Source organism: Myotis lucifugus, unplaced genomic scaffold (genome assembly GCF_000147115.1).
Source record: "Myotis lucifugus unplaced genomic scaffold, Myoluc2.0 scaffold_0, whole genome shotgun sequence".
In the NCBI taxonomy this organism is placed as follows: domain Eukaryota; kingdom Metazoa; phylum Chordata; class Mammalia; order Chiroptera; family Vespertilionidae; genus Myotis; species Myotis lucifugus.
The window spans coordinates 14,417,021-14,561,199 of NW_005871048.1; the positions used below are offsets into that span (position 1 = coordinate 14,417,021).

Genomic DNA, 144,179 nt, shown 5'->3' on the forward strand with positions numbered 1-144,179 from the left:
CACCAAAGGCACCTACTGTCTCACTGTGTTCAGGAAGCTATTTTCCCACTTGGGAAGCTGCAATGGTTACCTGTCCATGCCTCTACCGTGATCAGGAAAGCTACTGCAGGCAAACCAGAGACCTCCACACTACCTCTACCCCCCTCTTGCTTTCTGGATATTTCAAAAAAGTACAGTATCTAATTGGCAGAAACTAATTCATAACCAGAACTATAGCTGCATAAGCGGCTCAGACATGTAATGTTTATTTGGAGTGGTCTTTTGTCCAGATAAAAAATCAGGGATTCCATTGCCATAGATATTTTTTTTAAGGGGCAAGAACAGCTATTGGAAAACATCTAGCAGTCTGTCATAGACCATCCATTTCCATTCCTGAGATCTGTGATTTCCCAAACAGAGAACAATTCACACCCTACCTAAGAGGTATGATCTCAAAGTTCCATCCAGATATTAACCCAACTAAAAGACCAAAATATCTGAGTGACTACCTGTGTTCAGGTACTTCAGGAAGTGACAGGTAAGTTATTCCTCCCTGCCCAACACACACACACACACACACACACACACACACACACACACACACAATCATTGATGGAGTAGAAACAGGCTGTACTCTGTGCAGCCTCTTTTCAACCTAACAGTGGTGTTTATTAGTTGTATTATATCCCCTCATAAAAAATATGTTTGATTCTTAACCCCTGGTACCTCAGAATGTGATCTTTGCAGACGGGATCTTTACAGAGGTAATTAAGTTAAAATGAGGTCATCAGAGTGAACCCTAACCCAATGGGATTAGTATCCTTATGAGAACAAGAGATTAGAACATAGTTATGCACACAGGGAGATTGCCATGTGCAGATGAAGGCAGAGATCAAAGCGATGCATCCACAAGCCAAGTAATGTAAAGGTTGCCAATAAACCACCAGATTCTCCCTCTCAAAAGAAACCAAACCTGCCAACACCTTAATCTCAGACTTTTAGCCTCTACAACTGTAAGACAATAAAGTTCTGTTGTTTAAACCACCCAGTTTGTGGTACTTTGTTACAGCAGCTATACCGTGCCTTAAAATAAGGGTCTTGAATGGTAGGGCAACACCCTTAATCTGATCTATGCTGTTGGCTTGATTCGTGTTGTCTAGTCCAGAATGCGTTGGAGATAGGGCCACCAAGGTCCTTCAGAGCAAATTCTTAGTATTACTTCAGTGTGGAGGTACAGACCCATTGAATTTTTCAACACTGTAAGGCACAAAATTATTAGGCTCACAAATATTTTAGATTCTCTGCAACAGTTGAAATTCTCTGCTACCATTTTAGATTTTCTGTTCTTTCCTTGGCAGAGATAATATTCCTTTCATTTCTCTTTGTAGACAGACTAGATCTAGCTTTAGTTTATCTTTTTCTTGCAAAACTTTACTGAAAATTGCAGAAGCAGCCAACCTACACCATTATGAACTTTTTCAATGATATTACAGGCTTGATCAAAATGTAATCTCTCTTCTAAAGAAGAGAGATTTCTCAATCATGACGTTGCAGTGTGAAAGTCCGTAGATTAATCATTTATCAACTGATTTGCCACTGAATATAAGGGTTTCCAGTTTTCCACACTACTATACCTATCCTCATTATCTGCAGTTTGAACTGTTAAGTCAAGGAAACATACATGAATATCCTTTACACAGTGACCCACTTTTAAATGTTTTTATTGGTCAGAGTTCACTTGCAGAGAACAGAATCCATTTTAGCTAGTTTAATCAGAAAGGGATTTAGTACAGGTTTTGTTATGGTTTAGAGAACCATTTGGAGTACTGGGAAATAATCAAGGAATCCTTTGAGAATAGTTCAACAGAGTGGGGCCACCAATGCTGACGCTCCTATAGCTACTGGGAAACCACAAAGGCCATAGCGATCTTGAGCTAGGGTGGGGGACTGGGAAACAAACCTGTGGTAGAATTACAGAAGCAGCAAAAGCATGACTTCTACCTTGCAAATCTCTTACAAGTACATCTGATTAAGAGGATCCAAGTCAATTCAGAGCTCTAGCTATCAGTGTGTGGGAAATGTCTGTTTTTCTGAACCCTGACGTGCCCAGCTAAAAATTAGGGGTTCTATTTCTGTGAGAGAAAAAGGGGGAAGGAGATAAAGAACAACAAGTAGTTACATTGTGAAGGTAAATGTATTAGGATTATTTCTGACATAGAGCAGGCCCTTAAAAATTGACACATTTATAGAAACATAATACAAGTTCCCTCTTTAAGAGAGAAAATGTGAAATCAGAAATATAAGATCAGGTTCGTACAAGGCAAACTATACCACAATCACTTTGCGCTCTTGCTTATTCAAGTGCAATACACTGTTCTCTGAGCTGGAATAATGATAAGTGTAACCTTCTGGTTAACAAAGTTCATTCTCTGGAGGAGTAATTGAATGAAAGGTCCTGATCTAATTGAATTCTCTTGTATTTTATTCTTATTCAAGTGGTTTTACCTCCCCATGTCCTCTGATACCCATGCTCCAAGGAAGTAAGGGCTCTCAGATGTGCATCAAGTCTGATTTTATCTCGTTAAACATTTCAGTCTTAAATCTAGATTTGTAAAATATGCTTTAGAGGAGAGGTCAGCATTGTGGGTCACACAGTGTTTGTGCAGTTTCTCAATCACGACGTTGCAGTGTGACAGTCCATAGATTAATCAGTGCTCCTGTGTTGCAACAAAACTTTATTTACAGAAAAGGTTAGGGGCCTAATTTGGAGTGTGAGTTGTCATTTGCAGACGCTTGTTTTAAATAATTACATGAAATGAAAAATAAAACAAATCCTTCATCAGAGGCACCTTGCTGACCACTGAAGATGTGAACTCTAGTTGGCCCATTCTCTTCCCTTGCACATGTAGAGTCCTTTCTTTTACACATACACTCAACCTAACTTCCAGTGTTTGAGACACTTTACGGTCATATAATGTTGTTCTTCTGAACATTTATGAACCTAAACACATTACATTTCTTTAACTCCAATAACTGTCTTCATAAGGAGACAGCAAGTTGCTTCCAACTGTGCTCCGCCACACCTGAAACAACCTATATGTTCTTCTGGGGGCTGGATTCACCTACAAATTCCTGATATCTTTCACATACCATGGGTACCATGAGCTAGCATGACTTCCCACACAGGACAGAAAGTCTGTTGCCCCTGACAAGACATTAGCTTTATGAAAGGGAGAATGGCATAGTGACCAAGAGCACAGGGTTCATATCTGACCATTGCCATCCATTAGGCATGTGGCCTTAGGATAACTAACCTTTCTATACTTTAGTTTCCTAATATGCAGGATAGGGGATCATGGTAATACCTACTTAGAGCAGTGCCTGGACTATTCCATAGGTGCTATCTACAACAGAGCATTTGGTATCAGCTATTTATATAATTTATGATGATTATAATTTTGTTAGTTGGCCTCCATTTTCATCTGAATATTTTGATATATGAACAATTAAGTAAAAGTTGAGTTTTGTTTGCTTGTTTTAATTATGATCTCCTAATATGAATATTTTGTATACATTGGTACAACATGTTTTACTAAAACATGCCCTAAATCTTCTTAAAAGTATATATATATTTTTAAACTAATGAGCATAAACTTTAAACAGTAGGGCCGATAGCACAAAAGAGTACAACACAGGAAGTAAGTAACAGACACAAATACCACGGACAATTCAGTATTGTACCCACTGATTCTTAACAGTTGCCTGTTCCTCTGGCCCAGGGGTGGGCAAACTTTTTGACTCGAGGGCCACAATGGGTTCTTAAACTGGACTGGAGGGCCGGAACAAAAGCATGGATGGAGTGTTTGTGTGAACTAATATAAATTCAAAGTAAACATCATTACATAAAAGGGTACGGTCTTTTTTTTTTTTTTTAGTTTTATTCATTTCAAACTGGCTGGATCCGGCCCGCGGGCCGTAGTTTGCCCACGGCTGCTCTGGCCCCTTCTTTTCTAGGAATTCTTACACGGTAGTCACACTGGGCTTAGATGAGCAAAGTGGCACAATCCAGGGAGGCTTGTTAGCAGTCACATTCCTAGACCTGCATCCCCAAAGATTCTGATTTTACTAAATCAGTAGTTTAGAATAGGGTTTGAAATCTTTATTTTAAAAATGCCTCTCACTGGGAGATTTGCAGACCTTTGTGCTCCACACCCTCACTCCCGTTCTCACTCAAGTGTTCCTCCCTAACGCCCACTACCAATGCCTGTGTGCCCTGCAGTGCCAAAAGCTGTGCCAGCCTCTGCAGCACTGTCTCAAACAATTATAACAACCCTGCAAAGAAAATATTCTTAATCACATTTTACAGGTAACATTTTAGTAAGTTGTGCAAACTCTTCTGTCTCTTTCCTTGATAACAGCATGTAACTAATAGTTGATATTAGTTAGTTTGTTTAAGCATGTAAAAAAAATCTCCTTGAAGGGATGGGCCAAGTGTTGAACCTCTATGAGTCAGGGAAGGATTATAAGGAACAGAAACCCATTCAAGACATGAAGGTTTCCTGAAATGATATAGGAGAACTTTATGGAATCCAAATGTGGAAAATGCAGTTTGGCCTTAAGGAAACTCATTTAAACACAACCTTGGGTGTTTGTGGTATTTGTAACAACAAAAGAAAAACATACCTTTTATATATGTATTCTGACCTGTATAAATGGCCTCACCCAGAAAGTTGCTCAGGCTAGGTACAGAAGCTGCCCAGGAATGCAGGAATTCCCCTTGTCTCCACATAGTTAAAGCTGAACATTTTCAGGTCCTCCTTTCTTAGAACTGAGTAGGACATCCTGTCCCAACACCCACACCCTTTTCCCTGGCTCCATTGCTGGATAAAACAAAGGGAGAGAGTGTGGGAAGGGAAGAGGGGCCCTCTATTTCCCATAGGCTCTTTCATCCTAAATGAGAGAAAAATCAACTCAAATTGACTTGAAAAAAACCCAAAACATTTATTCGGTTATATAAATAAAAGGTTCAGAATTAAAATCAGCTTTGGAATTAGCTGGGGCCACTTTATAAACTGCCCCAGTTTCAACAGGTTTCCTACAGCTGGTATTTCATCCATATTTGCTGAATTAAATTAAAGCTATGAATTTTTCTGAGTCAAATGCTCTGTGTTAAATTTGTCATAGTCCCTGGTTTTGATTACAGGGATTTTATTTTAAATTTATTTTTATTAATGGTAATATTTATTGATATTTTAAATATTTTACTGATATTTTTCAGTATGCAATAATTGATTTTCTTTTTTATCAGAATTTGGGGGACAGGTTTTTTTTGTTTGTTTGTTTTGGTTTTTAAGTAGTTGGGGATATTTGTGCATGTGTGTTTTTGTTTCTAGATTTATTACCTCTTGGTCAGAAATTATGGATATATTATTCCTGTGTTTTGAATTTTTTCCTTGTTTTTCTTCTTGGAAACTCTTTAGATTTGTTCATATATTTAGTCTGATTAGAGTCAGAACTTGTCAGAGAAGCTAAATGAGTTTTGTCTCTTTAGGGTGATTTTTCCATACAGCTGGTCAAATACATTACAAATCTCTTTTGTAGTTAAACTGTGGATGAAAAGTTTATTTCTCCATATTAACATTATTTGGAGGGGGGACCTGTCTGTTGTCCTCTATGCTATCGTTACATTGTGAGTATAATAATAATAGTGCATCCTTATGGAGTTGTAATCAGGGTTAAATGAATCAATATGTGAAAAATGCTTAGCACTGTGCTTGGTCCATAGTAAGTCCTCATGAAAAGCTCTAGAGGACATGTATTTTTTCTGAACCTGCAGTTTTGCTTTTAGTAGCATTCCAGTTTGATGGACATAGGGTAGTTTTTAATTACCCTAACTTGTAACCACCAAAAACATGACAACCTATGAAGAACAAAAGGCAAAGAAACAGAAACCACCCTACTGGCCATAAGTGTGATGTAATGACCTTATGCAGCAACCCTTACACAGAAAGAAAAGCCATTAATTTTGTCTTAAACATGTTCTACTGGGTTCTGTGAGAGAATATGCAAAACTGCTGAGCAATGTACCCACATCTGAATGCTAATAACAAGAGATACTAATTTTCTACTTTTCTGAAAAGGGTATGAGAACCTGTTCCTCTCCTCCATTAAATGGTGTAAACCTCTGGGTAGGGATTAGGCCTTCTATTTCTGGTCCCCACTGCTGTGCACATATGCTTGACAGAGAGCTATGAAACCCATTGATTTTTGTGGGAGTTAAGAGTTCCAGCAGACTTGGACCAAATTCCAGTCCAGCTACTCAGAAACTAATCTGTCTTAAGGTAATTTGCTAATTATTTATTGGCCAATTTTTGTGGTCCTTGTTTGCATATAAATGGGTTAATACTTTGAGATAGTTGTGGGAAAGTGCTTTGTATAAAGTTTACACACTTTATATTTTATTGAATCCACTTAGCCCCAAGGTAGGTGTGTTTTATTTGTGAGATGATAATGGAAAAGTAATCACCATAAAAATTATCATTCCTTTTATAGATAAACATGGAGGTAAGATTTTTAAAAAAGCTAATAATAGCAATTGGTGTATGGTGATTCTCTCAGTGATGCTAATTTTAAAATTTATAAAGTATTATTTATTCTCATTGCAAGTCTATCAATAGTGACTAATGGAGTAGCAGTGCATTCCTTCCTATTCCTGGTTTTCATACTACATACACTAGTAAATATAATTTGCCAACACCTGATTTTTAGAATTCAGATTTGCCAAATATCCTATCGGATGGGTGACTTCACAGCCACTGGATAAAAAGTTACCTTCACTCCTGATTGGAGTGAGCCTTTCAGAACCAGAAAGACTACATCTCTGTCAGGTGACCCAGACAGAAGGACCCCCCTTGAAAAAAAGTTTCTCCATGTGTGTCTTGCTTCTTTCATCTGACCTGCTGCCCACCTCCAAAACTTTTAAGTGGAAAATAAGTCCCTACTTCATACCTCGTGGCACATCTTGCAGTTTTATTGGTCCTATCCATCCAGCGACCAGCTGCAGCACAGGGATCCTTATTTGGGAGTTTCTAACCAGAACTGCTTTAGTTCTGTAAGAAAAATCCAGAATTCTTGGGGTCATAACTCAGCTCTGCCATCAAATCTGTAACTCAGGGAATATGTCCTTTCTTGGGGCTTTACATTATCTGTCTGTAATTGATATATATATATATATATATATATATATATATATATATATATGACCATTTGGGCCACTATGATCATTTCAAATTTCTTTCTGGGTAAGATTCTACATATTAAATGTAAACTTGCTTAAAAAATAAATAAAATGACTTGAAATTTTTTTTAAAAAATGTTACCTTCAAAGAGATGAAAACCAGAACACTATGAGGCTGCTAAAGCCACCTGCCACACCTCTTCTCTAATTTCAAGGTTGTTTGTCCTCTAAATTCACTTATCTGAGAACACAGATTCGCCCTGTGGCAATGACTTTGTTTATATGCGTCCTCAACTCTAAGCCCGGAGAAGTGGGGGCAGAGGGGCGCGTCACCCTCAGCCCAGGCGCCTTCTGTACTTTGACTTCGGTCCTGGGGGGTAGTGCAGCTGCGTGGCACGACATCTGAATAGCCGAGGAGATCAAGCCAGCCTAACTCCTTACTGTCACCATGCTCTCCCTCTGTGTGTGTGTGTTTCTCCCAGCGGGAATCGGCCGTGGGACACCCAGCCCGAGACAACCCCAGAGGAAACTTCGTAACCAGGGAACCCTGGCCGGTTCCCGCCACCTCCCACCCACGCGGAATCATTCCATCTCCCGGGGACCAATCAGCACTCCGCACGCTGCCACGCCAGCCAATCCAAGCAAACACACGTTGCTCGGGCCAACTTCAGCGACTAGCCCTCGGGGCACCGGGTTCGAGCCGCGGGCGTGGCTAGACGTTCGGCCCGCCTTCCCCGTGCAGCTTGGTGCCTTCTCATTGGCTGAGACCTGCACTGGCTTGGCGCCCATTGGCTGCCGTCGCCCGCTGCCCCGATGGGCGGGGAAGCTTGGGGAGCTGAACGCGTCCGTGTTTCCGAGAGCGGTGAGTCGGTTCCTGGCCTGGCGCTGCCCAGCTGCGTTCCCCTCGCTCCTCGCTTCTGCTCAGGTAGCCTTGGGTGGGTGCGCGGGGGCGCGGGGGCCCCGAGGCGGCTCCGAAGGAGGCAGGGAGGGCGACCGGCGGGCGTCCTGGGCGCCCAGCCCGGTGCCTTTTCCCGGAGCTTTTGCGTGGAGTGGGGTGGGGGAGGCGGCCGTGGAGGGCGGAGATGGCGCACCCTGGCCTCCCGGAGGGTGTAGCTCTCACAGGTGAGAACACTGAGTCGCAGGGAGGCGCGAGGGCGATCCAGACGTAACCCGGGGCTTGCCCGCCGTCTCTCCACACTGCTCGCCGACTTCAGGGTTTGGGCACCGATGAGGCCTCCGTTTCTTCATTTGTTCAGTGGGGAAGGGGCGGTAGTAACCTCGCTTCTCGGGCCGCGGTGAAGAGTCCCGAGGTCTCGTTCTGTGCGGGGCACCGTGCTGCCTGGTTTTGGGTAGAAGCTCAGACAACCCAGGATCCATCCTCTCACAATAAGCATGGACTAAGACGATGAGGATAAAAGACCGCTTTTTCCAGTGCTTCCTGGAGGTGTCTTCCAAGTTCGGTGCGAAGTGGATAAGCTCATGGAGCTCCTCAATGAATTCGCCTTATTACTGTTATCCTTAATTCACCATTAGGAAGGATCACCTGAGCCCTAGCTGACTTGGCCCGCTGACTGAAGGGTCCCTGGTTCTACTCTGATCAAGGGCACATGCCCGGGTTGGTGGCTCCATCCCCAGTGGGGGGCGTGCAGGAGGCAGCCGATCCATGATTCTCTCTCATCATTGAGGTTTCTCTCTCTCTCTCTTCCTCTCTGAAATCAATAAAAAGATATTTAAAGAAAAAGCTATTTTGGCTTCAGAAACCAGAACAAAATATGACAAAATCAATATGATGTCATATATATACATACATATATATATATATATATATATATATATACTTAAAAATGATTCTTTATTGTTGAAAGTATGACATATGCCCTCCTTTTTCCCCCATTGACCCCCTCCAACCCGCCCCCACCCCAGGCCCTCACCACCCCAGTGTCTGTGGCTATGGGCCATGCATATATGAATACAGGGTTCTTGGTTGATTACTTCCCACCCACCCTCCCCCGCCTTCCCTCAGATTCTGCACTCTGTCCCATGCTTCCATGTCTCTGGATCCACTAAGTTCATCAGTTTGTTACTTAGGTTCCACATATGAGTGAGGTCATGTGATACTTGTCTCTCTCTGACTGACTTATTTCCCTTAGCATGGTACTCTCCAGGTCCCTCCATGCTGTCTCAACGGATAAGAGATTCTTTTTTACTACTGCATAGTCATATTTTTAATGTAAAGTCTCTCCTAGTCAGTGATCAGCTTTCAGCGTTTTACAGAATAGATCTTTAGCCTCTGAAGGCAGAAGCCCTGGATTGGAATTCTGGCTCCATCGCTTACTAGCTCTCTGGTCTTGGACAAGTGACCTGATTTCCCTATTGCTCCATTCCCTTTCTGTAAATTAGGAATAATTATAGGGTTGGCTCTTAAGGTTCTTTATGAAGAGTAAATGAAAAAATACAATTTAAAGTGGCCCAAAAGTTGATCACACAGTAAATGATTTTAAAATGTTAGCTTTATTATTTTAAATAAAGGATTAGAGCATTAGGAGCTTGAACATTATTAACTTGGACATAAACTTAAAGTTGTGATATTAGAATTATTGCCTTAAGTGTTGTAAAAAGTCTCAACATTGTTGTAAAGCTTGTGCTAAAATCAGTCAAAGTGAGCACTAAAACAGGAACATTAGTCACATTGCAGAATAGGCTTTCCTGTTGCAAATGCTACAGCCAACTCAAAAATGAGAAACTGAGTTAGAAAAGCTAAATTGCCAATTCAAGATTGATTGGAAATCATGCATGTTAGGTAAATACAATTTAATTTACAAGGTGTTGGTTTGCACCACATCTTAGGGGAAAATCTATGGTATGTTAAATTGAAGCTATTCACATAAATGAAACTCATATCTATTGGTTAATGGAAGGTCGATTTCTATATGAGCTTCTTTAAAAAATGAATTGTGACTTAATTTTATTATATAAATAGAAACAGATTTTTATGGCATTCACTTTTTATTAGGGTTTTATTAGGTTCTATAAAATACAACCTGTGGCCCTAGCTGGTTTGGCTCACTGGATAGGGCGTTGGCCTGGGGACTGGGGGGTCCTGGGTTCAATTCTGGTCAGGGGCGTGTGCCTTGGTTGCAGGCACATCCCCAGTGGGGAGTGTGCAGGAGGCGGCTGATCGATGCTTCTCTCTCATTGATGTTTCTAGCTCTCTGTCCCTCTCCCTTCCTCTCTGTAGAAAATCAGTGAAGTATGTTAAAAAAAAAAAACAAACAAAAAAAAAATACAACCTGTGGCCATTTCTCTGGACATACATTTGACAAAAATTGGGGTTGTATTTTATCAATGACTATGGTGCTTATAGAAAAATTTTAACTGGGGAAAGCTGCCCACTCTATGATGACACCCACTATCTACACCAGTGATCACTTCAAAAATATGGACATAGAAAACATAAACAAAAAGGTTAAAGTAAGTAAAACATGAAAATAGACATTACCCAGCACTGTATAATAAAACTGTCAAGAGCATATAATCCTATATATGGAGCTCAAAGTTAACTGCTACCTGTTCTCTCTGAAATGTAAGTGGTAGAGTTGGAGAGTTTCTTGATAAAAGGTCAAGAAAGGGAATAAAAGAATTAATAAGAAGGAGTTCAAAATGGTATTTAAAACATTTTCTGACATTCTCCACAGGTGGAGATTGCAGGAGGGCATATGGTATGCTTTCCATTAAATTAGCATGAATACCCTGTTATATTAGGACCGTGGTCGGCAAACTGCGGCTTGCGAGCCACATGCGGCTCTTTGGTACACCCAGGCCCCTTGAGTGTGGCTCTTCCTAAGCCTTAGGAGTACCCTAATTAAGTTAATAACAATGTACCTACCTATATAGTTTAAGTTTAAAAAATTTGGCTCTCAAAAGAAATTTCAGTCATTGTATTGTTGATATTTGGCTCTGTTGACTAATGAGTTTGCCGACCACTGTATTAGGAGAACGCCAAGACTTTGGTAACCCCAATACTGCCCCTTTTTGGTCTTGGAATATATTTCTAGAGATCCTCTGTCATGCCTGCCCACCCACGGATGGTTCCAGCGGTTCTCAACCTGTGGGTCGCGACCCCTTTGGCGGTTGAACGACCCTTTCACAGGGGTCGCCTAAGACCATCCTGCATATCAGATATTTACATTACGATTCATAACAGTAGCAAGATTACAGTTATGAAGTAGCAACGAAAATAATTTTATGGTTGGGTCACATGAGGAACTGTATTTAAAGGGCCAGAAGGTTGAGAACCACTGGTTTAGATAGTAACCATTATTCCCTTTTGGACTTAATCTTGATGAACAAAAATTCATGCAAGAATTAACTGCCTGGTTAAATAGTTCATTGGCTAAAAGAGAGCTTTCCAACTTTATGTAGTTTGTTCTCTTCCCTTCCTATCTCCTACTCCACTACCCTTAAAGTGACTCATTAATGATCTTTAATGTTTTAGTTTTTGTTATCATTGCAGTTAAAAAAAAAGTTTACTTGAAGGGTGGAATAAATCAATTTTGAAAGCAAAAACTAGATTATATCCATCTCTGTCATTCTAAGACCTGGTATACACTAGATGCCTGGTAAATAAAATAGTAGACCTCTTTGAGAAATTGTTGTTTCATTACATTAATGGACGTTTTATTCATTCAAAAGCTCAAGGATGATTAGTATAAATGGACCTGCCTTAGATATCTTGAGGATTTCCATAAGTCAGGCTAGTAGCTCACCTTTTTTTTTTTTTCTGTTTTATTCACTGTGTCCCTACAGCATGCTAGACTTCACATTTCTTGCCCCGAAAGATTTACAGTTAAATGGGAGAAGATGATAAGCAAATAATTACATTACAGAGTTGCTATGAGAAAACTTGGGAGGGGGAACTACCTTAATTTTCAGGAGAATCCAGGAAAGAAGAGTAGAAATTATGTAGTGAAGCTTGGCCAGTGCATCAAGGAACCCATAAGCCATATTAAGGAGTTTGGACTTCATACTGATCAGCAGTAGGAGTGAATGATTACTAAAGATTCTCATCTTTATAGGTAGTTTTTATTGCTTACATTTTGTGTGCTGGATTTGCACAGAGATAACGTTGTTTACAATAATAGCTTTTCATTTCATCTTTGATTTCTATCACATATTTTTTAAAAATTATCTGCCAACCACAGGAACCTGCCAGGTGACTTTGGGTTTAAATAACATTGTTTTAATTACAATGATCCTTGTAATAGATAAATGAAATTTCTTTTGCAAGTCTTCTCTAAGAACTTATGCTTGTTTATAACATAAACGATCTTGAATAAGATCATTGTAGTAGCTATCAAGTTGGCAGTCTCTTGAGTGGAAATGGGATATATTCCTGACTGGCAGACTTTTTGAATGAGCTCATTCACTTTTAGTCTGCGGGTAGGACCTGTACTTGTTATATATTTGGCACCACTTACATAGATCCTAAATTTTCTATTTTTGAATTTTCTCTATATACTTTCCCATGTTTCTGTGCTATGCCACCCCAAAATATACCAGTTGGGATAAGGATTATTTTGAGCTGAAGGCAATTAATCAGCAGCAAATGAAAAGAGAGCTCTTTTTCCTCCCACTATCTGCCTAAAAGTAGGACATACATTTCCCTTTGTGAGGGTTTTCTCTGTCCCCTCCTACATCAGGAGGAGGACAGTTCATCACTGGAGACAGAAAGTTGGCATCGAGATGGTCTGCACAAACTTTACTAAAATAACCCTATCTTCTATTGTTTTCTTCCATATAATTACTTCCCATAATTTATCACCCCTAGAAGCCCAATCCCTTTTCCTTATCTTGTCACTTCTCCAAAATTTAACACCCTTTATTAAAATGCTGTTTAAGTCCTGGTCTAACTACTACTTTGGGTCTCCACTTTTTTTTTTCTTGCTGTATTGATTAAACTTTGGGGTAAATAAAATATTTTAGTGATTGCCTCATGTGATTGGTTTTTCTAAAGTGTTAGGATACTTTTAAAAAAACTTATTAAATTTTTATTTTTAGTTAGAAATTATTTCAAACTTATAGAAAAGTTGCCGGAATAGTGCAAAGAAGTCTTGCTTATCTTTCTACCAGATTTACTGTTAACCTTTTGCGGTGTTGCTTTCTCTAATCTATAGTTTTCTATTTCAAATCTTGCTACTTGTCCCAATAATGTCCTTCATAACAATTTTCATTCTGGTCCAAGATTCCAAACAGGATCATGCATTGCATTGTTTCATGTCTCTCTCTTTTTTTTTTATTGTTCACAGTATTACAGATCTTCCTTCATTACCCCCCTCCACCTAGCCCTTGCCCCTCCCCAGTCTTCACTACACTTATTTTTTATGAAGGCCTCTGAGCCTAAAATTAAAATGTTAACATCAAATAAGATTTGTGTACCTTTTCTTCTGTTAACCTGTCTTTTTTTAAAAAAAACTTTTTTAAAAATATTTTTTATTGATTTTTTTACAGAGAGGAAGGGAGAGGGGCAGAGAGTCAGAAACATGGGATGAGAGAGAAACATCGATCAGCTGCCTCCTGCACGCCCCCCACTGGGGATGTGCCTGCAACTGAGGTACATGCCCTTGACTGGAATTGAACCCGGGACCCTTCAGTCCGCAGGCCGAGGCTCTATCCACTGAGCGACACCGGTCAAGGCCCCTTTTCTTTGTTTTGTTTTTTTTTTTTTTTTAAATATATTTTATTGATTTTTTACAGAGAGGAAGGGAGAGAGATAGAGAGCCAGAAACATCGATGAGAGAGAAACATCAATCAGCCACCTCCTGCGCATCCCCCACTGGGGATGCGCCCGCAACCCAGGTACATACCCTTGACCGGAATCGAACCCGGGACCCTTCAGTCCGCAGGCCGACGCTCCATCCACTGAGCCAAACCGGTTTCGGCTGTTTTGTTTTTATTGTTGTTTTTTCTCCTCCTCCTTTGTTTTCCCTCCTCCTCCTCCTCCTCCTCCTCCTTTTTCTTCTTCAAGGGCCCCTTCCTGGTCCTGCTTCCATGAATGAGCAGCTGTGAGGAGGTGGAAATGGGAGGGCAACCAGGCAGCGTGGGGAGGGGTTATCTTCACAACATTCCATTTATACACAGAAGGGACCAGACAAGCACAGAGTCCCTATTGTTAGAAGTTGGCAGCTTGAGAAAGGGGCGCTTGGGGGGCGGGGTGGGACGGGACAGGTTGCAAGTGGGCGTGTCAATAAAAACAATACAGCCCCTCTCCGAAACTGGGGTGCCTGGGGTGGGGGACTTGGTCTGTTTCCACCCAAGAGGAATCAGAAGATCAGAAGCGGTTTGGGGGTCCAGAACCGTCAGGCATGGAGTAACCTGTCTTTTGTCAGTTTAATTCGAACATTCCGAGACAGAACCTTAAGAGGGTAGAGAAAAAGTTTTTTTCCTCCCCTACTGCTCTATATCATTTTAGTGTTTATCGTTTTTAATGGCTTGTATGCTCTGTGTTGCACTCTTTAAATATTGACTGCAACATTGATTTAGTTCTCTCACCTTTAGTTTTTCCATCAATGGTTTTCAGTCCTGGCTGGATAACAGAATGATCAGTGAGGCTTTTTAAAGGACCTGGATTTCTGGAGCCTATCCCAGAACAGACCCACTGAATCACACTGCCTAGCAGTGGGCCCTGAAAGCTAACATTTAAAAACACTGTCAAAACTTGAGGGAGGCAGAAGTTAAAGTGGTAAAAGCAAATCTTTTTAAGAACTATTGCAATGGGAAAAAAGAAACCTCAGTAAAGAACTGCACTTCCTTCTGAATGCAACAAGGATAAGTGGGAGTTTATAGCCAAGGAATAGGGAAGATATCACCGGAGGGAAAATTACTAAGGGGAAACATTAGGGGTAAGAGAGATTCTGGCTAAATTAACTTGATAGGCTTCTTGCTGAAGGCAGGCCAGAGTGGTGGAATGAGGGTGGAATGAGGAATTTTTGAGGGTGGGGAATTTTCACTAAACTGATTTAACAGGATATTTGCTAAAACAATCAAGGGGGTTAAGGACAAGCTCAAGAGCTAGGCCTCGTCAAACATCGGGCTCAGGGACTAAGGAGGAGAGTCTTTGTCAATAGCAGCAACTACTACAAAATACAACAAAGGTGATTCTAATGCATGCATCTGTAGTTGAGAATTGAAGCCTTATTTCCATAGAGGCTTGATATTTCGTTTAAATCTTCTCTTGGCTTGATGGGTCTGTAAATGGGCAGCTTTTCCCCCAAAACCTTTTCTCCATTAGGCTTTTCCTGGAGAGTACCACAGAACCAAAAGGAGACAACACTAAGACCAAATAATTCTTGTTTTGAAACGAGCACACTTAGGTGCCTGATGTGTTCCAGGCAGTGTTCTCATTAGTGGGGATATGGTGGTGAATAAGGCAGACAAGGGCCCCTGCTCTTAGTTGGGGATGTCATGGTCAAAGAGTAGAAACAGTATACCAATAAGTGAACAATTTAATTTCAGATCATGATAAACACTATGAAGAAAATAAAAGAAGACTATAGTAGTGACTTAATAGAAGACTGTATTAAGGACAGAGGTTCACATTGAAAAATTGTCATTATAGGTTGTTATTGGTCATGCTCAAATTTGGGATCTAGCAATCCAGGCAGAGAAATAGCAAGTCCAAAGCCCAAAGTCCATGACAAGCTTGGCCTATTTGAGAAACAGAAAGACAGCTGGTAGGACAAGAACATTGTAGGTAAATGGGATGAAGGGTGTGGATAGGAATCTCATATGGTTTCAAGGTTTTGGACTTTGCACAGCTGGCTCAGTTATCCTTTTATAGCAAATTCTTAAGATGGGAAGGCTAAGGCAGTTTGAGGGAAGCAAGAGATGCCCATTAGGCATTAAGCTTCTGGATCTGGGAATGGTTGGTGTCTCTCTCCCTCTTCCTCTGGCTTTCCACATGTCGGCTGCAGGATAGCCAGATTTTTTTCATGCTTGCTTGTTGCTCAAAGGCTCCCAAAGCTATCATCCTAAAAGAAACCTGCAGAACCGGCATGGACTTTCCTAAGAGAGTCTGGGAGTCCTAGACTCCATCTTTTCATGGGAGGTGTGTCAAAGAATTTGCAGCAGTGTTTTAAAACCATCACATTATGGAATCCCTTATATTAAGTTTGTTATCTTTCAATAATAGTCATAATTTCCTTTTAAAAATAATGGTGAATAGTACCTTGTCTTTGGGATTATTAATGATATAGTACTTTTTCTATTTTATATAGTTAAAATTGTTTCCTTAAAATTATGAACCATTTGTTGACACTGTACTTACTAGTGCTTCTAAAAGTCTTCATAGGACCTTCTTCCTTACACCGTCAACTAATTGAATCCTGTAATACTTCATCAAATGCAGTACAATATTAAAAACAGTGGAGCATTTAAAAAATGTGAAATTGTTTGGAGTTCTGTAGCCCTGTCTTTAGAAGAGGTTTTCAGTTCTGGTTCTCATTTGTTTGCTAGAGTGAGTCCTAAATCTGTTGGATAGTAAAATTAAAAAATGTTCAGTGGCTAAAATCTAAGAAAGTTTTTAAAGAGCTATGACTTGTGTATTATTTTTGTATTTTGGAAATAGCAATTTTTTTTCTTTAAGTGATCTGGAATTTTAGAATTTTATTCCTTTTCATTGGATTCTATTAGGAAGGAAAAATAGGATTGTATTTTAATTTTATATGAGTTTTTAATAACTTAAAATTATTCTTGTCCCTAACTATGTGTTACTCACTTTAGAAATATTTAGGAAAAAATCCTATATGCCCAGGTCCTACTCTCAGAGATTCTGACTAGTTGATTTGGGGTAGGGTCCAGGTATAGGTCTTTTTTATAGCTCCCAGGAGATATTCTATTATGAAGCCACACTTGAAACCCCCTGCCCTACTGCATCAAATTGTGGTGTTTGCTGATGCTTATTTTGGTTTTTGTAACAGGGAAAAAATAAAAAATGGAAGGCCTGCCCGATGCTGCTGCTTTTGCAACTAAACTTAAAAACACTCTCATCCAGTACCATAGCATTGAAGAAGATAAGTGGCGTGTTGCAAAGAAAACGGTAAATTTGTTTAATTGGGGTGTATCTTCTGTCTAACGAATTAATATCTTTCAGAATAGTATGGGAAAATGTGGACCATACTGCAAATGGGTGTGCAAGATAGATAATTTTCCAAATAAGGAAAAGTGGGTGGTTTAGCAGGTCATAAAGGAACAAACATAGTAATCCTGTACCGCTTTCAGTAATTCTTTAGATATTGGACATGAGAAAAGACTTGGGCAACAAGAGCCTAAAGAATGGCCTCTTAAGTCAACAAAAAATGTATCATTGTCAATTTAAGGAAGTATAGTAATTGGTAGTTTGGAATAGTTTCAGATATTTCAATAAGCCTGTGAGAGTGGCCAGTTAGTGTTTTAGCAACATGACTTGCCCAAATTATCATATGGCTGAGTGTTGACAGAGCCAATCCTAGAATCCAGGACTCTTCCAGTTAAGTGCTTTAGCTATGCTGATATTCAGAATTTCTTGGGTAATTACCAGTAAAAAATTGTAGGGATTAATTCAAGGTAGCACTGTCAGAACAGATGTGAATTGTTTAATATTTTAAAAGATATGAGTGAGTTCAGAATGAAATATTTAGCATTCTTAATGTCTTAGTCTAAATGTGTCAGTAGACAAGATTGGAATAAGGAAAATAATAAATGGCCAGTGAGATAGTGCTATCACTGAATCTTTACAGTATTTGGGTCACATTAAACTACTGAAAAATCTTTCTTGGAGGTCTATAATTTAAATAAAATGTGAAGGATTTTAGGATAGAGAAAAAATTCAAATGTGGATCATTTGATGATATAAATAACTTTTATGCATCTCTGAATATTTACTTAAGTTTTAATGCAAAGACTAATGCTTTAGACATATGAAATTGTCAGTTTTATATCCAAGGTTCCACTTATATAGTTATCACCATTTACTATTTTTATTTTTCTAGAGAGATGTCACGATTTGGAGAAAACCTTCAGAAGAATTTAATGGATATCTGTACGTAAATTCTAGTAGTTTTATGTAGCTCTTAAGACATTGCTGAATGTTTTATACGTACACACACAGAAACATTAATGATCACTAAATGATCATTGTCAATAAAATTAGGCCTCTGCTTCTAAGATTTAAACTTTCTGAGAAGCAAGTTACCTTATGAAGTCAAAGCCTATTCCCATAACCCTTCTGTACTGAGTTGATGGTGATGGGATCATAAATAATGATGTGAAATGACTGATAAGATCTTAATTTCTTAGCATCCTATATAATAAAAGGCTAATACAAATTGAACGAACGGCGGAACAACTGGTCGCTATGACATGCCCTGACCACTGGGGGCAGATGCTCAATGCAAGAGATGTCCCCTGGTGGTCAGTACACTCCCACAGGGGGAGCGCTGCTCAGCCAGAAGCCCAGAAACCTCTTCCGCCTCCACAGGAGCACTGAGGGGAGCAGGCCTAAGCTATCAGTCGGACATCCCCTGAGGGCTCCTGGACTGCGAGAGGGCACAGGCTGGGCTTAGGGACTCCCAGAGTGCGCAAATTTTTGTGCACCGGGCCTCTAGTCAGTCTCTCTCTCTCTCTCTCTCTCTCTCTCTCTCTCTCTATATATATATATATATATACACACATATATATATATATATATAAAATATACATATATGTATATATATACACACACACTGAGTGGCCAGATTATTATGACCACCTGATGTTTGTAGGCAAATTAGCTATAATTTCGCACTGAAGTTGCTAGAGGGCCAGACCATTATAAATAGGGAAGCAGGTTTTCCATGACAGTAGAAGTGATTTTTTTCTGAAGATATGGGTAAACGATGTGATTTTACAGCCTTTGAACGTGGGATATATTTGAACATGAGTGGCCAGATTATTATGACCACCTTACGTTTGTAGGCAAGTTAGCCATACACTGCATCGTATGGGATATGGAAGCCAAAGGCCTGTTCGAACACCTTTGCTCTCTCCAGTTTCCAAGATAAAACGTCTCCAATTCGCACAGTAACACAAGGATTGGACAGTTGAGCATTGGAAAAAAGTCATGTGGTCCGATGAATCACGTTTCCAGTTGCATCATGCAGATGGCAGAGTGAGAATTTGGCGGAAACAGCATGAAAGCATGCACCCCACATGCTTGAGTACAACCCTTCAAGCTGGTGGGGGCAGTGTTATGGTTTGGGGCATGTTTTCCTGGCATGATTTGGGCCCTTTAATTCGTGTGGAACAACATCTGAATAGCACAACATACCTAAGTATCGTTGCTGATCAGGTTCATCCTATCATGTTGATGGTATATCCCATTGGAGATGGCTTCTTCATACAAGACAATGTGCCATGCCATGGTGCTCGTATTGTGCAGGAGTGGTTTCAAGAACATGAGGGAGACTTTACCTTGCTTAGATGGCCCCCACAATCACCAGATCTCAATCCAATTGAGAGCATTTGTGGGACGAAGTTAAAAGAGCCATCGGGCAGCTGGTTCCACAACCATCAAATCTCACAGAACTGGACAGTTGCTATTCATCAGGCATGGTGTCAGATTCCTCGCATCACCTTTCACCATCTCCTGGAGTCAATGCCAAGAAGAATCACCACAATATTGAAGGCAAAAGGTGGCCCAACGAAGTACTGATGTGGTGGTCATAATAATCTGGCCACTCACATTCAAATATATCCCATGTTCAAAGTCTGTTAAATCGCTTTGTTTACCCATATCTTCAGAAGAAATCACTTCTACTGTCGTGGTAAACAACCTGCTTCCCTGTTTATAATGGTCTGGCCCTCTAGCAACTTCAGTGCGAAATTATAGCTAATTTGCCTACAAACATCAGGTGGTCATAATAATCTGGCCACTCAGTGTATATATACCACAATGTGTTTATCTATTTGCAGATTTCCTACTTATAACTTTACTAGAGGCCTGGTTCACGGATTCGTGCACTGATGGGGTCTCTCAGCCTGGCCTGCGCCCTCTCACAATCCAGGACCCCTCAGGGGATGTCGGACTGCTGGTTTCGGCCTGATCCCTGCAGGCCAGGCCGGGGATTGGGCTGAAACTGGCAGTCCAACAGCCCCTGAGGGATATAGCAGTGCATGAAGCAGCAGGCAGCCAGGGAGGAGCACTCCTGCTCATCCTGGTCCCGCTGCGCCTGCCGCCAATGGGGCAGGAGAGGCTCATGCTGCTGCAGCTGCGCTAGCAAGTCATGAGCCTGGCTTATGGCTGAATGGCGCTCCTGCTGTGGGAGCGCAGTGACCACCAAGGGGCAGTTCTTGCATTGAGCATCTGCCCCCTGGTGGTCAGTGTGCATCATAGAGACTGGTTGACCAGATATTCGGTCACTATAGGCTTTTATATATATAGACTAGAGGCCAGGTGCATGGATTCGTGCATCAATAGGGTCCCTCGGCCTAGCCTGAGGGGATCAGTGGACCTCCATGCTGTCGCAGCCCAGCCTTACCCGCCAGCTCATCGGGCTCCAGCCCGTCCTTTGTCATTGCTTACTGCCTCAACCACTGTCAATCTCGCACAGTATGAAGTAGTGTGCGAAGTGGCAGGCGGCTGGGGAGGAGCCTGCGCAGTTCCCGTTCATCCCAGCCCTGCTGCACCTGCCGCTGCCGCTGCGGCTAGGTAGGCTTGCTGCTGCTCTGCTGTGGTCTCCACATGCCTGCCCTAGGGCGATACCGGCGCACCCATGACCACGCAGCTGCCACTCATCATCACATCCTCACTCCTTGTGTGGCGCCAGAGAAGTGGCGCGGGCTCACGTCTGGTCAGTCTCAATCCCGGTCCCAGTCTGGATGGGGAAGGAGCATGCAGGGGGAGTATCTGCGGGAGAGACTCGCTCCTCCACAGCTGCACTTGCCAGCCATGAGCCTGTGTCTGGCGCCCGTTGTTGAACAGCTGAGCAGCGTTCCCACTGGGAGCGCACTGACCACCTGGGGGCAGCTCCTGCGTTGAGCATCTGCCCCTTGTGGTCAGTGTGTGTCATAGCTACCAGCTGGTCATCTGGTCGTCCATTCACTTAAGCTTTTATATATGGGTAGGTTGTTGTCAATTCTTCCCTGTAAAGTACAGTGCTACAGTGAACTTCTTAGTATGTCTCCTACACTTGTGTGATTTTCTTGGGGTATGTACCTGGGTCTTAGGGATGTGCTTCATTCAACTTCACTGACCATTGTCAAATTGCTCTCTAAAGAGGTGATAGCAGTTTGAGAGTTCTCATTCCCTTCCACTCAATTCTTAATACTTGTTATTAAGTTTATAATTTCTGCCAATCTGAGGCACATGAGATGGTATCTTACTAGTATTTAGTTGATTATGAGTGAAGTTGAACATCTTTTCTAAATTTATTGACATTTCAGGTCAATTTTATCATGTCCTTTGCCCATCTTTTCTTTGGACTGTCTGTCTTTTTTTTAATTGACTTATAGGAACTAATTATATATCCTGTATAATAATTACACCTCTGTTTATATGTGTTGCATATATATTCTTCCAGTCTATAAAAATATGTTTATACTAATAACATGTTGGAGTATAACTGAGAAAAGAGTAGTATGCAAAATAAATGGGAACATTACAGTGTTCTGCAGACTTTTTGGCAATGGCATAACATGACGGTACTTTACCAGTACTGTGTTTGTGATAACATATAATATAGCCTTCAGACTTCTTATTAGATTTGAGGACAAAGAGTACATTCTGATAAAATAATTGATAGAACTTAATTTATCAGAAAAGTTGTTGGGATTTACTCCCTTTAATAAATATTCATTGCCCTAGCTGGTTTGCTCAGTGGATAGAGCATTGGCCTGTGGACCAAAGGGTCTCGGGTTCAGTTCCAGTCAAGGGCACATATCTTGGTGGCAGGCTCTTCCCTGGCCCAGGCCCTGGTCAGGGCGCATCCAGGAGGCAACCAATCGATGTATTTCTATCACATCGATGTTTCTCTCTGTCTTTCCCTCTCTCTTCCTTTCTCTCCAAAAGATCAATGGAAAATTATCCTCGGGTGAGGATTAACAATAAAAAATCAATCAATCAATTAATCTTCATTGACGTTTGCTCTAGTTAGTTCCGAACTACATAGGAGGGCATGCTGAAATTTTCATTCCAGTAGTATTTGCCTTTTTTTTTTCTTTCCAGTTTCAAAGCCCAAGGTATTATAGATGGTGTTGTTAATGATATAATGGACCATATACGCCCAGGTCCCTGTCGCTTGGATTGGGACAGCTTAATGACTTCATTGGACATTTTGGAGAACTTTGAAGAGGTATTTGTTTAGAAACATTACTTCAGATTGTGTGTGGGTGTATGTGTGTGTGTGTGTGTGTGTGTGTGTGAGAGAGAGAGAGAGAGAGAGAGAGAGAGAGAGAGAGAGAGCGCGCGCGTGTGTGTGTGGGGGGGTGGGGAGTACCCATTGGGTGTGAGCATGTGTACACACTTGCATTCATTGCTTTGAGAATAAGTAGTCAGGGCAGAGGTCTCACAGGGGAATCCTTGCTGCCTTTTAAAAAGCTTGAATTTTCTCATATTACCTAATGAGTCTTATTTTCTGAAATCTTAGATTTCAGAAGTTTATTTATCTAAGATTTCAGAAGAACTGAGTTTATTTTCTGAAATCTCAGATTCTGAAAACACCACTATTATATTCAAGTTTCCAGGTAAATTGTATATAAGTTTTCTGTTGAAGCCAAAATCAAAGACCAAAGATGTCACTCTAAACAAAGTGGCTTCCTGTCTTTTTCTATTTTTACTAATTTAGTTCTTACCATGTTTGAATATATTTTTAAATATATTTTTATTGATTTCAGAAAGGAAGAGAGAGGGAGAAAGAAATAGAAACATCAATGATGAGAAAGAATCACTAATCAGTTACCTCCTGCATGCCCCATACTGGGGATCGAGCCCGCAACCAGGTCATGTGCCTTGACCAGGAATTGAACCATGACCTCCTGGTTCATAGCTTGATGCTCTACCACTGAGCCATGCCAGTTGGGCTGAACGTCTTTATTGAATCATGTGGTGTTTTAGTGAATGTATTTGTGTATTTTATCTTAAACACCTAAGGGTTACACCACCTACTTCCATGTTGAATATCATACAGGATACAAAGTAACTATTGAATTAGAGATTTGGATATGAGGAAATATCTATATTTTTATTATATATCTTCTTCATGTGTATATAGCAGCAGTGAGATTTAGAATAGAAATCTAAACCTGTCAGAATCACTAAGAATTATTACTACTAATTATAAGACATTTTAGATGAGTATTAGTTTTTTACTAAGATGAACTTATGATATATGATTCTATGTATGTGTCCTTAGAGTAGGAAGTAACACCTGTTACCTTTTGTCCTTCAGAATTGCTGTGTGATGCGTTACACTACTGCTGGTCAGCTTTGGAATATCATTTCCCCAAGAGAGTTTGTTGATTTCTCCTACACTGTGGACTATAATGGAGGGCTTTTATCTTGTGGTAATGATCTCAAAACCGTATACTGTCTTTCAGTTTGTTTTAAATATTTGAGTTTTCTGGGCTGGATTTTTTTTCTATGCAAGATATGTTTTCATAATTATTTTATAAACCTAAGCTTTGTAAATACTGAACCCTAGAGATTCAAATAACAATATCAAGAAGGGTTCTTAAATTCAAGTTTTTGTTTCCAGTTACATGCTATCCTCCAGATCAGTGGTCGCCGACCTGTGGTCCACAGACCACTGGTGGTCTGTGAGTTCCGAAAGGTTGGCGGCCGCTACTCCAGATCACAGCTAACAAACATGGATAACATGACTGCCTCTAAGAAAGAGATCCAGTAAATGAAAAATAGCTTCTTAGTCTCACACACACACACACATAGACTTGGTATGTGTTAGGGTGTTCTCCTTTTCTGAGTTGTGTACAATTTTACTTTTGAAATTAAAAATAGTGCTATTAGAAGATTCCTGCTTCCTAAGATATATCTATAGGTAAGTTAATATGTTTTCTGTATATACTTGAGTTGCAGGTTGTAAACATCTATTTATTTATTTTTGACCAGCTGCTACCAAAGTTGGATACGGAGTGCCTGTGGAGAGTGGTGGTACCATCGGTTTTTTTAAAAAAATATATTTTTATTGATTTTAGAGAGGAAGAGAGAGATAGAAACATCAATTATGAGGGAGGATCATTGATAGGCTGCTTCCTGCATACCCCCTACTGGAGATCAAGTCTGCAACCCTAGGCATGTGCCTTGACTGGGAATCAAACCGTGACCTTCTGGTTGATAGGTTGACGCTCTACCACTGAGCCATACTGGCTGGGTCCATAAGTTTGTTATTGGCACCTTGAGGCCTGGATGCTACATCCAAGATTCTTAGTTTCCAAGGAGTTCCCAAGATGACATGATACCATCCATTCTGAAGGGATTAGAGTTTTCTGCATTACCTGTCTTAGCTCCCTGTCAGAAATCTACTTGGTAATTATTCTTTTTCATTCTTCCATGGTCCCTCTTGGGGCTGAATTTTCATCTACAGGGATAACAAGACAAATACTGAAACAAGAAATCTAATATTTTAAATATCCAGAGTTTTGATGTCAGTCACTCCTATTAATAGTGTTATTTTAAAATTGCCTTATAGGGATCAGCCTTGACTGGAGTGAGAAGAGAGCAGAATTTGTTCGTGGATATAACCATCCCTGCGGTTGGTTTTGTGTTCCACTTAAAGACAATACAAACCAGAGTCTTTTGACAGGCTATATTCAGACGGATCTGCGTGGGATGATTCCTCAGTCTGCAGTAGATACAGCCATGGCAAGCACTTTAGTCAACTTCTATGGTGATTTACAAAAAGCCTTATGAAAGGCATAAGACGTTTAAACTTGTAGTACTATGACCCTCTGAATCAACTCCTCCTTTCAGCTCCATGGCCTGTAAAAATCATCACCCTTTTCTCTCATCTGTATAGCTTGTAGAAAAATTTGAGATATTTTTGTGTTATTTTATTCCTAAAGTAAATAGCTGTCTAAGAGAGGGCATTGTAGTTTTCTTAAATAGTTATTTGCACCTTGTTTGGTATGGCAGTCTGTGTGTCTACGAATGGAGAGCATGACAGAAATCCACCTTGAAGTAGATAACAATTCTTTGACTCAAACTCTTAAGAAAATGAATAGTGCCTCAGTATGAATTTTTTGGCTGCTTTGAATTTAGAGAGAGCACAAGCTTCATGCCGTTAGGTTAAAATAATCTATTTTAGAGCTTTATGAACATTTTGTAAAAGTTCTAATTTTTTTTAAAGTTAAATATTAGTGCTTTAGTTTTGGTATGCTCTATGAGTTTGCCAATATCTTGGACTAAAGAAAATGCTCTTTATATTTTATAAATATGAACTTCATTATCAACTGACTTGCACTGCTTTAAGTATTGAAAAGATCAGAAATAAATGGGTAGATATTATAGTAACTATAGAATCAAATCAAAAGCATTTCAATTTTGATATCTAGATAGCATTATTTTTTGAATATCTTTAAAAATATGATTGTTTTTTATGTGCATTTATTTTGGGAGTCTTAAAACATTTATGCATGAAAGAAACAGTACAAAAACTGCCATCTATGTGATGGGGATACACCATTGATTGAATAGTAGTCTGAGTTTTGTGAAGTGGCAGGTGGTATCTTGTATTTAGCAACAGGGAATCATCTCTCTAGAAGGTCAAATTCAATGAATGTTCTGTACATGTTCCAGTTTTAAAAGTATCACTCAACTCATAAAATATTACTACTTCATAAACATTCATAATTGTGATGAAACTTTTGTCTGGAACTATAACAAATGCATTCAGAGAGTCATTTTGTAACTAGAATGAATATAATAATTGGTCCCTTGATTCTATGGCTGCCTTAAAGGAACATTCTACATGATTTTAATATCCCAAATGACTCTGGCTTTTGAACTGTCCACCTAGTTTACTTCTAAAATAAGAACTTGAGGCATCTCAATGTGTCCAGGCAATTCTTTTTGTGCGTGTGGTTAATATAGGCAAATTTTTGCGTGTATCTGTTTGTGTACATGCTCACATCTTGAAATCCATTTCATTGTTCAGTGTGAGTTCTTTCTGCATTATTACCATTTTATTTCCTTTTTGTGTGTGTGCTTAATATGGGGTAAAGTGAACTCTGGAAATTCATGCCAGATAGACTACACAAAGCACAAGAGCATATGGTGGTTCAGGTGCATGAAGGTTTGATCTGTGTTTTACTTTACTGTGTTTACCTGAGTGTAAAAGCCTCAATCCTCAGACCCATTTTGATAAAGTGAAAAAAGTTGAGCTGGTTTTTGTCTTTATTTTTTTGCTATTAGCAATGATGTTAAAAAAATAAATAAATAAAAGGTTGTAGTACTACATTATCCATGGTGAATATCTCACAAGTTTTAGATTGAAAATAATTTGTTTCAAGAACTGACAGAAACGATGTGTAAATGATCCTATTTTCTTAACTTGAAATTTATTAATCAATATTTTTTTTCTAAATTGGAACTTTACGTTGCTGGATTTTTCTCCCACTTTTTTTCTTGTAATAGGGAAAAAAACATCAGTAGTTTAATTTTTAGTGTCCCACGGAAATTTATTAAATGTTAGTTTTGACTTTATGTATTTTTTTATTTGGTTTTATTAGCGTAGAGTAGGAAGTTTCTTATATTTAAGTATTCTGTCTAAGATGGAGAAATACCAAAAGATACTCAGTTATAAGGTGCCCAGACTGGGTAAAGGATTTGCAACAATATTGTATGTAGGGGCTGTGATTGCCTGATGTGGGAACCCCTAAACACAAATGAACTGTCCATTCTCTGTTACTCTAATGTTCCCTTTGTCCTATTCCACTTATACCTCTGGTGAGTGATTACATAATCCACTGCTTACTGTGGACCAACTGCAGGTAACAGGATACTCATAGAAAAATTCTCATTGCAATATTGAGTCATAGGGATTGAAAATTTATATTCGAATTACCTAAAATTTATATGCAGTTTCTAAATGGCACTGCAGATCTACTGGGCTCTAGCTGTATACTTAAAAACAAACAGCTTTATTGCATTTACATGCTATACAATTTGCCGGTTGTAGGCATACAGTCCAGTGATTGTTTAGTACATTTACAGTTGTGCAGCCATCATCACAATCATTTTAGAACATGTTCATCTCCCAAAAAGACCCCTTCGCCTGTTTGCAGACTCATAACTAACCAACGTTTAGCACAGTTGCCAGTATACAGAAGATGATGAAAAAGATTATAGAATAGGATTTTGTTTTGTTTTTAAGAGGAGTTGTATTTGAATCTAAGCTCAGGAACCTTGTGTTAATATATTGAAATACGTTATCTCAAGTACCATAATGATAAGAATTTAAGGATGTGGGTTGGGATTAAAGAGTCTGCTGTTTCTATAGCATTGCTGTAGAATAGAAAAATAATGTGAAGCCATATGTCATTTTAAATTTTCTAGCAGCAATATTAAAAAAATAAACAGCTGGGGTTAATTTTAATAATATAGTTCATTTAATTCAATAGATCCCAAATATTATCATTTCAACGTGCAATCAATATTAAAAATCATTAAGCTATTTTATATTCTTCTTTTAAATGAATGCCTTGAAATCTGGTGTGTATTTTACTAACGTGGACTTGCCACATTTAAGTGCTCATTATCCACATGAGGCCAGTGGCCTGTACTGAATAGCACAGTTCTATAGTGCATGTACTAATTTGTTATTCTATAATATGAAGTAGAGAATTTCATGGAATTACTCTTAAATACAAAATCTTTTTTTCTGATTACCAGAGCTTTCAGTGTTTACTAAATTGGTACTGCTAAATATTAGAAATAAATCACTTAGTAGTTGTCAATAAAATAAAAATGATAGCCCTCCCAAATTTCCTTTAAAGATAACTTTTCATAGGACAGTTAATGAAAGCATATAATCTGCCTTGTTATTATGTGGCTGATTATTTTCTCTTGCTTATAGCTAGTTTGTATTAGAAACGTGTATACAGGAATACTACTTGGCATAGCACTGTTTTTAGTACATGATACTTATTTTCTTTAAGGAAATTAATTTCGTACTAGAAAAGGTAATTTATCCTAAGTGATACTTTTGCATGAAATCTAGTTTTATTGACAACTTTTGATTGGTTAATTCTTGATGTTTGACATAATCAGCAAAAATAATTATGAGAATTTAGTGTTCTGCAGTTATGTATAATAGAAACATCTACAGTATTACAGGGGTTGTAAATGTTAAAAAATCTCTTCATTTCACTGTTCATTGAGATTGGGTATATTTGAAATTGTAGATTTCTATGTCTGAAATCGTCTCCCAGTAAAAAAAGCTTTTAGGTCTGAGTAATTCCCTTTGTTATAGATAAAAGTTTTACCTGTTTACTCAAGAACGCACTAGCATCCTTAAAATACGTTGTTAAAATCCACTGTCTTTTTTATTCAGTAGGTGCTGTAGCTATCCCAACCCAATGGGTAAATGAACAGCCCAGGGAAGGTTGGGGAATGGGCCAGACTTCCATTAGAACCTGTATTGTGTAATTAATTACCTATCTGATGTATCTCCCTTGCCTTTTATTTATTTTTTTTACTTTTATCCCTTGCCTTATTCAGCTTCTTGAGGTAGGGGATGGTGGGATCTGAGTATGAAAGAAACATTAAATTAATCCCAGAACACAGGAAATTGGACTTACGATGTCTTCATTATTTTGTTGTTTCCAAAGATTTTTACATGTATAATTAAATAAAAATTCATCTCTTGCAATTCAATAAAAGCTATACTATATATACATTTTATTTTTAAGATATTTTATAATTCTTTTATGAGCCAGTCTGTAAAACTAGAGCCTTTATAATACTAAAAGCATGTGTTAATATAAATAAAATGTGTATTTTAAAAATCAGAATAAAATTTCTAGACTCATGTAATTTATCATTGATATAATCTGTATAAGTTGCTTTAATCTTAAATATTAACAAATAGTTTCATATATCTTAACTTAAAGTGTGTAATTTAACTTTCTGAATTCTTCCAAAAGGATACATATAAACTGGAAAATAAAGATTAGTAACACTGATGGTAACTCCCACCAGTATCTCATGTAATATTAGATACAATACTTCTGAATCTTGATGTGCCGTTATATAGCCAGTATGCTGATGAATTATTGTACCTTTATTACAGTAACATACGGATACATGTACTGTAATATTTATTGTACATATGTTTAAATAATTGTGTTAATTTGATTAGGAATTATGGTGATAATTTTATTTGGAGTTTAAAAAAGCTGGAAGAGATTATAAAGACGTGCTTGATCTGTGCTATAAGAAAGCAGTTATGAATACCATGGATAGTGTGCATTAGAAAATATGACTATTAAATGGTTTAAACAAATAGAGAGTTGTTTTTCTCATAAAAAAGCTGGATATAGGTAATTGTTAGTATTTAATTATCAGCCAAGAATTCAGGGCTTCTGACTCAGTTCCTCCTCATTTTTAACTCACAGTGTTGAGGTGACTGACCAGCTGTGGATATTACATGTACACTCCAGTCAGGAAGTAGGGGAAGGCATGACACCAATCATCTGTGTCTTTTATCCAGAAAGCAAAAGCTTTCCCAGAAGCCTCCAGTAGTTTTTCTTTCCAGTAGTCTGGGTAGCATGACTACCACCTGTAACTGAGGCTGGAAAGGCAAGCATAAAGATTTCCAGCCTTTTGGAGAGATGGCATGACTCTGGATAGCCAGCCATAGCATCAGTGGATCAGCTCTGGGAAGTGTGTTTAAGTTTCCTTCAGATGTCAATAGGAGAGTGACAGACTCCCAAAATAGAAGTGACAGTAGCAAAGTAGTCATTCACTTCTTCATGAAACATGTACACCTTAATTGAGGTAGTGAGGTGATGGAGCATCCTCTGTAGGTTAATGGCTAGTGTCACATGACATCCAACATGAATGATCTATGTTTGTATTACATCATGTTCCTATTCCTCAGGAGCTAAGGGTCCACTATAGATGAAGGCTCCTATAGCCGGAGGTAACAGCAAGTGGATGGAAAATGTGAACTGCACGTGTATCCCAGGAGAGAGGGTACATCTACACTACTTGTGTTATCAACTGCACAGGTGGTTTAGTGGAATGTAGTATTCTTTTTTTTAAAAAAATTATAAGAGAACATTTTAGGACGTTGTGGAGGTAGTAGAAGTGAGCCAGTTGGGCTGCGTAGGCTCAGGAAACAAATTGCGGAGGCAGAAGGGCTCTTGGAGCTTAGAGAGAAAGAAAAGGCGATGCACCTCGTTGGGAAGGGGAAGGGAGAGGTGCTTCCCGAGGGACCACGGGTTTTGTATTCTCACAAAATACTGGAGCAAGTGTAGTATGCAAGCACCAAAATAGGCTTTTCACTCATTTGCATGGTATTCTTTTTCAGGAGCTTTACTTTCCTACTTAGGTTTTGCTTTAGTGACATCCCTGAAGTGACAGCTGATTTTCTTGTTAAAGGAAATAGTCCAGGGATTGTGCAAAACGAGGGTGAAATAATATGTTTCATATAGTCAAAATGGACTTGCGGATGGGAGAAGTTTTTGTTTTTCTCAAGCACTTGCCTCAATTAAAATGTCATTTATTAGGCTACATGTGTCTTTTCAACAAAGTGAGGATTTGGTATTCAATGGTAGTAGCAAGCTACGATTCTGAGGGTAAGTCTGCTGTCATATGTGGCTCTCAAATCTTTCTCACAAATGATTGCTAATTGAGTGGCTGGGCTTAAGAAGGACTTTCAGATCTTTTCAACTCATGTGGCTAACCACCAGCTTCGTAAGAGTGTGCGGTTTTGTCCCTCTCGCTCTCAGGTCCTGTAAATTCTAAAGTGTCATCATGAAGTGACCACTGAATAGCACTTGGTCTAAATAATACTAATTGCACATTAGGATTATGTCCTTAGAATAGGTTTCCCCAAACACAAAAGGGGATTTGTGTAGTGTTACTGAGAAAAAAAACCACAATTGAGACTGCATTATTATGCAGCTATCATAAATGGGGAGATTCCGCAAAAATGGTGCTTTAGTGCTAGGTTGATACCAAAACATCCTATATAATAAAAGCCTAGGTGGCATCGTGCGACGTCACAAGATGGCCACTGCGATGTCATCACAAGATGGCCGGCAGGGGAGGGCAGTTGGGGGCAACCAGGCCAGCAGGGGAGGGCAGTTGGGGACGATTGGACCGGCAGGGGAGCAGTTAGGCGTCGATCAGGTTGACAGAGGAGCAGTTAGGTGGCGATCAGCCTGGCAGGCAGAAGTGCTTAGTGGCAATCAGGTAGGCAGGCGAGAGCTTAGGAGCCAGCAGTCCCGGATTGTGAGAGGGAGGTCTGACTGCCGGTAGTCAGACATCCCCCAAGGCGTCCCAGATTGGAGAGGGTGCAGGCCGGGCTGAGGAATACCCCCCAACCCCCGTGCACAAATTTTGTGCACTGGGCCTCTACTTGCAGTATAATTACAAGTCTGGAAGAAAAAATAAACAGGAAAAGAATGCTTCCCTTTGGAAGACGTTATGATGTTAATTTTCTGTATTTTCAAATCTTTACAATGAAAAATCAGTTTTTATATGAATTGTTGCATTTACCTTGTGCCCTGTGAACTGACTTTCTAGTAGTGAGAGCACTAGGTTGGGCTAGGACAGTGGTCGGCAAACTGTGGCTCGGCAAACTGCCGCTCGTGAGCCACATGCGGATCTTTGGCCCCTTGAGTTTTTTTTCTTCCATAAAATACCAACTTCGGCGCAGGGGCCACTAAGTTTCAATCGCACTGTACGTGCGCGCCCGCATGTGGTATTTTGTGGAAGAGCCACACTCAAGGGGCCAAAGAGCCGCATGTGGCTTGCAGCCGCAGTTTGCTGACCACGGGGCTAGGAGATGGGCAGCCCAGGTCTCTTCTCAGCCCCTAACTGTGACCTCAGATAAGGCATGTCCTTTCTGGGTGTCATATCTCTTTAACAAAATGACCGTGTTGGATTAAATGATTACTGAGTTCCCTTTTAACATTAATGGTGTTATGATTTTAATGACATCACTGTATAGTGTTTAAAAATGCTATGAAATGTAATGTATAATTTCATCCAAGAGAATGGGAAAACACTCAAGGAATAATTTAACTACATATTTCAGATGTAAGGAAAACATCCATTGTGTTACTCTTGTGGTAACATTTCAAAGCACAGAATGCAGTTTTGGTGGGCTCCTAGACGATTATTATCATACTGTACATGCAGATTGCTTTACAGATTTCCCAGCAGCAAGATAATATGCTTCTTTTGGCATGTTTTTTGACACATCTAGGTGACTTACGCAAAGTAACACTGGCCCTGGATAAGGTTAGTTTCAACAGTTTGTCAATGTCCATTTTGCCTCATGTTGCATAGTATTCCTTTATGTTTCTGGGAAACACCCAAAAATGAGCCTATTTAGTCATTTAAGCAGGTTATTCAACTTAAGTCCAAGAAGAAGCTACAGTTGTGTGTGGCTCTCATGTTGCCTGCCCCAGCTTTGGGCAGCTGAGAGAGCCAATGAGTGTGCTGTGTCCTCTCTGAGAACCCAGGACCCCCTGCAAGTCCCCACCATTGAAGAATATGGTAGCTCTATCAAAGCTAATGGACATGATTTTGATGAGCTCTATACAAATGTTTTCTGTATTTACATTTATGGCCAGGTTAGACTTACATGTTTACCTAGAAAAAAAAAAAGAAAGAAATTCAATATATCTTTGTATTTAAGGAGTCGATAGCACCATTTTGACAAGCTTTAAAAATGAAATGTTCACAGCTCCTTTTTCAGTACTTTTCTATCAGAAGTTGGGAATATAGCATATAATCGTGATAGCATATATCTGATATAGATATAGATATTTGTTTACACAGCCAAGATTATACATATATTCCTCCAAATTCTACATGCACTTGTTTTTGGCTAATGACTTGCAATCTAAACTACTGGAAATGTAGGTTTCCTCTATATAATGGTAACCAGTCATCTAGGCCTTCATACTTATGTCCCTCTAGTTCAGTAAACTTTTGACAACCCAGGAATACAAATTTCTCTACGAAAAACTAGAAAGACATACCAGATAATGCCACATAAGCCTGAAGAACCCTTGTAGGTACTCCTTTCTTAATGCCTGCTAAGTTGTTTTTTGATCCCTCCCTATATCTGTCTTAGTTTCCCTTTCATCACTCATATGATAGTCAATCTTTGTTCTTTCTTTCATTTCATTTGCCCTGAAGAATAATGCAGCCGTTCACAATCGCAGACATGATCTGAAACAAGCTAAGTGGCAATACAACTAATGTATATATGCCGTAATCTGATCCTAATTGGTGAGTTTTAAAAATGTTTTGACGATGGGTGTCAAACACTGCCTGCAAAGAATGATATAACAAGGGATTTATAGAAAGGATTTATACAGGGGCAAAAGAGGGATGAAGAAGAAAGGACTTGACAGGACCAGCTTGATGTTTGAGGAAAGCAGTTGAGAACATTTTTAAATTTCATTGAGACTTAGCTTTTTTTGTACAGGTTATCTTTTGAAGTGTAAATGTGCAGATATAATTCTATCTCAACTGCAGGGATTGCGTTTTCAGAGTAGATCATTATTAAAGGGTTAAAATAACTGTAGCAGAAATAACATTGATGCAGGCCTCCAATGGCAAAGCTTTAGCAAGTCTAGGTGATTTCTAGAGTCACAGAGAGTTATTCAGATATTGGAGTTCTGCAAAACGTACTCAGATAACCACTATCATTATTTCCTCTGCTTTGTCAGTGGAGACCTAGCCAATGCAGCCTTTCCATCAACTGATGAAGTGCAAAAATGTCTTTGATGTCTTGAGTGATTTTTATTCTACTTAGGGATGCCCCTAATTAGTAAAGTACATAGGAGATCACAGAGAGCTATGTCCTCTGAGGAAATGCTGCACGTTTCTTCCAAGAATAAGAAAGGAGCAAGGAGGTCTCTAATTCAACTTTGCACAAGATCCGTGACTTTTGTGCAGTCTTAGCAACACTTCCCTTAGGTTTCAGCCTTTCAACCCCAAGTTGTTCCTTCACCTCCTTGCCTTGCATTTCTTCACTCTAAATTTTCCTGCCAGATGCATCCCCTTCCTCCCCGCTTCCTGCAAAGACTCTCCCATCCTTCAAATCCAGCCAGTGTTCCCAGGAAGCATTCCTTGATCATTCCAGGCAGAAAGGAGCTATTCTTTCCATCCCTGGGGGCTTACTGTGGGCGTAGATGTAGCATGGGCTACACAAGGAAACTTGTTTCTCCAACTACAAAGCTCACTCCTAGAGTAGCTGAATTCACCTCTGATCCCTTCATTGTGTATAATTGTTTCTCAGTGAAAGTTTACGGAGACAATGGGTTCCTGGAATGGGCTACTCAAAATATAGCAAATCATTTCCTTAAAGTGTGCTTGTGATGTAGGTCTAATGTCCCCTAAACTCCACTGTTTATAATGGTTCTAAGAGGAAAATTAGTTCTTGACTTTGGTCTATTCATTTCCAAGGGAAGCAGGCAACCCAGACGTTGAGGGAATGTAGAAATGCTTTTAAGTCCACTAACAACTGCCTTCAAACTGAACAATTAGGAAAAATAGGCAGGTAGGAATGTGGAATCCTAATGTAGAGTTTATCTTTTCCCTCTTCCATTCTAATGGTCTCCCTCCTACATATATCAACCACGAGGACCTGGCAGACAATTCATCTCCTTTTCCCTGAACTCTACATTGTGTCTCAGTGGTTACATCATATTATTAATTGCTGTAACAGTTTCAAGAAAACAATACATTATTTAACTACAGTCATAATTTTAGGTATTCCTAATAATAAGCTGATAATAGGTTTTCTACTTAATACCTCATTTGTAATCTTTGGCCACAGATGTTGAAAGTCAAACACAAAGGTCATGCATGCCTACATTTCTCAATTATCTGGATGTCCTGCTTCCCCTAAGGCAGCTACTATGGAATGAGTAATTTCTCTGTGACAGAAATAGTCTAAAAAAAGGGCCCTTCTTGGATTTCTAAATATATAAGAACAGTAAAGGCAAGCATTTACTCAAGGCCCCCTCTTTTCAAATTAATTATATAACTCAGAAAAACATGGAGATTGAAAAGAAGCTTTCTTGCATGAAAGAATTGGCCATCTGCCTGCTCCCTGAGCTATTGATGAGCAAGTCATTGTAATGGAATGTCATAATAAAGCACATTTCCTAAAAATGACTAAATGAAGATTCAATTGATATGAACTACTTGAGCATATTTGGAATTACTCAGAACCAAAGGACTCTCTTATTTCTTAGCTTACTATGTAATAGCTCTGAATTGACTGTGAAATAGCACTGTAAGATATCATTACATGATTTTTAATATAAGGGTCCAATTTCTAAAACCTGCTCAGAGTGGTAGAAAGCTTTTTAATTCCTCTCTCACCCAAGTCAGTTCATACTCTAAATTTCTTTTTTCAGGAATGTTGCAATTTTGAATTTTGAATTCTGTAGTGAAATTTTACTGTTAAGTTGTGCTTTCAGAACAGTTATTGTGGTAAGATCATTTGCAACAGAAATAAAGCTCTCCCAACTTCCTAAGAAGCAAATGAAAACAAGAACCTTAAGCTGAGAAGAAATCTAGAGTATAGGAATCTGTATTCTTTGATGTCACCAAAAGATATGGGGTGCCATGAAAAACCAGGGTTTGTGGTGTTCTTTGTTCATTAATTTTTATTTTCTGTAAAGGGCCAGATAAACATTTTAGGCTTTTCTGGGCCATATGGTCTCTGTTGAAACTACTCTGTACTGGTAGCATGAAAGCAACCACAGAAAATATATAAATAAATGAGAATGATCAATGTTCTAATAAAACTTTATTTTTATTAAAAAAGCAGGCCTCTGGTAGATTTGGTCTGTGAACCATAGTTTGCCTAACTCCTGAAAACTGTTCTTGGGAGATTTAAATTTATTTCCTTGGGGAATTATGTGAAAATTACTTTTTAAAAAATGCCCATGTTTTATATGTATATCACAAAGACCATAGATAAAAGAATGATTGGCATTCAAATAAGAAAGAGTATAAACATCAGCCCCTAACTCTTTTACTAATGATCACTTTTCACTGATACCCTTAGTTCAGTGGGCATAATGAATCTCACTTAAAACCTTGTCTGCTGTTCCTACTCAGTGAACTCATAGGAAATGTTAAAATTTCAAGAGAAACACAGCAACATCTGTCAGACATGGAATGCTATCATATTGTTTGGACCTAACTACTTAATAAAGTGGACATATTAGGTAATTCTTTTGGCTTTAGGGAAGCCATGAAAATACTGCTGAGACGGTATGTGAATAGAAATACCTTCAGAACTGGCATGAATAATAACCTTGACGATAACAGTATAAACAAAATTGTCACTCATGAATATGCTATCTGTATCCTGTGTTGCTGCATATTAGCTGCATGATGGCTATAAAACAGGTCAGGTTAGAGGAGGCAGTCATGAGATAAGTTTTCAATTTATAGTCATTCTTGTATCCTTTACAAACTAGATTAGCTACCATACATGTACCAAGGAAAAGACAAAGGACAAACCTAGTACATTTTTATCATCCACAACTGACTCAGAGTGAGAGTGCTTAGGGAAAACAACAATTTTCAAAAATTTAATGTGAATCCTATTGCATTGAGTAGCTTGAAATGATCTTTTAAATGGACAAGAAAGATTATTTAATCTGACTGAAATGAAGTATCTGTCATTTTGAATACAATGAATCACAGCAAAGATCTCATGGGTATAAATATCCAATATCCATGGATTTCCAGGTCAAGATGTCCACGTCAAAATTTCTTCAAAATGTGCTGAAAAGGACTCTTAAGAACTCAGTGTAATTTTGCAGTCTTAACACTGCCATTTAGTTTTAGAGTAAATTCTGGGCTACCAAAGGCCCCACATTTCTGCAGCCAGTGTGGGATCTCACACTCCTAAAAGGCAGCCTGATGGCCAGAGACATGGAACAAGTGGTAGCAAACCAAGACACTGGAAAGAGCAAGTGACTGTGGAATCCCATTTTCCATTACTGAGGAACAGTAGGCAATACACCAATACTCAAACTGCAGCACTTTCAATCAGAGCTTGGGAAGAGGTTTTCTTCCATTTGGCTCATGTGAGCTCAACCAGGTCAGATGCCTAGAGTCTTCTCTAGAGCAATGCCTGATTCCTGCGAAGGAGTCGATGGTCCCGTCATGGGAAGACTTGCATCCTTCCCTAGGTAGACCTCTGGGCCAGGCAACAGAGGAAAAGCTGTATTGAAAATCAAGCACATCCTCAAGTACATCACAAGCATTTATGAAAACCAGAATTTTAAACAAGGAAGCATACATTAGTCAAGTTTGTTATTGCTCTCCAAGATAAGTATATAAATGGTTGGACTTTATAAGCTGAGGTGATCTGATCTCAGGTGATATCTGAAAGGCGTAATAATGACAAACACTGGTACTTAATAAATCAAAATTTAGAAAGAGGAAATGCTGAACTTGGTTACTATGGGTGGATAGCTGATTTCTCGCCAGTGGTCTTTTATTTTCTCTATTTGCCAAGGGACCAGAAAATTCCCCTGAGTTGTGCCAGGGGAAGAAAAGGATGTTGAAAAAATTATAGAAAATGATTGGGTACATTTCTGCTTATCATATGGTTATGAATATCATAATACCAACATTGAGATTACATGTGCATAAATGTTTAAAAAACACTGAAGACACATACATACAGAGTCTAACCATTACTTAGTACTTAACCAGGAAGTGTGCAGATGTTAGCCATGACCTTGATCAGGAACACATCAGTGATGAGCATTAAAAAAGTTGGAATATGACCTAATACACAGCAATTACAAGGATATTACAAATGCTATTATGTAGGTAAACGTCTGGAAACTTTGCACCATCTAAAATAGTATACTGAATACTCTGCAATGACAAGTAAATTACATAATGGCATTGTAATTATGTCAATTATACTAGTATATGAAATTAACCCTCATCAAGAAAAACCTAGTGCTGATTCACTTTGTTGACTTTTTCTTTTTGCATTTGCTTTGCAAGAATAATCCTAAAACAGAATAAATGGTTTACTAATTTCACTTTTTGCCTTTTCTGGCATTTACTTTTTTTTACCCTAATTTGGAATGCAACCAGATGCTTCTGTAAAAAAATAACAACAACAACAACACACACACACACACAAAATTATGAAACAAAATGGCTCTCTTTAAATCTTCAGTTTGTGGGTAACCCAGGCAGTTACCTTGCATGTGAAACTGGAAATAGGGATTGCTAGACATTCTAAATTACAAAATATGTTTAAAATGCTATGTCATTGAGGTCACAGTATAAGGCAAACTGTTCTTTCTTTTTAAGTCTGCCACTAAAAATGGCTATAGAACATTGAGGATTATTCTAAAATAGCAGTATGTAAGAAGTATCTAAAAGTCTTTTGAATCCATGTGTAATGGCAGTGTTGATTAAACCCTTCTAAGAAAATGTAAACAAACAAAAAAAAAAAAAAAGCCAGCTGATGGTCCTATCCACACTTGGGGGCTTATTGTCCTCATCGTGTAATCTTCATCATTCAGACTTGGTATGTGTTAGTGGATTTCTAGAAATAACTCTTGCCTGCAACACATGGATGGTGCCAGCCTAGTCCAGGCCGGCAAAATCCTATTAAGATTCTCTGTGCAGTCCTTCCTGGGTGACACATGGTTCACCCACAGTAAGTATAGGTCCACAAGAATACTACTAGGTTCATGGCAGTACTCAGGAGAGACTAGCCTATAGTCAAGATTCCAGGGCCCAGAGCGATCAGAGGGACTGTGGCCCCCAGCAAAGTATTGTTCTCTACGAGTCATGCTGGGAAACACTCTGAAGCACGTGACTAAGCAGAAGTTTTTACTAATTTCAGGCTATGACATGTCTGAAATATTTTCCTTTTGGCTTCCTACCAGCTCATCAGTGTGGAAAATGGAAGCAGCTCAAATCTAATAATCTAGCATAGAAATTCAGTTGTCATTTTGTTTAGAAAATACTCTAGAACAGTGCTGTTCCAATACAGTAGCCATTAGTCACATGTGGCTATTGAGCGCTTGATTTACTAAAGGTGTAACATATACTCCTGATTTTGAATACAGTATAAAAACAAACATTTAAAATGTCAATTATTCATATTGATATGCTAGAATAATAGTTTGACTATGTTGGATTAAAATATACAGTTAATTTTGCCTAATACTTTGTTTTGTTTTTTAAGTGGCTAAGAGAAAATATTTATTACGTATGTGGCTTGCATCATATTTATATTAGACAGCACTTGTTCTAGATGATAACTTCTTTAACCATATTATTCTAACTTCTACCTTATTCATGTATTCATGGAATGAATGAGCTTTACAGTTTGAGAAAAATCACTGGAATTCCAATTCGGTTTTTTAAATAGTGGAGATCAAGATTGTCCGTTCTGGGAAAATAACGTAGGTTATGCTATGCATCTGAACTTATAACAAAAATCAATAATGTAATATAACTGTCAGCTCTAAAATGCAAAACATAATTTATTGTTCTTTGCTGAAATTCCCTTAATTCTTTGCTTTAAATATAATTTGACTAGGGGTAACATTATGAAGTAGTTTATCAAAATAAAGCTCTATCTGCCATTATTTAGCTAAGTAATCTTTGAGAGAGATGATCTATCGCATTTCATCAGGTAATATCAATGTTTGTAGCACTTTCAAAATGTTACCCAATAATTTGAACCTATGTTGTATTTCTTCTGACCTGACTAAATTAGCCACTATTTAGGCATTATTAAAACTTAATCTTTAATATACAAGTCAAGATTCAAAACTTCCAGTGATTTTTAAAGAGTGCAATTTATAGATTAAAAATAAATTACCCTTACACCCTCTAGAACTCATCAAAGAATAGGCATGTTACTCATTTAAATGGGCAAAACTCTCACATATACACTGGCCCTGGCATTCACAGTGCTGTTTCTAAAGTCCACGGGCCAACCACTGAAGTCAGCCCTGGGTGTTGGATGACAGAACTGCCCTGGGAACAAAATGGAGGTGGCTGGGAGGGACCATATGATCTGATCTTCCAACTAATTGCCATTCTATAATAATATCCCTTTTCCCTCTCTTCTTCCCATTTGAAATATATGGAACTGTTACTGTACATACCTGTTAGATCTCACTGGGAAAAGTACACTAGGCAATTTATCATTTTTAATGGAAATCTTAATGCTTAGTAAAAAAAGGCATTCTTAGAGGTTAAAAATAGTGAGCCCTTTATAATAGCTGTAATGGAAATTTTGAGAGAGAATGAAGATGGAAAGAAACAGAAGAAGAGGGTAAGTACTCTCTACTAGTTAATAAACATAAAATAAAACAAAACTCGTCTTTCTCTGAGCCCAGGTGATGTGCCTCACTTAAGGGCTATTTCCTCCAAGTCAGCGACCTGTCAGGCCCCTCAACTATGGAAGATGAGAAATCCTACCTTGTTTTCTTCTCAGGAGAATGGCAGTAAAGGAAGATTTGTGCTTGGAAAGCAGAATGTCTGCCAAGGTCCAATCACGCCAGAAACCAGAGATTTTATTTCATTGTCCAATATAATAGCTTTGAGAAAGTGCCCAAATAATTTTTTAAGATCTCCTTTTTGGAATAGCATTTTTATGTGATAGTCACTTTTTATAATAATTTTGTACATTGTAATTCTTTTTTGAAATTATGAAATGTACTAAAATGTGATACATAATTTCATAAAAATGTTCATCTCATTTCAAATGAAATAAATCTGAGGTACTTGTAATTTAAATGTGATTTGTATTAGGGAAAAGCATTTATATGAAAATCAAAGAAATATCTTTTGGAAAAAAATCATAGTAAAGTATAAAGTCTAATGTTACAGCTTCTCAAGTCTGACTTAAAAATCAGTGTTTTTTCATCCTTTCTTTTGTTTTTGTTGTTTAAGGTAAATAAAAAGTTGCACTGTCCTAAATTGACATGAACACTTTCAAAGCTGCATTGCAAAATGTGGGCACTTCATTCCAAGTGTGAGAAAAAGATATACTAGCTTTTCAAAAATATCTCTAGTTTATAAGCAGTATTTCTAAACAACCATCAATTGAAAGGGAAAAAAGACTTTACAAACAAAAATGTTTCCTTATGCTAGTAAATCAATAATGAATGATCTTTTAATGAAATACCATTCCCACTCTATTCAGACATTTTGGCATCAGCCTGTGGGATAGATTTTCCTAAATGTTTGAAACTTGGTAATTATAAAGTTTATCCATAACAATGCTCCTATCTTTAAAGTTGTACATGCTCATTAATAAATCCAATTTTACCTGGAAAATGATGAGTCAATATTTGTTATTCTAAGTACTAGTCTTATCCTGTCCTTATCTTTTTTTCTTAGCTAAAATTATTATTTTTTAAATAATTTTTATTGATTTCAGAGAGAAGGGAGAGAGAGATAGAAACATCAATGATGAGAGAGAATCATTGATTGGCTGCCTCCTGCACACCCCCTATCGGGGATCCAGCCTGCAACCCAGGCATGCGCCTTTGACCGGAATCAAACCTGGGACCAATTGAACCTGGGACCCTCCAGTCCGTAGGCTGATGCTCCATCCACTGAGCCAAACTGGCTAGGGCTTCCCTAAAATTTTTTACTCCTCCCTAAGTGTTGTCCATCAGAAGGACATCTCATTAGATAGCAATGAAGGATGAATTGGTAAAATACTTTCCCTAGGATTGTAAAATGGAACAACTGTAAGATAGAATATTTTTGGTTATTAGTAATATAGAATATACAGCTAAGGATAAAATAAAAAAGCATTCTCTACACAAGCTTTGGAGCATATGGTTTCATGGCCCTTAAAGTATGCTTCAGTTTCTTACCGTTGTGGATATTTTTGCACATGCCATACAACTATAAAGTATAACCATCTCCTTGTAAACACTTGAAACACACTGATGATAAGTAAAATGTGAATGTCATAGAAATACATCTTAGAGCACTACCTACTACTGGCTGAGGAACAGTCCAAAGAGATGATTGCCTTGTGAAGAAATCCAAAGGGTACTGATGGTTAGGTTTTCAAAGCAAAAACCATTGGTTAATATTTACTTCAAATGTGTGCTCCTGGTCCCTGAAAATGCATGTTTTTAAATGTGTTTACTTATAGTTTCAAATTTAACTCTCATCGGTATTAAGTATCCACTACATACCATAGAAGACACTATTTTTCATAAAGCAGTCACATGCATTGAAGTTAGGATTACCAACTGATATATATATATTTTTTTGCACCTCAAAAACAGAATCACTATAGCGCATGTCATGCTTCCACACCTTCCTTGCTGAAGAACGAAATGTATAAAGTACCAGGAGTTGGCTTCCAGATTGGAAGGAAGCCAGCTTAGTGCTCCGGCAGGACCACATCATTCTGCTCAGCTCCAAATCCCAGAGCAGGCTCTTTAGGCTCTTCTTGCTCTTTTTCAGGGTCTGCTGCTTCCTCCACAATGTTCAGCTGCTCCTCTGCTGGGCCCTCCTTTACTTCTGGGTCAGCCACCTCTGTCCCATCCTCTAGTGCCTTGGGCACCATCAAGTTGGCCTCAGCATCCTTTGTATCAGCATCTTGATTTTCTTCTTCAGCCCAACTCTTCCTCAGCTCAGCCTCTGCCATCTCAGCTGCCACTTGGGCTCCATCTTTTTTAACTTTCTCTTTTGGAACAGCTTCAACAACAGCTTCACTGCCATCGTGGATTGGAGATGGCTCTCGGCTGGCCTTCTGGTTCTCCTGGATGCTGCCATGGCTACTGCTGGCGCTGCCCAGCCGGGAGGAGGCCACCACGGCCTTCACTGCTGCCTGATTGGAAACAGAAGGGTCAGGTGTCACCTCCACTGAAAATCCCAAACTAGAGCCCAATCTCAACTTTGCATTTAGGAAGTTTGCTTTTTATGTGAGTGTTCAATCTTTCAAAATATTATTATACCAAGATTGTTATATGAAAACTCGTTTGGAGATATAACAGAAAAATCTCTTTAATCCTAAACCAGTCTGTATATTCAATTATCTGGACAATTGAAAGACCGAGTAAATGTGTCTATGGATTACCAGTTTTTAAAAATTTTAGAGTGTGTTTCCCAAAGTATTCGTTTCATGAAACGTTGGTTTCATAGATGTATTATAATAGAGGTTATAGGGATAAAAGAGTTCCATGGTCAGATTTATTTGAGAAATCCCGAGTTAAGTTAAGGTTATTTAATCCAGAGTATTTTAAATTAGTTTAACCATGAAACCCTTCAGTTTTATTTAGTATCAGTCTATAAGTGATGTCTGAGTAGAGCACCATTTTTTGCCCCCAGCTATTCTCTAAAATCCTTGTATATATACCTGGTCCTAAACACCAATATATAAGAGAAAAGCTATTTTCTCTACTCCACATATGTCTTATAAAAATAGATATATTTCTCTGGATAATTTTCTATGTCATTTGAATTTTTTAAATTTTTACCAAGTATGCTAATTATTTATCTATACTATAAAACATAGTTTTTAAAGATTGTTTCCCAATATTCACATATTCAGGAAGAAGACAACTTTCTGAATAAATATCAGTTTCCTAAACAATGCCATTTAAGCAGGTCAGCTTTAAGTAAATGAGAAGCAGTGATAATGTATTTGGTGAGTAAATCTCAATATACAAGACATTTCCCTTTGTTAACAATTAATTACTATCACGGATAATTTAAGACTGTAAGTGGTTTTATGCCAGCATGGTTGGGATCTCAAAGCAGGATTTTCCTGTTACCAGAGGAGATGAATAATAGTATTAGATGAAGAATGGTGGAATTGTCTTTGGTAGTTCGAGATAAGGGAGACATCTTTAAAACAAACAAGTCAAATGCCATCTTACCTTAAGCTTGCGTCGGGCATTGAATTCTTGGAGCTTCTTTTGAGCAGTATCCATGTGTACAAAATTGGCTGCTTTGCCTGTGACCCATGGGTGCTGGAGAGCTTGGAAGGTAGTCAGCCGTTTCTTAGGATCCAAAACAATTAATTTCCTGACCTGAAGTGACAAAGAGCCAAAGGAGATTTTTATGGTGACTTAGGCTTGCCCCTCAGCTTATGAACTTCTAGGTCTGATTCTGTTTCCCTAGCATTACCACTGAATATACTTAAAAAACATTTTTTTAAAGCTATCAGAGACCACCATGGGTAAGAATGGCTTCAGAGAGTGGTAGCTGAGGGAGTGAAAAGATAGTGGTGTATGCCACCTGAGAGCCCAAACTGTGAGAAGACTTTCCAACAGAGGTCAAAGAAACAGGTCCTGGCTGGCCTGTGGAGTGTAAGCTCTTTCAAGGAGAACCAGCATCTGAATAATACTAGGCTGCACTTCACATCACTTAGAATTCAGAACTTCAAACACGTCTCAGTGACGATGGAATCATTTGCTCATCATCATTCATTCTGTGGGGATTAAGTGACAAAAATGGGATAGTATCATAGCCTTTATGATTATGCCACAATGCATACATTTACGGTTCTCTCTAATCCTTTGGGGATACTTGAAGAAATAAACAGAGTGCAGGGGTAAAAGCCTATTTAGAATCAAAGTCAGGTGGTAGTGGCTTGGGGACATGATTTGTTTTAAGAACGAATCCAGCCATGACAGCCCATTCTGGGAGGTTTACCCCTACTTCTGAGAAAGAGCAGACAATAAATTGCCAGGAAGATCAACAACCCAAATAAGGCTAAGAAGGGAGGTATCTGGAATGAGTCAGAGACTATTTGAAGTCAGAAGGCATGTTCAAGCCCTACTTATGTCTCCAACTGTTGTGACCCTAGACAAAGACCTACTGTGAATTGAGTGCCGATGAACATTCTCCTAGGCCCTTTTGTTATATGATCTCATTTCCTTTGTAAATCCATTCATCCTATATAATAAAAAAAAAAGCTGGGCTCATGGCTGGCGAGACAGCAGCAGTAGTGGGAGCCTCTCCCGCCTCCACAGCAGCACTAAGGATGTCCGACTGATGGCTTAGGCCCGCTCTCCCATAGGAAGCAGGCCTAAGCCAACAGTCAGACATCCCCCGAGGCTCCCAGACTGCAAGAGGGCACAGGATGGGCTGAGGGACCCCCCCCCGGCCCCCAGTACACGAATTTTCATGCACTGGGCCTCTAGTGTGTGTGTGTGTGTGTATGAAAATCATAGCTATCATCTGTTGAATTCATATACACACACACACACACACACACACACACACACATATATATATATATAATTTTAAAAACACATATAATCCTTTGCATAACCTTATTAATTCATAAAGGAGGGATGGAAGGAAGCTCAGAAAGATTTAGTGACTTGTCTAAGGTCAACTTGTAATTGGTGGAAAATGTATTCAAACTCAGGTCTGTGCTACCTCAGAGTTCATCTTGTGGTCACTACACAGTAGTGCCTCCCAGGCAGTCAACTTCTCTGACCTTTGGTCTACTCGGGTGTAAAATGAGGAACTTTGAATGATTTAAGGTCTGAGATCTTTTCTAACTCTAATAATCTAAGAACTGAACACAGGCTAACAAAATCATGCAGCATGTCAAATGAGGTATAAATATCCACTTCACCTTTTGCTTTTCTGTAAAATATGCAAAGAAATGTGTATTTGGGGTAAAAACACTGAATCTGTAAAGGGCAAAGACATGAGACTGCTTAGGCTTAAAATCTGGGAGGAGGTGGAGGGAGGTACAGATGCTTAAGAAAACGAATGCACAGCAATAAATAAAAATCTGATAGTAGTCATAGCTATCACCTGTTGAACAGGTGAACTAATACTTTTTATGTAAATGATGCCTACTCTTTAACAATATCCTTGACAATTAGATATTTTCCAATCATCCTTTTCATCCTTTTCCTCTTCCTCATGATTACCATTCTCCTCCTCATGAAAATACAAAGAATTTATTGAAAGACAATAGGCACTGAACAAGCATTAATCTTTACATTTGAAGATATTGAAGCACTGAATTATTAAGAAACTTGCAGAAGGTCAGAGAGATCCAGGATCCAGGTTTCAAACCCAAACCTTACAAATATCCTACAGCCCCCTTACAACCTGACTCCCCCCTCATTGGCACTGCTGCCTCTGTTGAAGACAGAACAGATGTGGGTTCTGCTAGTAAGTACAGATTCAGGATTCCTGTAGTTCTGACGCTTTATAAATTTATTGATTAACAGAATTTAGTTAACAGAAGAAACATCACTACTAACTAATATTCTTATCCATTTAATTTTGGAAGGGATAAAAAAATATGAAAGGATGGCTAAATAAAGGAACTATTATTGAGTTGGGGGTGGTTACTTAGCATATATTATATCCTTTAAGTCTCCCAACAATTAGAGATAGGTACCAGTGTCATCCCAGATAAGAAAACTAAATCATAAACAGGTTATATAACAAGCCTGAGGCTATACCTTTAGGTTGTGAGGAAAGGGGCACTTGAATCTAGCTGTGTCCAATTTTTAAAAATCCATGGTCTCCGTCCTGATTCATTGTTTCATTCAGTAAACATTTATAGTCTGTATTACATGTCCATATGGCACTAAGATCTGGGCACATATGTTTGATCCTCTTCCAAAGTTTAAGGAAGGTTTTTGCACAAGTAAATATAAGTGGTGACTATCATGAAAGAGGAAGTCTAGGGGCAAAAGAATAATTTAGCAAAGGAAGGAGGAGGGACTGCCAAAGGGGGGCAATTAGCCTCCCCGAGGATGTCAAATGACAGCTAAGGCTTGAAGATAAGAGTTACCCCTGCAAGACGTGTGTGTGTGTGTGTGTGTGTGTGTGTGTGTGTGTGTGTGAGAGAGAGAGAGAGAGAGAGAGAGAGAGAGAGAGACAGAGAGATGGTGGGGAGGAAGAGGGGGGAAGAATGGAGGAAACAGGAAACAACATTACAAGGCAGAAGAGAGAACAATGACCTGAATCCAGAGCTGCAAGGACTGGAAGCCTGGTGCACTGGAGTGCAGAGACCAAAGGAAAGCTACAGGAATGAATGGCACGAGAGAGGGTGACAGGCTCCAGACCAGGCGATGTGAGTAGATCTTGTTATGGAGCTTGGATTTATCCTAAGACACTTGACATGATGTGATTTATTTACAAGACTATACCTGTGGATCCTGTGTAGCGAAGGTCATGAGAAGAGGCAGGAAGATCAGACAGGAGGTTGTGACAGTGGTCCAGTGGGAGAGATTGGAGCATGGGTTGGACAGTGGTGGTGGCAGTAAAGAGAAGTGGATGGATTCAAGAGATGTTTAGGACTGTGGGGCCTGACGTGAGGGCAAAGTTGGGATGACACATCCACACATCACACATACTCTGTCGCCGCTTAGGCACACTGGAAAAGTCACGGCCTATAGGGGATCTGCCTCATGAAAGAATGTGGATGGTTGCCCTAACCAGTTTGGCTCAGTGGATAGACCGTCAGCCTGCGAACTCAAGGGTCCCAGGTTCGATTCCGGTCAAGGGCATGTACCTTGGTTGCGGGCACATCCCCAGTGGGGAGTGTGCAGGGGGCAGCTGATCGATGTTTCTCTCTCATGGATGTTTCTAACTCTCTATCCCTCTCCCTTCCTCTCTGTAAAAAATCAATAAAATATATTTAAAAAAAAAAGAATGTGGATGGTAAAGAGAAAATGTTTGGAGGGGAAAAAAGCTTTGGATGAGGGGTCTGGAAACCTGATTCTTTAGTTCCTGACAATGACTTTTTGCTAGGAAGCTATATGACCTTAGACAGTCATTTCATTTCTCTGGGCTTTAGCACATTCATCTTAAAAATGAGGGAAGCACCTGGCCCGTGTGGCTCAGTGGTCGAGCGTCGATCTATGAACCAGGAGGGTTGGTTCAATTCCCATTCAGGACATATGCCCAAGTTGTGGGGCTTGATCCCCAGTGTGGGGCGTGCAGGAGGCAGCCAATCAATGATTCTCTCTCATCATTGATGTTTTTATCTCTCCCTCCCTCTTCCTTCCTCTCTGAAATCAATAAAAAAAAATATATACATTTTTTTAAATGAAGGGAAGTCATCTTAGATCCCTTGGAGATCTAATTTCTGTGATTTAAAAGTCAGCTTTTAGTAATTTCTGCATAATTTTTCTCTAGAGGATTGATGGTAAATGTTTAATTACATGCTAGTATCCTCTTTATTTTAGAACTGGTGGGCCATCTCCCCATTCATTTCCTGAATGCAAACAAACTCCAATATAAGCCTAAGTGACAAGCAAAGTAAATCAAGCCAACAACAACAAAAAGCAAACAAAATGCACTGTTAGTACAGTGTAACTTATTTACAATGCCAATGATGCATGGTGGGACTTGTGTTAGTATCAGGGTATTTTAATAAGTTTAAACATTTTAAGAAAAGAATATTGTTTTAGTTTAAATACAACCAAATCTAGGTAATAGCCAGCCATGTTAAAACAGAATTCTTCTGTGTAAATTATGTTTAGGTTCACCTAGCACATCTGTCTTCATAAGCAAGGCTCTACATTGACTAAGTGGGAAAAGATAATTAATACTGTAGTAATTTGTAATCTGTGATAACTCAGCTAATGATGAGTCAAACATATCTATTTTTCATTATGTATAAAGAAAATTTATTAGCTTGCATTGTTTTATTAAAAATATAATTATAAAGAAATAAGATATTAAGAGGGGCAAATTTTACAAATGACACTGCCCACTAGTAAGCTAAAAATGAATGTGAGGGATTTAATTTTGTTTTGTTTTGATCACACTTACCAAGTCCTTGGCATTTAGAGATACTTCATCCCACCAGGGGGAGATAAAGTAATATTCACAATTCAGAATTCTCCTGAACATGAACTGGTCACCTCTTTCATCATAGAATGGTTCAAATCCACAAAGTCTAGAAGGACAAAAGATAGAGAACAAAATGTCTTTCAAAACTTAAGTATCTTTCACCAATATTTTTGCAGAAATTTCAAGATTGTTCTTTCTCACAGCTTCCTGTTATGAATGCAAGTCTACTCAGCACAGGTATGAAATTGCCTTGTTACAATTTGCCTTTGAGTGTGTAAACACACAATCATGTTGTCAGGAAGTAGGAATAGATGCAAAACCAACTTAAGATTTCTAAGAACAGTTATACTAATATTAATAATTATGACACAAAACACCTATGACAATAGCTAACATTATTATAAGCACCATGCTCATGACTCTCCATGAATTTTTTCTCCAGGAATCAAGAAGATAGTGATTGATTAGAGTTCCAGTTTATTACAAGGTGGAAGAATTAGGATTTAGAGAATAAGGAGATTTAAAGGTGGGAAGAAAAGATTTTTCAGTCATTTTTATTCAGCCCTATCCACTGAATTCCTACATATAAATAAGCATTATATTTCCACTGCATTCCAGTTTGGATTGAGTGAACAAAGACAGGAGCTAAAACTACTGTTGGAGAATGGCCTTTTGAAACTTCATACAGTGAACAGATAGATGCAACCAACAGAGATGAGCAGCCTAGCGTCTCTTCCACCTTGTATGAGAGCCTCACTGTTGTACATTTTACAGACATTTCACTATGTTCCCTCTCATTTTCCACAGCAGGGTCAGGAAAAAAGAATGGAGGAAGTGGGAGGAAAGAAATGGAGAACCACCTGTGGCATCCCAAAGAGAGAGAGAGGAAAAGTGAGCTCCAGGTCCAGGACCACGAAGCCTCCACTGTTTCTAGATGGTGAAGGTTCTGAAATCACTAGGCACCAAAAGGAAACCATAAAAAAAAATCCCTGCCAGGGCATGTGCTGCATTTGACAGAGAATGGGGCAAGGAAGGGGGAAGAATGAATAAGTTAAAAAACATTTCCCCAAATTCTTCCTGGCCAGATTGGTGCAGAGCATGAAATGTTTTGCATCCCAACATAATGGGTTTCTAAGAAGAAACAATTCCCATATCCCTTTGCTCTGGGAACATCCCTTTGGGAGAGTCTTTGTTTTTTCAAACATTCAGGAGCAGCCAGGCAAAGGCAAGGCCAGAGGTGCTGTGGCCCAGGCCATGCACCCCCCTCTCCCACTGCAGTGCCCACACAGAGGATCCGACTCCAGCCTAAGGAGAGAAGGGAGCGCATGTCCACACCTTGACAAGGAGGCAGCCCAGCCTTACCTGGCCCTCCACAACCCTAGAAAAATAGCCTGTTGGTTAGTCATGGAGAAATTAGCCAACTTTCCAGGTTTAGTTTAGCTTGTGTTTCCTGGAAATCTAGAGAGAAAAATGACAGTTCAGAAGGTACAATACTCAAATGCCTTTCTTTCATTTCAATCATGTCAGCAAATTTGTGCATTGGTGACAGAGGTAAAAAGTTTATGTCATGTCAGCCTGAAGTGCCAAAAGTGAAAGAAATGTGACACACAGCAGAGTGCACACACATACACACACACACACACACGAGTCAAAAACCCTTCAAAAATGGGAAAATGAGACTGCTGACAAGGACCACTTAGGAGGGTGCTACGATCACACTGGCCTGATGTGTGAATGTATAGTACAATGGCTCCAAGCCATTGGGCAGAAGTGCCTTGTTGAAAGCTGAAGGAGAGTTTGAATCTCTGACGTTAATCTGATTCTGACTCTGACCTCAGCATTGCAGTAGTTGTTTTTGTCTGTGGGGACAAGAGTTTAGTTTTAAAGGTAGAGGGACCAGAATTCCTGTGAGAAACAACAACATGGCCTTCATTTCCAGCCTACTGTCATCATTGGAAATAGCAAGGTCATAACACAAAATGGCCTGGCAGAACTTTCAATGATAATAAAGGAGATGCATAGGTCCAAGGGCACAGTTCCCTGGAGAAAACGTTCCAGTGAACCTCCCCAGGTAGACTTCACCAATTATTAATGAGCTACAGATACGTGAAAAGTCCCCAGACCCCCTGGCAATGGGTAAGGAGACACCCGATGGGTGGTGTTGCTCTTATATCAGTCAGGGGTTCAGACGTACAGTCCTGGGTTCATCCTAGCTGATGCCTGTGTGGATGGCCAGAGCGTTTCATGCCTGGGGCACATAAAAAATAAAGGCCCCCCAGGCTGACAGGAGTTAGACCAAAATTAAGGGATATTTGTTGTAAGTAGCAATCTTACTTTCATTCTGGGGGTTTCTTCTGCTACTTTCAACCAACACCTATTAATTAATGATCTTAAGTAACTAGGGGAAAGGACAATTAAAATTATTTTCAAGGCTATAATAAGATGTGTCTCAAATGATCACAGATTCTTCTCTCCATTTCCCCTTGTCAGTGACCGTACCATGGAGTTATAGTCATTCCATATTTCATTTTTTCAGGGTGAGTGTAACTTAATTTCCTACTTCCATCTCTCTGAGTTCTTACATATCTTTAATGCTTTAACCCCTCCCATAACATTTCAACATGAAATTGTAACTGGGTGGGCATAGTTACATTTTAGGGGCAAATAGGAATCATTATTTGTATAGTTCAGTTTTTCTCTTAATGTCACTAAGTATGATATGTCACCTCCATAATTCAGGAGACAATATTCTTTCCCAGTATAAAAGTGATCTCAAATATAAGCTGAAGGAATTTAGAAATTCTATCATGTGGTCTTAGGAATTCATGTTAATGAATTAAGAACTTAGTGTGGCAAACAGAAATTACCTAACATTTTTTACTTTCATAAGAAAAAACATGGTCTCTACCTCTCCAAATCTTCTGAAGCTTCAGTACATTCAGGAAATATCTTTGGACATCACATAATCGCCTCTGGCTACTTATAGGTTGCTTGTTGACCCTTTAGTCTTGGCTACTGACCAATGTCTATGCTCAGAGTTTACTAACTTGGTTGGGGGTCTGACCCCAGTCACCCCATGCCTAGCCATATTACCTAAACACTGCAATTTCTAAGATCACTATCAAATTAAAAACAAAACAAAACAAAGCCCTCTTTCTTCCATGAACTGAATTGTGTCCCCTTTCCAATTCCTGTATTAAAGCCCTAACCAACGTGATGGGATTTGGAGATGAGGCTTTTGGTAGGAAATCAGGGTTAGAGGAGATCATGAGGGTGGGACCTCATGATGGAATAAGTACCATGTTAAGAAGAGGCACCAAAGAGCTAGCTTCCTTTCTCTGCTATGTGAGGACACAGTGAGAAGGTGTTTGTCTACACGTCAGGAAGAAAACTCTCATCAGAACTCGACCTACTGGCACCTTAACCTTGGACTTCCAGCCTCCAGAACTGTGAGAATAAATGTCTGTGTTTAAGCCACCCAGTCTGTGGTATTTTATTATGGCAGGCTGACCTGACAATATACTTTCTTCTACATTCTCTAAAATCCCTTTACAGAATTGAATATTATAGGTTCCAACAATTAACCTTGCAGTATCCTTTAAATGGCAACCAAATCTGCTTGTTTTGAATTAAATTCTGGAACTCGTTGATATCTTGCTTTTTTGCTGTTGTAGGCATATTCTTCACTCTTCTATCATACTTTCTTATTTCCCCTGTATTCATCTGCAATTCCATCATCTCTTTGGCAAGTTTCCCAAAACCCCTTGTTTATTGATAGAAAGAGCTCAAGAATGGAATTGGGGATACCAGAGAGTGAGAGATTTAGCCCATTTTTTTCCTACCTAATGTTTCTCAGAGTTTACGGTATTAAACTCAGGGCCTTGAGAACCTAACAGAGAAAGGAAATAAAACTGATAGCTAAAATGCATTTAAGACATTCTGATGGGAAATGTCCCAGTTTGGGGTTGCTTAAGAGATTAAATATCTGTTTGCCCTTTAAAAAGGACTAATACCATAATTATTTTGACAAGATGCAAATAGGTAAAATAACAGCATTTAAAATAAATGAACACGAGTTTCACATACATTATTATCACCAAATAATGAATTGTTCCCCAAATCTGCTTTGCATTGCATAGCAGAATGAGACACAGAAAGCCCTGGACAGGAGTACTGGCCCCAAGAAAATTACAAAATAAAAAGCAATGCTCAATTTCAGAAAATTATATCACTAAGTATGTTTAGTATGTTGTAGAAAATCACAAAAAGTCAAAAAGTAATCTTGCTTTTTATGAGGCCCCCAGTACCTAGCGAATATTACAGTAAAGGCAGACAGTTTGCATGAAGATTGCTTTTCTTCACTTACAGGATGTAGGTGATTATCCCCACAGACCACATGTCCACCTCAGGTCCGTAGGCACAGCCTCTAAGAATTTCAGGTGCTGCAGGAAGAGCAAAAATTGTGTTAAATTGGAGTTTAAATTCAACACTTACATTTTAATAACAAGCAATGGGGAAGAAATGAATTCATCAACATAACTTCAGAAGAGTTTTATAACCAATCTTCTTTCCCCAAACCAAAGTAGAAGGCTACAATTCTTACGTCTATATTCGTGGGAGAGATTATCGTCTCTCTGTGTTTGGAGTGCATAAAGAGAAAGCTGTTAGCTTTAATATTCCACATTATGCAGAGCTCTGTCTCTGCTACAAAAGATCCCTTACTTCAAAGGGAGCTTTGTACACAGAAAGGAAAGAAAAAAAAGTTTGGCATAGTAAGGGAACAGGCACAATTATGCTACCTTGAGAACTCGGTCTGTTTGGAGCACGGGTGTTCATGAGTGTTTGTGTTTGACAGAGGCCGGGTAAACAGTGGGAAGGACTGAAAAGTCCCTAGTGCCGAAAGGCTGGAAGAGGAGCTGGGAGGGCCCTGGCATACGCCCCCGGGTGGTGTTGAGAACTACAGAGAGCAGCTGTCCCCAGTGAGTTTGGGACTATGGACTGAGAAAGGAGGACTTCTCTGTGTAGAATGGGGCTGCTCCTGTTAGCCCTGCCCACACTGTGAAAGAGGAAGGCGTTCTCAACCACAAAACAGCCCTTAGTACAGAACTGTGAAGAGCTCTTTTATGTTTTTATTACCTTGGAGCCGTGAAAATGGAGAGTTAACTGAATCCAAGCCCAGTGGATTGCAGGTGGTGTTGGTTTGCCTTACTAACAAAGGAAGAAAAGATGCCAGAAGTCTACCATCTATGCAGAAATAAGGCTCAGAACTACAGCCCAGAGTGGGCTTTTTTTATTTTAAACGAAAGTGCTGTAGGTGTCAGTGGGGTCCCCAAAGAAGGAGCTGATTGATGAATGCTGAGGGCTCCTTGAGGGAGGCCATGGGGATGGGGGGCACCACATTCCTCCTTGTGGCTGGAGACAGGAGAGCAAGTGAACGGGACCCCCTGTCCCTGCAGGCTGGAAATGCCATACTGCCACCGTGAGCTGTCCGCATGGGACTCTGGATTTAACTTTCAGGAAGAAACACAGCGGCTATTCCACTGACATATTCCCATACTACCCCCCTGTCCCCATCCTTCCCCAATCAGGATCTTCTCGTTCCTGTAGAACTTGTGTTCCAGGCGACATAGAAGATGAAGAGCCCGTGCAGTGAAATGGTGTGCATTACAGCACTCGTAGCAGCAAGTCAGCAAGATGCACCCTTTAAGGAATCATATCTGGGGCCAAGTAGTTCTCATGCATAGGCAAATTATTCCTAGAAAACTTCCCTTTTAAGATTCAATTAACATAATTAAGGAAAATGCATGCTGCATGCCAACACCATTCACTCTGTCAGGTTAGCTTTCATTCCCCAGAGCAATCTGTACCCCACAGACGGTTCCTTTGGGCCCCAGCAGCCCCAACACTGAATTCCCACTCACAAATGCTTTGCTCATCAGAATGCATAGGAAACTCAAGTTAGGCTGCCACTCTCATGAGGGCTCCTACGTCTGTCTGTGCATCTGAGAGCTGTTCAGTCTGGGAACTGAAATGCATGCACAGGTCTTCACAGCCGTGAAGGGCTACCAAGCCCCACACTGCATTTAAACAGAAATACAGAAATAGGGTGGGCAGAGTCTTTTACAGTTTCTGGGTCTTGGATTCAACCTCTAAAATCTGAGTGAATTGGACTGGCTATTTCCAAGATTACTTTGAGTTTTAGCCTGCAAGCCACTGCAATGTTGGTAAAGGGAGAGTCACTGACAGTTCAAGCAAGACGAGAGGACAGTACTCTACCCACGGAACCTGCTACACTCCCTCCCACCTGCCAGAGCGCCTTCTGTGTGTGCTGCTCCATGGGCACTTCTCTTGTTGGCTCCAGTGAAATCAGCCCTCCCATCCTGTGCTGTTTAGAGGTCAGCACGCTGTCGCAAAGGTGAGATGCGTTTGCTGACCATTATTCACAGCTCCCAGGCCAATAGCCTCCAATAAAGTGAATACCATGGAACAAAATTCTCTTCAAGTCCACTTTATAGGGCATCTAGCATTCTTAACTGCCATGGCAACATCTTCCTTCATAGCACTGGGTACAACCTCACTTTCCAGAGGCAATTCATCTCCTTGTAAGGCATTATGTTGCAATGCACGTGAACTTGTGGTATGACAAGCTGAACTTTCCATCAGGAGGCTTATAGATAAAAGGAATATAGAATGTGTCTGTCCTCCATAATACATTTATCTTAAGATTTTTTAAAAAAGAAATTAATAATATTTATTAATCATAATATAAAATTTGGTAACACAAACTCTAAAACCTAGACACAGTTAGATACCATTCATACTATCCTTTAAATGTTTGCAATTACTAGTTAATGTGACCTTGACTTCAGAGCCGGCAGAACATACTCTTGTAATCAATCTATCCGAAGCCTTTCCAAGAGCCAAAAGCTTTTCTAGAATGAAGTTCAGGCGCTGGCACGCCAGGGCTTCAAGTCTCCCAGGGATCAAATGTCCTTGCAGGGAATTCTACTTACCTGTGATTTTCTTAGAGTGAGAGATAGCTGACTACCTCCAACTTAGTTCAAGAAAAGGCATCAGATAGCCCACCTTTAATACTATAAGCACATCTGGATGTCCTTCATATATTTTTTCAACTCATTGCCAAAACAAACAAACCAACAAAGTGGAGGAGGGAGGAAATTTCAGGTGTGATACAGTTTTTAGAATTAATTTACAATAATTTAGAGTCATCTTTTCTGAAATAGTCAGTAATCATTTATTGATTTTCCTGGCTATCTTTTAGGTTTCCTTTTAGTTTCCTTTTCTGCCTGACCCAAGTTCCCTGCCACTTCCTAAAATTACCTTATCAGTCATGCTATTAAACATACTCCAATCTCCAATGAAGAATAATCTTGGTAGATGGTTTTGAAATTGCCAAGATATCAGACATACCTTTTAAAGAAGCAATTTTAGCTGAATATAAAAATTATATTAAAAATTCCAACTCTAATTGTAATACTTATTCACCAGTATACCACTTAGACCTCACAGTGCTGATTTTTTTTATAAGACCATGGTACCATTAAAATATCTAGAGATCGAGGATCTATCTAGAGATAGGAGTGATTGTCAATTTATTAAGTAAACTCACTGTACCAAATTCTGGAAATGGTCTTAAATAAAAAGCATCAGGTATGGAGTATGACACCCAGGGACCATTCGTGCAAGGTTTTCCCTCTTTGGCCACAGTGGGTTCTTAAACTGGACCGGAGGGCCAGAACAAAAGCATGGATGGAGTGTTTGTGTGAACTAATATAAATTCAAAGTAAACATCATTACATAAAAGGGTATGGTCTTTTTTTTTTTTTTAGTTTTACTCATTTCAAACGGGCCGGATCCAGCCCGCGGGCCGTAGTTTGCCCACGGCTGCCCAGGGACCATTCGTGCAAGGTTTTCCCTCTTTTCCTAAAGCCCTAGACCTAGACTCTAGGGCCTAGAGAAAAATAAGGTTGATTTTGGTCCTTGATTGTACCTTCATTTTGCCAATGCCCTAGGGCAGTGGTCGGCAAACTGCGGCTCGCAAGCCACATGTGGCTCTTTGGCTCCTTGAGTGTGGCTCTTCCACAAAATACTGAATTCTGCGCATGGGCCACGAAGTATCAATTGCACTGTACGTGCGCGCCCGCACGTGGTATTTTGTGGAAGAGCCACACTCAAGGGGCCAAAGAGCCGCATGTGGCTCGCGAGCCGCAGTTTGCTGACCACGGCCCTAGGGGACCTTTATGATCCCTTCCTACCTAACAAACCAACAAACTGGAGGGAGAAATTCATCTCAGGTGTAATACACAGTGAAAATTACAGAGTGGCATTCTTTATCAGAGGACTTTTTCAAACTACTGTTAACTGTTTTGAGAAAGACAAATCCAAGGGAGACTAAGGTGAATGAAATTAACAGGTTCATTCATTCACTCATTAAAGAATTATGAGCGATTCGTTAAGCACCTGCTGTATGGCAGGCAGTGTGTTGGGTGGTGCTAGGGCAGTGGTCGGCAAACTCATTAGTCAACAGAGCCAAATATCAACAGTACAACGATTGAAATTTCTTTTGAGAGCCAAATTTTTTAAACTTAAACTATATAGGTAGGTACATTGTTCTTAACTTAATTAGGGTACTCCTAAGGCTTAGGAAGAGCCACACTCAAGGGGCCAAAGAGCCGCATGGGCTCGCGAGCCGCAGTTTGCCAACCACGGTGCTAGGGGAAGAGGAGTGAGGTGTTACGAGTTCAAGCCTGCCATCATGGAGCTTATAGTTTGGAGGGGGAAGGTGAGGTTGATCAAGAAAACCATGTGAAGAAACGCAAAGTGGTGATTGGAAGTGCTTGTAGGGAGAGTGTCTCTGATAGAGGGTTGACTTGGTCAGAATGAGAAAGCAGTTTAACCTGAGATGTAAAGGATCCAGAGCAGTTAACTAGGCAAAGTGGGAGAGGGCAGTGGTTGGGGAAAGAGAGAGAAGAGGGTGCGGGCGGAGAAAGCACATGTGAAGAGACCTTGTGGCAGAAAGGAGCAAGGGGCACCCAAGGAACTGGGGGAAGTCAGTGTGGCTGGAGCACTTAGCAGGCAGGTCAAAGCCAGGCTACAGATTCTAGTAGGTCAGGGATGCTGTTTTTGAATTCTCTCCTATGCTTTCATTTTAGTGATTCAAAACATACGTGTGTGTGTGTGTGTGTGTGTGTGTGTGTGTCTTTTTTTCATCTTAAAGCTTGAATCTATCTTTACTTCTATGCTACAGCATAGGAAATTTTCACTGTAGAGGCTTTCCTTAAATTCAGAGTTTCTTGGGGCCACAAAAATCTATGTTTTAGGCTCTAACTCATCCTTTCCATTTTCCTGGACTCTCTTGGTCTTTTAATACTATAAATATTAGTCAATCCATCTCTCACTTAATATTTTTTCATTTAAGTTGTTAAAAAGTCTTCTTTGCCACATGAACTGTGTGATATTTCTCTATATCTTTTTTTAAGATAATAGCACAGAGGCCACACCTCTTTTTAAAAATTTATCTTTATTGTTGAACGTATTACAGATGTCCCTCTTTTTCCCCTATTAACCCCCGCCCCAACTATTGTTGGATGAAGAAAGTTAGCCTGTTTCTTTTTCTTACCTTTCCATTTTTGTGGGATGAGGTGGGGTATAAAAAAATAAACCGAATTAATAAATAAACCCAACTCATCCTAATATGAACACTATTTAAGAATCTCTTTTGTATATGGAGATGCAAATATAAAGTCATGGACTTAGAATTCAAACTCTGACCAGTGTTTAGTATGGCAAGTATTGCTTTTTTTTTCCTAAAGGTGCTATAAATCTTACTGATAACTATCACTGATTCTTTTGAAACTTTTTATTTCATGCCTATCTTTTCTGCAGCAACATTCTAAAATGGAACATTCTGCAGGGTGTTCAGGGCCCAAATAACATATTTTAAGTTAATCTTCTACCCACTTGCCATCAATCACCTCTTCCTTCTGATCTCTTTCCCGCACATCATTCCACCCTCACGTATGATAACAGAGCTGAGCCTCACAGCCCTGTGCATTCGTGGGAACGGCTGGTTCTGTTCCTAAAGTAGTCACAGTTACAAAGAAGTAGGTGCAGAAAATGACATAGATGGAGAGACAGAAGTTAAGGAATACCAGGACCTTAAAAGATGGTCTCTAAACCAAAGAGAACAGGAGAAATGAGGATATGATGTTGGTGAGAACCTCTTTAGACTCCATTTTGATCAGCCATCTCAGGCCAAATTATATGTGGTTAACTTTGATTTAACTAGGTGGTTGCCATACTCCTCAAGTTGACTACACAGTTACACGCAGCTGTCGTGGTAATATTTAAAAACCATATATCTGCTGGGTAATACCAAAATTAGCGGGATTCTTCCTCTCTCCCCTTGTTGGTAGCCCTGAATCCTGAGAAATAAATCAATCAGCTTTTGTGACCATTTCCCAACCCAGGGAGGCAGCCTCTTCTACTGCTGACAGCTTTAGACGTTAAAAGAGTGTTTTATATATCGAGGCCCAAATCTGTGCCTTTCAGCATTCATTCACAATTCCTAATTCTGTCCTGTGGAGCTTCCTCTACTATTTGATATCTATGAATGATAAATGTGGTTCTTTCTCCTCTTTCTGGCCTCCTAATGGTATTGCCCAGGGATCAATCTGGGTCATTTCCTTTTCTGCCTGGAGAGTCTCATGACTTTAAATAGCACCTATAAGCTGACAATGCCACATCTGTATCAACCACTATGTCCTTGCTCCTGAACTTCAAACATATACACCCTTCTGCCCACATGTCATCTCTCCAGGATGTCTAACAGGCATCTCAAAATCAACAAGGCCTAACCTGTTGTTCCAAAAGTCTCCCTCAGGTAAGTAAATGTTAACTCTATCCTTCCAGTTGGAGCTCTCAGATCCCTTTCTCCTACCATTTCCCGCCTTGTCACTGCACTACAACCAACCAGCCTCCTTCCTGGACCTTAAAGACACCCAGGCGTGTTCCTGCCTCAGGACTGGTGTCTCTGTCCCCTCTACCTGGGATGTTATTCCCTAGACATCACATGGTTTGCTCTCTCCCTCACCTCATTCAAGTCTTTGCTCTTATGTTCCCTCTGAGTGAAGCCTTCCCTGATCACCCTGTTTAAATTGCAGCCCAGGCCCCTAGCACTTCCTATTCTCTTTCCTAATTCCATATCCTTCCATGGAAATTGTCATTTCTTTTCATCTAATGTACACACTCATTTTGTTTATTACTTGTCTTCTTCCACTAAAATGTACCATCCTTAAAGAGAAGAGTGTTTTGTTTTTTCACTTTTATACCTCTAGCACCTGTACACTGCCTGGTGTGTAATAGGAGTTCACTAAATATTTATTAAACAAAAAGGCGCAAACATCTACAAAATTGAAGTTCCACAGAATACACATTGTTTAGGTCAGTACCAGACCAATGCAGAGACCTCAAGAGATTCATTTCCTGTGGATGTAAAACTCCCAAGACAGCTTAAAATAAGCCCACATTCAACCTGCAGAGTCCTGTCCTCTGCAAGGTCAAGAACAAAGGAGCTATGGCCTTTCCTCGCCACTTTTCTTCACCTGGCACTTGTTCATTTGGATCAGGCATCGCAAGCATGCCCCTGGGACAGTCACATGATGCTTGGGGACACAGTCTATCTCAGGGACAAAGAAGGGCTGTGGTCAGGAACAGAAGCTGGATCTGGGCACCCTCTACCCACCTGCTTAACAATCTCTTTCTTCCTCTCACCTTCCCTGCTCCCTTCCTATTGTCGACAACCCCACGGGAACCCTCGTGTACACACACCATCTATCAAGCAGAATGTTACAGAAAGTGCAGTTGACATTTCACTGTGTATTTAATTCTTCTAGTTTTTGAAAAGTTCATAGTAAGAAGAAAGTCATCACTGGGGGTATTTAATTAATTCTCAGGTGAGATCATTTCTTACATGTTTCGATTACCTCTAAAGTACTCTTCTTATTTCACTTTAGCTATTTAGTCGTCTAGAAAAGAACAAAACCATGTCTTTTATGAAAATATTTTGAAAGCTTGTATTTTATGTTTACTTCTTTTCATTTATGTTTTTCTACATTTTTCTTATTAGTGTGTATTCTTGTGGCAGAAACCTCTCTGACTGTAGGTTGTTGAAAAATTGTTTTTAATTTTGGTATAGTGAACATAATAGCTTATTTCTAACGAGACCCTGGGAAATGCCAAGAGATAATAAATTCTTAGCAGCTATGGACCCTGGAAATAGAATTTGAATAAATAGACAAGTAGAAATATGAAATATAAAATACACAGTTTAATTAAACTTACAAATGAATTAGATAATTGGTATTAGGAATATTTTTATCTCACCCATCACCATATTAGTTTCTTTCCTACTCTACCAGCTTATAGAGTAGGCCCTGGAACAGCATGAGCATAAACTGCACAAGTCTACTTACACGCAGATCTTTTTCAATCAATACATACAGTGCTGTAAATGTATTTCCTTTTCCTTGTGGTTTTCTTAATAACATTTATTTTCTCTAGCTTACTTTACTGTAAGAATACAGTACATAATAAATACATAACATACTGGTATGTGCTAATCGACTGTTCATGCGATCGGTAAGGTCTCACATCAACAGTAGATTATTGATAGTTAAGTGTTGGGGGAGTCTAAAGACATACATGGATTTTTGACTGCAAGGGTTTGGCACCCCTAACCCTCGAGTTATTCAAGGGTCAACTATCCTTCTTTTCTGCGATTGCTATGGGTAGGTTTTAGCTAGTTAAGTCTTAAATAGCTAAAGCAGTTAAGACATTTTGGTAGTAATATTGCATAGTGACATTGTAGCACATTTATCAGGAGTCATGGACCAATGGATTTTTTTTGAAACCTATTTCTTTTCCCAAGAACAAGATGTCGAGATTTTATTTAATGTTGAACTCTTCATGGATTAATTCAGAGAACTAGTCATTGATTTCATTTAGCTGGGTCACAAATTTTAATTTTCTGGTCTGGAGTTTTGTTTCAACTGGGCATATTTCCCAGGAAATAATATTTGCTTAAATACACAGCATCTGTGATTTTGTTTTGAGATTTACTTATAAGAGAACCCTCTGGGGTAAAGGATTTCTGAATGGCTTTTCCTTTTTGTATTTCTTGACAAATGACAAATGGTATAACATAAACACCCACTTTCCAGTATACATAGAAATAATTGACCTAGGATGCAAGGAAACAAGCTCACATCTTTTCTCTCCATCAATTATATGGCCCTCAGACACTCTGAGTTAAATGTAAAGTCCCTTATAAAGTCATGTATCCAGGAGCACACTAGTCTTGTACTTGGGTCTCATTTTCAACTCATTCTATAAATGGACAGTTCCCTTTCCACCTAAGTATCTCAGAAGGACACACACCAAACTGATGTCAGTGCTTAAATGTGGTAAAGAGAGAAGGGGCTAGAACTGAGAGTGAACCTCACAGGGAACTTTAGCCTGGTCCATAAACGGTGTAATTGTTTGTAAGACAGATAAACAGGCATTATTATATTAAATTTTTTAAAATTCAGAACTCTGCATTTTTCCTCGGCTCCAGGCCATCTACTTCCTTTGCCCTGATGTTACTGTGACTTCTGTTTTCCCCTAACTCAGCTTTTCCAGTTTTTCTGTGTTACTATGCACAGGTGTATTTTTAAAATCCTGCCCCCTCAACTACTCCCACTTTGAAGTAATATTTTATAACATACTGAAGTAATATTTTCGTGAACTTCCTTAGGTCAAGAGAATATATATGTAACTATTTATACATAATTTAGACTGTGCTCTTGTAATTAAATATATGGAACTTATTTGTTTTTGACTTCCAAGCCTGCCTCAGCCTAGAAAAGTAATTCCATGCGTATGTTTAGTACATGAGTCCACAAAAGCATTTTAATTTTCATCTCAATTCTCTCTCTCCCCCCACCCCAGTTTTCTTGCTTCTTTCTCCTCCTTTTCTTATAATTTAGCAAATGACTGCTTCCTGGTGAGCTTCTACCTATATAGCAGAGTGGAAGCATTATCTCAATCACATTCAACCACTCAATTCCCTCTTTCTCAATTACACAGCCCTAGAGTGATCTGGATGTCTACAGAGGAAAAAATAGTAAATGGAAAATAGGCCTTCATCATAAGGTGGCATTACCTGTAAGACAGGCCTGTTTATGGCAAGGACAAGCATCTGATATAGTAGTTTTACAATCATTTTATATCTAAAAACTAAATGATTGGACTTAGGAGTAGGTCAGATACATTATCTGCTGAGAAGCTGTTTATGAAGTGACAATAAACTGTGTGTAGATTTCTGACATGAGAAGGCCAAGAAGGAGCATTTACAATAGCTTTCTCATTTGTCTTCTTCTGACCTCTTTTCTCCTAAAATTCATCTGTCATAATGTCATTGTCAGGATATTTATAAAATACTGATTTGACTTTAAAATATGATGGTTCTGATTAAGAACCTTTGATAAATTACTATTATCTACCAAAGCAAGTCTGAATTGTTTAGATTGATGTACAAATTCTTTGAAAATATGGTCCATCTGACCTTTCCAAGTCCATCTGTATCCTCTGTACCAAGGAGTCTATGTTCCAGTCATGCAAAGCGATGAAGTAACAAACAGTCCCTGAACTTGCCAGATGCTAGTGCTCCTCTGTGACTTTCCCTGCTGGCAAAGAATGCTTGGTGGCCACCTCTTCACTTGTTAAACTCCTACACATCCGTCAGTGTCCAGCTCAAATGTTCCTCTCTGTACTCTTGAGCCTTTGGCTCAGATAAATATAAAATGGATCATAATAGACTTTGAATTATTGTGTACAGGTCTTTCTTTTATAGCCCATGAAATCCTTGGAGGGCAAGACCATACTGTACTTCTCTTGTAATCTCAGTGCCTAAAATGGAGCCCATTAGACAGCTAATGTTCATTTTATCAATGAATGAATCATTCATTCACATAATGACCATTCTGGTATGCTGCAAAAAAGAACTGCTCTTATCACTATTAGTAAAGCCCTTGGAAGGTTGCTGTTCTGTCTTAGTCACAGAAGGGACTCTGAGAGATCATTAATGTAATTGCATACTGGTCTTCCCAAGCTTTAGGCTGTTGGCAGATGAATTTAGCCACCGAGGAAAAAAAAGGGTGAGTTTCTTGCTGGCATAGGTTAACAGCTATTGTTCTCTCTCTGGATTGTGCAGTGTGTGTGGGGTGCCTTCAGGCCATCCTGGGAGATTGTGCATGAGGATGTGAGGGCTGCTGCACTGTCCATCTCCAGAGACTGGGGAGCTCTGGCAGGGAAAGGCCACCTGCAGCCTTCTGTTAATGAGGCTAGGCCAGTGCCATCAATGAGAACTAGGGACTGCCCCATTCTCTCTGTTGTCCTATATACCATCTGAATTAATGACACACCCTTCCTCGCACACCCTCCCAAATAAAAGCAAATAAGGAAAGTGACAAAGAGCTCATGGCTTTAATTCCAAAAACAAACAAAGCTGTTTTCCTGTCTTCTTCACCAGTGATGGTCTTTCTGCTACTGAGTGGGTCCAGGAGTAGCTACTGCCCAAAAGGCAGATGCAGAGCCCCCAGTCCTCCCCACGTGGGCCCCCTCCATCCCTGCTGTTCTAACAGGGGTGCCCTAAAACTGACATTATAGAGCCCCTTATAAGGAAGAAGAGGTGGTCTGAGTATCATTGACATATGCCTTCCTTGTGGAGACTCGCATTAAATTGTAAGCATTTTAAATAGAGATATTAGGAGTTTAAAAAATCAGAACATTAAATAAAATATATTTCAAATAACAGTGAAACTATAAAATGTCAGTACTAAAGAGCGTACCGCAATACCCTGGGGTTCCACACACCGTCTTCATGAGCACTTGATGGTCCACAATTTTGGAGAGTCCAAAATCAGCTAATAACACAAGAAAAAAAAAAGCAAGTGTTTTTCTCAGCTTATATAAGATGACAGAATACCTTTGTTATTCAAAATAAAACATTTGTTTGTTTTTGTATTTGATGAGTGGATGTAGATGGAGACCAGTCACCAGAGAGAGAAAAATTAAAAAGAGTAGCAATAATATTTTAAAACTTGCTTGAAATTGGAGGAAAATATGATTCCTAAATACATTTTATACTTTTTTTTCTATAATTCCCAGCTTTCAGCATATAAGCTATTTCTTCTTGAAGTAATAGTTCCAAGAGACATATTTTGTTAAATATTAATTCTAAGATTTATGAAACTAACTCTGAAGGACCATATAGAATTACTGATATAATTCAGAGCTTTTATTCCACTGGAACGAATTAAAATAAAAAATGAGACTTTCATAAATATTGAAAAAATGAACAGAAATATCAAAAGGTTTATTCTACTTCAAAATAATGTCATTCCCTAGTGTATTTGACGGAGAAGAATTTACTCTCGGATGAGAAAGATGACTTTTTTTGCAAAAATCCTTTTTATTTATTCCACAGACTATTACCTAGATAAAACATTATCAAAGGCTGCTATCATTATGGTCTACTTGCTGGGCTACATCTGCCTCACTCAGGAAACACCAGGAACACTCTGAGGCCATTCTTCACGAGAGGCAGGTGCAGAATTGATGCCATTTTAGACTTCAGAGATAAACCCACTTTTCCACGGAGGTGCCAGATCCTTATCAGAGGAAGCAGCAGGAAGTCCTTCAGAAAGAAAGGCGCTCCTGCCTAAATTAGAATCTATCCATCCATTTAAAGACATTTCTTTAAGGATAAAATCTTTGAAAGTGATGTCAAAGGAAATGGGAGCCTGCCTGCCTTTCAGGAGTGATTATGAGAACACGCTGCTGCCCTGCAGGACATCAGCATCTTTTCTTTAGGGTCTTGCATTCATAAAGCACATCCTGTGGTCTGGGCGCTTCCATGATATGTATGACTTAATCTTCAAAGGTGTTAACACTTACAAATGCAGTGAACTCATCAGATTAGCATTATAAAGGATAGCACCAAGAGAGAAATGTCCTTCAGAGGATTTAATTTAAAAAATGTGAAACCCTACACAGGCAGGACAAAACAGATTCTGCTAGGGAGAATTCATCAAAAATAAATTCTACTTTTTTGCAAATGAAGATTTACTTTGGAAGGCACATGGAAAGTAATATTTAATATGTTTTTTTCTAAAATGCTGATTGAAAGATCTCTTTGGGTAGATCCCAAAGTTCATCTTTGTAGTTCCTCAAAAAGCTTACTGAAAAAACAAACAAGGTTTCCAGAGTCAGATTAGCTGTCAGTGTACACGTTAGCATTTTAAAGGTTTGGGGATAAGTCCTGAAGAAATAAAAATCTTGTTGAAGTTGGCATTTTCTAACTTATTCTAACTCAGGACCTCCACAAACCACTTCCCCTCCTCCAAAGGGACTGGTGGGCCTTGTACCTGGGCCAAGGAAACAGCATTCTGTGAGGTGCACTTTGGGAAGCAGAGCTCAGTTTATCTCTGTTCATATAAACAAGTGACTCAGAGCCTAAATTCACTGACAGGTACCAAACATTTGGTGTCAGAGTTCTTGATTATCTAAAATTAAGCTCCATCTAATTTGTGGAATGAAAGTTAATAACCAAGAAAGAAGTATTATGTTATCTGTGATTTTTTTTTCTATATAAACATATTTACAAAATTTCACCTCCTGAAGTTCCTGTTATTTCTAAGAGTTGTGATTCCTTTGTGTGCCCAGCATTGCAACACGAACTTTAGGCACTAATTCAGGTTAACATTCCAGGAGAGCGCACAGGCTCCCAACACTGTGCCTTATTCCTTTACAGACAACAAATCTCCGAGAAAATTGAGTGGAGGTGACATTGAATGGAGCCATATTTAAAAATTCCACAGAATACATTTCTTCTGTTCTGGGAAAGGGGTCAGAAGAGGTCGGGCTATGTCCTCACCAATTTTGAGTGGTGCATCTGGGGCTGGAGTTGCATAGAGGAGATTTTCTGGCTTGAGATCACGATGGACAATCCCATTTTCATGGAGGTACTAATAGGGAATATAATGAGGTAACATTCAGGTGATTATATTTATGGTTCCAACATTCTTATCTACTATTTTCAGAACTTTAGTAATCTTTACTAAATTATGTGATTCAACAACACACACATATAATTTCAAAATAAACACCATAAAGAAAAACTATACATCGTTCTAGAAGAGCTTATATATAGTTACCTAAAAGTGAAATGCAATTTAAATAATATAGAACCAAATAAATAAATACATACAGAAATAAATAAAATAGAACCAATTGCCAGGAATAAAATATTTACCCCTCAGAGAATATTAGTTGCAGTTCTCTTTATGCATATCAGCTCAAACTGGCTAATTATTATTATAATAAAGTCAAGGTGCTGTGTCTTGAAATTTGGTTTATTATCTAGAAAGCATAATTGTATGTGTCATCTTATAAATTCAGAACCAGGGCAAAGACTTCAAATTATCGTTTGAACAGACATTTGGATGTAAGTAATTATTATAGAGAACACATGCAATCCAGGACGCTGTGCAGGTCTCTCTCCTCACTGCCTCAGGTGTCCGCCCCCGCCCCACTCCCATCCCTACTACTGCTCTTGCCTTCAGCAGGCCACATGGCCAGCTCCTCTCCAGACCATGCTCCACACTGTCACAGGGTCATTTATATGTGTGAATGTGTGTGTATATAGATATAGATATAGATATAGATATAGATATAGATATAGATACCAGAGAGGAAGGGAGAGGGAGAGAAACATCAATAGTGAGAGAGAATCATTGGTCTGCTGCCTCCTGCATGTCCCCCACTGGGGATCGATGCCACAACCTGGGCATGTGCCCTTGGCCAGAATCGAACCCTGAACCCTTCAGTCCACAGGCTGATGCTCTATCCACTGAGCCAAACTGGTTAGGGCCCACAGGGTCATTTTTGTAAAGTGCAGATCTAGTCAGGTCACTCCCTGCTTTCGCTTGCTTTTGGTGTTGAGTGGCCGCAGCAATGCAGCCTTTGCTTTTGTATCTCCAGCAGGGGTCGAAAACTCTCCAGGGGCATGCAGGCATGTAAAAGAATGAAGGGAGTTGGAAGCATGTGAAATAAGAGGGAGACACTGGGAAGTCCTAGGGTCTGCAGCTGTCCCTGGAGGGAGTATGACCCTGAGGAGGCCAAGGTGACTCAGGGTCAGCAAGATGCTGTCAGGCGGGAATACAGGCCCCAGGTTGCTAGCTCTTCTGACTTTTCAAGGTAAGATGAAAATTCATTATTTTTAATGTAGAATATTCCAAATTTTAAATGTTGGCAATGAATTTTAAACCCTGTACAGGCCAGACAAAACGCTCTGCAGTCTTTGATTATTGCTTTGGAATTTAAAACAATCCTTGGCACTCAATAGAAAATTGTTAAGTACATGAATACAATATCTTTCCCAACTGCTTCTTAAATTAAATCCTTATTGAGGCGGTGCTGCTAGGCTTCTCTTTTACTGTAAACTTACCTTGAGTGTTTGTGTACTCCTTCCCTTCAGCTACTTGTGATAGCCCCCAAAAGTACATGTGTGTAAAACAAATGTGTAGTGGAATCTGATTGATTTTAATTTTTTATTATGTAAAATTTAACTATAAAATTATATATTACTTGGGTGATATGTTTTTTAAAATCTTTATTGTTAAGATTATTACAGATGTCTCCCCTCCGCCCCCCATTGCTCCCTCCACCGGAATCCCACCCCCCTCCATGCCTTCAGCACCCTACTGTCTGTGTCCATGGGTAATGCATGTATGTATGTAAGTTCTTTGCATATAATCTCTCTCCACCCCCTCACCACCTTCCCTCTGAGAATTGTCAATCTGTTCCAAGTTTCTATGCCGCTGGTCCTATATTACTCACCAGTTTATTTTGTTCATTAGATTGTTTATTTTGATTATTACAGTCAATTGTTGATAGATATGTATTTATTATTCATAAGACCCTTTAACATTTCATGTAATACTGGTTTGGTGGTGATGAATTCCTTTAGCTTTTTCTTGTCTGGGTGATATATATATTGAGTGGCCAGATTATTATGACCACCCCATCAGTACAATGAAGTGAATTAGTTATGCAAATAATAATAAAACCTTGAGAGTATTTGCTTAGGAAGTTTTCAATATTCAGTATTTTTGGAAGTGTCAATGAAGTACTAATGGGGTGGTCATAATAATCTGGCCAGTCATAATAATCTGGCCACTCAGTGTATATTTAAATACTTTTATTGACTTCAGAGAGGAAGGGAGAGGGAGAAAGAGAGAGAAACATCAATGATGAGAGAGAATCACCTGCACACCCCCTATTGGGGATCAAGCCCACAACCCTGGCATGTGCCCTTGACCGGAATCAAACCCGGGACCCTTCAGTCCGCAGGCCTACACTCTATCCACTGAGTCAAACCACTAGGGCTGGGTGATACATTTTTAAAAATAAATTTTATATAACTGGCAGGCCTTTCATGTTTGCTTATCCTGAACACCATCCATCTGCTACAAATGATGTGCTCTGAATATGAATAAATACATTTAGTTGGTAACTATGTCTGGTCTGAAATTAACTAAACAAACTATGTAATTACATTGCTAGCAGTTTACAAATGTTCTAGTTCAAACCTGTTCCTTAAGCTCCAGCACAATTTTTCCACCTGCCTCTGTCTCATTTCCAGCTGGCTGTTTCCCAGGTACCTTCGGCTCTACATGAACAAGATGGAACTCTTGACCTTCCCCAGCCCCATTCTTCCAGCTGCTCCCACCGCAGAATGTGGTCTCTCGGTCAACTCAAGTGTTCAAAGCCAGAGACGGATTCTCTTCCCCACCCAGCTGCCTCCATCCAATTCTCAACAGAGTGCTGTCGATTCTAATTCCAAAATGTCTCCTGAACCGCCCAGCTCTCTGTATGTCATTGACGTGATCTTGGCTGGACCATCACAGCAGTCCTTTAACTACTCCTTTGCTTTCCAGGGTGCCCTCTTCGATCAACTCTCCACTCAGCAGCACAGAGAGCTAGGCGTTACTCCTCCTTGGGAAACTATCCAGAGGTTTCCCAATACTTTATCCCGGCTTTCCAGGCCTTGGTCATCTGGCTCCTGCCTCCCTCTCCAGTCTCATATTCTGCCACTTCCCCCTCTATTGCTCTGTTCTGCCCATACTGACTTCCTTTCAGTTCCTCCAACGCCCTCATCTCCTTCCTACCTCAGCATCCTTGACCAGCTGCCCTCTTATCAGGATGCTTTTTTTACCCCTTTCACCTGGCCAGCCCTCCTCATCCTCTCGGACACACTATAATGTCAATTTCTCAAGGAGGCTGCTCCTGTCCTTCCAAACTAACATATGTATGTGCCCACTCTCCTGTGTTCTCATTGATTCCCTTTTTTTTTCCTTTCTTTCTTTTTTTTTTTTTATAGCATGTCTGATTCCTTGCAAGCTTTACGTTTAGGATGTCTCCTACACTAGACTGAAAACTCTGTGAAGACATGGAAATTTGCATCTGTTTTCTCAGGTTCTCAATGCCTGGCACTAAGTATGCACTCAATAAACACTTTTGAATGATTAATAAATACTTCAGTTTTCCTATTGAGAAATTGGAATTCCTATTGGTATAATCTGCATTTTATATCCATTTGCCATTATTAATTTGTAATAGAAGCTAACATTTTTGTGCTTCCTTTGCAACAGTAAGTTCCAAAGCAACATTTTGATATGTTTAGTTGTAACAAGGCTCAACATCTGTGAGCTTATGAAACATACTAGGCTTATTGTTTACTGATACTCAGTCTCCTCAAAGATGCTCACTGAGTATCAGTTAGATGAATTAGATTTACAGCATCATTTTGAGAAAAGCCAAAACCCAATAAGAACATTTTAACTGAAGATAAGGCAAAAAGATTTCATCTTTGAAATGACGTTTTGAATAATTACATAATCCGTGTTTGTTCTTCTATATTAGCATTAAGTTGATAGTTATGGCTGAACTAATTTCTTCACATCCTTTGAAGTTGATCTGAACATCATATGCCTCAGGGGAGTTTGGGTAATGACAGTTGAAAATTCATCTGTTAGTTTTCTCTCCCGTTTCCTTCATGATTGAAACATCCGTAAATTGCACTTGCCAGCGTAATAAAATGGAACCGGGAAGTGATTCGCCAATGATAATAACATGTTAGGGAGCAGTGGGCAAGCCGAAAGACCTCTGTTAGTAAAGGAAGGAGCCCTGCTGAACCCCAGTGGGAGCTTATAGGGGACCAGGCCTGCTGGGGTTACTGCAATACTGTGTCAAAGATTTGCATAAGCTGGGTTTTCGGTGTGACATAGAACTGTGTGGATAAACCAATGCTGTGCTGAATTTTTTGCTGGTGTGGCTGTGTCATGGGGAAAGTGAGCAGGATGCTAACAGAGAGAATAACTGTGAATGCCACTCGGTGGGGAAACCTGCGGTTTCACGTTGGCGAAGTTGGTGGGGGAGAGGTCCCGGAGATCAGAGACTTAGTTCTTGTTTCTGATTTTGCATCACTTGGTGTAAAAAGTTAGAATGGGAAAACATGGAGAGTTTCAACAGGTTGAAAATTCATTTTCCTGTCTATTTATATATGTACATGTTAGAAAACTATATAAAGTACATGTTTCCAAGAATGGTCTCTATAGTGCTGGTGGAAAATGTCATTTACCTGTACTATTTTCCTTAGATTAAACTCAAAACCTAAAACATTCACTCAACTAAGACTTCAGTGCAACACTTATTGCTTTCAATAGCAATGATTAAGTGAGTGGTTATCATTTTAAATTAGGCATTATGCAAAAAATTAATGGAGAAAAGCAATGTGCCTTGATTTAAACATGTACATCTCATGCTGGGAGAATACAAAAATATAAAGAAAACCTAAGAAATGTGCATGTAATCTACAAATGAATTAATATGTAAGATGTATTTGTATATAAGATCAGAGCAAGTGCATGTTGTGAGGCAACTGTCCAAGGGGCTGTTGAGAACGTTTAGAGAGGATAAGCACGTGATAAATTCATTCTCTTATACCCAATGCATGTGTCCAGATTTGAGAAAAGATGAGATTTTAGGACTGGAGACTATGAAAAGTTTCAACCAATTAAATGGAGGCAGTAACCAGGAGATAATGCATAGCTTGAAATAAGGTCCAAAAATAATCTGCAGTAACAGAGAAAGACGCAGAAAACACATTTTTATAATGAAACTAAAAAAGAAAGAAAGAAAAAAAGAAAATTAAAGTGAGATCCTGAGTCTGCATGCTGTGGTCAGGCAGTCTGTAGTCAACAGAGAGGCTGACCTCTCTGTTCTGCTGAAGAAGCTGATTGGGCAGGACACAGGATGAAGGTAGAAAGCACTTTATCCTCAGGCAAAGAGACGAGCTTCTTCATAATGAAGAAGCTGGAAGAAACATTATGAGAGATGACTGTGCTTCAGACCACTCCATGCTTTATTCATTAATAAGTTAAGAATGGATATTTGGGGTGGGTTAGAGAACGTTTTGGGATACAAGTGAAAATTATATCAAATATGAAAGAGTGAAAATCTGTACATTTTTCTTTAAAATTTTAAATCCACAAATGTGTAAATGGTTCTTAAGTATTAAAATAGAATGTAGGATTTAAAAAAATGACCCAAACATATCTTACCATTTGGTCTTTCAAAAATATGCAATCACTCAAAGCTCAAACTCTCTTTTAAGCAGATGAAGATAATACTGATTCTCTGAATTCAGGGATCTAGACATGTAATTAAACCCTCTCTATGGTCCTAACAAAAACTGTGTCATTGTGTAATGAAAGCTGCTACATAGCAATTTAGTTTAATTACAGCTATGCTGTGGTCGATGGGCTGTGTGTGGTTAATTGATAATGTCTCAGGAGTTAGTAAGGGGAAGTTGGAATCTCTTTAAAAATCTAACAGGACAAAGAACCAGTCATTAAAAAAAAAAAAAAGTAAACAGTGTTCTGACTATAGTTCTATTGGGATGGAAAAATTAAACTGCATGCATTAGCTCTTCTCTATTCAGAAAATTTAGAACCAATATACATCAATTTAAGTAAGAACTTCATAGTGGAACATTCCACTTTTGGGTTGTGTCTTCTTTGAAGACCTGCTTCTACCTTTGTCTTTACCCTTGAACTCTATATTTTTGACCTCACAAAACAGGCATAAAAAGGCAACTGCTTGTGAAGAAATACGATAATTGAACAGAAGTTGAATTTGGCTACAAAGAATTGAATAAATCTTCTGTCCAATGTCTTGCTATTGTATCACATCAGGCATGTTGAACTTTTAAAAAAACTGATATTATTTCTTTTTTATCTTTATTGTTGAGAGTATTATAGATGCTCCCCTCTTTCCCGCTCTTGTCCCCCACCACCCAGTTCCTGCTCCAACCCAGGCCTCTACCACCCTATTGTCTGTGTTCATGGGCAACGCATATAACACATCAGGCATGTTGGACTTGGGGTCCCACCATTATTCTGGTTACTAACGAAGTTACAGAGCTGCTTGCACCTGGAAGAGTCACATCCGTGGAGCTATCATTATTCCCACCTACTCTCGTTCTAAAAAGGGTGGAATATGCATTTGCATATATTCTTAATTTATTTGAGACAGATTTTTAAGTCTAGCATATAATGAGGCTCTCTTGCATTATGTCAAAATAAGTAGTTTTCAAGAACTGAAGCCAAGAGTAAAAAAAGCAGAGGGAAATATAAACAGGCACACCTACTGCAATACATCTGTGTCTTTAAAAAAATAGATCACTCTTTTCCCGCCATGTGACTTTAAAATGGATGTATCTCACTTGTCTTGTTTCAGTGTTAGCCCTCGAATTCCTGTGGTTGGTGCCTAGGTCTGCTCCCCTGTGTCTCTGGCTTTGGGCCCGGCGTAGTCCATAGCAGGGTATAGTAGAGGGAGGCAGACAGCCGTGGGATTAAGAGCATAAACTCTGCAGTCATTTTGTATTTTGCATTCTAATCCTGATTTTGCCCTGGACCAGCTGCATGACCTTGAAAAAGTTACCTCACCTTTCTGAGTCTCAGTTTCCTCATTTGTGAAATGAATATAAGGAGACCCATCGTCTGATAGGTGTGAAGAGTAAGTGAAATAATGTACATAAAGCTTTTAGCTAAAGCTTTGTCCACATTAAGTGCTTAACAACATACATGGTAGTGATGGCTGGCATTATTGTAATTACTGAGATAGTTATTATTAGGTCGTAGCCACATTCAGTCCAATTGTATATTCCTTTTAAGACTGTATCTTCTTTCAGTTTTATAGCAAAATAGAGCATAAGCATTTAGCTGCTTTGCTAAATGGCCCCTTATATGGATAAACAGAAGGGATGGCCATTGTGAATCAGTGTGGAACAAGGCTCTTCCTCGGTGATATGAACTTAGAATAAGATGGCATTTCTAGGATTCGGCAGGATCCAAAGCCAATAAAGCCTTCAGTGTGGCTAAGTTCTGTAACAGCAATTTCACAGGTAAAAGTCAAGAAGATAATTTAAAAGTTAGGTACTGTGGTTTTGGATCAGTTGCAACATTCAAGGGAACATTTCAAAGGATAAATCACACAGATGGCCAGACTCTACGGCACATTCCACACATTATTCATAAGTGTAAGTGATTCAAGGTTAAATTTTGAGAAGTAGAAACCATGATTGCAATGTAAAATATATGTGTGAGAAATTACATTTTTCAATGTGGATTTTCCCCTGTATCTATCATTATGTCAAGGTCTATGAAATTAGACATCTTTTCCCAAACACAGAGAAATATGCCCTGTATATTTACTTAGATATTTCAACCATATGTTCCTTGAAAAATGCTTTCCTGCAGAGCTGGGTTACCATTGCCATTTTTTAAAGTAATGTGATTTTTTAGTTATGTGATTTAACAATTTCTTGAATTATTAAATGTATTTGAAGTCCTATTGTCTTGCAGACACCATGAATATAAAGCCAGTTCCAAAATATTCCTAGGAAGGCAGGGTTGGGTAGGTAGGTAGGAAGAAATTAACCAAAGAACTTGTATGCATATATGCAAAACCGTGGACACAGACAATAGTGTGGTGAAGGCCTGGGGCTGGGAAGTGGGGAGAGGAGGAATGGGTGTGGGCTAGGAGGAGTCAATGGGGGGGGGGCGGCAGGGAGGGGACATGTTGCTGTTTGAAAGTATTATGTTGTAATACTTTCAACAATAAAGATTTAAAAAATAATGAAATGCTGGGATCCTAAACAAAATTTATAAATAATTGGATCAAGTCAATAAGTATATATTGCACCTGCTATGTGCTATAAATACAAAATGTATATGGAGTGTGTGTGTGGGGTGAGGGGTAGATGGCAGATGAGAATAATGACAGAAATAAATGAATAAATTATTCCTAGTCTAGAGATAATCTGCCTACTTCAGGAGACAGGCTTTTGTACAACTAACCATAACATACCAGTGGTAGAAATTCTGAACTTATATCTCTCAGGAATAGAAAAATATAAAAATGCAGTTAGCTTTAGAATTTATTACAAGTGAATGAAAAAGCAGGTAGAACCTTAGATTAAGGTTCAGAAGTTCTCTAAGAAATGGGACAGGGAGTCATCGAAACTAAAATAGACCAAAATTTTCATCTGCTTTGATTTAAAGAGAGAGTGAGGAAAATTATCAAAATCCTACAAGCCTGCTTAAATTAATGGATTTTGTACAAACTGACACAGAATCCCAAAGGCTAATAAGGAAGACTTTAAAGATGCCTGGCAATGTTGTCAAGTCTAGACTGGGAGTTTTAACAGCTTTGGTTCTGCTATTTGTACAATTCCTGAGACTGTGAAAATGCTATTTAATAAGGCAAAGGGCTTTGCAGATGTAGTTAGGGTTCCTAATCACTTTGGCCTTAAATTACAGAGATTACCCTGGTTATCCAGATGGGCTCAATGTAAATTTATAAACTTTTCAAAGCAGAAGAGGAAGGCAGAAGAGTCAGTGAAAGAGATTCAAAGCATGCAAAGGATTGGGTGAGCCATTGAAGGTTTGAAGGTGGAAGAGCCAAGTGTCAAGGCAACAGAAAGGGACTGGATTCCGCCAACAAAAGGCATGAGCTTGAAAGCAGATTCTTCCCAAAGCCTCCAGAGAAGAGCCACCCTGCTGACACCTAGATTTTGAAATTGCCAGACTCCAGTCGATTATGTCATGCCTCACTTCTCACTCTGACCTACAGAACTGGGAGGGGATAAATGGGTGAGGTTTAAGCTTGTGGTAATTTGTTATGCAACAATAAAAACTAAATACATAAATGGAAGGACTACCAAGGCATATCATTAAGGGAAAAAATGTCAGAGAGCAACATGAAAAAACAAATGTATATAAGTATATTGCATTCTTATATATATACTAGAGGCCTGGTGCATGAAAATTCATGCACTCTTCGGAGTCCCTCAGCCCAGCTTGCACATCTCTTGCAGTCTGGGAGTCCTCAGGGGCGGTCTGACTGATGGCTTAGGCCGGCTTCTAGAGTGGGCCTAAGCTGCAGTCTGGCCTCTCTCTGGGGGAGGCGACTGGGTGGGCCAATCAGGGGACAGTGCCAGCCGGCGAGCAGCTGGCCCTCCCATCACCCCTCTGCTGCAGTTGGTTGCCGCCATCCCCCGCATTGCCATCCCCTCCCTCTGCCCGCTGAGATGCTCCTTGGCTGGCCTGGTGCTGCCTGCTCACTGGCCCTGCCCCCCGCCGACCAGTCATTCTGCTGTTCGGTCAATTTGCATATTATGCTTTTATTATATAGGATATTTTTTGTGCCAAGAGGCCACAGCTGTCATTCCTGCTTTTTGATCATGGACTTGTGTGTGACCTTCATATCTAACATATGGCAAATAGGTTTGAAAACATTTAAAAATACTCTGGTTAATGCTGTAAATTAACAGAATTGATTTCCTAACGTGTAAAAAAGGAGGGAAAACAAGGGGGGGGGGCGTAAAACAACAGGAAAAAGGCATGAGCACACAAAATAACTGCTACACATTAAAAAAACAAGCAAACAAACTAAAACACTTGTGAGTGAATGAATCTCTGAAAGGTCTGAAAACAAATGACATTCAAGTTTATCCTGTGTCTAGGTGTTTGGGGTTGATTAGATTAAATACATTATGTTGGGAAACTAATGCATCAAACCCTTATTATAGAGAGCAGGTTGGTCTGCATGTAATAGGAAGAGCTCTAAGAATGACCCCTCTATGAAATTTGCCTTCATATTAAATGCCTTCCCCTTTGAGAGTGGATAGTATCTATGGAGACAATGAAGTAACATTCCAATGACTATATTAAATGACAAAAAGGAGATTATTCAGGTAGGCTTAATCCAGTAACATGTGCCCTTGAAAAGCAGAGAGTTTTCTTGGGCTGGCAGCAGAAAAAGAAGTCAGGAATTGGAAGCACTTTAGTGGACTTCGACATGGAGGAAGGCATGTGCCAAGGAATGCAGACAGCCTTCAGGAGCTGAGAGCAGCCCCTGCTGACAAGCAGTGAGGAAACAGGGGCCGTGGTCATGCAAACACATGGAAATGAATTTGTCCAACAACCTGAATGCGTAATGAATTGGATTCTCCAGAGCCCCCAATAGGAGTCCAGTGGAACACCTGGGTTTCCACCTTGTAAGACTCTAAGGGATTAGTGTCCTTATAAGAAGAAGAAGAAGAGATCAGAGGTGATGTCTCTCTTATGTGAGGACATAGCAAGAAGGCAGCAGTCTGTAAACCAGAAACAGAGCCCTCACCATACTGATCTGGGACTTTCAGCTTCTAGAACTGTGATGAAGAAATGTTTATTGTTTAAATCACCCAGTCTGTGGTATTCTGTTATAGTAGCCTGAAGAGGTTAAGATAGCCATGGATGCTATGTAGCTTCAAAGAACTGCCCTGCCCAAATGAAACTAGCATTTCCATTGTCTGCACATAAAACTCTTTGTCTTAGTCAAAGTGAGTACAGTAGACTTTTGTGAGCATTCTTTATTCAGGAGCTATACACTCGAGACTGAAAACAGTGACTAGAGCAAGCAAAATGAGTTAACCTTCTGTTTCTAAGAAGGGTGCAATGTATACAGGCTATGGCCCAGGCCCGTGGCTATTTATTAATTTGACATCTCCATTAAAATATATATTTTTTATTAGGCAGGCAAAATATTTTGTAAAATGTTTGCAGAATTTTTTTCCGAATTATCTAATAATAATAAAATCAAAATTCTATGTTTGAAGAGTGAAGTTAACAGAATATTATTAGAATACTGCCTGAAAGCTCTTTTTCTGACCCAGAAAAAAAAAATTCTACCTGACTACTGAGAAAATTGGTAATTTTTTTTCAACACTATTTTTGAGTTAGCCATTCCCAAAATAAAAATTCATTTTTTAATGGGTCAAAGACATCATAAGTACTAGGTTCATGTTGCTCCAAATAATAAAATATAGGATTTCATTCCCTCGATAGGAAATACGTCAGCTTTGGGGCAGACAACTATTACCAGAAAGCAAGGAAATACATTTCCTGGTCCTACCCCCATCCTCCAATAGATAATTAATGAAAGAACAACATGGAAGTAGTTAACTAGAGTCTAACCTTAGTCACTCCATCATCTTTGGAGAGAAGCACACATACAAAGTAAGGATCACTGTTCACCTTCTAACCATAATACTTTCATAATTTCCACACAATAGTTCTTTTTTATATAACTGATTTCAGAGAGAGGAAGGGAGAGGGAGACAGAGGCAGAAACATCAATGAGAGAGAATCATCAATCAGCTGCCTTCCACACACCCTTCACTGGGGATTGAGCCCACAACCTGAGCATATGCTCTGACCGGGTATCGGACTGTGATCTCCTGGTTCATGGGTTGATGCTCAACCACTGAGCCACACTGGCTGGGCCAATTGTTCTTTCTTAAAAGAGGATCATCGTCAAAGGAATCCTTCCAGCTGAGAGCCCTTCCCTTGTGCCAGATAGGTAGAGGCTGTCACACAAAAACCACATCAGTATAAAACTAGAGCCCATTGTGGGTGGTAAAATTCTTTGCTCAGCTTTTTCTGAATTTTAGCTTTTCAGAACATTATATATATATATATATATATATATATATATGCATTTCCTTTTCAGAAAGATAATTTAGATGTTAGTTTTCTAGCCTCTTTTTCTTGTTAAATCCTAGCTAGTAGGGCCTCTCCCCAGGCCCTACAGTGTGTGGTGTATGTAGTGAACACACTCATCCTGATCTGGTTGGTCTCTTAAGATGTTTGTCATTTTTGTTGTCGTCATTTTATTCACCATTAGTTCTCAGATAGAGAAGAGGGAAAGGAGAGCATAGAAAGAAAAATGTAGGAGAAAGAAGCAGGAAATGAAGAAAAAGAGGTAATTAGAGGAACTGTGAGACTGGCTGAAGGAGAAGGGACTAAAACTTCAGAGAGCAAGTGGGCAGAGAAGTGAGGAGAAGAGAATATCTTGTTAAGTGTTAATAAAGGTGAGAAAGTTGGATGAGAAGTTCTTATCAATTGTCTAAATCCTCTATCTGCATGTTCCCTGCTCTAGATTATTTTTCATAATCTCTACGTCTTTGCACATGTAGCATTCATAAAAACTGGCAGTGAAGTTCCAAGTGGGACCTATGGGCTTAATTAATTAGCGTTTTTCATTTCTAGAATCACAAACCATGTCTCTTCAGATGCTTATCATCTTTTGATTGGACATTTTCATATCCTCTTTTATTTTTTTCAAGTAAGATTATTTCTCTTTCACACTAGCCATGTTCAGGGGCTGGTGGACATCAGGGGCTGGTGTCGGCTCCACAGCTGTGGAAGCCAGGTCCCTCCAGCTCTCCGCTGGTCCCTAGGGTTGACCAGCATCCTCATGGCCCCACAATGGCTGCTTGAGCTCAGCTATCACCTCCGTGTTCCAAACAGAGCATAAAAGGCATCCCTGGAGGTCCCACAGGGCACTTCTACTTATGTTTTGTGATCCAGAACTTAGACACATGGCTGCATCTAGCTGCAAGGGAGGCTGGGTAATGGGGGCAGCTGGGAGAATAGGTGGGGTTGGTCTTTGGCCTGTCTGAAAAGGGAGACCTGGCTAGAGGTTGCCAGTTCACAGCCCAGCACATGCCTCTATCTCCTCCTTTACCCCTCCAACTGGGGCTCCCTGAATACAGGACCCTGTTACCCCATAGACTTCACCTTTAGAATAGTCCTCTCACTTTGAATGAGGTCTGGGTGTCTGCCCTACCTCCCCCTTGTAAGCTCCTATTCAGGGCAGGGGCTGCAGGGGGCCCTGTCTAGGGTGCTGGCCTCAGGGTGACCACCCGCTACTCAGATGGGTAGCAGTTCCCAAGGTCAGGGTCAACAGGGGAGCCCTTGGGTCAGTGTATGTGTCCTGGGAAGTGAATGGGGAATGATGGCTCCCAGGTCCCTTCCCTTTCTTCCTGGACCCTCTGTCCCAGTCTGGCCTTGGGGTCATCGCCAGGACACCGGGCAGCCTCTGCTCTCTGGCTGGGTCGCTGGACGCCTGCCCATTTTCTTTGTTAACACGTGTGCTCATCCTCATCTTCCAGGGTAACACCAGGGTGTTGCTCAAGTGGCTCTTCACGCTCCCCCAACACATGGCGGTGTCAGACGTATTAACTTCACGAGGCTGGTGGGTGTAAATGGTGCCCTAACGAGGTCAACCGTAAAGGACCCTGAGCACGTCTCCGTGTCTGCCAGTCCTGTGGGCTGCCCCACTGGCCTCGCTGCTTTGGGACTTCATGCGGCCATCAGGGTAAAGGTCCTGCAGCAAAAGTCGCTCCGGGTCTCCTCCTCTTCAGAATCACGTGAACCTCTCTCACTAGGCATGTAAGCCCTCAGGACAGTCCCTGCCTCTCTCTCAAGCCCCAGTTCTCGCCAGGTGTGCTTCACTATCGATATCTGTACCTTTGTACCTTTAGTCTATTATGTTTCCTAAAAATTTGTTGGAGAAAAGGAGTATTCCTGGGATTCCTTTTCTTTCATATTGGCTGCCTATCAAACAATTTTTATTTCAAAACCCAACTCAGATAACTTTCTTTGGCAAGGTTTTTCTGACATACTAAATATCCTTCACCCTCTCTAATGCCTTTGAATCTGCAAAATGTATTAATTGGTTCACATATGTGATCCCAAAGCCATGTGCTCATATATGTCTATCTGCCCTAAAATTTGGTGAACTACTTCATCTCTGTATCCAAGATTCTGGTGCATACCAGAGAATCAGTTAATGGTTGAACTGAGGGTTACAAAACCCTAAAGCAACAAAAGCCACTTAGAATGTAATGATTGACATATTTTTTGTATAGTAATTGGAAAATTCTTAGACATATGCTCAAGAATTTATTGTGATTTTGTGAATTTATTGTGGGAATCAAAAAAGAGAATGCAACTTAGACAGAATTTCACTTGATCGTAGTGATAGAATTTGATAAACTTTTGATATCATTACTCTTGCCAATAATGACGTACAGAAACACTTAATGAAACACTTAATGAGAAAGATACCCTTTCCTAAGAATTATTTTTAGACCTCCAGTTTTGTAAAATTAAGTTATAATTTTCAGCATGTTCCATATTTTTTTTTCTGATAAAATATCTGTTTGGACTGAGCCACTTGTCTACTTTATTCTGTTTTTATTCTGTTTGAATATCAAAATATTACAACATTAACAGAACTGTTTGTTATTTCTTCTCTGATAACTGTGATCTCTCAACTCTTAATGAGAATAAATAAGCACTTTTACTTCTTATTGGTTAAAGTATCCTTATAATGTTCCAATGCTTTGAGCTTTGCATTACTCTCCGCCTTCCAGAGATCCATGTTCAGATGTGAGTAACAAGAGACAGAATCCTCCCAGAAAGAAATGCAAATACCATAGTAACTGACAAAGTTAAAACAAAGAACAAAAACCCCACATTTTCTATTCTAGTCTCTTATTACTTAATTGAAGTCTCAGACTCCTTTTATTGACAATAAGTGGAGCCAAGCAGGAACAATATTCACAAAAACAAAGCACAAGTGTCAGAAGCAAGCTTATTGCTAATAACCTTCGACCTCATTGTGCCTTCAAATCACACTTAATCCTGACTTTCCAGTGTGTGGGTATGCATTTGCTAGTTGGTAAAATTCAGTGTTTAGAAATTTGTGGTATCAGAATATTTTTATCTATGAGTGTGACCTCCATGTTATGGCTTGATGGAAAGAAAATTACACAAATGCTCTGACCACAGAATCATTATAAGCATAAACTCAAAAGTTCATTCAAGAACAAGTTCGGTATCTTATTGCTTTAAGTAACAGGATTTACAATTTAAAGTGGCAGAAATATTAAGAAATTTATCATCTTCTGTGAGATATAAAGTAGGAGGAGAATTCCAATCTTGTCTATTTTTTCTCTGCCTTATTTAACACAGTTATGTTTCTCTTCATAATTAGAATACAACCGAAGCAGTTCCTGGCATCAAATGCAGATGCAACAATGCCCGTGAAAGAGGGAAATGGTCTTTCCTCCCCTGGGTCTCCTTTTATTAAGGGGGCAAACTTTTCCCACAACTCATAAGCAGACTGCCCATTAGAACTCATCTGTGAGGACCAGGTCATGTGCCCTTGCCCAACTGCAAGGAAGGTTGGGGAATCTTAATAAAGGTAGATTGGTTCTGCCAGCAAGAAATGAGAGGTCAAATGGAAGATGACTTAAATGTATCAAGTAATGTATCAAGTAATGTAAAGTTCAATAATGTATATTTGTGTGTGTGTATATATATATATATTATATTAAATCCATAAATGTTATCAAGCATAGTGCTCAGTACTAAATATAGATAGTAATTTATTTTAATGCTGCCATACTTGTTTTGATTTCATTGACCTCTAGAACCATTTCATGCACATTAGTAAAGATTGTGAACATGTTAGAAAACTCTATAAATAGAAACAGAAACTTTGAGATTTTTGTTTTCAAATAACTTCCTGTACCATTTATTAAACTACTGTCTCTAAACTTTAAACTCACCATTCTATAATGTACTTTGTGAAGCTGGCACTGGAATTACAAGCCACACTTCCTGTTGGCTCCCTGTTTGGCAATGCCATGAGAGGGGACCAGAATGAGAGCAGGAGGCTGGAAGACCATGGAGAGGCTTGCTCCGTCCTATTTGCTTCTTGAATCTGTCTTTCTGCTTGTTCTCCCTGTGCACTCTAGAAACCATTTTTCATGCTGCAGTAGCACATCATTCTGTAGCAGATGTTGATGCCAGTTTTTAGTTATTCCAATGCTCATAGAACCAATCCCAGTGTCCCTCCTCAGCGACATTCGCATTGGCTGGCTAGGACACCATTTTCAAAGGTTTGAGTGGCAGCTTCGTGGGCAATTCCTCTGAGCTCAGAATGAGATACTAGCACCAGACAAGCAGCGCGTCTATAGAGCACTTCCCTTAGTCTGACAGGTTTTAATCATCTCAGCTTCTTCCCTGTTTCCCCAGCCCTAGGGGAGGCTGCCTCCTGAAGCCCCACAATACCTTATTTCAGTGTCCCCCTTCGCCTTTCCAGGTCTTCAATACCTAGTCATCGATTCTTTATCAATTGATTCTCTAATAGGTTAAGTCTGTTCTTTTTTTTTGAGGGGGTGGTTACAGGTTTTTAAATTTTTCACCCAAAGCAGCCTGTACTATTTCATCCTTTTTCTGCATCCCCGTAATCTTGTTCATTTACCATTTTTCTTCATTGTTCAGATACCATATGGGTTTCCCTAACTTTAAAGGACTAGATGGTTTTGTTTGCAATTCTTCACCCACATCATTACAATTTTTAAAAACAATTCTAACCAAAAATATCTGTGCTGGCAGAGCAGACATATTTAATCATTTTCAACCATTTCCTTGTATTTTATTAAATTCAGGGTATACTCTCTGTGTACGAATTCCTCCAGGCTCTTAAGTCCTGGTTTTGAAGTTAAAACACACCCAAGACAAATATAGCTAGAAAAAGAGGGAAGGTGGCAGTAGGGGTGGGAAAAAGAGGGACAGTGATTTTTTTTGGAAATAGAGAAACAGTAGGCTATCAGTGGTGATAAGGAAAAGACTGGCTGTGTGGTAACAGTAAGAGATGTCAGAGGAGATGGAATATTCCCTGGTTATCTTTATAATAAGGGTGTGCATTGCGCTTTATGACCCATGAGGAGACAATGACCCTTCCAGAATGCCTGCATTGGCCTAGACACTTTAACTTGGGACCACCTGGAATTCATTTTAGGAAGACAGAACACTCCAGAAGGATTAAGGACCTTACCTCAAAGACTGAATGAATTAGTTAGGGGGAAATATCTTCCAAATTTACTTTAAAAAGTTTCAAAAATGCTATTTAAAGCTAAAAAGCCAAAGAAGCAAGAACACAGTCAATTAATACTGTGAAATATTTGGGGTAAGAATTGGGATGAAGTAGGAAGGAAGAAAAGGACTGCAAGACTTGTTACCTAAGGGATATAATTATGCCTGCAACATATTTCCCAGGGATATTTCAATCTTTAAGTTTTCAGCTTCTGTGCTTTCAAAAACCAGCCGTATAAGTGTGTGATCCAGAGGCAGTGTGAGACATATCACTGATTACTCTGAGCTCCCAACTGTCCTATTTTTTATAGCTATCTATAGCTATGTAGTTGACAATAAACTATTTTATAAATGTCAGCCACTTCTCACAAGTTTAAATTGCTTGCTTTCTACCTGTGAAACACTTAGAGAAATGACTTTAAGTTTTTCTCTAACTTAACCCTTAGTTGCAGCAATCAGAGAAAATTTGATTTTGTATAAGACTTCTTTCAATGAATGTTTTACTTGAATGTGGTAACTACTTCTTAAACTGGAGCTTAGTGCAGTTTTGTGAGTAGGTAAAATTACATTTTTGTTTTAAATTTAAAAATAACAGTCTATCTTTGCAGACCTGGAATAGATTTCTAGGAACTCTAGTCCCTCTGTTCTATGTAGGACACCCCTCTGGGGCATCCCAGTTGGGGGACCTTTTATTTATTAATTGGTAACTCCAATAGGTGGAAAATGTTGATGCTCAAAGCATCCATTTCTCATTCATTGAATGAGAAGAATGTTCTCCCAATCAGCTACTCAAGGTATAACTAAATTGAAACATGCCCATTCTGATAAGCCAGAAGAATCAAGAGCTGATCTGAATGGGTGGAGGAAGCCAGAAAGAACATATTGAAAAAGGTGAGTGTAGAATGGCAGGAAGATAATTAATTGATCATAAAGGAGCAGAAAATAATCTGATGAATGGAAGCAAATTATTTAGCTTTGTTTCATATGAGATGAGTAGAAAAATGAAAGTAAGGATGTTTCAGTAAATGTGGCATCCTTTAGAGCAGTGGTTCTCAACCTTCTGGCCCTTTAAATACAGTTCCTCATGTTGTGACCCAACCATAAAATTATTTTTGTTGATACTTCATAACTGAAATGTTGCTACTGTTATGAATCGTAATGTAAATATCTGATATACAGGATGGTCTTAGGCGACCCCTGTGAAAGGGTCGTTCGACCGCCAAAGGGGTCGCGACCCACAGGTTGAGAACCGCTGCTCTAGAGAGATAAAATATAGGATCATGCCTATTTCTATTTTGAACTGTTTTCATTTATTTGTTCAGTAAATATTTATTGAGCACTTATTTTGTGTGTGTGTGTGTATTTTTTTTTAGTACTTAGTTGGAGAGTAGGTATGTATATACAGAATAACAACATCTAATACATCTTTAGATGAATGTACTGATGAAGTGGCCTATTTTCTTTTCCCTCTCTTTTGAACATTGCTATGGCTTCCATATCTACCTCATTAGTCTATTCCACAACCCTGGTAGGTTGAATGCTATGCCTATTTTACATGAAGGAACTGAGCAAGCACAGAGGTGTTTAGTGAGGGGCCCAAGCTTGCATCTAGAAACAACCATCTCTGTTTGGCTCCCAAACTACTCTTAACTGCCACACCAGCTGCCGGCCAGAGCTTGTCAAAGTGATAGTGTACCGCTGCCAGCAAGTTTACTTGAACAGATAATCTATAGTATATAGTAATGAAAAATGAAGTTTTAAAATTAGTATTTAATAAAGGCGTAAGACTGCCATTATCGAATTCAGAAGTGACAAAGTAACAACAATGATTGCAAAAGAGGATTCTAGACTTCTTTAATTAAAGAACTGGAAGGAAGTAGAAGTGATTTTGTTTGTTTGTTTGTTTTTGAAAAGGCATGCCAGTAATAGTCATAGCATGATATGAGGCAGGATTAGGTTCATGGACAATTTGAAGGAAAATTCATCCGAAGCTGGGAAGGTGAAGGTGAGGAGCTAAGGTAATGGAAGAGTTAAAAAATCATTCCTTAGTTGGCAAGCTTAGGAAACCAGGGGTGGTAAGTATACTATGATTGATAAAAAAAAAATGGAATGAAGTGGTTCTTTTGGGTATGGTGAAAAATATTCAATATTCACATAATCAGGAGCTTTATTGTATATTTAGAGAGTACAATTCTATGGCATCCTCTCCAGCTTTTATCCACCCCCAATTCAAACTTTTTATCTCCCACCAGAGCAAAAGACCAAAACACTTTTATAGGAAGCGATAATTTGGAAAGACTGGGCTATAAAGCCGGTTGACCTTGGTGTTGATAACAATAATGGATTTGGTTAGACCAGAGATCCCCTCTTTCTAGCAGCCCTATGTAAAGACAGTGAAGGCTGTTTTTGCCTTTTGTCATTGGTATAGAAGTTACTTAGATTCCAGGGTCTTTCTGTCCTTCCTCTCTGCCTTTCCTGCCCCCTCCTTCCCATTTTGGTTGTAGGTGAAATTCACAAGGTGTGCTTGAGTCACTGTGGCTGATTTCTCAAGATAATGAATAATGATTTTAATTGGATAACTGACTGAAAAACAGAAAAGATCTTAATTTGGGGTATATTTTATATAGATCTGTCTCTAACTGATCCTGATCAATATCTCCCCTTGAGCCCCATCCTGTTTGTTCAGAGAAAAATTTGTTCTTGTTTTATATTCAATAAATGAGTCACCAAAGTGTCTTAATATGTATTAGACACCATTTAACATATTGGAAATTTTACTTACCAGTGGAGTTAGTTTTATCTCAAATATTTCCTTATTAATTCAATCCAAACAAGCTTTTCAAAAATCTATATTTTGTAAATGTGTGTGCATGTTTCCATCATTAACTTATAAAACTTTATTCAACTTTAAAATATTAACTTCTATTTCTCACTTCAACAAAATTGTCAGTATTTTTCCTTCTAATTCACTCATTCTTTGTCTTGAAAGAAAAATCAATAATCTCTATGCTCCAAGGTCTATATTTATCACATTCAACCTTCTTCTACTCTCCTAACAAACAACAAAAACAATAAAGGAACAAACTCAAGAAACAAAAATAAATTGAAAAGAGAGAGAAAGAAAATAACAACTAAAGGCACCAAAGTCTGACGTGATTTCATAATAAGAGAATAGAAAATATTTCAACAAACGTATGGCATTACATGATGGGCCGCATCTTTAAGAGTTTGAGTAATCAATAGAAAATATAAATTTATTGAACATATTTTCTCACAAATATTTCACATGGTTTTGCTGTAAATTTTATGGCTTGTCACAGATACATACCTCTTCAATAAGATTCTAGAAAAGGAAGGAAGATATTACCAGGAGTTGCACTACAGCTGTCACTTCATACTTACAGCAACGGCCTCCAGGATTTGTTTAACAGCATCTGCAGCATCTCGTTCACTGTAATATCCCTTTTCCACAATCCTAAAAAATACACATGTGCTCAGTTGAGTGGATGCTAAAAGAAGTTAGTTATATTACTGTTAAAGAGGATGCATCCAAATAATTACAACAGGCTACCCTAACACTAGAAAAAAGATTTCCATAAACTGGCACTTCAGAAATCTTTGAGTTTATTTAAGAAAATAAAAGACATTCATTTTCTATTAACATTATAAAAATAAATAGGACAATTTTTTTTTTATTTTTAAACTTTGTATTGTGAATCATTATAAGCATATACCAAGTTAATAATATGACATCAACCATCTCTGTACTTTCAGGAATGTTTTGAATTTATTTTCTTCCATTACTTTGGTTTTCTTCGTTGGGTTGTGTATTTATACACATATAAATGTTTTTCAACTTTTGATTTACATGGTTCTTCTATAATTTTCTTAATTTTAGTTTATTTTGCAATATTGAGCTATAGTTTTAGCCATACCATGGGCACATCCTCCTGGCATGCTTTCACTGCCTAAAGGAAACTTTTTCTGCTTATTTTCTGTGCTCTTTTAATCATTTTATATTGGAATTAAATGAGACACCTCTCTGTTGCTGTTTATGTTCAAGCCAAATTGGTTTGCTTTTTTAAAATTGTAGTTAACAAACAATATTTTATTAGTTTCAGGTGTACAACATAGTGATTTGACTTTTATATTCCTCACAATGTGATCACCACAAGTCTAGTAACCATCTGTCACTGTGCAAAGTTAATACGATGGTACCGACTATTGTCCCCACACTGTACATTACATCCCCATGACTTATTTTATTTTTTGCAACTGGAGGTTTGTATCTCCTTTTCCCCTTCACCCTTTTGACAGAGAGACGGGCCACGCTATCTTTCCTAGCTTCATGGCTTTTGACCTTCTGTGTTTTGTGTTTGGTTTTGTTTTTTTCATGAAGCATTAAAAGTATGATCTAATACTTTCTGAGATCTTCTCTATCTGGAACTTCATTCCCTTGCCTCTACCATTTCTACTCTGATTATTGGAGTTTCTCCCTAGCAGTTTCTCCTAAATATTGGGCTTTTTCTTACGGGGCGTCAGGTATTAATTTCAGGAGTTCACAGGGCCTTTGAATGCATTAGTCACTTCAGACCTTATGTGAATCCAGCTTTACACTTCTCAGAAATTCGGATGGCAAAATGGATTTCAACTGCTTTCCTTGCATTGGCCCATCTTGCTTCCCAATAATTTGGAGATTTTAGAAATTTGAGAGTTCTGCCACTCTTAGGTCACATGACCTCTAGTTAACCATTGCTTCCTCTTACATAGATGCTAACACCAGTGGCTCTTGGACTTGTCATTTTTTCCTCATTCACTTGTATGTTAGGCTTCATGGGGATACCTTGTCACCTGGTTTTGTTATGTCGTCTGTGAGTTTTTGTTTTTTTCTGTCCTAGTTTCTCTGTCTATTCTTAAATTACTTTTTATCTTACCAGAATTTCAAGAGAAAACACATTTTGGAGATGGCATTGTATAAGATGTTATTAGCTAATAAAAAGTTTGTAGTAAAGACGTGAAAAAATCAACTCAAAACATAAAAGAGACAAAACAACCAATTTTCATAATTTTGGACTGAAATTTGTTTTAGATCATTGATTCCTCAAATAGTATAGTTATTTTTCAGAAAGTATCTTCCTTTTTGAAAAAGAAATTAGCAAGAAGTTGTAAGTTCTCGAAATAGCTGGTGTTAAAAGTTGAATTTAAAATCTATAAAATGTTTTCACAATAGGGGATTAAGGGTGAGAAATGCAGAACACAACATTATGACAAAAATAAAAGAAGATATCCCAATGATCATAACTGTCAAGATTCAGAAAAATTATATTGATACAGAAAATCCAATTATTTTATTTTCTCCATTCAATTATTTAGAATATTGTCAAGAAACACAAATTCATCTTTTCAAAGGATAGAAGATGGAATATTTTTCTCCCTTTTTTGTTTCTTAGATAACTGTTATGCAATAGGATCAAATAAAATGTGAAAATACATTAAAATATTTGGGGGACTATTATTAATTGGTTCTTGAAAATCAATTTTCATCTGATATTTCCTTCCAAGAATACACATTTTTCTTGAATTCATGTTTGAGTTCATAGTCTACCTACTAAAAATGTAATTGAAATAATTTCTTGAACTATACTTTCTGAACATTTTAAAATTAAGTACAAGAGAAGGAGAAAAGGACTGTTGCATCAGAGAAAGTTTAAAACTTTGACTACCATTATATCAACCACTGCATTTTGCTCTAAATATGGATTTTGTGGGACACCCACCACCCAACACGAATGTAATTAGTGTCTCCTCTGTGCACTCCACCTGCAAGCCTCAGATGAGACCACACATAGTGGAGAAGTTATTAACAAAAACATTATCATAGATGCAATTCATGCTATATTACGGTTTGTACAGATGAAGGGTTTATTAATTCTGTTGTCAGAAATGTCTCTAGAGTAACATGTGGGGCAGGAGCACAAAATGCAGGCACCTTCCCTGCCTCACCTCAGTGTGAATTCTGCACACCATAGCTTGGCCCTACCATCAGAATGCAATTGTTTCTCTTCCAGGCTCCTTCTCCTAAAAGGAACTTTGTTCCCAAGTTGATTGTTCATCAGAGTGTCACAGAGTTAGGTTCCTGGAACTCAGATACTCAATTTTAAATATTTTATAAGTTGAGCTACCACCAAGGCCATCCATGACTGACTAGGAAAATCAATAGCATGAACTTCTCAAGGTGCAAATGCAGGTTTATCACTCAGAACGAAGATGATAAGTGAAGATTCTAGTGACCAAGCAAAGAAAAATGAAGTTCTGCAATCTTTATCTTTCCATTTAGGTAGCATGACTACAGTAGATGTGTTGAGCCAGTGCCTTCTACAGGTATGGTGGCAAACATCTTAGTTTCTCACTAGATTGTTGCTTTGATCACCCAGAGAGCCTAGCTCCAAGACTTACTCATAGTAGGCAATCAATAAATGTTCGTGGAATCAGTATCAATTACCAAGTAAATGATGCCAGAAAAATGTCAGACTGCGGACATTTGGACAACTCCTTTGCCTATGTTCCTTATCATAGGGAACAAAAGCACTGAACAAGCAAGTACACGGGCCAGGGATCCAGGGGAGAACCATCATATAGATGCTTCCCAAGGCAAAATGCAATAGGTGGAAGGGTTACACTGGCCTTAGGAAGAAAGTCAGAGTCACATAGTTTCTAGATATCATTGTAATACATAAACCTTTTTAGAATCGTATTTTGAGCAAAACCAAAATGATTCAAATTTATTAAAATAGAGTAATTTTGTTCCATGAAACAACACAAATTCCTACCTAAAATTTAGCTGAAAAAAATTTTTCTTAGTTTCCCATGAATTGAACATGCATATACAGTAAAGAGTTTATAGCTTTACATAGAAAATACCAGGACTTCAATTTTTAGAAGCAATAAAATGTTCAATCATGATAGCGTTTTTAGAGCTGTAAAAATAGGAGGATAATTATGGTTATTTTTGTTTTTATATTTAAACATACGTATTGCTGTATTTCTCTTCATATTTAATAAACTAAGTCATGCTTTGTAAAATAACAAGAAGGCAGTTACAATGCCACCAGCATCTTAAGATCATTTTCAAAGGCCCAGGGCCATGTAGTTTGTTGCTATGCCACACAATTTCCCATAGTTCCATGCGGTCTGGGTTAGAAGGCTCAGTGATAAAAGCAAAATCTTTCCTAGGATTTTAATAACAAATCTGACCCAAAAGGCTGCCTTGGGATCCCAGTGTTTTCAGGTCCCTGAGTCGCTAACTCGTCTAGCCGACATCTGGAGATCTGGGAAAGCAGCACAATAAGGTGTGTTTCCCTGGGCTCCAGGCTGTGACTCTGTGGCCCCAACAGGCCTTCTACTCCAGGCTGTGCCTTTTCTTTCCACTGTTTGCTGTGTTAGTTCATATGCTACTCTTCCCCACAATTGGGATGTTTTCCTTCTCATCATTTTAAAATTGTAGGAGAAAACACAGGCAATGCCTCTTTCTCTCCATGGATCTGCTTTAAAATACGACTTCTGTGCATTTGTTCTGTCACCTTAATTGCTGCAAATTGAATTGAGCACATCTCCAGCTGGGCAGTTAGCACAGGCAGTGCAGCTGAAGAGCTCTAATCTGATCATATCCAGAGGCCTCAGACTTCCTGGCACGTACATTGGGAGCCTACTGCCTTCTCCACCAATGGCGGCTTTTTTTCAAATGGCGATGTTATTGTGATTAGATGACTGTAGGTTAATGTGAGAAAGACATCGCTCTTATGAAAATGTGTACTAAAAGATTGAATGACAAATGGTAAAATCCCCAAATAATATGAGTTTTAGGAACCAAGTCTTAAAGACTGCTAGTACATCATTATGCTGTTACATACCAAAAAAATTACACTAAAATGAATTCCACTGTTTCCAATTAAATCCACCACTCCTTTATAAGCTTCATTCACTGCTTTTCCTCATTTCATCGATGGCCCATTGGTCTGTATTGATGCTTTTTCTAAGAACTTTCCCAAAGAGTATTAAATTCATATATTTAAAAAATAATTTCAAAGGTATTATTACCACCTGTTAAATTTGAAAGGTAGGGAGAGAGTGAGGAGACTGTGGGTCAATGTGGGTGCTGGCCAGGAGCTGACAGTGCAGGAGAAAGGGAAGGCCAGATCCAATTGTAGACCTGGGAACAGAGACCAGGGATTTCTAGTTCAATTCTCTCCTACTATACAATAAAAGCCTGACCCAAAGACGTTATATAAATTGCCCAAGAGTCCACTGTTTATTAAATCCCTCATTTGACAAATATCCAGCAGCTTCTTGCTTCCTGTCTCAAACAGCTTCTAAAATGGAGACTAAGGTTCTCTATCTATCCCCCACTAGCGCAACCTGCTTTGGGACATCACTTTGTCCTTCCCTCTTCCCTTTGCCTGCTGATTTATGATTTCTCACTTAGGATTCAGCTCAAAGACTCTATTCCTCCCTGAAGCCATTTCTGATTTAGAAGATTCCCATATTTAGTATTCCGTGTACTGTTTATTTCCCAATCACAGCATTTATCATGTGAATCCTTATAGCCAAATCCGTGGCCAACCTCTAGCAAATACAAAGCATCGTATTATATGTCTTTTCTGTGCCAGTTCTTATCTGTATATATTGTTAGTCCCTTCTCATTTATTTATTCTTTTATTTTATTAATTAGTTAATTTATTTATTTATAATGTTCAATAAATTTCTAAGAGTCGTGACTAGCCCAAGCAGGATGGAAGACCAAAACCTCTGCAGCTTTCTTTTTCACATTATACCATAATTTTGTAGAAGTCTTTTTGGGGGCCAGATTTTCTTGGACGTACACACGAAATCACTGATTTTATTCCAAAAATGTTAATCAATCTTCCTATGCAATTTACTGCTTATATTCTACACGAAATGGAAAATTTCACTTGGATTTTTACTAAGTTTAGTTTTTTAGAAGCACCATAAAATAGATCTTTTATTGCTAATAAAATACAACCATTTTGCCCATAATGTACTAACATGATTATCTTTTCATCAATTGCTCCATTAGTGCATTCATTAGATACAATTAAGGCCATCATTAGACCAGGGATGAATTTTTATCATCACAATTAAATAAATTTCGTTTTTGACTTGAGTAAGGAAAAAGAAAGTATATTATGATTTTTAACTCTCAAGAAAGAAAACAATGCATAGATAATAATAAATGATATGTTTTCAGCTTGATACAATTTTAAAGATAACTGCAGAATTAAGTAATATAATGGAGAAACCAAGTTCATCTCAGATATGGCAACAGACATGTAGACAACAATATTAACGGGGAAAGACAGTCTACTGTCTAAGACCACTGAGAGTTTATAGAGTAGTTGAGTGCTTTACTGGCTGTCTGCCATTCTTTAGATGTATTCTGTTAATTCTGAATATTTCATCAATTTTCTCTGTAAATGAAATTTATCACCAGCATTCAGTTTTTTTTTCATTTTTGTTTAAAGCTGAATTAACTCTATCCCATCAAAATCAACTAGACTACAAGATGAGAGAACCAGAATTATTTCATGAAAAAAAGGTTGGGAAATAAGGAAGGAAAGAGACTCATGACTCCAAAATAACTTGTACAAAGAAAGGTAGGTAGGTAAATAATATGTGCTGTTGGTAGACAATAGCTTCAGTGTGACATCCCTGTCCTGCAATTATTTACAATTAAAGAACATGAGATTTCTCTCTGAGTTCTCCTTCAAGAGACCTCATGGCTACAAAACCAGCAGGATTTAACCATACATAGACTCTAAATGTACCTAAAGAAGGAATATGTTCATGAAAGAGTCGGCTAAAGAGGTATTAAAAAAGGAGCCACTATTGGCAAATTTTGGCAACATTCAAATAAGCTAGTCCAGATGAGTCTTGACTAAGCGTGGGAACATGGTGGTTTTAGAACAGGACTTTCCTGATATAATCAGAGTGATCAGACTGTGTCAGATCCGAGACCGAGTGGAACAGAGTGTCTCAGCATCAGAGAACTGCATCAAATTTGTTCTGAGGTTCGGAGAAGTTAAGCAAATCAGGTTAGTTAGTTATTGGTCCCTTAAGTATAGCTACTAGCCAACTGCCACAAGAAGTATATATTTAAAAACTGATGCCTACTTCCCTCAGTTGATTCATTTATTGGTGATGAATGAATATACTGAAAATGTTACAACTCTCAAAGTCTGCTCATTCATAGCACTTATTTTAAGGAAACTTCAACATATGTAATGAACAAATTATGTATCTGTTGAAGATATACATGTAGCTCCAATCAAGCTGTGCCATTATGCTCCTTCCTACTTGATGATCCAAACCTTCACTGGATAACATTTAAAACAGAACCTTTGAAAACCAATATAATTACTTTTAGAAGCTCTTGAGTACTTCCTCACCCAACACAATCTAAACTTATCCCCTTTATTTTTAAATTATTTTTAAAAAATATTTCTTTATTGATTTCAGAAAGGAAGGGAGAGGGAGAGAGAGCGAGAGAAACATCAATGGTGAGAATCATTGATCTGCTTCTCTTGCATGCCCCCTACTGGGGATCAAAACCAAAACCCGGGCATGTGCCCTGGCTAGAATCGAACCTGGGATCTTCCAGTCCGCAGGCTGATGCTCTATCCACTGAGCCAAACCATCTAAGGCTAAACCTATCCCCTTTAAGTATCTTCCTTCTCAGAGTCCACTAATCTTAATGGTTGTTCATTCGTTCATTCATTCATTTAGCAAATATTTATTGAGAATTTGCTGTGCTTTAGGCACCTGGATACATCAGCAGTTCCCTCAATCTCTTTTCTGTCTTCTGTCTACAGTCCACATCTTCTTAACCAATTTTATAAATCAACAGGACCTTTACATCTGTGCATAACTTCTAACCATTTCTAATATATACCTACTCAGTCCTTTGACTTCTTCCAATTTCATTATGTTTTTATTATGCCAATGAACATAGCAAAGGGGTCCCAAGAGATAATCAGGGTAAACAGGGAATTCTCCTGAGAAGACGAGGAAGGTGGGAAAGCCATGGAGACTTGAAGCTTGTGTCTCTTAGACAAACAGTTTGTCTATATTATTATGCTCTACCAGTTTTCTAGGCACACTCCCAGCCATCCTCAAACCTCTGTCTTGAGTGATGAACATATGAACAGACAACTAAAATTGGTTATTATTGAAGAACATGTTGCACTCTGCAACTTGGAACTCTTTACAGAGCCTAACATAGAAAGTAGGCCTCAAAATAGTCATTTGAAGAGTATTGATTTTTAAGAGCTTTTGGATCATAATAAAGAATACAATTATAACACATCTAACTTTCTATCTAATGTTTTCTTACAAAATATTGTCATAAATCTTACTGTTTAGTTTAGATTTAGTATGACTTTAGAAATTCTGTGTTTATTGGGGAAGTAAATTTTTGCAAAAGTAAATAGATATAATGCTTCCCTTTTTATTCACTAAACATCCCAACTTTTCATCCACTTACATCTTATCAGGTATGACTCTCCTTTTGTTCTACACTCCTCTTAAGATTTATTTTAGTAGAATTTATTAACTAGTATGATGTGTCCTTATAGAAAATTTCAGGAGAAATTTCCCTTTAATTCTTTTTTGGTGATTAGAAGCAAAGCCTTTCTGTGGTTGGATTTCCAGAACCAACTCACCTGTCAAACAGCTCTCCTCCTGTGACAAGTTCCAGGACCAGACTGATTTCCGTAGGGGTTTCAAATATCTCTTTGAGTTTTATCTGGAGAAAGATATAAAAAATGATCACACATTCCTTATTTTCACCTTTCTAAGAAATAGCTAAAGCTATGGCTAAAACAAAACTCTAACAGTAATGTGTTGGATCATTGTCAATGAAAGGTCCATATGCCAGTATCAGGGAGCCGTTTGTCACTCTCTGGTTGTTATTATCAGTGACCTCATTTCTTCAAGGGTCCTTTTGAGTTTTGATATTATTCCTTTTGACAGATGAAAGATACCTGCCTTAGAAACACTTTCTAATTTTTATCAAAATATCTCGGTTTCTGGATTGCTGCAGAATCTATACACATAAAAGCCTAAGCGACCAAACCACCAAACAACCAGTTGACTGGTCGCTATGGTGTGCACTGACCACCAAGGGGCAGATGCTCCATGCAGGACTTACCCCCTGGTGGTCAGTGCACTCCCACAGCCAACCTCCCGTGGTCCCTCCCCCTGGCTGGCCAACCTCCTGCAGCCCCTCCCCCTAGTGGGCCAACCTCCCATGGCCCCAATTGGACCCAATCACCGGCCAGGCGGAGGGACCCCACCCATGCACAAATTCGTGCACTGGGCCTCTAGTTTAAAAATAAAAGCAAACAAACAAAACTTCTTAAGCCATTGGAAAGCATCATGGTTGCTGGAAATGCAAATTCATCTTCTTCCAGGAAGGAACTTGGAATCTGGGTCTGAGACAGAATAGGACCAGGGGAAAGTATGTCTTTGTGGAAAGTAGGAACCTCAACTGCTAAAAAGTCACTGGTAGATGAAGGGATCCTCAGAAATGTAGAGTGGCAATGATTTGATTGACCATAACAGGGTTTCCAACACATTCAGATAATCCATCTAATTTTGGATATTTTCCTGAATACATCTGAGAATCTAGTGACAGGACTGATCTACATTTAAGGACAATTCTACATTGACTTCTCTTTGAAAGCAAAAGATGGACAATGAAAAGTTGATGATTGTATGTGGCACATTTCATTGATTGCCTACGCAAAGCCCTTCTCCCCCTATGTTATTGCAAACAGAACTTTGAATTTGTTTAGGGAAGAATGGTGCCTGTCCTCCAAATATGGATGGTAATTGGTCTGAGCCACTTATGATAACCCTGCTCCCCATTTTTCCAGGCTCTATGAAGTTAAGGCTGCTCCTGTGACCAGCTCTGACCAATAAAATCTGAAGAGAATTTTGCTGTAACTGGAAATTCTGGAAAAACTTTTACTCTTCTCATAGGACTCTGCTTTGGGGACTTTCCACTTTATTCTGTCTTGAATACAGACCTGAAGGTGTGAGAAGTATATGGAACAGCCATTTGAAGACCATGAGGGAAAAGCATGAAAGCAAAGGCACTGAGGGTGGCAGAACCAATGGATAGTAGGCATCTGGGTTTTGTATGACATCACTGAGGGGCTAAACCAATGCTAGGAATTGCCTGCCTTCTGATCTCTTATAACTTAAGAAAAACATCTCCAGCGGTTCTCAACCTGTAGGTCGCGACCCCTTTGCGGTCGAATGACCCTTTCACAGGAGACGCCTAAGACCATCCTGCATATCAGATATTTACATTACGATTCATAACAGTAGCAACGTTACAGTTATGAAGTAGCAACGAAAATAATTTTATGGTTGGGTCACAACATGAGGAACTGTATTTAAAGGGCCAGAAGGTTGAGAACCACTAGTTTAGACCAATATATTCAAGTTTTCTGTTATTTATAGCTGAGTGCTATAAATAACACTGCTAACTCATATATTAAGTTTTAAGCACTTGTCTTTGAGCCTAAGCATTGCAGGCCACTCTCCTGGATGCAACTTTCCCAGAGAAATGAGTAAAATACTTTCTTTAAGTAGTTGGCTCAACATAAAAACAAGTGATGGCCTGGAAACTGACTTTGTTCTTTTCACTTCACTGGCTGAGAAAGCTTTTCTCCAGACCTTGCCCTCAGTGCCTTTGGACACAGCCTAAAGCACAGCTTCCGAAAACCTTTTGTTTTCCCCATTCAAGCACAGCATTTATTTGAACCTTCACATTGTTTCTGAAGCAGACACTCCCTCTGAGGAGGCTGAAATGACTTTTGAAAGCAATGCATTTTCTTCACAGGCTTTTTCAGTAACGGTGTATTAATAAGATGGACACACAGAAGGAAAAAGACATTGCTTTATTAGCGCGAGACAAAGCTATCCAAATTTTAGCTATCCTTTTATGCATAAAAATAAAGAGGGTATATATTGCTGACCTTTCCATTTTTAAACTCTTTTGAAAAGATTCATTCGGCTAAAGAATTGAAAGTTGTGGTCAGATGAGGACAAGAACCTGTGGCTGTTTACGGGTGGTGGGTGAATCCCTTTTCCATGATCAGCGTGGACAGTAAAAAACAAAAATCCCATTCTATTACTTTAGAGACAATTTGAAATAGTAGTTAAAAAATCACTTACAATGTTTGGATGTGAGAGGCGAAGAAGAACTCCTATCTCAGTTCTTACGATTTTTTTGTCCACCTAAAAGCCAAAATGAAAGAGAGAAACTGAAAGAAACTTCCACTTTAGAAATGTCTTAATTATAGCAGAGAATCAGAAACAGCAATCACTCACTGCCTTGGTGAATCAGGTAATTGGCAGAGGCGCATTCCTAAGCTTTTTTCTTGTGTCTCCTTCACTCCCACCCTCCTTGTCTTTCCCCATGTCTTTCCTCTCTGCTTTATCATAAAGTAGAACTAGTTACAAGTACGGGTCACAACTTACCAGACCCCTTGCATGCCCCGTTTCCTATCAAAAGTCATTGCTATCACCATTAAGGCAAAAGTTCATGTCAACCTATTCTCTTTCTCTCCCTTTCTTTTATGAATCCCTGTCCCAAACCCACTGGAGCTGTCAATCACTTCACCTGCCTTTTTCACTCAGCAGTGGCCACATAAAGCAGCCTGACCAATCAAAGTACTGTTTCCTGGCCATAGTGATTGGGTCATGGATATCCACCAGACTCAAGTCATCCCAATCAGGGTCTTCCCTAGAAATTTTGCTCAAATAATAAAAAAAATAGGTATTTTCTTTTTCTCTGAAATTGTGAGATCAGAAAAAGAATAGAATATGCCACTGCCAGTGTCCAATTTTGATACCATATGGGAACTACTTAACTGAAAATAGAGCCAAAATAGAAAAAAAAATTTTTTCTGAGGGTTGAAGAATGAGTACTGGTGACATAATAATCCACTGGATTCAGTTATGCATAAACTAGTTTGGCCTTTGAGATTTCTTACTATATGAGCCACTAAATTTCCTTTTCTATTAAGTTATCCAGAGTTAGTTTTCTGTTGCTTGCCATTAAGGAATCCTAGCTGGGCACCACTTGATCTCTATATTTAAAAGAGTAGCCATTTACTTTAGGATATTAAAAAATTAGGAGTATTCCCCTTTCTAGGTCAATGATTGACACTTTTAATCACAGTGAACTGAAGTTTTAGAAGTCATATACTAGAAAGAAAGGTCTTAGTGTCTGCCTCTCCCAAATAGCTACACACACTACTATACTGGAGATTAAAACAGATTTTTAAGAAGTATTTTAATAACTTAGCCTGGCCGGTGTGGTTCAGTGGTTGAGCATTGACCCATGAACCAAGAGGTCATGGTTTGATTCCCAGTCAGGGCACATGCCTAGGTTTCAGGCTCAATCTCCAGTGGGGGCGTGCAGGAGGCAGCCAATTGATGACTCTCTCTCATCATTGATGTTTCTATATCTCTCTCCCTCTCCCTTCCTCTCTGAAATCAACAAAAATATGTTAAAGAGAAAAAATGTATTTTAATAACTTAAAATAGAACAATAAGAAACTTGTTATATTTTAGCATAATATTGTCTTAAAAATAACTACATTTTCCAAAATTAAAAAATACATATACTCCTGTGCTGAGAGCTGAGAAGGTTGGGGGAGAGAAAGGAGAAAAGAGTGAAAAATATGTGAGGACTAAATTGGAGGTTTGAGTGAGAAAGTGTAAAATGTTCTCTTGTAGAGTGAGAGAGCCTTATAAATTAAAAATGGGGCCAATGAATATGATTGTGTGTTTTCTTTCAACCACTGGGATAAGAGCTGTACTACTTTGGTTAAGCTTCAGGGAGGTTAAAAGACCACTTCTTACGTTTGTTAATTACTGTTGACCACCATGGTCACACCTGAGTTACAGACTTGGGCATCAGCCACGCCCTGCGGACATTCAGGTTCTAATAGAAACGTGAAAACCGGCACCATTTCTTTGTAGTGCCATTAGTAATTTTTACATGGTTAAGACAGTACTTTTTCCAACATGCTTTTTAAATGACCAAGAAGGCATGAAAATAAGGAAATTTACTCTTTTTTATTTATTTTTTTAAAAATTTTTTTAATACATTTTATTGATTTTTTACAGAGAGGAAGGGTGAGGGATAGGGAGCCAGAAACATCGATGAGAGAGAAACATCAATTCAGCTGCCTCCTGCACGCCCCCCACTGGGGATGTGCCCGCAACCAAGGTACATGCCCTTGACCGGAATCGAACCTGGGACCCTTGAGTCCGCAGGCCAACGCTCTATCCACTGAGCCAAACCAGTTAGGGCTACTCTTAATTTTACATTTCTTTCAATTGGGCAGCAAGTACTCAGTTGCACAATTCCCAACCATCTGAAGTGAGAGACAGAACAATGTGTACTTTCAGAGGCCCTGAGATACCCCTTCGATCTTAAAATGAAGTGATTATTTCTTAGTTATAAAACTGAGTAATTAGAGATCCAAGAAGCTTATAACTTTGTAATTTGTAAATTAACAAATATAAAAATTACTCCTGGAAGAATTAGCATTTTAAGCCCCATCAGTTGCATCTTGGGTTGAATCTTTTACTGAGGGTAGCTTTGAATAGGGGAAAGCCCAGACACCCTTAGAACCTTGCCTGTTTTTTTCCTAAGATAATTAAGACCTTCAAATGCCCTAGTTAACATTACTCAAGGATGCTAAAAACTTCCTAAAAAAAAAAAAAAAGCTATAGGGGGAAAATGTTTTTAAATGACTTCAAAAGTAGAATAATCATGCTGTGGGCTGGAATCGGAAAGAAAGAGATCTTAAAGATTTAAGGTTTGAAACAACGCCATTACGGATTTTGCTGCCCAGCAGTATTCTTCCTCGACGTGGAAGTGTGGATTTGACTCCCTTCCTGAGGAAGCATCCTAACATGAGTGAACCCCAGAGCTTTACTTTGCTCCCAGGTCTTTCCAGAATTGGCAACTAAAGTTTCAGCTCAGTCCTTTTCAACATCTTTTTCTTTATAGGAATGTGCACATCCTCAATGCACTCCCATCAGCATGGCCTTAAGCCTCTTTTCGGTGAAAGGACTCATAGTTTAAAAGCTTCCCCTATGCATAATTGGGTAGATATGCGCACATTCCTGCTCATGTCCCAGCATTGCTCCCTCTCCAATACTTGCCAGGACTATTTTAAATGAAAAGAGACTCAAACTGGAAAAATAAACCCTAAAATATCTTTGACTAAAATGTTAAGTGTTTTTACTCCCAGATATCCAGTGGTGCTTGTCTTATGAGAAATTTTAATTGTGATAAGAAACAGAGAATACTTGAAAATAAATTTTCAAATGTAGGTATGGTAGGTAAATCTTGACACCCACATTCCCCTTCATAAAAATACATCGGAATTTAAAAGATGAAGATGATAATCTTGGATCTGCTTTGATTTATCAATAAAAGAAATCATTCGCAGCTTATAGTGCTCTAGTATGTATGTCACACCTTGAAACTCATCACAACACCTACATGTGTCTTGATGCCTTGCTGGAGAAACAGTTCTAGACTATTCTGATCTCAAATCTCAAAGAAAAATCCTCCCAGTGACAGCTGGATATGTTGTAGGAGGATAAAAAACCATTGTAGATATAACCATCCCTTTGATATAGCTTTCAAACTTCTGGGGTAGAGATAAATATGAGCAGCTTGAACTGAATTTATCCTGTGATACTGACACTTGCAGCAAATTGGAAATTGGAAATTGGAAAGGAAATTGGAGCTCAATATACACAACTGCACCTGGGCCATTACTGCATCGCCTCTACCATTAAGACAAAGAGCAGAAAGAGCCACGGCAAGCGATGCCTCTATTTTGTATGTTGTACACCTCCAGTTGTTCTTTCATTTGTTAGTGGCTGTTGTATGCTGATACTCCTTAAACAAAGGTTTTAACAGCACTGGAAAAGAGATATGCTGCTTGTATTCTCTGCACATAGGGAATATTATGTAACCTTGTTTCCCAGTGTGACTTAGAACTGCACTCAGCTTCTCTGTGTCTGTGTGTACATGAGGGCTTTTTCATCTTTTATACGCTTAGCAACCCCCATCATCTAGTTTTGGTCCTAAATATGGGCCATGAACACTCCTGACCTCTTGTCTTTTTCAGGACCTAGTTGGTATAAGTGGGAAGGGCCTGCATTGGGGACTGGAAAACCCTGGGTTCAAATTCTACAGGCTATTATGTACTTTGGACATGTCACTTCTCTAAAACTCCTATAAGTAATCCACTCCCCTGGGCACTCGGGTTAACATGTGACAGGGGCTACCACATAGTGTTTAAGGATGAAATACAGGCTCCATTCTCATTAGCATTATGCTCCTTTACTGTTAAAAACTACTGAAGTGGCAAATGCTGATTCGAGTGCTTACTTAAAAAAAGGAGAGAAAAAAAAGACAGTTGAAAGCTAATTCAATCCTGAAAATTATTTGGACCTCTTCTAATTAACATCCTCTGCACATAGTCATTGCTTCCTCTCTTTTAACAAAGGAAAGGTTTTGGAGTTCCATGACTTGGCCTTTTGTAAGCCTTGTTTCTCTCCTCTCTTCTTCCCGCTTTGGATGGATGGATGCAGCTTTGATCACCATTCAACTTTGTGCCATGAAGAAATACAAAAATAAAAACGGATTAAAAATGATTTCCTTGTTAACACGAAGATTCTAGATTTTCTCCTTCTCACAAGGTATGAGTCCTAAGTTTGCTTTGAGGTTGACAGGCTCTGTTCCTCGGGCTCTCTCAGCTCTCCTGGTTGTGGTCCTCTGGGCACCAGTACCCCAGCTCCAGGCTCCTGACCTTGGGCCCCTGTCAAGTTTCTGCTGCCCAGCACCTCTCCTTTGGTTACAAGACCTTTCTCATACAGCTCTCTGAGAAATGTCTAGTCTTCTTCTTCTACTTGGGTACAGTAACATAAGTTCTCCCTCTAAGATTTCCTCTATTTTGGCTAGTTACACATCTCCTTTTTCTGCTCCATAGACTCCATATGAAGGGTAAAGAACACTTTAACTCCAACAACCTACTACTTAGAAAAGTACTAGCGGGTTACATGTGATAACTTGAGTGGATGGTGTAACTGTAAAGTTTGTTTTGTTTTAGGAAACAGAAAACAGGCACATACCTATATTCTCATATTCTTTCTCTCTCTCTCTCTCCTTGTCCTGTCCATTGTTTCAGCTTGCCTCTGAATTATGGTGTTTAATTTAAACAAAATATCTATAAGAGTTTAATATAATGGCATGATGGATAACCAAGCTGAACTTTGTCACATTCTAGCAATATTTCTATCGATAAAGAAAACAAATCAAACTCTAACAACTAATTCTCTAGAAGAATGTTCAGATTTCCAAGTGGCTCTTTGACTGGTGAGGCATACCAATCAGGCCAAGCTTTTAACATTCCACCCCGCTACCTTTCTTCTCTTGTAGACATATAATTGTCACAGACTGAACAGAAATATCCCTGTTCCTACTCCAGGAAACCTGGTTTAATAGTCCCTATGAAAATCAATAGGTTCCAACTGACAGAATGCCTGAGACCTTTCGCTTCACTTGATGCGGCTTGTTATCTGCAAACTACTTTCCTTAATATGTTCTGAGACCTCAATTGGGCCAAAAAGTCCATTTCAGCCAGTGATTTCTTATTCTCCTCCCCATCACTGACGAAAGGTGACCTTGCCTGCACATCTCGAGCATACCCATGAATGGTCAAAAGTGGCTAGAGTGGTGTAAAAATGCATATCTTTAACCCCAATTGACCCAGCCCTCTCTCTTATGTACATCATAGCAACTGGAAAATGAATGACCCATGGTTATTTTCTATGTTCTCACGGGTTAGATAGAAAGAGAAAAGATCAGGTTTTCCTCAGTTTACCCAGTGGTATAAATGGTACTATTTCTGCTTTGGAATTAAGGAACCTGAAAACCTCCTCTAATGGAGATGTCCCAGAGATCCACCTATAAGAGTTGCGAGGAGGCCTGTGTACATTCTATAGTTTAATCTAGAGCAACTTTTCAAATTCTCCTGCAGCATCATAGTTATATATACTCAAATGATAACTCATAAGAATATAAGGAAAAATGACTAGAAGTTAAAAACTAACTCATAGGATGATTAGCAAGTCACAATGCATGGTTCTTCATCTAACTGAGAAGAACATAAAAGGCCAAAGTAGCACCTATGAAAAATTTTATATAAGTTATGGGCATTTACTAGGTGAATGTTAAATTATTCAGGAAAAACATTTCCAGAAATTTATAGGTAGCTTTATATTATAATAACTAAAAAATGACAAACTTCAGACTTGGAGCAGCTTCTACACTATGGTCTAGTGTCTAGTCACACTGCTCCAATGGTAAGAATCATAAGTGGTAAGAGCTATAGCGTTCAAAGTGTTCCAAATGTAGGAATTCCAGGCACTCAAGATTTGTTTAAGTGTGAGGCAATATGACCAGAAATCTTTACTAAGTGCCACATTAAATTTATGGATACACTATATATCCCCATTTTTAGCAGAAATTTTAAATGTATTCCAAAAACAATGTAATTAATTTTGTTCATACAGAAATGCACAGTACGTCTGGTGCTGCTAACTGTGCAGTTTAAAAATGATTTCAGAGAGAGGAAGGAAGAGGGAGAGAGGGATAGAAACATCAATGACGAGAAAGAATAATTGATAGGCTGCCTTCTGCATATCCCCTACCAGGGATCAAGCATGAAACCTGGGCATGTGCCCTGACTGGGAATCAAACCATGACTTCCTAGTTCATTAGTGTACACTCAATCACTAAGCCACACCAGCCAGGCTAACTATGCAGTTTTAAATCAAGCTAATGAGAGCATTAGAATTGCATAGACTAAACTGGTACTATTATAAAATATCTGTCTGATCCCATTATAATTAATAATAAGAATAATGTTCACCTTTATTATATGCTTTCAAGGTGATGAGAAATATGTTACATACATTATCTCATTATTATCTTTTTTAAAAATATATATATATTTTATTGATATTTTACAGAGAGGAAGGGAAAGGGATAGAGAGTTAGAAACAACGATGAGAGAGAAACATCAATCAGCTGCCTCCTGCACACCCCCTACTGGGGATGTGTCCGCAACCAAGGTACATGCTCCTGACCAGAATCGAACCTGGGACCCTTCAGTCCGCAGACCAATGCTCTATCCACTGAGCCAAACCGGTTAGGGCTCATTATTATCTTTGATAGAACACCATGAGCTAGACATTCTTAAACCCATTTTACAGATGAAGGAAGTGAGACTGAGAGATTTACATAATTCGTTGTAGAGTCACACAGGGAGTAGTGGCAGAAGTGATCCAGAACCCAATGTGTCTGGCTCCAGAGCCCTCAGCTGCATAGCCATTCATCAGGAGAGTCAGAATACCTATACATTATGAATTTACACACTGAGATTAATGCTTAGATTCAGTACTGGGTATTTCAAGAAAGGGCAAAGATTCTGCAGTAAACTGAATGCAACCTTTTCCAAGAATTAAGCCACATAGTTCAAAATTTCACCTGAATTCCAGAATTCAAATATTTGTCTCCAAAATTCCAGGGACACTATAAGTTACTGGTGAGCATAATTTTCTTACATCTCAATCAGTTCTTAAAAATGAGCATTACTGATAGGACCAAAGTGTGTGATTATTTAAATATACCCTGAGGTGTGCACGCCTAAGGAAGGTAAAGCAAATAAATCGTCCCTGAAATAGTGGCTCCTTATCACCATGTCAATCTTCAAAAGTTGAGATTCCATTTTACTCAGCAAAATTCGGTCCAGGCTGAAGGTTCCAGGTGCTTAATGTCTTCAATTTTAGCACACACTCCCTTTTGTGCAGTTTTTAAGATCAGCATATTCAGTCTTGCAACATCAGTTAAAAGGTTCCATCTTGTAAATCACTGGTTGTCCTACTAGCTGTGTCTGTCAGATTCCTTTAATACCCCAAAGTCATTAACCTGAAGAAGTAGCTTAGTAAATCTTTCAACTCTAACTAAATTTCTTCTAAATATCACATCAAATGGGATGACAAAGGGCTCATGCATAAAGGGAAAAAATTGCCTTCTTTCCTTCATACTTGATTCTTGTTTTACAAAGTCATAGTAAGTTCCACCACACCTGCAAACCAATTTGTTCTTATGTGCAAACTAGAGGCATGGTGCACGAAATTTGTGCACTGGGGTTGGGGGGTGTCCCTCAGCCCAGCCTGCTGGTTTAGGACAGATCCCTGTGGACATCCCTCTCACAATCTGGGACTGCTGGCTCCCAACCACTCGCCTGCCTGCCTGATCAACGCCTAACTGCTCCCCTGCTGGTCTGATATTCCCCAACTGCCCTCCCCTGCCAGCCCGGTCACCCCTAACTGCCCTCCCCTGTAGGCCTGGTCCCCCCCAGTTGCCCTCCCCCCACCTACTGGCCTGATCGCCCACAACTGCCCTCCCCTGCCAGCCATCTTGTGGTGGCCATCTTGTGACCATATGGGGGTGGCCATCTTTGACAACATGGGGGTGGCCATCTTGTGTGAGGGTGTGATGGTCAATTTGCACATCACCTCTTTATTATATAGGATGAGGTATTCAGGAGTAAATGGCACTGCCTGTGAGCCTGTAACTATTTCAAAATAAAAGGTACAAAATAGGCCACCTTTGCCAAAGAGGAGAGAGTATCGATGCCACTCCTAGTGATTTGACTTCTTCAGTACAAGAATCACTAATCCAAAGTGGAAAAAAGTTATAAATACCCACCTAAAACAGCCACTCAATTAGTTTTTCTCTCTCTAACCCTTATCCTCATTAAAGTTGCAATAAGACAAGATAACATTTTTTCTGAACACATCCAGGTTTTTTCAGTACAGAAAAAGTTGGGTCAACTATCATTTTCTATTTTCTGGCACTAAAATACACCTATAATAGAGAATCACCAATACTTACTATAACATTCAGAAGCTGCAAGATCTGGAAATGCTTTCCAAATGTTGAAAGTAATGTTAAAAGTTATATAGAACAGGATCTCAATGTTGAAGCTATGTCTTTCTCAAACTTTCTGTTATGAGAATTTTCATATATGCTGCAATGTTGAAATACCATCATGGACACTAACATACTGTCCTAAATTCAATAATGGTTTTTGTTATATTTTCTGTCTTTCTCTATCTCTACCCTCCTCCCATATTGTCTCTGTCTCTCTGGCTGTCTGTTTATCTGTCGCTCTCTCTTTTGGTTGGTATGTTTTTCAATACAGTCAATTTCTCTGAATTATAGTTTTCTAAATATATGGTATTATATCCATTTATAAAATATATGGTAATAAAAATATCTGTATTATAATTACATGTTAATTTCCCACAGGGATATTTTATTAGCTAAAATACCCAATGGTCTGAACATGATAAGTCATGTTCATTATCAGTATTAACTATGTCCTGTACCTGACCAACAATGGGATATGAATTTCTCCATAAGAGCTGGTGCTTTAGTCTGTCTTCCTAGGGATAAATTAGAGTATTTGTCTACCACACAAATATATGAGTGCCTAATGTATTCTCAATGATGATCAGGGTGTTTTTAGGGAAATAAGTCTCTTTTTGCCAATGTAAACTGAATTCTTTATAAAATATTAAGCTATGAGAAAGGTACTTAATACTACCACAAAATAAAATGTGGGTAACTGTCCTGAAAAAGTACTTAAATAAATCCTGGGAAAGAGGATTATTGTTGTTATCAAATAATTAACTGTAAAAGAGACAGGAAACTTTCATTGCACTTCTTAGATAGTATTATGGGAGGAATTGTGCCCTCCCCGCAAAATGATTTGTTGAAGTCCCCCTAGTACTTCAGAATGTGACCTTATTTTGAAATTGGGTTGTTGTAGATATAAGTAGTCAATTTAAGATGAGGTCATACTGGAGTAGGGTGGGCCCTTAATCCAGTAAGACTGGTGTCCTTACAAAGAAGAAGGATATTTGGACACAGACTTGCACAGGGGAAAGATGATGTGCAGACATGCAGGGAGAAGATGGCCATGTGACAAGGAGGCAGCAAGTAGAGTGATGCATCTACAACAAGGAACACCAAGCAATGGCTGGCTGTCACCAGGAGCAAGGAGAGAGGCATGGGACAGATTCTCCCTCAGAGCCCTAGCAAAACCAGCCATGCTGACACTTTGATTTTAGACTTCTAGCCTTTGGAACTGTAAGAGAATAAATTTCTGTTGTTTTAAGTCAGTTGTGGTAACTTAGTACGGCAGCCTTGGGAAACCCTCACAGATAGGTGATAGGTAGATAGACAGACAGACAGACAGACAATCTTTCAGGTTTCTTAAGTTTAGTTCTAGTCATAAAATGACAACCTAACAAACTATCCAGTGAAATAGTACAGTGGTCCCAAAGTTGTTGAATTAAACAATATGTATCTACTACATTGAGCCACATAAAATTGCCATTTTGTAGGAAAAAAATGATTTAATAGAGGTAATTTTATGTGGCTCCATATAATAGATTGCACAAATAATTCAAGTTTTTTGAAACCTCCTTTTCTCCTCAAGAGCAGATCCTTGGCTGGATTTGCTAGGAAAATACTGTTTTCCCTGCATCACTTTCCCTCTATAGGTTCTTCAGCTTCATTCACTTCACTCAGGTAAGGAAGTTTCCATCTCCATGACCTATGTGGAATAAAACACTGGGGGCATGTTTTATTCCCCCAGTGTTTTTTTTCCTCCCCCCTGCCGTTCCCCTTTGAACTTTTGCCTGCTATTTCTCTCTCCTCTCCATGCATGGCTTATTCTAGAAAACAATGCCGGGGATTCTGTCTAATTCATGTTCAAAGCTGGGTTTCTCCAGGGGATTTTCTCTCCTTCCATTTGGCATAGCAGTGACTGTGTTTGACAACGTCTGCCTTGCAGCATCGCTCTGCAGCTCCATCTGACTCTTGGTTCCCATCCACGTTCTCCTCCTGCCTGCCTTCTGAGGAAGATGTTTCCAAACAGAGGTGGAGAAGGGAATACAGTGAGGGCAAACAAGAGCTTTACTTTCCAATGAGAATGAGTCAGGAGCCTACCAAATGTCTCATCCAAAGTTTTTGACTTAAACCAGCACTCACTCGAGCATTCACAAGTCATTTCTGAATGTTTATTTTTCTATATTTTCATATATCTAGTCCCTTTAAAGGTTTCCTCAAATATGAAACAAAAAATAACTACTCGCAAATTTTAATGACAATGTTTTTAACCTGCAGGAAAGGATACAACCACGTCCAAAAACGTCTCATGTGGGATTCTGGATAAAGCATGCCAACTTAGTGAGATAAGAAGTAGATATTTAACAGAAAATTCTATTTCATAAAAATTTTAATATTCCTTAGTTCAGATAAATTTTATGATTATAAGAAATTGATTTAAGAGAAAATTCCAAACCTTGCTAATCAAAAGATTCCTCCACATTCTGGGATAACTTAAATCATTGCCTACACCAAACAGGAAATCCAGAATATAGAGTTGATCAGTAGCAATTGCCATTAAATTACCAACTTCAGCCCTGACCAGTTTGGCTCAGTGGATAGAGCGTATGCCTGCGGACTAAAGGGTCCCGGGTTTGATTCTGATCGGAGGCACATGCCTGGGTTGCGAGCTTGGTCCAACATGCAGGAGGCAGCCAATCAATGATTCCCTCTCATCACTGATGTTTCTATCTCTCTCTTCCTCTCCCTTCCTCTCTGAAATCTATAAAAATATTTTTAAAAATATTACCAACTTCAATTAAGCTGTCATTGTTAGTTTGCTATGGCTTTAAATTCTCAGAGATTGTTTCCCAATATTATGCTACTTCTACTCGACTGAAAACCCTGTGCTATTATTCTCATCTTCATTATATGAGATTCTAAAATTTCCCTGTGCCAGACGATGCATAAACAGCTGGTGATACTAAGCTGTCTTTAGAAAAAAAAGTCCATTGCCCTAAAGCTGGCATTATTTGACTTCAAATTTATGATACATCTCAGTATACTTTATAACTGGGTTTCCAAAGTATATATATTTCACATATTTGTTGACATAAAATTTGAGAAAAGAAGAATGTGCTATAAAAGGAAATGTTGTCTTTTTGTGGTTTTATAAGGAGAAACAACCTAAGGACAAAAAATTCCTGTGGGGCATTAGAATGACAAATGCCTTCTGGGGCACATGGTGTAGTAGTTACATCCTACTGGCAGTTGTATTTTGAACTTTCACCTGCATTTCTCACTCACTGGAGATGAGCCTAAGTAACTTTTGCCTCCTCAGCTCTCCTACAGGTATAGAGCAAAAAGAAGAAACCCCCAAACAAACATTCTTAGATGAGCCAGTTCAGTCCCAGAGACATTAGCCTTTGTCCAGGTGTAACTCACTGAAGCAAACCCAACATTTGAAATCTAGGCCTATATGTATACCTAAAATCATGACTGATACACCAAGCAAGGTTCCCCTGCCAGCTCTACATGCTTTTCCTTTCCACCCTTCTCCTCCCCACATCCAATCTGAGATCCAGCTGCTTTCAGAGTCACAAGCAGCATCAGACAACAAACAACCCATTTGGTTGCACCCTCATAATTGAAATGCAAATGAGTTAACTGCAACAAAGTGGCTCTTTGCCCTTGGAATCAGGGCGTTTGGCTTCTTCAGGTAACAGATCCCTTAGTGATGCTAGTATATATAACGAAATAAACTTACTGTTTTCTTTAACACTTTGAGAGCATAAGGCTTCTGAGTCCCCTTCTGTTTGCATCTGTACACAATGGATGTAGCACCCCTTGAGGGGGAAAGAGACAAAAAGAAAATGTTATGCTCTGGACATGCAATAAAGGGGAAACCTTGAAAATACGTATCTCTTGCAGTTACCCTCATAGTTGACTACTGTTTATAAGTTCTACTATAGAACCCGCCCAACTGTTGCGAGTATTTTTTTCTCTTGCAACTGAATATAGTTGGCTCCAAAAAAGTCCGAGGTTTTCTGGTCTGCTCTTTTCCTTTGCCCCACCCCTACACAAGTAACAACATGTTTACAGCTGTTGCAGTCAGTGGCTCTGGAATAAACTAGGCCTTCAGGGGAGAATGGCTTGTTGGGTGCCTATCCACTCAACTTGAGAACCCCTGAGCTTTCCTAAAAGTATGAGTCTGGAGTAAAGGGAGGCATGGTGGCTTCAGTGAGGGGATTTAAGTTCAGCCCTTGGTTCTAAGGGTCAGGACAGTCTCCACTACTTGGCAAGGGAGCTGGGGATCTTTGAGAATTTACACCACTTGGTGCCCTGGCATTCTCCTAGAGCCAGTGTTAGTCCTACAGAGATCCTGGCTCCTTTGTGTTGGTAAATACTGCTACTACTTATTTCACATGCCCTAACGAAAAGGGTTCTGTGAAATGTTCAAGAGAAAATACTATTTAAAATGGTGAAAGATATAAAGGGGAAAAAAGCTTGAAGGAGCCCAGCCGGTGTGCTCAGTGGTTGAGCGTCAACCTATGAACCAAGAGGTCATGGTTTGATACCCAGTCAGGGCACATGCCTGGGTTGCTGGCTCAGTCCCCAGTGGGGGGTGTCCAGGAAGCAGCTGATCAATTATTCTCTCTCATCATTGATGTTTCTATCTCTCTCTCCCTCTCCCTTCCTCTCTGAAATCAATAAAAAATATATTTTTAAAAAAGGTTTAAGGAGTACAGAATGTTTTTTTGGGTTTTGTTGTTGTTGTTGTTGTATTACCTATAAAAGAAAATGGTAAAAAGGGGCTCAATACCTAACTTGATGTAGGTGCCAGGTTATTGACAGAATACTAAAAAGCAGGACAGTGTGATCCCGATGCTCCCTCTCCACACAGGAGAGCAAGAGAACAAGACAGATACAAAGAGACTCACTGACAAGCAGGTTTAAATCTCAACTCAGGAAGGAGAACTTCAGATAAATCTTAAAATAAGGTCAGTTGAAGTAAATCTGTCAGACTTTGAAGATTAAGCTGAAGAACCTCTTATGATATATACAGTCCTACGGTTTTGAAATTTTAAGCAGAACAGAAGTATACAAGTCAAACAGATGCCTACACACTATACATTTTAAATAGAGTCAGGAGGAGTCAGGAATTGGTATTGTAAATGCTAACAGATTTAAAAATTTCAACATTTAAGCTATAACATATACATAAAGAAATAAAATTTTCTAGAAATAGAATAAATGAGGGTAAATATATAATTCATTGTATTTTTAATTGCTCTAGAAGACAACTATCTAAAGCCAAAATATTAACAATGCATTGTGTTTACAGCATATGTAATAGTAAAATGCATGACAACAATAGCATAAAGAATGGGGGAAAGATAAAAAAATAAAATAAAAAATAAAGAATGGGGGAAAGAAATAGGAGAGCAAGAGAACAAGACAGATACAAGTATTGTACTTATACTATATTTTAAGTAGTATAGTATTATTTCAGTAGTATGATATTATTTATTTTTAATTAAGAGATTAAAAATAAAAAAGCTAATAATGTGGTGGATTTTAATTAACTCATACTAATAATTACATTAAGTTTAAACCTTATAAACACATCAATTAAAAAAATGGTACCCCCTGCTTGTTTTTTTCATTTCCATTTGAAAAAAAAAAGATGGCTATATTAGATTGAAAAATCAAAACCAAACTATAGGCTGTGTATAGGAAACCATGTGGAATCTAATGAACAAAATAAACTGATGAACAAAATAGAACCAGAGTCCTAGATACATGGAACAGACTGACAGCTGTCAGAGGGGAGAATAGGGGAGACTGGATGAAAGAAGGTGAAGGGATTAGCCAAAGAACATATATGCATAACCCATGGACACAGAAAACAGTGTGGTGATGGCCAGAGGGAAGTGGGGACAGGAGCAGAGGAGGAGAGATGGAGACATCTGTAATAGTGTCAACAATAAAAATAAAGTTTAAATAAAGAAATAAATAGAAAGTCACAAACAGGTTAAAAATAAAATGATAGGAAAGAGATGCCATGCAAACACTATGAAAATAAATCAGGAATCGCTATACTAATATTAGGTTAACTAGACTTCAGAACAGAGATAGAGATATTACTTAATTATCCAAGATGACATAACAACTATAATTGTGTATACACCCAACAATAGCACTTCAAACTTCATGAAGCAAACACTGATAGAACCAAAATGAGAAATAAAATAATCCACTAATATAGTTGGAGACTTCAAAGCACACTGTTAACAATCAATAAAAAGAAAAAAGTAGAGAAATTGTCACTAAAGATGCAGAAGACATGAACAGCACTTTCGACTAAATTAACCTAACTGGCAATTTGAGAGAATTCCACATAAAAACAGCAGAATACACATTCTCTTCAAAGTTAGAGAATTCACATACTTGATTCCCAGATTTACTATAAAGCTACAGTAATCAAAGGAGTGGTATTGAAGGAATAATAAACACGGAGACAAATGGAACAGAAAGGAAGAATACAGAAATCATCTTACACATATATATGACCCATTCGTTTCTGGCAAAGGTGGAAAGGTAATTTAGTGAAGAAAGGACAGTCCTTCCAACTATAAATAATGCTGGAACAACTACATATACCCATATGCAAAAAAAAAATCTTTACATTCACCTCATACTATACAAAAAGTACTTAAAACGGATCACAAATATAAATGTAAAACCTAGCACTCTAAAACTTTTTTTTAAAACAAAGGAGAAAATTGTGTAGCCTTAAATATGTAATGCTGTCTTATAAAGAACAAAAGTACAGTGCATGAAAGAACAAATAGGACTTTATTTAAAATAAGAATACTTTTATTTGAAAGTCACAGGCAGGGAGAAAAATATATACAAATCACATGCCTAACAAAGGACTTGTATTTAGAATTATAAAAATCCTTGAAGCCCAATAATAAGAAAACAAACAATGCATTTAAAATATGGGCAAAATACTTAAACATATACTTCACCAAAGAAAATATCTGGATGAAAAATAAGCACAAGGAAAGATGCTCAGGATCATTAGTCATGAGGGAGATGCAAATTAAAACCACAATAAGATACAACTATACTATACTTATTTGACACCTTATAAAAAGAGAGACAATTTCATGGGCTCGCAAGGATGCAGAAACAATGAAACTCTCATACATGGCTGGTGGAAGTGCAAAATGATAGGGCCACTTTGGAAAATAGCTTGGCAGTTTTTGGAGGGTGGGTGGGAAGAGATCAACCAATGACCTTGTATGCATATATGCATAACCTGTGGACACAGACAATGGGGTGGTGAGGGTGGGTGGGGCAGGGGGAATGGGAGCAGGCTGGAAAAGGCTAATGGGGGAAGAATGAGGACCTATGTAAAACTTTCAACAATAAAGATTTAAAAAAAGAGAATACTATATGATCCATCCGTCTCACTCCCAGGTATTTACCCAAGTGAGATGAAAGCTATGTTCACTCACAAACTTGAACATGAATCTTTATAGCAGCTTATTAGTAATCACCCATAACTGCAAACAACTCTAATATCCCTCAACTGAGAAATGGACTGACAATCTGTGATACATCTATATAGTGAAAAACTACCCAGAAATAAAAAGAAATGAATGAGGGTACACATAACAGCTTGGGTGATTCTCTAAATTAATACCCTAAGTGAAAGAAGCTATGTTCAAAAGGCTATAGGCTGTATGACTCTTCACATTAACTTATCAGTAATTTCAGTATACAAGCTGTTATCTTAGCAAAGCTTTAAGAAAACTTTTTCAACAAAATATACCCTTGATTCATCGACCTCAGGACACAAGTATGTTAGAATTAACTTTTTATTTTTTGTACATGAGGAATCTATTAAGAAAGTCCTATTTTATTTTGCTAAGTAATGGACTTATTAATGTTGCAGACCTTTTAATTTTTTCAAACTTTATCTATAATAATAAAAGCGTAATATGCTAATTAGACCGGACAGCTGAACAACCTTCTGGACATCATTCCGGATGTCCTTCGGATGAAGCCACAGTGGCGGGGGCCAAGGCAGGGGCAGTTAGGGGCGATCAGGCAGGCAGAGGCAGTTAGGGGCGATCAGGTAGGCAGGCGAGCAGTTAGGGGTGATCAGGAAGGAAGGCAGGCAGAGTGGTTAGGGGTGATCGGACAGGCAGGCAGAGGCAGTTAGGGGCAATCAGGCAGGCAGGCAGAGTTGTTAGGGGTGATCAGACAGGCAGGCAGACAGAGTTGTTGGGGTGATCAGACAGGCAGGCAGAATGGTTAGGGGTGATCAGGCAGGCAGGTGAGTGGTTAGGGGAGATCAGGCAGACAGGCAGGCCAGTGGTTAGGAGCCAGTGGTCCCGGATTGCGAGAGGGATGTCCAACTGCTGGTTTAGGCCTGATCCCGCAGCAGTCAGTCCTCCGTGCACGATTTTGTGCACTGAGCCTCTAGTTGCAATATAATTAACATATAACATTGTGAAAGTTTAAGGTATGCATGATTTTGTGCACTGGGCCTCTAGTTGCAATATAATTAACATATAACATTGTGAAAGTTTAAGGTATACAAGGTATGACAGTTAAAATTTTAGAAATAACTTTTTAAAGGGTGGAAGTATTAAGTTAAAAGAATAGGACAGCCTTAGCCAGTTTGGATCAGTGGACAGAGTGTTGGCCTGCAGACCAAAGGATACCAGGTTTGACTCTGGTCAAAGGCACGTACCTTGGTTGCAGACTCCTCCCCAGCTGGACCTGAGCCCTGATAAGGATGCATACAGGAGGCAACCAATTGATTTGTTTCTCTCACATTGATGTTTCTCTCTGTCTTTCCCTCTCTTCTACTCTCCCTAAAAATCCATGGAAAAATATCCTCAGGTGAGGATTAACAACAAAAAGAATATAACAGCTCATATAAATTTATGTAAAATAATATTTCAGTAATTTTTCCAAAATATAGTTTATATTCTTTGCTAAAATTAAATGATTATCATAATGTGTATAAATGTAATTTCAGAAATATATAAATTTTATATAAATTTAGTATGTTTATATAAAAACTAGAAGCCCAATGCACAAATTCGTGCACAGGTGGGGTCTTTCAGTCTGGCCAGCAATCGAGGCCATCTCACCGAGTCCCAGTCTCGCCCAGTACCAATCGGGTGGAGGGAACCACAGGAGGTTGGCCGGCTGGAGGAGGTTGGTTGGCTGTGGGAGGTTGGCTGTGGGAGTGCACTGACCACCCAGCCGGCCGGGAAGAGGGACAGCAGGAGGTTGGCCAGCTTGGGGCAGCTCCTGCATTGAGTGTCTGCCCCCTGGTGGTCAGTGTGTGTCATAGCTACTGTCTGGTCACCTGGTTGTCCAGTCATCTGCTCGTAATGGTCACTTAGGTTTTTATATAGAGAGATAAAAATTTTTATGCACAGTAACAGTTCATTTTTAATATAGAAATAACATTTTGTTATAATGCTGTATTCTTGCTTCAAAATAGATGATATAAAGAGAGAATAAACAAAATTTCCTGAGATCCTAAGGAAGAAAGGAGATCAGAGATTAGAGGATATTACAGTCAGAGTTATTCAACTGAAAAAAAATATGCTTCACTACTCATGTCTCTTCATTTTTAACATACTCTTTAACAAAAAGGCCAAGAAATATAGAAACTAGAAATTTTTCTGCTATCATCTGATGAGAAAGAAAATCAATACTCCTTGGGAATCAGAACCTGACTTTTACTTTCAAATTGTTTTTGTTTAACAGAAATCTTGGAAAAATCATTTTTCAGCTCTAGTCTTGTCTAATATGGTTATTTTTTAAAAAGTTAAAGGCAAAAGGCTCTAAATGTTTCATATCAGAGAATGAAGAAAAAGTAGTCAAACCTACTTTATCATGTGTACATGATAACCGTAATGTGATGTATATGCTATTTTATATGCTATTATATATCTCCTTTATTGCTCCCCCAATAAAATCATTCTCTGATTTATATTCTCCCTTACTGGGAGAATGCCCATGATGCTAAATTGTCTTCACATTGTGCAATCTCATTCTGATTCCCTAAAACAGCGATGTGAGTTCAGACTTCTGACTTCCTGCTTCCATTTCAAATCAGAATTGATCTCTACCCGAGATCAAAAATAGCATATAAAATAGCTATTTTATATGCTATTTTTAAATTCATGCATGGGTAGGGTCCCCAACAGCTGCTGGCTGCCAGATGGGGTCTCCCTTCCCACGGTTGGCCAGCCGGCCCCACCCGCTGGTCGAACTCCCAGTCAAGGGGACAATCTGCATATTAGGCTTTTATTATATAGGATATTATATGCACGTGCATTATAGCCCCTGTTAAGCTATTAAGAAGCACTTGATGTTGATACCTGGCCAAACTTATGGATGTATGGAAAAAGCTCCATATATATTTATTTGCCTAGAGACATTTCAAGTATAGAGTCCTTTGCTACCCATTTAGGACTACTTGGTACAAAAAAAGGGGCTTTTTAACCTACAGTTTATCTTTACATGTTCCTCCCACTCAACATTTAAAGAACAACTATAAAAATATGCTTCATCTCTTTTATGAAACATGTTTTTTCTTTTCTTTTTTCATAGTCTCACTCCTTTATTCTCCCCTTTGCTCTCCTTCTTTGTCTTAAGGAGAGATTGGTTCAATTTTATTTTTTCTTACAAAAGAAATCCAAGCACATTGACCTATAACTGTCTACCCACCAGCTGAGAGATAGATATCTGAATGCATTCAAAGGGCCGGGTAGAGATCAATTCTGATTTGAAATGGAAGCAGGAAGTCAGAAGTCTGAACTCACATCGCTGTTTTAGGGAATCAGAATGAGATTGCACAATGTGAAGACAATTTAGCATCATGGGCATTCTCCCAGTAAGGGAGAATATAAATCAGAGAATGATTTTATTGGGGGAGCAAACCTAGTGGGACATTGGTGGATGTTTAGGCTGAAGCATTAGAGGCTTGGATTCCCTTCCCATCAAACCTACAACTTGCTCTTTGGAAATGCAAGAGAACTTCAGAAACAGAATCTCTTAAAAGACTGAAGTCTGGAGGCACTGCTGACTACTGTTTCTTTGCTCCCTCTGTATTTCTGCAATGATATGCTTCATAGCCATGTAAAACTATCTTTGCTAAGCGTATCAAGGCAGTATGTTATTGAAGAGTTTCACTTTTTTTTAATGGGAGGGGTCTTGAACCCAAAGAATCTTGTTTTCATTTTCTAATGTTGTAGGTGCTTCGTTAAAGAATATAGTTACTATATATCAAAATATTAATCATTTTTAAACATTATAATGCATTTATTTTTTTTCTGTTTGTTTTTGCATTTGATGTTTAATGTTTTTATTTTCAATGTGTGTATGTGCTTGCAGAAAAGAGCCTCCTAATGCTCATTATGAAAAGGTTTAAAAGAAAAGCTGTGATTTATAAGAACTGTCAGTCATCTGTTGAAAAGATAATGTGTGCAATTCTACATATCATTATATTGCTTCTACATGATTGACTTGCTATTGTTTAACAAGCCTACTCTTTTCATTGATTTTTTAATTAGATGAATTATTAAAGAAGACTGGTTATAACCTCACAGTTGTTTCTTCTTGGGGGTGAAAGTAAAGTCATATTCGGGAACAGGAGCCTGAACAAGTCAGTCTCTAAGTGTTTAATGTCAGCACACACGTTGCCCCATTCCAGTGACAGGTTTCCATTGTTTCATCCTCCAGCTCTGTCAGCCTGTAACTCCTCAATGCTCTTCAATGCTTGTTTCAAAATGTTCTTTGGTCGCCAAAGACAAAAGAAATTGGAACCGTAAGCCAATAAAGAACTGGAGGAAAACTGCTGAGATGACTTAATTACTGATTTGGCATGTTCAATCTACAACTTGAAGAATGAATGGCTAACCTTTAGAATTTAAAAAGTTGTTATTAGACTTGGAGGTTTTCCAAGGAAGTTAAATATTACAGTCTTAAAGTAAATCTCAAAAATATCATGTTGAGGAATGATACTGAACTCCAGATTTTAAGAAGCATTCCAGCCCAAAGTTTTAATAAGTTTGGGTTCAGACTCTGTCCATAACTACCCTCCCCTTCTCTGGGTCATTTATTTGCCCATATGGGTGCGGGCAAGCATATATATATATATATATATATATCATATCCTCCTACTTGGAGTTGTTTCATTTATTTTAAAATGTCTTTATTTGTTGGCCAGTGTGGTTCAGTGGTTGAGCATTGACCCATGACCCAGGAAGTCACAGTTCGATCCCCGGTCAGGGCACATACCTGGACTGCAGGCTCAATCCCCAGTGGAGGGATGTGCAGGAGGCAGTTGATCAATGATTCTCTCTCATCACTGATGTTTCTATCTCTCTCTCCCACTCCCTTCCTCTCTGAAATCAATAAAAATGAATATATTTTTTAATGTCTTTATTTTACTCTCAGTTTTGAGACATATTTTTACTAGACATAGAATTCTGGCTGACAGGTCTTTTGCACAACTTTAAAGGTATTATTCTAGTGTGTCTGACCTCCATTTTTTTCTGATGAGCTATTAGTTATTCATATCATTGTATCCTGTATATCTCATATCTTCTTCGGTTGCTTTAAAGATGTTTTCTTTCTCTTCAGTTTCTGTCTTTTGACTACATACCGATGTTTTGTTTTCTTTTAAATTATTATGATTGCTGCTCAATGAGCTTCTTGGATCTGCAATATTCTTTACCAAATTTTGGAAATGTTTGCCTATTATCTCTTTAAATTTTTTTTCGGTTTAATTCTTTCTTTCCTCTCCCTTTGGAACACACATTATATGTAGATTAGCCTACTTGGTATTTTCCCACAAGTTTTTGAGGTTTTGTTCATTTTTACCAGTTTTTTTCTTTCTATTCTTCAAGTTAGGTAATTTCTATTGATTTATCTTCAAGTTCACTGACCTTTTCTTCTGCAGCCTCCAATCCAGTCTTAAGCTTATGAATTTTTAATTTCATGTAAGTACTTTTCAGTTCTAAAATTTCCATTAGCTTATTTTTTATAGTTCCTATTTCTGTGCTGAGATGCCCCATATGTTTACTCACTATGCCCATATTTTGCTTCATGTTCTTGAATAAATTTACCATATTTGTTTCACACTCTTCATCTGTTCATTCCAACATCTGGGTTATCTCCAAGTCAATTTTATTGACTGTTGTTTTTTCCCCCTTGATTAAGGGTCCAATTTCCTGCTTCTTTGAATGTCTGGTACCTTTTTTTTATTGTGTGATCAAAATTGTAAAATGATACACACTAGGGAGTTTGGATTATATTATCTTCTTTCAAAGAGAGTTAACTTTTAGTGGCAGGCAGTTAAATTGTTGACCAATCTATTTGATCATGTTCAGTTTGGTTTTATTTATTGTTACAGCAGATCTAATTGAGTTATGTTCTTGGTCCTATGTTATGGTCCTTCTCTATGGTATGATCTTCACTCTTAAGTGATCTTTCTGACATCTCAACTAAATATCTGAGATGCTCAGTGAAGTCTCTCAATCCTTGGCCATAGATCCAGTGTCTTCCAACAGTATATGCCTATCTCCCCTCTGATATATTTGTTAGCTCACAGCTCCTTCCCAGCTGCTCCTGCCTAGCTTCATAAAGCCCCATACTTGTCCTAGTTAGAAAGCCAAGGTGAATGTGGTACTGACCTTGTGTTTCCCTTCTCTCAGGAATCACAGCCCTATACTGCAAATTGTTCAGTTACAAAAGACAACTGCCTCATGCAGTATGTCCAAGTCATATATGGAAGGTCAAGTACAGTACCTGCCATTCCATCATTGGCAGAGCAGCACTCCTCCCTTACAGTCTTAGTTTTCATCACCTTATTGAGTTTGAATCAGACATTAATGTTGCAAAAGAGAAAAACAATATGTTTGTTTTATGCATTTATCAATAGTACATTACAAATGTTGACAATGTTTGTGATTGCAGGCGATTAGCAAATGATAAATCTACAAGAGCTGAATTAAGAAATCCCCCTTTGGCATTCCAGGCCCCTTTTAAAACACCAACAGCTTTTATTATTGATTCTGGAGAAGAAAAAAATTTTGAGGCGAGAGATATAATTTTATTATTTCAAAACACTATGCCCAAGAATATTTCCTGTTGAATAGATGATCAGACAGACATATTTTAGAACAAAATAACTAACTCATTTTGGATCACAGGCCTTGAGACTACCCCCACAGCTGCTTCTAAAGGATGCATGTGGCTGAGAGCTGTACCAGATGGCTGATACAGACAAGGAGGAGATTTCATCTTCCCAGATGAGATGTAGTCTTGTCACTGGCATTCAGCGACATTTAGCATTTAATATTATGAAACTGAAAGGATTAGAAATCAGTATGATCACTCCTTCAACAAGAGGCTTAGCAGAGAGACCAGGCTGGTAGCTTACAGAGCACACAGATACGTTTTGTTTGGCCTGCACAGGGTTATTTAAAATGTTGGATGTGTTGCCAACATTTAAATATTGAGACATTTTATTAAAAATTTCATATTTCCATCATCTCTTGAATCTGGCAACACTAATTTTTAATTCGCGTCCGGCAGCAGTTGGCACAACACAAATAGCAACTGTCTTTTAGAGAGGGCCTGTGGTCTCTTCCCAGCTCTACCCATTCACACACCTCCCATCTCCTGCGGCATACACAGGTGCCTCCCCTGCTCCATTGAGTACTTAGGAAGTGGGGACAACTGCTCACCAAAGCAGAGAAATGTCTTAAAGGCTCCCTTCCAGTGAGGTAGGTAGGATTATCACTTGTGGAACTTCTTCCACTTCTCTGCTTTCAAATTCAGTTTAGTGGTTAAAAGAGCAAGATTATTATTCCATTTCACTGTATCAAAGATGCCATCAGTTTGAAGAGGCATCATTATGCTATGATCACTGAAAGAAAGAAAACCTGCCCCCATTTAACAACCACATCCCATGAACTGAAGGATGCATTCTGATTGCAGAGCTGTTAAAAATGTGGAAGATTTTGCATTTTAGTATCAATTAAAACATAAATAATACCACACATTAATAGGATGCTTTGTCAGTTACAAATCAATTTAAATCTCTTCCTAATTCCCATTCCTACTGCCATAGTCTCTTAAATAGACCTAATCTCACTCCCCTTCAGTCCTCCTCCATTCTACTAGTAGAACCATATTTCTAGAGTAGAAATCTGACCATGTGTCTCCCCTATGGTCACTATCCCCATGAGAGTGAATGGGTTCAGATCCCTTAGCTTTTCATGTGAGACCGTTTACCATTTTGCCCCCCCCCCCTTTTTTTTGTCTCACCTCCTCAGGCTCTCCCTCTTATACATAGCAACACCAAATTCACTCAGTCTTTGAGCATCCTGCCCTTTCTGCTTAAATCACCTCCTCCAATTTTCTGGTTAACAAGATTTTAGTCATTCTTTAAATTCAGCTTGGTCATCACATCTTATTGGCTACCTCCCATGGCACACATACCACATCCTTTTCATTCCATCCTGGAGTCATTTGAAGCTAACTTGGTCCACATCTGTGCCTAATACCTTCTTTGTGGTTTATTCACATGCATGCCTGTTTAGACCAGAGCTAATGCCATTGAGATTATGGCATCTCGTAAGTTGATTTCACCCTTTACAGGTGCATTTTGCCTACAAAATGTCTAGACAATTTTTGTAATTACATGTCAACATTAAAAACAGAGACACCTCACATTTTAAGAACACTAAAGCTAGAAACATTGCATTAGCATTCCTGGATACCACAACCAGCTAAGTCTACGGCAAAGGCTGCCCCATCAAGATACGATGTATTTTCTACAGTGTGTCAGAAAACCCATCAGCCCCCTTGGTCTTTAATGTCTTTTCACTCACTTATACTACAGGCATGGCCTCTGTAAGCATCAGAGTCTGCAGATTTTTAGACAGACTGTGAACTCCTTGAATTAAGATCCTATTGATCTATGTCCCCTGGTGCCTAGCACAGAGCCTGGCATATAAAGTTGGAGTTAAAGAAATATTTTATAATTGAATAATCTGATATGATAATCACAACAGTCCAGCAAAGAGGCAAGGTACATATTATGATTCATCGCTGATAAAGAATCTACAGTTTGGGAAGGTAATGTCTTGTTCAAAAAGGTAATTCATAAGAGGCAGAGCTGAGATGGAAATCTCTGTTCCATGTTTTAGGATTTCTCATTAAGACACAAAGTCTTTCATCGCTGTCTATCTGGAAACATCATGAAACCTTAATACTTTCTCAATTGATGAATTAATCTTCAAGATCCCCACCATTACAGAACTCATCACACACTCCTTTGTATTATATCATTACATGTATGTGTCTTCCTAATGTGACTTAATAATGAAAACCTGTGACCAGCTAGTGCCCTTCATATAATAGACCTGCAATATCAACTTAAAGAATTTTTAAAAATTGAATGAATAACTCTCTATTCTTTATTATTTCTATCATAATAATGCCTTAAATCCTGTATGAAAGAATGGAAGAAAAAAAGGGATGAAGGAAAAAATGGAGAGAGGCAGAGGCAGAGGAAAGGAAGGAAGGATGCAAGGAAAGAAGGAAGAAAAAGGAAAATATTGTGATAAAAGAAGAAAAATAAAAATGCAGGCACTTCCACCTAGTTACTATTTCCCATCCTTATCAACAGTATCTGTCATGATAAAACCGATAAATTCAAATTGTTTCTAATTCATTTAGGATTTCAAGTGTGACCTATATTATTGTCATACTAGAGGCCTGGTGCATGAAATTTGTGCACTTGGGGGGGGGTCCCTCAACCTGGCCCGTGGCCTCTTGCAGTCTGGGAGCCCTTGGGGGATGTTCAACTGACAGCTTAGGCCGATCAGTTGAATATCCTTAGCATTGCCGCAGAGGGGGGAGAGGCTCCCGCCACCGCTGCTGCGCTCGCCAGCCATGAGCCCAGGTTCTGGCTGAGTGGCGCTCCCCCTATAGGAGCGCAATGACCACCAGGGGCCAGCTCCTGCGTTGAGCGTCTGCCCCCTGGTGTTCAGTGTGCATCATAGCTACTGGTCGTTCCACCACTCGGATTTGCATATTAGCCTTTTATTATATAGGATTTATTTTCAGATATTTGTATTTGTTTCCACTAACACCACAGCCACTTCTTTCTTTAATAGTACCATATGTTTCTTTCATTAATGCCAGATTGTTTGAGTCAATCTTATCATTAGAAGTGATGCTGCTCTTTTGGACAGTGATGTCTGAATTAAATTTTTTTCTGACTGATAGCAGAACTTGGCATTTCCAGTTTGTTGGTCCTGCACCCCAAAACATAATAATGTCTTCTTCTCCTTTCCCCTTAGATAATCAAGTTCAGGTGGAAATAAAATAACTGTTATTCACAGTTATTTAAGGCAATCAACCCAATAGAGTCTTATACTCTGTACACAGTATTCAATAAACTTTGCTTACTCATCCCAGAGAACAGGAACCATATTTGGGGTTTTGCTATCTGACAACTTCTAGGCCTGGCACAGGGATACTGCCCAGCAATGTTGGTGATAGGAGTTATGAATTCAGCTAGCCATATATATACCAATTTTAAACTCAAATATGGACATTTTGATCACTTTTTTGTGGCTATTACTTAGTAAACCATTTTGTATAGTAAATAAATAATGTACTTCCTCCTAATGCAATTACTAAATTAATATACTTATAAACCAACCATTACTATTTATAATTACCATCTTGCCATAATGAAAAGCTGGGGTTTGAAGGGATTAACATGAATCAGTGCTGCAGCTCTCCCCACATATAATACAAACCTGCCCTTCTTTCTCAGCAACCTGTCTTCATATACTCTACCATAAGATATCCTTTCAATACTTCTAATACTTTTTTATGTATTACTCCACTTGTTTTAGAATTCTGAACCTATTTGAAAAAGATAATGTATTCTGCACTCAGACAATACAGGGCACCTTATTAAAAAATTATTAATAATTTCAAAATGTCAATAACAAAACATTAAATCAAGTGCCGAGCTCTTCAGAGCACAGATACCTGTGTGACAACAGGTCACTGGCCCATGAAGCCACTCCTGACCAGAGGCAAATCATTTGATCTCCTTGACCCTCAAAGTGCCTATGCCTCTCGTGCTCATTGTAAGGATCACATAAGTTCAAATGCTTTATAGACTCCAAATCACTTAGAAATATATAAGTTTGTGTTATAAAACTTATTGGTTAATGCACCGATTTTTTAAAAGTTTAATTAATAAATATTGTAAAACACCTCCTAAAGACCAAGCCTGAAACAATGAGTACTGCTTATTTCCCTATGAAGACCCAAATTCTTTCTTAAAATAATAGGCTTTACCATGATTTCACACTAATTGTGGACTTTGGAGAGTTAGCAATAATATGCCCCTTGAAAGAAGAGCCCATTAAATAGATCTGCCTGAGCACACAGGATGACTTGAAACTACCTTGAACTGCTTCATCTCACTCTGCAATGTAACTCTTAAGTGTTATATCCATTTTCTGGCATGTCCACGTCCCTGCATCAGTCTGCCTCCAGTTTCACAGGCCTCCCTAGCTTCTGGGTAGAAATTCTCCCAGCATATTAGCTTATCAAATGCATTAATAGGCACTTATTCCTGGTTGCTGATCTCAGAGTTTATAAAGAAGGAAGCCTGAGGTCTCCTCACTTCTGAGCTCTTGTATCATTTTGGCAGAATTTCCTATCCTGTGGTGAGTTGTTGTTTTTTTCTTTTTAAATGTCTCATCAGCAATTTCCTTACGTTCTGCTTTTGAGTCAAAGGCAAAGGAAACAAACTTAAACCAGTTAAAAATTTCAAAATACATTCCTGAATATTCTGGATTCTCAAACCACAAAACATATCAGGATGCAATTACAAAAACAATTCCATTTTCACTGTGTAGGAAAATGTCTCCACTTTTTGTTCTAAGCTTTGTTCTCACTCAGCCTTCCAAGGAACATTTAAATACCTATGAAACATTAAAATAATACTATTCCTATCCTTGAAAATGTAGTATCAATTAAAATTATAGATTCCCCTTTCCCATAATTTATCAATGCCAGTAAAGGATCAAGATACACTACAGGCTCCAAACTCTTTTTTCTTGTAATGTTATCCTAAGGAAACTGCCTTTTAAAATAAGTAATTTAAACAAAGAATAAAGCTCTACAGTTGAACATGGCGCCATATATGACTGTATAAGAGCCTTCTCTGTGCATCTTCATTCTCCTACCTCAGCATCCACGTAGAGCTAAGGGTCTAGCCCTCAGAGCTGGAGGAAGATCAATCACTCAACTTCTATCAGAGGCTCTGAGTTCAAAGAAAAAGCCAAATCGGTGTCCTAATCTTCAAAGGAAAAGTGAAGGGAAAGGAGGTTACAACTCAATGCGTGTTTCTAAATGTCAGGTTGGGTCCCCTGCAAAAATGCCTGTGGGGTGGGGCTAAATGGTTGAGGTCAGTTAAGTGGGACAGTGGTGATCACAAAGAACCCCGACCTGACACTGAAAAAGGCTGGTCATGGAAAAGAAACTGAGCGGATGCTTTATCTTCCTAGGGAGCTGGTCATATCTCCTGCCCCATCCCTATGAAGTGGGAATGGCCAAGGGAGGTTGGGAAAAGGATTCAGAGTATTGGGCCACATACCAGGGTGTTGGTGTGATTAGAAATCATTGAAGTCCCTTGGGAGAATGCCAAACCTCTCTTTATTATTGGTAATGTTTGATTAGGACCATGAAATAATTTGAGTTGGCCTAAAATGCAATCTTTAATGGCTAAAATGTAGTGGTCTATTCTGCTGCCTACATTAATTAGAAATGACATCTAATTGTTGCCTAATGAGCCAAACAAAATGGTAAGCTTTTTGGAGCCCTCTCTAACTTTAAACCCAGGAGAAAGCAGTAAAGCATGTGTAACTTACGTAGACAAAAAGGATTCTGGCTATGGCATTGCAGCCCTTTGCAGGCATTCAGGTGGCAATACAAATTATTTAGCAGAAGAAGCTGCCACTGGCTACAGACTGGAAAAAAACTGAGAATGAAAAGTATACTAGAATTTGTCTAAACATTGCCAAACAGAAAATCATTTTTTCCAAGCTAATATTTATTTAGATCTTCCTCTGTACTTGGGGGCAAAGAATTAGTGAGTTTGAGAATTACAGGAAAAAAGATAAAAATGAGGTTTGGACTTTCTTTATATGTCAAAAATGGAGATCACCATCCTCAAAAACCGACGTTTTCATGAGGATTACATGAGATATCTTCTGAGAAAGGCCCAGCACAATGCCAAGCACAGAAATAGAGCTAAATTAATTTTAATTTCCTTCTTTTCCCCCTTATTGTATCTGATAACAGAATCCCTACTGAAGACTAACCTAGTCAGATAGAAAAAAACTCTTTAATACATGGGTGTCCCTGTTCTGTTCACCACCCACAATGTTAATATTTCAAACTAATCTGAACAAATCAATAGTCATTAAATTGCACAAGGCAAGTAGTATGTTAAATTAAAGTAGCTCACGATTTCTCTCCCTAATCAACTGAAAAGCTAATGCTAGCAAAAGTTTCTGATTATATGTGCAAGCAGTGACCTTTCCCTTCCTTACCAATTTTAAGGAGGAAATAAAACCTTTCAATTAACAGGGGTTTTTTTTTCTTAAAGAACTCTGTCCAAAAGGTCACCCAAATGCATATTCATTTCAAATAAAGTATGGAAGAATTTCCCAGCAGATCCAGCAATAAACAAGATAAAATGTTTATCAGGAAACAAAGGGTCTTAAACAGAAATTGCCATATGGAGCTATGTATGTTATCCATTTGTCATATCATTCAGTACTGTCTTCTCGTATTTTTGACATAAATATCTTTTTTATATCAAATACATTTCAGAAATGACACTTTGTCATCTAAATTGATATCACCTCATCAAAATATCAAGTGACAAACCTCACTCAGTTGTGTGTAGTTGTTTCTGGTTCATTGTAAACACAATGATATATCACAGATTAGTAAATGTCAACTTTCCTCATCTTATATTGTTAATTCTGAAGATGGAAATAGTAATTTAAGCATATTATCAAGGTACTTAGTTGACTATTTTAATGGTTTTCAATCATAGTCAAACAGAAATGAAACAAAGTTATATTAGAATATATCATTATAGTATTCATAAGAACTAATTAATCCATTAGCTTCTGTAAATTTTTATCTACAGCTTTTGAAAGTTATCAAAATACAAAAACCTTCTGAAAAATGATGAGATGTTTATCCCTTTTCTGAATTAAAAGCACTATTAAATTTATTGGTCAATAATAAAGCAATTTTTTGAAATGTAAAATGTGTATTATGGGGCAAATGAGCAATAATATATATTTACCAGAAGAATGTAAAGCGATTTACATTCTTGTAATTATGTTGAAGGAGGGCAATAGTTTCTAATTATTAATAGGCTTCACTATTATAAAACTGGATTATTGTATACTATTTACTAAGAAATAGATTTGCAGATTCATGATTACAAAAGTGTTGAAATCATATTAAAAGAAGACTTTCCATTATATGGATCAAATATTAACTGTATTTGGGACAAAGATTGTGAAGGTGAGTCTTCAAGAGTAGTCAGGATGCGGGGTAGGGGACTCTCCATGGAGAGTACATGGGGAGAGAGCCAGGCACAGGGGACCATGGAGGGTCTCTGTTTCCCTACCCTGTCCCCTCACTCACAGGCCTCTGAGGGGCCTGTGCTCTGGTCTCATCTTCATCTCTCCTGCCTCTGTGCTATGTGCCCACTCTCTGCCCCTGAAGCACATTTCTCACCCTCTTCATCTGTCTAAACCCTGCCTGTGCTCTCAAGACACATCTCAAGCCATAGGAAAAGGTGAAATACCGCCATTTGCAAAAACACAGATGGACCTTGAGAACATTATGCTAAGCCAAATAAGTCAATCAGAAAAAGCTAAGAACCATATGAGTTCACTCATATGTGGGACATAAAACTGAAACTCACAGACAATGGTTATGCCTAGTGAGGTCGACCTGTGCACGCTGATGGCCCACCAATCCTCCCGGTTCCGATGGTAAATGTGGAGATACTGTGACCAAATCCACACTCCTGAGATACAATCAGGGCATAGCACCCTGCTTTAAAGTCTTATGGGCTTCACCTAACTTGTCCAGTCTTACGAGCTTCACTTAACTTGTCCAACATGCTGACAATTAAAGGGAGAGATTGTATGTCAGTTGTCCTTGGGGGGAGGGGAAAGGTCTCCACAAGGAATTATCCCAAGAGTCCCCCCAAACGCCTCACCTTCCAGGACCTGTGGGGCGACGACACTGTTTAGCGACCAATTCTACTCTTGGCTAGGATGTGGGAACTAAGGCCTGTGCTTTCATATGGTCCCATTTCAGCGCTTACTCCCAGTCACCCTATTGCGTGTTGTGATTTGTTCTACAGGCCACCTCACATGCCTGGAGGTGGGCAGGAATAAAGAGAGACAGACAGAAAAATGGGGAGGTCTCTACCTTCTCCAGGAGCTCAGATTACCTAAGAATTTGCTGGGGGAGAAACTAGAACTTCCTGCCAGTTTCCACTGCATTTGAGGCATTTATAGAGTATGGCATATTTAACCAGCTCACCAAAGCCTTCAACTCCTCTGAGGTTTGCTTGCCTCAGCTCCCCCTCAGATCAGAAACAGACTCACAGATACAGAGAACATTTTGATGGCTGCCAGATGGGAGGGGAATTGGGGGGATGGGTAAAAAAGGTGAGGGGGTTAAGAAGTACAAATTGGTTGTTACAGAATAGTCATGGGGATGTGAAATGCAGCATAGGGAACATAGTATTCTAATAACTATGTATGGTGTCAGATGGGTACAAGATTAATCGGATGATCTCTTAGTAAGTTATATAATGTTTAATCACTGGGGTGTACAGCTGAAACTAATGTAATAGTGCATGTCAACTGTAATTGAAAAAAAGATTTAAAAAAACAACAAATAAAGGTATTAAGCACATACTTGTATTTTAAATGCCAGATAAAGTAAACAAGTATGAACTTGATTATACATTTTTCTATCAGAGGCATCCAGTAATATAAACCGAACAGTCCTGTATTTGCCTTGTCCCTTGACTCTGATGCAATGAAGAAAACTGAACTTCATTGCCCTAATTCCAGGAAATTTCTTGTCAATTTTAGATAAGAGCTCTTTGGGAGAAGCAGCCATTCTTTCATCTTCGATCTTAATGCATGTAAGTTGTAAACATGCCTTTAAACCCTTATGAACTTCACTTCTCAAAGTGTTTTATCCTTATCTCTTTTGATAACTTTCTCGTTTTTCAAAATGGTTTCTCTGAGTTATTTAATGAACTAGAGGCCCGGTGCACGGATTCATACACATTGCAAGGAAATTAATTAGAAGCTAGCTGGTGGGGCAGGACTGGGTTAGACGGGCCAGACACGCCCTAGAGCAGCCGTGGGCAAACTACGGCCCGCGGGCCGGATCCGGCCCGTTTGAAATGAATAAAACTAAAAAAAAAAAAGACCGTACCCTTTTATGTAATGATGTTTACTTTGAATTTATATTAGTTCACGCAAACACTCCATCCATGCTTTTGTTCCGGCCCTCCGGTCCAGTTTAAGAACCCATTGTGGCCCTCGAGTCAAAAAGTTTGCCCACCCCTGCCCTAGAGCCAAACTCCCGTGGTCCCTCCCGGCTGGCCACACCTGGGGCAGTGCCACAGCTCAAAGGGCATCTGCAGTCATGGCAGCTCGGCAGTAAACCAGATTCGGGGCCGATGGTGCCCCAGCAACAACATAACCCACAGCTGAAGGTGGAATCATGCGGCCCACAAGGAATCAGGCTCCCTCCTCTCTGGTTCTGGGGTGTGTCACCCGAGAACCACCGCTGCCAAGTCACTGCAGCTCAGCAGCTCCTGCGTTGAGCGTCTGTCCCCTGGTGGTTAGTGCTCGTCATACTTACCAGCCAGTCGGACGGTTGGATGGTCAAACAGTTGCTTAGCCATATATATATATATATATATATATATAAGCTTAGCCCCTTTCTCCTAAAATGTTATTCTCCTCTCCCTTCTAGAGAATGATGAATGAGGTAAAGATGTGTACTTTACAAGTCAGCATGGAAACAGAACTCATTAAAGACTTAGCACAGATTTGGGGGAGGGGAATGCAGCTGGAAAGAGCTGTATTTTATATATGTACTCTATCAATCAGGTCTGGGTTGCAGGCAAAAAAGCTAAGACAGAAAACTAGGAATCTACAAAATTATTGACAGGACTGGAGTAGCAGGCTTTAGGGTAGGCCACCAGAAAAGACCACAGAATTGTCCCCCATGTCAGGAATTTTTAGATTTCCAGATCCATGAATCTAGAAGTCACTCATGCCTCTGTCGTAATAGTCTCCTGACACTTGCCAAACTAGCACCTTGGCCATAGAATGCTGTTATAAAAACATACAACAAAACAAAACTCTACAACTTTACTGCATAAGTCAGGATTTGCTGAACTTACTGTACTTTCACGTTAACACCACAGCAGAGACATTGCCCACACATGACTTACTTCTTCTAGATTTTATTTGTGTGCAGATAAAAGGCAGGGCCAAAAACATCCACAAAGTTAGTAAAATCTAAAGGAGATTCTAAAAACTCCTCAGCCCGCCCAACTATTGGTATCATAGCAACAATACAACCAATACTGATACTCCATTACTATTCTGAAGAGGTATATCCAAGCACTCTGAAATTTGTTCTGTGTTTTAATTAAAATGCTCCAAGGTTCACAGTGAGATAATGTTTCCTCTCTAGCTTGCTTCCTTTCTGGTTCTGGTCTCTGCCAATTTGCATGTAGAGCTCACTGTGTCACAGTAACCATCTGTTTAAATAACCCACATCGCAGAGATTTACATGGCTGCACGTGTCTCAGCAAACCTTCCGTGTAAAGATCTAGGTCAGTCAGCCTGGATTTTTAACAGAAGAGTTGGCTTTCCTATAGAAATAATTGTATTTACAATTTTGGAGAGCTCATTTTCTCTGCCAAATTCTTGATCATCTGCATGCATTTTAATTATAATAAGACAGCACGATGGAGGGAAAGAAACATGGGTGCTACAGACAGGGCCTTTGGTGGGTTGCCTTAAAGCCTGATGTATAACTAGGTTATGCAACTGCCAGATTTATTTTTGGTTTCTAAAAAACAGTAAAGGGATTTGAACTATTGAATTCTTTTCTGCCTTTTCAGGTACAATAATGCTTGTCTAGTGGCTTCTGAATGTTTCTTCATATCAAGCTCATGATTTGCTGGAGCTGATTATTACCTGGTAAGCTATCAGAAAAAATCATTTAAAAGCCTGTTTTGTTTTAAAATGGGTACTCTTATTGTGAGGTTTGGGAAGTGTTCTTATTCCATTAGCAAACCACAATCAGATATATGAAAACACACATTTTGAGAGATGTTCTTGTGTTCTTTATGAACAGTGCCTCCTAATGTTATTGTTTACAAGTTGCACACATAAAATTGACAATTTTCTTTTAATACTGTCTGACCTCAATGCTTTTCTGAATACTTGCTCTGTAACACTTCCTCTTCTGTATGACCACCTCCAGTCCACTCACCAATGAAACTTAATCAGGAGTGGCTCTATTGTTCACGAAACTTAGCCATTCCTAATTACATTCAACAATTTAAATAGTATTGATGCAGGGCCTAAGTAAATGCTAGATGTGTGGTAGATACAAAGGACACAAGGATAATACCACGTAATTCTCATCCTCAGAGCACTCAAAATCTATTAGAGAACAGATACACAACATGCAGTGCACATACACATGTGCACATTGCATGTGCACTACAAACAAACACATCTTAGTAATGAGTGCCATTCTTACAATATAATAAGGTTCTTCAGGAGCTCTTAAAGCAAGCAATTAATAAGCAATGGAAGTCAGGATTTGCTGAACTTACTGTACTTTCACACAAAGTAGAATAGTTGTATTCTATAAACATTGATTATTTCTATCAATAAAAAAAATCACCTTCAGAAAAAATTTTAATCCCCCCTTCCTCTTGCTCATCTACGCTTGGTTTGTGCATCCTTCAATAAGTAGCATCTGGCTTTATCGTGAATTCGATGGCTCAGGGCTGGAGCTGATTGGCAGACACAGCTAAGATCTGCAGAAGTGGTCCCTAGTGTTGCTATGGTGACAGAGCTCATGCTTCCAAGTGGCTGAATCAGGGTGTGTAGTACTGAACTGCAGTCACTGGGCCGAGAACCCAGGTCCCCCTGACCCTAGCCTGGCCTCACTCATTTTTCCCGGTAGTATCCATTATTCTACCCGGACTTCTCAGGTGAATATACATAATCAGTTCAAGCCTACAACCAAATGTGCCTCAGACAAAGAGAATTTAGGATGCAAACTGGACTCATTTCATCTCTCTGAGGAAGCCCCTGTGTTGTAAAACTCTAAGGGGTGCCATTCATACTGAACTAAGGTGGTGTTCCAGGGGGCACCATTCAGGCTGTATTGAGATACCCTACTGCCAAGGGTCTTAAGACACTTGACAATTTTTTCTAGAACTTTCTAAGGTCACATTTTTTCTATATATATGTGTGTGTGTGTATGTGTGTGTGTGTGTGTGTGTGTATTTCCTGTAATCACTTTGAAACCATCCTTTTTCCCCTCGCTCTCATTTTTTTGTAAAGGAAGAACTGAGTGGTTTTTTGCAGGAGGCAGAGACCCAGTTTAAGATGCATGGCAAGCCTTGCTAAGAAAATAAACCATAAGTACTTAGACAATAAATATTTGTACATTAGTTTTTTTAACTATTCATTTACACAGACATAGCAGGATCTCTGTTTATGATATTATAATGTAATTTGATATATAATATGTATATATATTTGAATGTTACAAAAGCACTTTTCTTTTAAACTTTTCATTCAGTTAAAGGTTTTAGTAACTGTGAATGGCCTTTCCCAAATTATTCTGAACTACTTAAGCTTTACTGTGAAAAAAAAGCTCAATTCTCCAAATTTCATATTGAAACTCGTTATTCCATAAATCTGGGAACTGCATCAATGAATAAGTTTCAGTCGCTATCCTTTCCCACACAAAGGTTGGCATCCCGAGTGTTGAGGGCTGTGCAAGTGACTCCAAAGCTCCCAAGCCTCCTTTTTAGTGAACAGAGTGTACAGCACTGTAATTATTCATACAGAAGGGAAGCAAAACTCCTGCCCTCATGGGCATGACCATCTCAGTCAGGAGACACAAAGCATACAGAGGAATGAACATACTATTACCGCCACTGACAAACAAAGTCACAGAGTAAGTTGATTTTCAAGTTCCAAGACGCAGAGTTTCACTGCATATTAGCTTTTCCTCTTTCTCTGAGTTATGCCACATCCTAACCTTATTAAGTAATTGTTATCCATAATGATCAAACATTATCTTGGACATATTGAATTAAAAAATTTTCCAGGTTCACAGTTTTATACATATATACACACTTGTCATCATAACACATTCTAAGTTCTCACCACTAAGAAGCAGTTAATAGTCATTTGATCTCCTAACCAATGGTTCTCAAACTTCCTAATGCCGCGACCCTTTAATACAGTTCCTCATGTTGTGGTGACCCCCAACCATAAAATTATTTTCGTTGCTACTTCATAACTGTAATTTTGCTACTGTTATGAATAGTAATGTAAATATCTGATATGCTATATGTGTTTTCCGACGGTCGCGACCCACAGGTTGAGAACCGCTGCAAGCATTGATAAAAGGAGTTAGCAACATTACAAAATATATGAAATGGTACATGCAGTGTAAAAGCTAGAGTTGACACAAAAAGCTGTGTAAATAAACTTAGAGAAGAAAAATGTGTCTGGGTTTCATGACCAGTGTTTAAAAATTCATTTGTGGTTTTATTTAAACATCTAAAAAGTATATTGATTTCAAGTTAATGCCGATTCTTCACCTTTCTGGAGCTGCTGAAATTTATGATACTGTACCAAAAGTCAAGTCATTGTAAACCTTATTACAGGAAACTTTGACAGAGAGGTAAAAAGGAAAGCAAAAAATAAAATGGCTTCAAGTTTGTTGAAATTGCAACAAGCAACTGGCTAAGTGAAACATTCATTGCCTTTAATCTCAGGGAGCCTCTGTGATGTATGACGCTCCTAATGCTTTATGACACAGCATACCCACATGCCACTGTTTAAGTCAATGGATATTTTTCAGCGAGTTTCTACAAGAACAAGCCAAGGACTTATTCCAACTTCTACTAGATTCCAGTTTAAGCGGATGAAAGCTTGTTGTCCCCAAAACCACAGCCAGCATCTCTAGGATTCAAATACCTCATTATTTACGAAGCTTCCTGTATTATATTTATAAACCCAGTTTCTCAAAGTTTATTATCCATGTGTTAAAACCTTAATTAAAATTAAATAGATCAGAGATAACTTCCCAATAGTATATTTGGGGCTATGTGAACATAACTCCTGGGAAATGAAAATTCAGTCAAGTGAAGATTTTCATTTAAACAACTAATTTCAATCTAGCAAAAAAAGTGTCTATAGCAAAGAAATAGAAATATGCATGCTGAGTTTTAAGATCAAATTGCTTATAGCCTTGGAAAGTTAAAAGGAGCCAAACTCTTCTGATTGGAAAGGGCAAGTAAATGATAACAGAAATATGGCCAAGAATCATGTTTTTTAGAAATTTCAGTAAGGACTCTTCAGTCTTAACAGCTCTGATGTTTTTATGTATGGCAGGGAAGTTACTACTATAATCTAACTCATGAAGGAAGAGATGGGAGCAAGATGGCAGAATAACTCATTAAGGCCTCCGTCCCATTCCAAATTTAGGCAAATGACAGAAACAGATATGAAAAACAAAAAATTCACAAAGCTGGTAGAAAATAAGGTGTGACCTAAGTGAAGGAGAAATATTTCAATGACAGATTCAGATTGCTATAAAAATAAAGTTAAATAAATAAAGATGGAGGCCAGCTCCAAGTGGCCCAGGGGCTAAAGGGGGTCAGGCAGCTGCATCAGCAGTCATGTGCCTCCCCATTACCAAGCCAGCCTCTCCTAACCCCAAGCCTCACTTGTGCAGGAGGAGGAAGCAGTGAAGCAGTGGTGTCTGACTCCAAGTAACATGAGCAGGCGTGGCCGGGCAGAGTCCCCAGAGCAGGCCTCGAGCAATCCAGGAATGAGAATGTCTCATCCCCAAGTGTCTCCTGTCACTTTCTCACAATCACAGACAGAAAAGCAGCAGTTGCTGTAAACAGGTCTAACACTCACAGATAAAGGTTAAATACCACATGAAATTACCAAATGGAAGAGAGGCCCAACTAGAACACACAGAAGTAGCCCAATACACAGAATATAAAACAAAACGAAGTAACACATTTCATAGAACAAATCACCCACCAAGGTCAACAAGAAATCTTAAAAATAAAAAATAGAAAAGTTAAATATCATATGATCTTACTCATTTGTGGAATATAATGAACAACATAAACTGATGAACAAAAATAGAGATAGAAGCATCGAACAGACTGTCAAATCTCAGAAGAAAGAAAGAAGGGATGGGGTAAGAGATCAACCAAAGGACTTGTATGCACGCATATGAGCATAACCAATGGACACAGACAATAGGGGGTGAGGGCCTGTTGCTGGGGGATGGGAGTGGCCTGGGAGAGGTCAATTGGGGAAAAAGAAGACATATGTAATACTTTCAAAATATATTCATATGATGACTTACTTCTCAGAAAGAAACAAACTATTGAGACAGCAACAGGGAAAAAATCTCACAGACATATTAAGTGGAAAAAAGAAAACAGACACAAAAGAGTATATGCTATATAATTTTATTTATATTAAAATAGTGATTGTCTCTGGTGGAGGGTGGGAATGCCTGGAAAGGGTCCCAAAAGGACTTTCTAGAATCATGAAACTGCTCTGAACCTTGATTAGAGTGTTAAGCACTTGGGTTGTATGCATTTTGTGTGTGTGTGTTAATTCTCACCCGAGGATCTTTATTTTCCCATTGATTTTTTTAGACAGAGTGGAAGGGAGAGAGAGAGACAGAGAGAGAAACATTGATGTGAGAGAAACACATTGATTAGTTGCCTCCTACACATGCCCTGACTGGGGCCAGGGATATAGCCTGCATCCGAGGTATGTGCCCTTGACCGGAATTAAACCAGGGACCCTTCAGTCAGCCTCCTGACGCTCCATCCACTGAGCAAAACTGGCTAAGGTGGATTGTATGCATTTTAAAGTATGTAAATTACAACTCAATGAAAAAAGATTAAGGAAGTGAGCTGAAAATTGAGCAAAGAAGGTATACCAAAATGTATAAAAAACAAAAAAGAAAGTGTGGACCCATGCACTAAAAGGTCACTAGTTCAATTCCTGGTCAGGACACCTGCCCGGGGTTGCATGCTCAATCCCCAGTAGGGAGCATGCAGAAGGCAGCTGATCAATGTTGATTCTCTCCCATCAATGTTTCTATCTCTCCCTTCCCCTCCTCTAAAATAAATTTTAAAAAAAAAACATTAAAAAGAAAGAAAATATGAGCTTGAAAGAAAAATACAGAGAACTATTGGCTAGATATAAATCTTTAAACATTTATGTAATAGTAGCTTCTGAAACAGAGAATAGATACAGCTGACTGGAGAAAATGCTTCAATAAATTATATATTGAAATGCTTAACGAATAAGAATATTTATTAAACCTAAACAAACACATTAATCCTCACAAACAAAGGGATGAGAGAGTTCAGAGGAAGATAAGCAAACACAGATCACCAGCAGTTTGGGAAAACTAATAAAGAAAATGAATACTAAGCTTCTAGTATAAACACTGAAGAAAACAAATTTAACATTAGGTTCAAACATAATTCTCAGTAATATTTGATACAAAAAGATAGTGAGACTATATCTTAAAAGCTATGAGATATATTACTTTGAACTTAAAATTCCATACTCCTCAATTGGAATTCATATGTGAAAGTAAAATAAAGACATTTTCAAGTATGTGAAACAACGTTTATCACTCTCAGATGCTATCTGAAAAAAATTACTATGAGAGATACCAAAGTAAAATGGAAAATAAATATGAGGAAAACTGAACACAATAAGTAGTGGTGAATAAAAAGAAAACAGTAAAATGGATGGTTAAGTGCAAATAAGTCTAAATTGTAAAATTTAAAAATCTCAGTAATAATTTAGAATTTAAATCTCACATGCTATCAATATAAGAAGAAAAGAAAGGGAGAAGAAAATTAAAGTGCTCTCAGATTCTTGTTTTACTCAGTGAAAAATGTAGCTACTGAATAAGTCATCAAAAGTGAAATATGAGTTTAAGTGTTTATAATAAATGAAGACATTCTACTAGGAGGATAGAAAGAGAAAATGAAATTTTCAATCATTATCAGTTCCAGTTTAACCAGTGCCAGGGTTTTGCCTGGCCAATTCAGTATTTTTTTAAAATGAAATTACTTGCCAACACTTAAAAATAGGACTACTTACATAAAATCCAGATGGTTTGGCAAGTCCATTTTTAAAAAAGGTGGGAGAGAGAAACAAATAAGGAATAAAAAGAAAATTAAAAATAGTAAGAGACTTACAAAATATAATAAAACACTGAGAAGCTTAACAATAAATTTAAAAATCTAGGCAAATAATTGCTTTAGGAAAACATACAGGGTGAGGCAAAAGTGGGTTTACAGTTTTGAGTACACGAAACAGAGTTTATTCTTGTATTATTATTTATTAATTATTTCATTATTTTTCATACGGACAACTGGAAACTTACTTTTGCCCCACTTTCTATCAAAATTGGCACAAATAAATCAGAAAATTAAAGAGCTCAAAAAAATAGAAGAGATGGAAAATATCTAACCCTCAAAAGTTAACTGTTAAAATAGTTTAATCAATGAATTTCTATTTCCTTTCAAGGAGATGAAAATTCCCAGTTTATAGAAACTAAAAATGAAAACTATGGAAAATGAAAACGCTATTTTAATAATTTATAATGCTAAAATAACTCCTATACCAAAGCCAGACAGGGCGATATGAAACCAAAAGTCAATCTTACTTACAAATATGTAGTAAAAATTCTAAATCAAAACAATAGCAAATCGATTCCATCATGACCAAATAGATCATTTATTCCAATAATGCAATAGTTTTTCAATACTAAACTGTGTATCAATGCAATTCACTACAGTATAAACAAAAGGAAGTGTGGAAGCCCATAGGAGGACCTCAAGCAATGAAATCACAAAACCCCGGAGGGTATTTTGCTAAGCAAAATAAGCCAGCCAGAGAAAGATAAGTATCACATGATCTCACTCATATGTGGAATTTAATGAACAAAATAGATCCAGAGACAGAGAAGCCTGGAACAGACTGATGAATCTCATAGGGAAGTGGGAGTGGGTGGACAGAGATTAACCAAAGAACTTATATGCATTATGCATAACTCATGGACACAGAAAATAGTGGGGTGAAGGCCTGGGGGGGGCTGGTGTGGGGCGGCGGGGGTCAATGGGGGAATTAAAGGGAGACATCTGTAAGATTTTCAACAGGAAAGGTAAATTTCAAAAAACTCAAAACAAAACTCATAGCAAACTAAGCAACATTCTTGACTCAATATGGAAGCTACAAGAAAGCAAGAGTAGCCCAGCTGGTGTAGCTCAGTGGTTGAGTGTCAACCCATGAACCTACAGGGAATCAATTCTCAGTCAGGGCTCATGCCCGGATTGCGAGGTCGATTCCCAGTAGAGGATATGCAGGAGGCAGCCGATCAATGATTCTCTCTCATCAATGACGTTTCTCTCTCTCCTCTCTCCTCTCTCCTCTCTCTCTCTTTCTCTCTCTCTCTCTCTCTCTCTCTCTCTCTCTCTCTCTCTCTCTCTCCCCTCCCTCCCTTCCCTCCCTCTCCTTTCCTCTCTCTCTAAAATCAATAAAAACATATTTTTTTTAAAAGAAAGCAAAAGTAACCATATTTATAGTGAAAACTAAAGCCAGGAATTAAATAAAGGACATTTCTATCTCTTCTATTATTCAACAGTGTACCAAACTTTTTCATCAAGCTGGCTTATAAATGAAAAATAAAGGATTGATACAACATTTAAAAGACTGCCTTCTTCTGGACAACTCTATAAGAAATAAATATGGCCCTTGTGTACCTTACTGCAAAGACAATCCTTTAGGTGGACACTGATTATGAAGTTGATGATTAAGTGGCCCCTAAATCATATCTGAGTATATGAGAGTGAGGAAAGGTGATGTACATAATCTAATGATTGAGTATGGATGGCACTAGCAAATTACTTTTCTTATTTGCCAACTATTTCATAAACATTGTACAGAAACAAAAATTATACATACAAATGACAAAACCTTTTTAAAACCATGGCCTCTCTAACAGCTTTCTATAAACTCTGTGGAAATATCCAACTCCTTTCTAACAAAGCCACCTTTTCCATTTTTGGAAATGGAACTTATTTTGATTCCTTCAACCTGGCACTCAGACATTTTGCAAACTTTGTTGAAACACTTGAATAATTGTATTTACAGCACTTTCAAGTCATTAATTATCCTAATTACAAAAAATCAAATATGAAACATTACCTAATGTCTAATTTGCAACCACTGGCATAGCACATAATGCAAATACTGTACTAACATCCAGGCAGGATGGGGAGCTCTGAAACACCAGAAGTCTGGTTGGTGGCACATTCTACACATGTTGTCTGAGGAAGTGGTTCACTTGCCCATGCCCAGCATTGTACGACATACAGCAGAGGCACAAGTAGAAGAAAGTGGTTCAATGGGTGAGCTGAGGTAGAGCTCCAAGCCTCCTAAACAGGGAATCCAGAGGTTTCCATATGCTTCAGGCAGAAGATAAAGAGGCGCTAATAGGACTGGAGGTGGGACAAAATAAGCACAGTGCAGGGACTTGGTGAGCAAAGGCAAATAGCTGAGACCAGGAAGGTCAGCTGTAAGTGCGTCCATGGCACCCATATTGCAGGTCCTGGTCAGACTTCAGCAGCATCAATCAGTCGCAAAAGCAACACAAACCAGTCACTGCACAGCAAGGACCCAGGAAGGTCCAGAGGATGTGGATTGGTTGTGTGACCCCATTTGTCCTTCTAAGATCATATAAACCCCACCCCCCACAGAAACAGATGCCACCTTGGAGAGGAAAAGGAGGAGAGGGATATAAAAAAATTGAAATTAAATATTCCCTGGGAAAAGAATTAGCTAACCAATATAGGTTACTTAAATCAGAAGATAATGTGATACAATGGAATTGTCAAGTTTAAGGTTTGCCTTCTCAATCCTCCCCAATCAAAGCCTTCACAAACCCCACTACTCAATGCAGATCAGCTTCCCAAGGGAGCATTATAGGTACTTCTGTTTTCTTGGCAGGTATGCATGCAGTGTGCACATTTACAGTCAATGTACACAAGCATAAAAAGTATCTTCTCAAATTATCATTATTGGTTAGTATTAAAATACTTTTTAACTAAATTTCCCATACCTTAATTTCATTTTATTCCTTCTAGTCATATATCACTACAGCATCAAATAAGTGTTCCCTACTTTTAGAATTTCTTCTTTGCTGCGTTTCATTATTTGTAGGTTAAATCCTTTCTTATACTGATGTAACTCAAGTTGTATGTATTAATCTTTCCTTTTAAATAAATACTCATGTTTTCTTAATTCCTTTTTTCCAGCTCTACATGGCATTTCTTTATTTTTACTACCTTTCAAGTGTACAAGTAGATAGAAATGCCTTATTCGTGATGTCTCATTAAAACAGAAGCATAAATTATCCTTGACATGCATATATGGGAAATCTCTGTACTTTCCTCTCACTCTTGCTTTGAACCTAAAGCTACTCTAAAAACTAAAATCTTAAAAAACAAATCTCAGTGGGGATCATTTGTGGGCTGGAAACTCAAGGGACACTGCCCAGGTGTAAACTCCAGCCTGCTCATTATTCCCACTGAAATCTGTTTCAGCTTTGTTCTTCCTCCAAAAGGATGAATAGGTACATGTGTTATTCCTAGATTACAAACACACCTCTATCCTTATTTGAAAAATAATTAAGATCCTCTCAAAGTGGCTTTCAAGGGATTAGCCATTAAAATATCTTAGCAGGAAACAGAAAATCAGTACTATATATTCATTGGAAGTAAAACATATAAAAGGAATATTGCTGATCCCGATGAATCCACTATTTTCATAAGTTTGGAAGTTATTTTTATTGCACGAAAAGTAAAAATAATGAGGAGTAGAGGGCCTATTTCTAGACTCCTCCACCAGGCACCTCCTTGAAGTGAAATACTACACTGAGCCTAATTATACTAACCTATGGGTTGAGTGTGGAATTCCCACTAAGCCTCTCTTGGAAGCCACTGACAACCTCAAGTATAGAGAAAGGAATACTGAAGAAAAGTTATTCCTACTAATCAGTACCATCTGCTACACAGACAAATAAATAATACAGAGGTCTGTAACTTTCTAAATTGATTAGAACATGCACAGAACAAATTCATCAATATTCTCCCTGACATTTCCTGAACCAAAAGCAGTGTATAAATCATGCTGGTGGTGACAGTGTTAGAATTGTTATTCTGAGCTGTTGGGTTTGCAATGTGGGATATTCTAATTCTATCACCCCCAAGAGTCTCAATGTGGAAGAAAAGAAACACAGACATAATATACAAGAGATGAAATAGGAACCACATAGCCCTAAATTTGAATTATAAGTATTAGTATTAATTTATGTATATATAACAAAAAAAGCCTAGAAATAATGGCAAATTCTATCACAGCAAGCAACTCTAGGCCCCAAATTATGGTCTTAAAATACCATTTCCTACTACAAGAAACCAGGCTTTCTTGGAGAAATCGCTGATCCCAGGTCTAGGACAGAGATGTATAAGAAAGCCTAAAATATCTTAACAAACTAGATGACAAGAAAGCTACCAGAGATGAGCAGAATCATGTGAAAAAGATTCAGGAGCCAACTTGAAGAGGCTCCTACTGGCCAATGATGTGGGAATGGAGGTAACATCTGGGAGACATGCAGGATTAGAAGAGAAGAGGACTTAGTTTTTGGGAAATGTCAATATTGAATGGCCATGTAGAGACTATTCCTGTAGGGGGAAAAAACAGACTACTAAGAGGCAAGGAGAAAAGAAAACAAAGGAATGCTATGTTATGGAAACCG

The 144,179-nt window shown here is 38.7% G+C and overlaps 2 protein-coding genes and 1 non-coding gene across 5 annotated transcripts; 2 read left to right on the forward strand and 1 right to left on the reverse strand.

Moving 5' to 3' along the window:
* Positions 1–8,031: 8,031 nt before the first annotated feature.
* Positions 8,032–29,248, forward strand: STARD4 (StAR related lipid transfer domain containing 4). 3 transcript variants are annotated; one of them, XM_006081162.3, is made up of 6 exons: positions 8,032–8,141; positions 17,191–17,309; positions 18,241–18,290; positions 22,452–22,578; positions 23,674–23,788; positions 24,931–29,248. In XM_006081162.3, the coding sequence occupies exons 2-6, from the start codon at positions 17,205–17,207 to the stop codon at positions 25,149–25,151; spliced, it is 618 nt and encodes a 205-aa protein (XP_006081224.1). In that variant the 5' UTR covers positions 8,032–8,141; positions 17,191–17,204; the 3' UTR covers positions 25,152–29,248. The 3 variants fall into 3 exon arrangements, with proteins under 3 accessions (XP_006081224.1, XP_023604812.1, XP_014319368.1); XM_023749044.1 differs by having other exon boundaries at positions 8,060–8,078; XM_014463882.2 differs by lacking the exon at positions 8,032–8,141 and adding an exon at positions 14,654–15,366.
* Positions 29,249–42,292: 13,044 nt separating this feature from the next.
* Positions 42,293–111,652, reverse strand: CAMK4 (calcium/calmodulin dependent protein kinase IV). Its single transcript, XM_023750177.1, has 10 exons — positions 111,577–111,652; positions 98,981–99,043; positions 96,457–96,539; positions 88,124–88,196; positions 67,258–67,348; positions 65,171–65,245; positions 53,626–53,701; positions 49,239–49,365; positions 44,357–44,509; positions 42,293–43,305 (listed from the first exon to the last, which is right to left on the reverse strand). The coding sequence occupies exons 6-10, from the start codon at positions 65,202–65,204 to the stop codon at positions 42,856–42,858; spliced, it is 840 nt and encodes a 279-aa protein (XP_023605945.1). The 5' UTR covers positions 65,205–65,245; positions 67,258–67,348; positions 88,124–88,196; positions 96,457–96,539; positions 98,981–99,043; positions 111,577–111,652; the 3' UTR covers positions 42,293–42,855.
* On the forward strand, positions 51,381–51,520 carry LOC111825601. The gene has a single exon (XR_002828795.1). It is a non-coding gene; the product is annotated as a small nucleolar RNA SNORA48 (small nucleolar RNA).
* Positions 111,653–144,179: the final 32,527 nt, after the last annotated feature.

Excerpts from the sequence above, each read along its gene's own strand:
- CAMK4 (XM_023750177.1), bottom strand. The coding sequence starts at position 65,204 with ATGAAGACGGTGTGTGGAACCCCAGGGTATTGCG. Across the intron at positions 49,366-53,625 it reads GGGATAATCACCTACATCCT|ACTTTGTGGATTTGAACCAT; the intron begins GTAAGTGAAGAA and ends TTGTCCTTCTAG. Across the intron at positions 44,510-49,238 it reads CTCTAAATGCCAAGGACTTG|GTCAGGAAATTAATTGTTTT; the intron begins GTAAGTGTGATC and ends TTGTCACTTCAG.
- STARD4 (XM_006081162.3), top strand. The coding sequence starts at position 17,205 with ATGGAAGGCCTGCCCGATGCTGCTGCTTTTGCAACTAAACTTAAAAAC. Across the intron at positions 18,291-22,451 it reads GAAGAATTTAATGGATATCT|TTTCAAAGCCCAAGGTATTA; the intron begins GTACGTAAATTC and ends TTTTCTTTCCAG. Across the intron at positions 22,579-23,673 it reads TTTTGGAGAACTTTGAAGAG|AATTGCTGTGTGATGCGTTA; the intron begins GTATTTGTTTAG and ends TTTGTCCTTCAG.